The sequence below is a fragment of the Vanellus vanellus genome (genome assembly GCF_965231255.1).
Source record: "Vanellus vanellus genome assembly, chromosome: 2".
In the NCBI taxonomy this organism is placed as follows: Eukaryota; Metazoa; Chordata; class Aves; order Charadriiformes; family Charadriidae; genus Vanellus; species Vanellus vanellus.
The window spans coordinates 143,545,701-143,689,879 of record NC_138906.1 but is presented as its reverse complement, the minus strand read 5'-3'; the positions used below and the strand labels follow the sequence as shown (position 1 = coordinate 143,689,879).

The following is a 144,179-nucleotide window of genomic DNA, read 5'->3' as shown; positions in this document are numbered from 1 at the left end:
TTACACTGTACTTTTTCATGGCTTTTCTACTGGAATGAATTAGGCAAAGCAGAATTAACCTTGTCAGTCACCAAGTCAGCTTCCATGACACAGAGTGCTGTAACTAAGAATACAGAAATAACAAGAGAGCCCCAATGCAGTCACCCTCCACTGATTCCTGCATAGAGTATGTAAAGCGCTTTGGGGTGCTCTGAGAAGATAGACCCAATATAAATGTAAAGTAATAGCAAAGAAAAGCCTTCTTGCCTGGAAGTCAAGGGCAAGGGAAAGCCTTCTCAGGCAAACAAAAGATTTTATGCCCAAAACAATGGATGGTGGGGGAAACTCAGCACAGACCTCAGACACAGAAGCAAAGCACTGAGCTGCTAATTGGAGTGTGTGCCCTGAGCAGGAGTTTGGAGGAAGGACCGAGGCTGCTTTGGCACAAGGGAGAGGAAGGTGGGTGACCAGAAAAAAAGAATTAATCAGAAGGGAGAGAGCACGTGCAGAGTGATGCGAAAACTGAGTCCACGTGGTGGTAAACTAGCATGAACCCCACAGAACAGTTGCCAGATCTTCCTGTTCTGGCTAATTCAAAGACAGATGATAAATGGGAGCGTGGCAACCGTGTGCTTCTGAAAATATGATGTCTGCATTTCTGCTGATGTAAGGCCCTGGGAACATCCTCTGGGTTAGGAAAGGAAGTAATTCTAATTTTGAATGTACCTTACCTCTCTTTCTCTTGGCTGTCTCAAATTCCTGAGCGTTTACCTGCTTCCCAACGCCCAGTCCTTTTATTCCAATGGACTGTTCCCAGGCAGCGTGCAGGATGAATGCAGAACGCAGCACTCAGGCTGCTTCTGCTGATGCTCTTGGAGCAGGGGCAGGCTGGGGGGGGCTCACTTCTCAGACTGAGGAGATCAGAAAAAAGGAGAAGAGTAAGGGGAAGCATCAAGTGTGAACTGCTGAACAATACTGTTTGATGAGTATGTCACAGAGTGCAAGGGGCACTGTGTTAGAGACACCCTAGCAGCCTGGTCCTTGCTGCTGTTGAACAGTCTGCACAGATACCAGCTGAGATAACAAATCAGAAATGCCATCTTATGGTTGGCTCGGGCACACTGGCATGGTAGCGGGCCTACCGCTGCATCTAGTCAGGTTGTTCCTGGAGTAACTTGCTGAATGCTATTCCTGCAGCATACTTAAGAGAGAAGACAGATTCTCTGAAACAAGAGCTGAGGTTTTTGCATTTTTTAAAAGCAAGAAAACAACAATTTCCAAAACTGCGGGGGTTTTAACATTATCCAACTTTTTTCTCCATCCCGACTTAGTGATTCCAATTGACTGTGTTCCTGCTTGGTAACTCTAAAAAAATGATGTCCCTTAGGCTTTGCAAAATTCAGACTCTTGTCACCAAGTATAGAACTCTGTTGTGACAGAATGTCCCCCAAATTGGAGATAAAGCGCAACGCTATATCCATTAAGTTATCATTAGTAACTAGCCATTTCAGTTTTGTGGTGTTGTTTCCTTGCCACATCTGGTTAATGGAGAAAGGAAGTCCAGAACACTCTGAATGGGAGCTATGGGGGCAATATCCTCTTTTTTTTTTTTTTTTTTCAGAGCTTTATCGTGCAGACACTTCAGTGCAACTCAAACGAACATCTAATTGTAAATGCACAGAGCTGACTGGCATAAACAAAAGTGCCTATCGTCAGATGGAAGGTCCTACAAGGTGCCATGTGTAATTGCTTCCAAAGAAATAACAGATGACCAGAAGATCTGTCGTATAAAATTTACAAATTAAGTAGATATAACTTTCATATCAGAAACAAAGTACTCCCCACTAACACTGGAGTGCATGATGAATCCAAATTTTTCTGGCAAGTTCTTCTTAATTCTGTCTTTCTAATAATGACTAAAGCAATGAAAGACTCCTTTGTGTGGCAGGAAAGGAGATAAACTTGAGCAAAGTGGAAGCTTCAAGAAGAATATGTCATTTCAAAAGGGCTTGCCTTTCTGAGCTTTAACAGAATAACCTAATTTTCATGATATAATGTTGCCAAATAAGAAGAAAAAAATCTCAAAATACTCTGTTCTGTGAACGCCTGTTTGTGTAACAGCAGCAGCATTGTTATTCTGTGTCATCCCTTGTTGACAAGCCTGTTTGAGTTCCAATAATGGAAAACTATCATGTTGATTTGCTTTAGATTAACCTCATCTTCTTGTCATACTGCAGGTATTTTCCATTACAAGAAACAAATATATGGTGATAGGTAAATGATTTTGATAAAGTCTGACAAAGATTTTAAAACAGCTGCATAGCTGCTTATTTTGTTTTAGACAAAACAATAGCATCACAAAGATGGCATCTGTCAGATGTCTTTGGTAATTTCATCATTAGGTGTTGTCATGACTTTCTACATCTGGCTATAAGCAGCAAATGTGTTTTTTTTCTGTGTTAGAAATATTATTTTGAGTAACTTAGAACTTCTAAACCAATCCATAAGAAGAGCTGAAAATAGTGAAACCACCAGCAAAACATTAAGGACTGTAAATAATTGCTCTAATCAATTCTGATACATTATCTTGAGACTACAATGATTTTGTATCCCAGGCACAGAGCTGCTGATGGCTTCTTTTATATTCTTCCCTTCAGATGTAGGACTTGGGAAAAGTGAATTATTCTGATCCCATAATGACAGTACTAGTGTCATGATGCAGAAAGTATCAAAGCACACAGAGGTATACCCTTGTTCTATGCAGAGAATGGTGTTTAATTTGTTGTTAGCAATTACCAGAAGTGACTCAAAGTCAGCACGATTTCTGGCTGTAACAAAACTCACCACTTCAGTCTCTTCCAGCACAACAATAACTTTTGCAATTGAAATTTTAAAATTCTGTTTCAGAAGGTCTGTGCTTACTTAAAATGTATAGATGTTGCAAGCCTGTATTTAACAACATACAGGCACTGTGGTATGCACAGTAACAGCCTGTTAGGAAAATAAAATACAAGAACACTTCTGTTAAATCCTACCAAAACAGGACTGCAACATGAAGGTTGTCTCTGTTGTGTTTTTGTTTTTTTTTTTTTTCTTAAAATTTGCCCTTTTAACTCCTTCTCTTTATCAAAGGATGGAGAATGTTCGACTGGTACCAAACTCTTGTTCTTCCACCCCTTTGGAGTGCTGTGTGTAGTAGAATGTTGTGTCGTGTTTGTCTGTGTTGGACTCAAGTCACTGGGGAAAGACCCTGAACAAAAACAGGACTATGTGTCAAGCCATGAGATGGCTCTCTACACTGCATAACAATACTGACTTCAGCGATGATTTTGGAATTATTGGGAATCTTGTCAGGGGACCTGCAGGTCTTAGACTGGTATGAAAAAAAACACATGCCCGAAGGAAAAAACATGTCTCCGCAACAGACTTAGAAGGAGCTGGTGGTTCTGTCTGGTGGTTTAATGCAGAGCCTATGAAACCTGAACCCCATTGCTATCTGATGCCTACTTGGTCCATGTGAAATCATCTGCTGGTCTCTCTCCAGCTGTGATCAGAGAAACAATCCAGCTACAAACTCCAGCACCATGATTAGCACTAACTGGCCAACCTCAGAAAACAGGAGAAGGGCTGAAACAGCCAGCAAGGCAAAACTGAGCCCTCTGATGTGATACCTCTGAATTAGGATCTCCCTCCCTTGACAGCCCACAGGAGGGAAATTTACCTTGTCTCCATCTTGTCCATAAGTATCATCATCTACAAGTCCCAAATGACCATGACTATGCAGCTCATGGGACGTAAGACTCTCTCAGAGACCCATCACAGACCACAGCAGCTGCAAATGGGACTCTTGTTCCACTGTGTCTGCGAGCTCTGGCACCGGACCGAGCTTGCTCCTTCAACTCACGAGCATCCTCTCACACACCCATGATCCCACTCTGCCATCCAGTTTCTTTGTCCTACCTGTGTGAGGGAAGCGCTTGGAACCAAATTAGGGTTTCTATTATCTCCTCTTAGGAAGATTTAGTGCATTTTTAGTGGCATTACCTGACAGTCCAGGCATGAAAGTAAGGTCAGATCTATTCCTAGGGCCCTGTTGGCATCTATAACTGCCTGAGTTGTACTCTAACTGTATGTGACACCCACCAAGTGAATTTATTGTAGCAATCTCTTTGAGCATATCTCAAGGATTTCATCATGATATTTTGCTGCTTGCAATGCCAGAGAGAGAACAACAGCATGAAATAAAATGCACAGAACTTCCCCTCTTATGAAATGGAAATGGAAGAGCAGAAAACAGGCTGAATTTCTCCGGGGTAATTTTATGTAAAAGAAAGACCAGCAACATCCTTTAAGGCCTGAAATGTCAAGCTTGTAAAAATAGTATTCTTGGGAGTTGTATTTGATCATTTGTTAAATACTGTGATACAAAATGTAGAAATCCATGTGTAATGCTTCAAATCCCTAATCTGGTTTAAAAGGTCAGTTGAAGCCTAAAAGGACTTGACATTTTCCCTTTAAAAATCTGACTTTTTGACTCAGAGCTAACAACATTTGAGCCTGAATGACCTGAAGGATAAATACAAAAGCTGATTTCAATTGAACTATTTAGAAAGCAGGGGATCTTCTAATTTGTAAGATAGCATTCAGGGAGGTTTTTCCATTAAGAACTCAATCGACTGAAAAATGATTTCCTTGGGTATTCCACAATCTTTCAATGCTTGTGTAAATTTTACACAGGAGGGGGCAGCGAGTGAGGCTGAAGATGTATAACACGAACCCAGGAGAGCAGAAAGCCCTTTATGAAACAAAGGTAACTGGTATTTGCCTCAAAAAAATGTACCCTTTCCACCTCGTCCTTCACTGCCTTGGAAGACTGGGCCTGCTTCAAAATCTTTGCTGTCCAGTGCAGATGAGCCTTCCTGGCTCGTACTAATGTCTTGATAAGCATGGTGATAGTCCCTTCCAGCGACACCCCTTCCCACGCATCAGACCTCATTTGGCTCACAGTCAGTACTACACGGGGCTTTGATGGCAGCTTTGGTGGGGGTGTGCACTAGCCACCTGCCTGGCTGTACAGGTGTGCTGTGTGGGTGTGCTTCCTCACAGAGCCTCAGCATCCTCTTCTGTCCAGCTCCAGCTCCGCCAGAAGGTCACTGTGGCCATGAAAGCATGGACCCTTTTTCTTACGCTGCTTTCTTTTTGCCTCCTTCTCTCATGACCTCCAGTGGCAGACCTCCTCCTAAGCACTTTGCACCCTCCCATCTGTTTTTCCCAAAGCAATGCTAGAGAAACTCCGGCTGCCCTGTGGCAGGTGAGCCTCACCCCTCGGGCCTCTCACACTCCCGGCTGTTGGCCCTGCTACGCACAATCTTTCAAGGGGCCTGTGTGGCTTGAAGCAAGTATGGGCCCCTGTCAGGGGTGAGGTGCTGAGCTCCCCATTCAGCGCCACCTCTAGGGAGGCTGTGCCGAGCCCTCGACCATGGGTGTCCCCAGAGCAGGGGTGGGAGGCAGAAAGACAGCCTCCCTGGCCCCTCCACCACCAGGTAATCTGCACTTGGTCCTCCCCACCAGCTCCTGCAGTCAGATAAGCAACGGGGCTGGAGACCACCACCTGGAGGCTGGGAGTGAGGTGGCGAGTGACAGAGGGATGACACCCTGCAACACCTCACAATGCCCCTGCAGAAGCTCCCCTCTGACTGGGCACCCCATGCGGGTACCTGCTCCCCCTGGCCAATCATCATGCGGGGACCGTTGTGTCATACCGACACCTGTCAGACTGGGTGGTTGCATCCCCATCAGTCACTCACTGGAACAGAAATACCGCCGCTTTAACAGAGTCTTGTCCCAGGATCAAAGTCTCCCATCTTCCCCCGGTGTTTATTTTTGATAAATGCCTCAGTTTCGGCTCACATCCACCCAGCAGCTGGGGACTATTATACCGTGACAACCTTCTATTCCATTGTCACAGTGTCAGATGCCTGAAAAGGATAATAGGTAGATATTTCTGCTCTTTGGATGTTAAGAAATAAGTGGCATTCCTATTCCTTATTTAGTTACTTCTTAATTTTAATGAATAGCTTTAGTGATAATTACCAGATTCCTATATTGATAAAAACTGGCACATTCTGCATGTTAATAATAGCACAAATTTGATATTTATGAACTGCTGTTCTTTTGCAAATATAGACATTTGGTAATCATCATTATGATGATAAAATTCATTAAAATTTGAGAAACAACCTATTATCCCTTCTGCCCATCATCTTTTAATTAAGTAATACAGAGAATTTTATAAGACTTTCATAATCACACTGCAGAGTATTGTTTCTGTAAGGGAGTCTCCATGTACCAAAATACCTCCATTCCAGTTTTGATAGATATAATGGGGGGGGGGGGGGGGGGAGAAACCAAAAAGAAAAACCAAAAGAAGATTGACAGTAGATTTATTCCAAAATGTATTTATTTCAGACATTTCAAAAATTTTAGCCATGCTTAGTTCAGCACATACTTGAATCTTGTTTGGGTGTAGACTATAGTTTGGGTGTAGACTGGAGGCTATAACAATTTTACAGTCTATATTAGGACTTAGTAGTTTGCAATAGGAAAAAACTTTTGTGATCATTTATTCTTCAGATATTTCTAGCAGTCTGAATGCTGGAAAATTTGTAAGGTCAGTCGCTTGCATGAAAAGTTCAGTTGTATCTAAAATGATAAGTAAGTCCCTTTTTTAATTTGGATTTGGACATGAATCAAAAATGTATGGGGATTGGTTAGATTCAGACACATTCAAACAGTTCAGGCATTTGAAGAGGTTCAGTCAGAGCTTTCAGTCCTCATCTACTCCTGGTTTGAATTACAATTGAAAATTTTAAACTGTATTTTGAATGATGAAAGTGTAGGCAGTATTAAAATTAGTTTTTACTTTGGATCTCTTAGATATTGATATCTGGACAGAGAGTTTTCTTAAATAATTAGGAGTGTTTTTTTATTATGACCATGACCTTTAGGATTACATCCACAATAGGCACAGTTTGTATTATTTGATAATATCCTAAACGGAAATCTCATCTTGTCGATACATACCTGACATTTCTTCTTTAATGCATTTATTTACCTGACTTAACCAAACACTTATACTAATTTCCTTTGATGCTACCTTTGTACTCAAGTGGAACTGTCAAAAATACTGCTGAGAACCTACCTTAAGAGTTCATATGTACTTCCTCTTTATTCCTGATCACATTGATGCTGGAGAATACTCGTGAGTAGCACTTACAGCACCAGCAAATGTTTCAGGGAAAGTTGCAGCCTGGGCATATCCTATCTTTGCCTTTCAGTCTTAACTAGGGCCTAATATACTAACAAATCCGGGCAGATTCTCATGCATACTGTGATATATCATCACTGTGTTCAGCCAAGAGTGAAGGAAGCAATTTTGTGAGGTCGCAGGATGGTCAATGCTCTTCTATTTGAGTTTTTCTTGGGTTCATCCAGACAATTTTCATCTCAAAAGGTTGTTCCCCTTCTTTACATTGTTAATTCCTTCCTCTACAAATCTGACATAACTCATTTGAGGAAAGCTACATAGGGGTTTATTCTTCCAGACACAGTCTGGTGTCATGCAGAGGCTATGATGACACAATCACAGGGAAACTAATGAAAAAAAAAAACAACTCATAAAACAGAAGAATGAAATATTTTCTCTTACTTAGTCCAAACTTCACTCTCGTGTTCATTTGGAAATTACTGGATCTAGCTGGGGTAGTAAAATTTCCCATTTAAAACAAACAAACAAACTAACAAACACACACCACTGTTTTAATAAAAAATAAGTAAAACCTCAAGAACTGAAATACTTTGTCCTAAATGCAAAGATTTGGAGTCAAATAAGATGCTATACTCCTTCCTGGGATTAGCTTCCCTTCTGTTCCCACCATTGTCTGAGGGTTGACTTTCTCCAGCCAACTGGAGTCTCCACTCCTGAGAACCACTTCTACTCTTGAAGAGCGATGGTATTTCATGGAAAATACCACCCTGTCCACCCACACACCAGAATGAGGCAATGGAACTACAACATCCGAGATGTACTACAATTGTACTACAGAATCGGGGGAAAACCAAAGCAAAACAGTTTGATCTCCAAATTGAAATGTCTTCTGGAACATTCGCTTTAGGAATAAACAAATCAAAGCACAGTTAGCGTTTTCGCAGCCTTTCTCTAAAAATCATTCAGAATCACAAATTTTAGATGAATTCTGTGATAATCAGCAAATCAATATAAAGATGCTGGGGAGGGGAGAAGTGAAAATATTCCCCTTTCTAAGTTTCAGAGTCTAAATTGAAGTTACCTGAAATACTGTTGAATTTCTTTGCAAACATTTTGCACAATTCTTGGTAAATATACCATTTTGTTGCTTTGAAATGACAGATAAAACAAGCTATTTTAGCGCAGAGAGTCTGCCAATCCTCCGCTCAAGTACCGTCTTTCACTAATAAGAATAAAAAAGGTGATGGAAATATGATTTATATCTCCAGAAATTTCCAAGGGACTGCCAAATGTTGTCTTGAAGCACCCTGCTCTTAGGCAGCCACTATAGTGAAAACGTTCCCAACATCTTTCCAGTGCAGCAAGCAGGAATAATGTAATAGTCTTCCTCCAGATGCATTACATTGTTAAGCACTTAATCTCAAGGACCTTTTTGAAGTTCAGATAGTCCTACTTTATTCATCATCTAGTGTTTAGTTTAAAGTAACAAATGATTGAGCTGAAAGTCTTTCAGGAACAAAATTCCTTTTTTCCCCATACATAAACAGAGTTGCAGCCTTTGCATTTTTCGCCATCTGGCCCGCAGTGTGAAATGACATTAGTAGCATGTTAGGTTTATTCCCTTTTCAAGAAGAAAAAAAAAAAAGAAAGAAAGAAAGAAAAAAACCATAATCCTAATCTATAGTATGAAGAGTATTAAAATGAAACATCTGCCTCACTGAAAGGAGTGGATGAACTGAAGTCTACAAGCTGCTGCAGTTTGTCAAGTACATGTTTACATTGCTGACTGTTGTAAATTTGCAGGATGATGACAAGAAGTCTACAAACTAAAATATCGTATTCAAATGTTTTTAAACATCTGTTTCAAACAGAAAAGGCCAGAACAATGAAGTGGCGTGGTGATCACAGGCAGACCGGGGACACAGTAACATTAGAACTTGGGTTACATCATAAAAGATGATGGCAACAGAGGTTTGTAATTGCAGTTACCGCCTTGTGGTCTGAAGTCTATAGACCAGAGCGCTGAGGTGGTTGTGTCTGCCATCTATGTGACTCCATCCAGAGTAAGGACAAAATACAGTCAAATGCCCCTTAAAAAGTTTGCTTTTACTACAGCACCTGCTGATTACAAAGCCAAATAAATTCTGTGCTCTGGACAACAGCTTTGAACACCTCTAGGAATGATAGATGGCAGATTTCTCAAGAGCTTTGTACAGCCAAGAAGCACTTCACCAATGAGACTGCTTTGTTTAGCAAACAGAGTCTGTCCTTGCTGTCAAAGGGTTTTTGCTTTGCACGACTTCAGATTGAAGTTCTAGGATATAGATATTTTTCTAGTCATCAATGTGAACTTGAGATGTTGCCATTTACTGAATGGAAATCTTTATTCTCACTCCCCAAAAAATCAGAGATGATTAATAAAAAGGTGGCAGATTTTTTTTGCCTCTCCCTCTTTTCAGACACAGCCAAGAATGAAACATAGAAACACTATAACTTCCTGGTCAGTACTCTTAAAAAAAAAAATAATAATAAAATAATTTATTATTAATTCTAAATTGACTTTGTGATATGATATAACATTCTTCAGAAAATCAACATTCTTCAGAAAATCAACAAACTCCTTTGGAGTCTGCTGGGACCCAAGCAGTTTTGGTATAAAGCAGGCAGAATTCTGGATTTAAGTCCTTAGCTCAAGCAAAATTAAAATATTCCACTGCCTTCAAAATGCCTTTGAGCTGACGAAGCACAGAGCCAGAAAGCTAAGCAGGGTCACTGCAAGAAAGACATTGAGGTGCTGGAGCATGCTCAGAAAAGGACAATGGTGAGGTGTCTGAAGCACAAGTCTTATGAGGAGCGGCTGAGGGAACTGGGGTTGTTTAGCCTGGAGAAAAGGAGGCTGAGGGGAGACCTTATCACTCTCTACAGCTACCTGAAAAGAGGTTGCAGTGTGGGGAGGGGGGGGTTGGTCTCTTGTCCCAGGTAACAAGTGATAGGATGAGAGGAAATGGCCTCAAGTTACCCCAGGGGAGGTTTGGATTGGATATTAGGAAGAATTTCTTCACCAAAAGGGTTGTCAAGCATTGGAACAGGCTGCCCAGGGAAGTGGTGGAGTCACCACCCCTGGAGGTATTTAAAGGATGGGTAGATGTGGTGTTGAGTGACATGGTTTAGTGGTGATTTTTGGCAGTGTTAGGTTGGCGGTCAGACTCGACGATCTTAAGGGTCCCTTCCAACCTAGACAATTCTATGATTCTATATGATAATATATTTGCACCACTACTTTGCCACGTTATCTTGGGAGGATTCATTCCCAGTGACTTAACCTTATGTTTATGCACCCGGGGTAACAACACTTGCTTGTGTTTTTAAATGAGTGACACTATTATTGACTGCATCAGACTGGAGCAAGATGAACCATCTACCTGTAAAGGAAGCGCGTGTCCCAGGAGTACCCTCTGGGCTGCTCCGCCAGGACTGTCCGATCTAGGTGCTAACGCATAGACATACACAAAGTTTCTCAAGGCAGTCACACAGCAGCACAACCTAAATTAATGTTGGACCTTCAAGGAGAGGAAGTAAGAGGAAAGCATGAAAGGGAAGAAGGGTGATTTATAAGCTAATGATAAAGGAATGAATAAGGCCCCCTCATCCATCGCCCACTATAGGGCAGTACGGGTCTTTGTTCTGGAGACATAACTCAAGATACAGTTTATACCAAAGAATGCAGTTAAGCTTCATGGTTGTGTTCATATTCATCTTTAACATAGTTATCTGATGGGTTTGAGATAGCTTTCAGTATCATCTTTTTAATATCAGTGCCTGATTTAATGTATCTACATATTATCTCAGCCTTGCTAAATTTGTAGTCAGTACTACTGACTACAAGTCTCATTCTTTATTTTGATGGTGGTTGCCCTAGAATTCCTTTCAATGGGAGGTTCCCCTTGAAGACTAGTAAGTCTTCATCAGGCATATCTATGTCAAAGACGTGATTTTCTCAGAGACTTTGCATGATTTGAACAAGAACTTGGCTATCCCTTTAAAGTACATCTGCAGCTTTTTTGTGCTTCCTCATAGTCAGCTCCAAGACTATGGATTCGGCTTTGTAGCATTTCAGTTCATCTTTTGGGGTCCCTGCACAAACCTGGGCTATATCACATAAAGACAGCATATTGAAATAATGGCCCATAAAGGTGGTTTAGATAAGGTGCATTTAAAGTAACTTAAATGAAGAGATTACTTACCCAAATAATAATAAAAATTGCTTCTGTAAAGAACCTATTTGCCTAGGAGGTCCTTAAAGTCTTCATTGTTTTTATACCATTACACGTTCCGGTAAATATTTTTCACTCTGAGGTTGAACGGAGGGGTGGTGGTCATGCATTTTAACAGGGAATTTTGGTGGAAAGCAAGTTAGGATCTGATGGAGATACTGGTACGGGTTGTTTGTAAAGGTGTCACGGTGCAGCAGCCAGCTAGGCAACTTGCTTAAAAGAGTCTACAGCAGCACTAAGAACCAGTGGTTAGAATTTACTGAAATAAAGGAGTGCCATTTTCAACACTTTTGGTTAGCTGCCCCAGGCTCCAGTCTGTTTCTGCTGTAACGTCTGGTGAGATCATCGCTCTTGAGCACGCAGTCCCAAGTTAATGCGTAAATAAATTTTCTCCATCGAGGTGAAATTTTCTCCATCTCTTTTTTATTAATGTTTTTAATTTCACTTGAACGTAATACCCTTTTTTATCTAATTGTTCATTTATTAGGAAAAAGATTGCTATCGCAAACTTATGTACTGGATTTTCCGACTCCTTGGTTGTCAGTGAGTAGTGTTCCTAATTTAGCCTAGGGTCTAGTTCCAGCTAAAAGCGCTGGAGCGAAATCTTTCAGTGTGAAAATTTAAGAGCTTAAGGGGTATGTGGAGTCCTCATTCACTTAGTAAATCTATTCCTACCGAAACCACAAAGCTTACACAATTACCAAGTGTGCAGGCATGCCTGATGATAGAAGCCTGTCTCTTAAACTTAGAAACAAATAATCACACCCTAATTAATGCTTTAAACGCTACTTAGATGGGAAAGAGAAGCTAAGTACCCACAAAGAATTTTCATTTTCTAACTGCCTCTTGTAGCTAACGCAGTCATATAAACATAAAGCAACTTTTACACGAGGAGCACAACTTTCTTTAACAAGTCTTTTGGGTTCTCAGCTCACCAGATTGAAGTTCAAACAGAAGGCCCCCAAAATTCAGAAAGTGTAGAAAATGCACAATCACAGAATCTTCTTCTGTGGCCATAATTCCAACCAGCGGTAATATATTGCCTCACTCTACATAGGGATATTATATGTATACGTAAACACGTCTTGTGGATATATGTGAATATGTCATGTGCAGAATAGGCTTAAGAAAAGGTCATTTACTGGACTGTATTTATACTGAGGGGCATATCCACAGGGAAAGAACAAACAATCCACCTCACAAAAAACGTGGTTCCAGCACACTGCCTAGGAGAGGGTATGACGAGCCCCAGCGATGCTGGTACACAAAACTGCATTTTGTGGAAGGGCTTTCCGCAGAGCTGCGGCGATGCTAACAAACGGCGGCAGATTTGTCATTCTGAGCGCTCAGGAGCTGTGTCAGCTCCACACAAACACAAGCGCAGCACAAAGCCCACTGGATCCTCTGCTGAAGTCAGTGGAGTTATACAAATATATAATTTATTAAAATCTTGATCTAGACACATGGTTTCTGTCGTAATGAGGATGCCAGAAGCATTGTTACCTGCTCCACTTCACTCTCTGATGAAGTAAAAGGACTGATCAAATATATCACGTGCCCGGGCTCACATGCTGTACTGCATGGTTACGATAGAAATAAAGAAAAAAAATTTATAAGAATATAACGTTGTTAGAGAATTTGCTCTTCCTCTCTGGACTGAAAGTTATTCCTCATCACTGCTAAAATAATTAAACTGATATTTAATGTTAGAGCTGTATTTTTTGTATGTGTATAATCATCTTTTATCGCAATTTGAATCAATAGCAGTAAATATTAACGCTAACATTTCGCACCACAAATGAAACAGAGAAAACCTCTGTACACGAAAAAATAGCAGATGGAATTGTGAACATCAAGATGAATTAAGTGGAGAAATCTTTCTTTCCTATTCACTGTTTTTGCTGGGAACAAGGAAGGCTGAGGAAGGTGTGTATGAAACCCAAACTCCAGACTGCAGTTTAAAATCATTTAATCTACTACATTTTTACTGAAAGAAAGCAAGCAAGCTGGTGATAGGGCAGCCTTTCAAAAGCATGAATATTTGCAAAGAATTGGAAAAGTATGGGGTTACTAAAGCTCTTGTAAATTAGTTTTCTGAATGAACTAGAATTTCATACAATGGAAAAAATATTAAAAATATTTACTGTACAGTAAAAAAATGATAATTGACTTAAGGGTAAATATTTTGGCAAAGACTTCATTCTATATAAAAATATGGCAAAAATTGAATAATATAGTTTTCCTCAGTATCTACAGTGCTGTTGTTAAGGAAAATATCCAATTTGCCAAGCATCTTTTACTGATCACGGCATCCTTCAGCTTGACCGTAACTTGATAAAACTCTGAGTTATCCTACAGAGCGCTTAATACTTCCCCCGTGGATTCCCGAGGTCTTCTCAGATGTAAAATGTTTCATGAAGGGCCAGGCTTTTCTAATCAAGGCTGCTTCTGCTTTCCAGTTTATCTAAAAGACATATTATTGAAAACCTTTTCCTTTCACAGGAATTTTGCCTATTGTTTATATAGGTATCACGGAGAGATATGTTTGATACAAATTGTTTCGGTTGGAAAGAGCTCTGCCAAAGAAAACAGACAGGCAGCTGTTTGCATTGCATATAAAAATTTTGTTAAATATGGCTGCACCTGTGTAAACACAAATTTATTTCCAAGAAGTACCCCTGCAGCTGCAAAAGCTTTCAGACATTGCCAGACAAGTTATTTTTATTAAACCATGTAACATACTAAATAGCTTTTTCGATGGTTGTCATGCCTAAAGAACATGTAACATAAAAAATCTTGGCCAATTTTAGGGAAGGTATTTTTTATTTTTATTTTCCAAAAGCTAACAGAGCAATGGGCCCACTTTACAATTTAGCGTTATGCTATATTAGTATGAAAATTTAAAGCAATGCACAGATGTACGTACCGTATGAACACTGCGTGTGTGCGCACACACATGTAGGATTTTAGATTTTGTTAATGCCTCCGTATCTGCCTAATTCAGAGTCTATCAGAGGTGAGAGAGAAGTTTTCACTGCCTGCAGCAGACTATGAATCAGGGTTAACTTGAAATGCCTGGACCTGGCGTGGTATTGTATTTTCCATGCTTCACCTCCAGAAAGCATAAACAAACAAGACTATTTAAAGACTAAAGATGCTGGGAAAAATCCGGGGCAGTGCACGGCTTCTTCACAAAGCAGGAGCTCTGTGTTTCCTCCCAGCCCGTGCGGATGCAGAGCAGGCGCTGCCCGGCCACCGCCGTCCTCTTCCCAAGGGGGGCAGAGATGGAAGCTGGGGAAGGAGCAGGGTCCCTCCTTCCCGGCATCTGCCAACACGCGTACGCTCACGCTTCAGCGAGAAGGGAGCAGAGGGGTAAAAACTCTTCTGGGCGCACTGGAAACCTGCTTGGATTGTTAGGAATCTGTAACCAGATTAAATGGGCAAAGCGAGCAGCGCGTCCATGCAGTTGACAAGCAGGACGGACCCAAGTCGGTGCTTTCTGGCTGTAAGGCAGAATTTCTTCCCTCGCGCTGGTCACCCTCCGAGGCACAAAAACACCCTGCCAAGGCGGGTGGAAACGGGTCTCCGAGGACCGCCTGTGTGACCAGGGGACACAGTCCACCTTTACGAGTATGCATTCTCCAACCTTGAGGAGCCTCTGGGGTAGGATTAATGGACCCGGTGCGCGTGGGCTGCGGGTTTCCCTATGCAGATGCACATGACGTAAGTTGTGCGGTGTATTTGCACTCGCTCTGAGGTCCATTCTGCTGCTACACCAGACTTGGGCTGAAAATACATGTATCATTATTTAAATCTATACGCATACACGTTCAGTCTATGTGCAACACATCAAGAGGCCTACCTCTTCTTAATAAGTTCACAGATCTCCCACTGACATTTATTTTAGTTATTTATATTAAATCATTTTCAAGGAGAATAGAAGCTCTTTTATACACTGTAGGCTGTATGAATGGCTTCTCTAGAAAGCTGAAATCAATAGTGCTTAGTGATTCAATCAGTGTTAGGTGCAGCGCTGTTCCAAGGGTTAGGGAGCCTCGTTGGATGGGGTAATATGGTGCCAATGAGCCTATCTGAGCTTAGCTCTCCTTCCTGTGGCTCCATGAGGATGCAGAGGGCAGGGTGCTAGGGGCACTGCTTGAATTACAGGTATAAGCTGAAGTAATAGCCTGTGTTTTAATTTGGAAAGTGATCTAGCCATACATAATTCTTTTTTAAGGCATATTTCTGGTGATTAATGTGTAAATGCAAACGCACACAGACACACATATATAAATACACTTTTTAAAGACATTTCTCGACCATGCCTCTGTGCTGCCTACTCAAGCACAAGGGAACGGCTCTTCAGAAAATGCCGCAGTACCTTTTCTCAGCAGCCTCATTCTCGCTTCCCTGCGAAGGTCTCAAAGGAAAATTAATTGGTAGGTAGGATATCATGAAGCTGCCACAGCAGCGTTCAGTGAGAAATGTAAGTATCAGAGCAGGTTCTTACCTTAAGAAGAATGCAACCTGAACCAGCAGCACTATTCTTCATCTTTGCTGGAAGAACAAGCCTGAAATACTGAGAGGAGCAGTCTAGATATAGCTGGCATATACCTGCTTCACATAAAGCAGCCAGATTTCACATGCTGCTCCAGTTCTGACCTGTAACTCTGTAACTGTGGGGATGATAGTGAGCCAAGTTAGGAGAGGGGGAAAAAAGAAGCCTACCAATGCAGGAAAGAGAAAAAAGCAAAGCAAGTATGATAAAAAGTGATCACCAACGTTTGCCTGAATTCCAAAGGGATGCTGTTTCTGTTCTTCATGAGCAAGTTGCCTTTGGCTTCCACAAACCTTTGGAGAATGATTTCTTTGAGCGCGTGTGTCTGCAGTGACGAGCATTTGGATCTGCCATGCTCGATCAGACAACCGCTGGCACATGGCTAGCACCAGATACATGAGAAAAATGTGTATGGAGTCTACAGGAGGCAAAGTTAGAAATATTTTGACCTTCAGAAGATCTCAGGCAAGTCAAAAAGCAGGGATTCTGATAAATTTTGTACGCTGAACTTTCACGTGCCTGCAAGAACGAAGTATTGAAGGACTGTGATTCTGGAGAATCTTGCTATTCAAGTGAGTTGCATCATATGCATAAGAACAAGTGAAATTTGTTGTTCACTAGTGAGGAAATGTTTATTACTGTTTCATAATTTCAGCAGTTGGTCAAGGAGAAGAAACTGTACGAAACAAGTAATAAGAACAATTTTCAAACAAATAAATGTTGAAATATGTTTACGAACTCAGCCACAATTGAGAAGTGAATATATAAAAAGGGTGAATCACACACAAAAAAAAATCAAAACACAAACCCAGTAGAGAAGCAGGATAGGGAGAAAGAAAAACCCTCCCACATTCACATTTCTGCTGGTGAAGGAAAAATATGACCTTCAGGTTGTACGTGCAGTTCTCCAACCTTGTAACAGATCAGTGTGTGCAGTGTCAATCCCAGAATCAGACTGTAAATACAGAAGCATAAGACTGGATTATATTGTGTCCAGATCCTGTGGCCACGATGAGTGAAGAGTAACTGCTTTCTCTGCCATTTGTGTATGAGCGAAACTCTGATCCATGGTCTGGAAGTGGTTTACTCCGTAGCCATGCTGATGGATATAATTTGTGATGTGTGGACTTGGCTTTTGTGAACAGCATATTCTTTATTAGTTTGTATGAGAGCTGGATAGTTGAAAAGAAAAACAAAAACAAACCAACCAACCAAAAACCAAAACATAACAAAGAAAGAACAGAAAAATAAAAAGACAAGGTCAGTCTGTCCCCAGTATTCCTGGTAAGATTTTAAAATTCACAAGAAGGGATGCTTGTCTCCACTCAATGGCAAAACATTCTCCTTTGGCAATAAGGATGCAGTCCCATGTCAGGAGGCAGCAGTAGGGCACAATGCGGGACATACTGTTTCCGCAGTGGGAGACATGCTGGCATCTGCGATGGAAAAAACATGGCCATCAGTCTTCCTGCTGAATGGATAAGGAAACTGATGACAGCGAACAATTAGTGTTTTTTTCCATCCAGACAAGAAAGACCATTTTCCTAACTGCCTGATGTGTCCAGGATGTACAAGCGTCATTTTGGGTTCCTTACTCCTGCGAGAAAGTGCAGCATGATGGCACAGCCAGCACTGTGCAGAGCAATCATGAAATGCAGTGTCCACGTGGTAATTCATATTTTATTGAAGAAAGCCCTTAAATATAAAGTGTTCGTTGATTACGGGTAACCAAATCATGTTAGATGTCCATAAGCAATTATAATAAAATATTAAAAGTTTTATAGTCTAGCAAAGGAAAGATAAAAATATAGAGCCACGTACTTTTGATTTAGTTGCTTCAATTTCCCTTTTCATACATTAAAAATGTACATAGGAGCTGCCATCTCAGTTGCATAGCCTATCAAGCCACTTTATTTTTTGAGAAACACCAACCTAAGTAGAGTTGATTTGCCAAGTCACAAAGATTCACCCCAGCTAAGCTACACGTAACTGTCATGCTCATGATCCCTCCTTAAATAATAAATTTAGAATCCTTATTAGAAAAAGTGTTGCTGTCTAGCGCTTGGAGATAAACTATGTTGTAGAAGTCTCTCGAAAAAGATAGAAATAAGTCGCTTAATAAAGTCTAAATCATTCCTTAGGTTAGCTAATAGAAGCACCCGTGGTTATAAAATTAATCAGTCTCTGCTATTACAGCAAATTGGTGAAGATTGTATTGACACATCTTCATCTGCATGTCTCATCAGAGGTGTCCGTGCCATTTAGCTACAAAACCCTGGAGGCTTTACTCTGCACAGAATCTTATAATACTTCAATTAAGGGACACCAAGCTGCCAGCCAGACAGCAGAGCATTTATTTCTTGATGACTCCTTAAGTTGTGCCACAGGCCTATCATTAAGAGAATATTTTTCACAGCATGTTGCAAAGATCCTCATGCCATTAAAAGGAATTGAAAAAGCATCAATTTGTTGTTTCCACCTAACACAGATATTTTTCATTGCTGGAACAGCCATTAAAAACAATCTGTTTTATTGCGTTCTGAAAAGATCACAGGAAGTACACATTGTGATTTATTTTAAGTATGACATTAGTATTAAAAGCATAGTGAATCTGAAGTATTTGAAATAAATACTTAAGAAAACAAAGTATTAAATATGCTTTCTTAAAAATTTTGCAGAAAAACCCTTTGCCACGTTTTCATATGAGACCTTCAGAGATTCTTAAATGCCCTTGAGGGGATATTTGCCTTTTGAGAGAGAACAAGGCCCTTTTTCGCCATGTGATATTCAGAACTGATGAACAAACCCATATAATGGATGCAAGACTGAAAAGTGAATTATTATCCTCATATTCCTCCTACGGCTGTGATCTTTCCTCAAGGTGGGGTAATACAACCTCTAGGCCAGGGCATAGCAAGCTTTACGTGGAATATAATATGCATGTTGAATAAATTACACTTTCTTGAACGATTTAGGACTAATCTGCAAAGAGACTCGGGCATTGCTCAGCCACTTGAAGTACTTAACTTCAATAGCAGGAAAAACTGAGGTCCTCAAAAGCAACTAAATCCCCAGGTGCTTACATTTCCTCAGACACCAAGAAATTGCCAAAACGCCTGCCAATGTGACAGCCCAAGCTAACCTTACTGACCTGTTGTGTGCCTGACCGCTGCATAATCTGGAGATCAGCAAGCCCCCACTGATAACTGCTGCAAACCCTCATCTAGGACTCATTACGAGACCCGCCTCCTCACTGGACATGACTCAAGATGTTAGGGTCTAGCTGAGCGATATGCCCAGTTTTACTTAATTGGTAGGTGAATGGGGCTGTCCTCTTTTTTCCCACCATCACTCTGCCTGCTCTAGAGCAAGAATGGAAGCCCTGGTCTCATACATCTGCAAGGGAGTCCCCCATGTGCCAGGGTGTGCTCTCCTCTGGGGTCGGTCACCTCTAGTGTCTCCTGTGGAAGGTCTTTTGCTTTGTATTGCACTGTAAAGGCAAGAAAGAAAAGCAAGAGCCTTGCTCCCTCAGCCAGTGGGCAGGACCTCATATGAGAACCACAAAAATGGGGGTCAATGCTCCAAATCAGGCACTATGGGGATCTGAAGGGAGGTTTCTTGCACCCCTAGTGACTCCTTCAGCCATTATGCTATCAATGACTACGCTCCATCTCTTTTTCGATCTTCCCACTTTACCAGGCAGTCTCTTTTAAATTCCTATTTAGCCTTGACTGTCCCACATACAGAGGGGTGGATAACAGCCTTTCAAAAGCCTTATATTGCCATTTTCTCCTGCATACCACCACTCCTACCTCTGTGCACTAGAATACCTTTTCAAGACACTTAACTCTGTTCCTGCCTGAAGGAAAACCAGCTTCAGTTGTCACTGAGTGTTAAGCCTTTCCAACGCTCAGGTGCCTGGTGACCTCAGCCCTTGCACACTAATGCTGTAGTTTCATGGGCAATTTTGAAGGAAGTGGTCCCACCGTTTTGCAGTTTAAGAGGAGCACCACCCTCTCCCTGGTGCTAGCACAGCTATTTGTGCAGTCATGGACTTCAGCTGGGCAGATAGTAAGGGTTAAAGCTAAACTGGCCAAAAAACAAGTCGGTTAGTTTTCAGCCAGATCAGTGCTTGACCTGATCAACGTGTGGCTCCACAACTGCTTGGGCGGACGTAGGCCAGGGTAGGCTGAGAAGGCAGGAACAAGCAACGTGGAGTAGAGCAGAGCAAGAATCCTTCTACAAGGAATAGTGCCAAATTAAAGTATTCTCCCATGGAATTTTAAAGCTAGTACGTTGTCGAGTTAGGGTTGGTAAAGTAAAAAATAACATATCCTGAATCTCGCAAAATGTTTGCCTCCTGAACATCTCTAACACACAGAGTGAAAAGTAGTACTGAAAACCAAGTGTCTGTCACCCAAATCTGATTCCTCAAGTGGCTCTTTCAGAGTAAAATGTTTATTTAATATAGGCCAAAAGCAATCAATTATATTAGCCACTGGTTTATCTGGCCTTAATCTTGATGCTGGAATCATAACTCATGTGAGTAATCCCACTGACTGAAATAGGATTCTTAAGACGATTAAAATCTGGTTCCTTAAGTAAAAATTTCTAGGGTTAAGCCCCTTATTTGTAGTAAGTTGTTTTGGGATGAGCCATTAACAAGAGACATCTTCATTTTAAATCACCACTAAACTAAAAAATCATGTTAATATACTCTTGAGAGAGAGATAGTAAATTATTTGGCCTCCTACCCTTATTCATAAATGTGAATTTCTGAAAATATATTGAAATAAGCAGCATTGGCAATTTCATCTCCTCTCCAATTAATTTATTTAAAACTAACATGTATGGTGAGTGTCAATTTTGTAGAGAAAAAATACATTATAGAACGAGGGCCAGAATCTATAGCTCTAATTCATGTGAATAGTCTTGCTTGTGTGAATAGTCCCATCGGTTTCAATGGACTATTCACACCAGTTCAATGGGATTATTCACATACATAATACCCTATGGTATTTGGGATGAAAGGCGCTATATAAATGTAAACTATTATAAAAATATTAATAATATGCATTTTTACTTACAGAAAAATATGCATTTATCTTGGTAGTCATTATAGCCGATAAGGTAAATCATGCTTGAGCTAAGAAACTCCTACTACACATCCAAAACACTTATTTAACTGTGCTACTAATAAGTAGGTTTTTTGTAAAAATACAAATACACATTTACATGAACGGAAATGCGACATGTATTTATGAAAAAGCTTTTGAGAGCTTTCAGGTAAATACTATGTATGTTTTCTTACTCCATAAAGGCATTTTTTTTTCTTTTTTTTCTTTTTTAGACTAAACAAAACACAAAGGTCCAAATTCATCTCTGCAGTAGCTCTATTGACTTCAGTCTGGTTTTTCCAAAACCAGGAAGGCAATTTCACAAAGGGTATCATAAAAAAACTCTACTGCCATCCATTCAAAGGGCCAATTTGCAACGTGGTGTGTGCAAGCAGTCCCTGCGAACCAGCATGGAACCCTTCAGCAGCCTCAGAGGAACTGAATTGCACATTAGGCAATATTCATGTTTCAAATGCCAAAACCTAGAAATCCATAGTTATCATAGATCCACAGAAATTCATAGATATCACTCATAGATTGCAGTAATAATAATAATTAGAGAAAAATTGACAGACAAGTTACATCTGAAGAACCTCTCCCCAGTAAAATAGTGTATTAAAAAACTCTGTGGGGGCACATCCACAGCCACTGTGACTCTGTGGTCTTCAATTCAAAGTCAGCCAACTCCTAAAGAATAAAAAAGGGGAGAGAATGCGTGCAAGGGATGCACAATTGTGTGCCTCCCAAACCAATAGCTGTGCAGTGAATTAACATCACATAGTCTAGGAAATCAGTCACTGTCAGGGAAACAGTCTGTTAATGCATTAGTTTGCTATTACCCTATTTTCTTATTTATTTATTTCTTACCAATTCTTCAGGATGCCCAGTAATGCAGTGAGTATAATGCAAATCCCAGGGGTTTTGCATCCCTTTGGGTTGAGAGGCAGGCCATTTTAGGTGACAAGCATGACAACCTAGCGTAATGGAACCCTAAGGTAGTGCTGCATGGGGCAGCTCCACAGCCCTTCTGCCCTCTTCTTCCCACTTCACGTTCAGTTCTCATTCTGAGAAAATTGGTCAGAGATGATGTGGGTGTCGGCTGGATCTTCAAACCTGTCTTCCAGGCAGAGCACCGTTACTTCCATCAGTGACCGCTTGGGCTCAGCACTGCTACCAGTGTATTTCAATGATGTGTCTTCTCTGTTCCCCTGTTGTGTTTTGACTGATGTGGATTTACAAAGACAAGAAAGGAGGGGACACTAAGGGTAGGTCTACATTACCAACTGGTATGACACAAAGAAGGAAGGACAGTGGTTTGATTTGCTGGGACCTTGTATGGGTCCAGTACTGTAAGTCCACATTATGACTTCAGCAGCAAGGAGGTTTGGACAAGGTACCAGTCACAGGCACACACCATCTGCGCACAGAGGACAAACTGGTGGAGGATCCTGCAGCCACACTGTAGGTGGACCACCCAGATGGGGCCTCAGTGTGGGCCTTCAACTTTGCTTCCAGTAAGAGGGAAACTTCTTCAAGTGCAATGGTGTGTCTGAACATATGCTGCATTACTCTATGTATTGGCATAAGGCAAATGTGGATGTCAAAAAAGCCCTCCTATTTACTAAATTGACACACTCAATGGAGACTTTAACCTTCTCCCTTCTCTCTTCCCCACTCCCAGTGTTATGCTGATGGCACCAGATGATCCTCACCCATTGTGCTGCTCTACTTCTTTCCAAATCCTCCATTCTACGTGTCAGACTTGAGATGACAAAGAGAAAGTACAAGGGTGAGAAGTGAGAAGCAGAAGCTTCTCCCTGACAGAAGCCCTGCCATGTAGCCCAGTTCCTGTCACACACCTCTCTACATTTTTCTGTCACTAAATTTCCAGACTCATCCAAACTATGCTGGACTTCCCAAACTGAAAAATAAATTGATGTTGACCAGAATCAGAACCACACTGGAATGACTTCAGTCACAGCTGAACCTGATCCAGAAACATGCTGATTTTACATCACTTGATTTGTATCCTTTCCTTGGCTTCCCTTTGCTTTCTGCTTCCTCAGATGAAGTTCTTTATCTGTTCTCCACACATTTTCTTTCACCTTTCCGTCCCATCTCTTCATCTCAGGAAAAAAAAACAAAACCAAAATGCATTATTCTAACAAGTATTTTGCAGCAAAATTCAGCGGTCCCTGGGACTCTTCTTTCTTCCCCTTCCCCATTTTGCAGTGAGGCCAGACAATGGATCAACTGAAGAGAACAAAGTTTACACAAGGACTAAAAATGAACGGAGATGACAACCAAGAGCTGCCCAGCTTAGCGAAGAGAAAGCAGGTCTAATGTAGTGGTCTGGATCTCACGCAGTTTCACCCCTGGGCTTAGTGATTGGGGAAAGGCAGCTGGATCCCCAAGCACTATTAGGCCATGGGGAGATACGAGAGGTTAAAAAGTAACTGTGCTTTGTACTCAAAGTCCAGGCAGGCTTCATCCTCTCGGAAAGATCAGGCAGATCCATTCTAGTGGTTTCAAAAGGGCCCATGAAAGTCTGATATTTTCATCAGCATCATATAAAGACTGGTATGTTCAACTTTAGTGAATCTTTCTTCAGGACTTAGTGCCTTTTATCTGAAAGCAAAGTAATAAGCAGGTGCTAAGGAAAAGAAAATAAAACTCACCAACTCACCATTGTTTAGTGACTTCTTAAGTTGAAGGTTCCTTCAGGTCAGTCATGTTTAATAGGTACTAATGAGCCTATCTTACATAAAAGTCTAATCTCTTTTGGAAAAAATTGAATCAATTTTTATCTCCATGGTATCTTGTAGCAATGAGTTCCACAGTTTAAACATGCATTTTGTTTTATGTCTGCTGCCTGATGTCCCCTGAGCCCCCTCAAGACGGTGACTTGAGAGTCACTCTCTTACTCTCTGCTTTTGGTTAATCTCATCTTGCTCCTTCCTCTCACTACAAAACCAATTATTTTCCCATCTTAAAAAAAAAAAGAGTGCCTTTCAACTGCCACCTCGTTTCTTGTCTTGTCTCTTCCATTTTGAAAATCTAGAGGTTTTTCTGTTCAAAAATGATTTGGAATCTTCTTCAACCTCTCTTCCACACCACTAAGGCTGGCAAATTGCCCTTGAGTCTCCCATGAGGCTATTCTGACCACTGAGGCACTGCATAAAGCAGAAGCAGTGGCAGTAATTCCTCTTCCAGATGTGTTTTCTCTGGGAACAGCAAATTTTCACAAAGCTGCACCTTATTATTCTCTGCACAGCCAGCCTAGAATTCTCCTTTTCTGTGAAACCTACAGCAAACAACGCTGAGACTGCTGCTTGTTTTAACATTTCCTCTAACTTCCTTACATCCATCTGCCAATCTGCCATATCTTCTTTTATCCTTTGAAACTTACTGAAACATGTCTTTTTGTCCTGTGCTTGTGCCTCTCCCTGTACACAGAACTCTGCTGTGCAGCTGAGATTCCCAGATACTACTAAGCTGCAAGTAGTACTAATAACTCCACATCCTGCACCCATTTTTTTGAACGTGGAACATGTAGACATCTCCTCTTCATGTGCAATGTGAATAAAATTTTGTCACCGGCGGAACGACACACTTCAAAAAAACCCAGGCACCTATTGGTAGGATGCCAAGTATGGATGTCAGCGTCTTATACCATTCAATCACTCATTTTTACAATATTTTGGCACTCCATTCACGAAAGGGATGAAGCTGAGATATTTTTTCCCCTCTAATAGTAGTTTTGGTGAGACCTAAGCCTATTTTTCATTCTTGTTGCACGTTAAGGGCATGGTCATTGTGACTGCTTGACTGGGGTTAGCACCAAACGAGAGCCTGAATTAGTGCACATTGAGATGTTCGTCATTCTTGTTACTGCCCATCACAGAACTGTTGTCCCTTACCATGTGTCACTTCCGCTCCAGTGTGATTGAAAAAAAACAATGGTCCTTAAGCCAACAGTGGGTCTCCAGTCCTTCAGCAACTTTTCCACTGTTCTGTGGGCAAATATCTTGGTCTCTAGAATGTCTCAGTTTAACTTCTTTGTCTGATGTCTACTTTGAGACAAAGGGATATCTGCCTATCTATCCCTGTTGGTTGTGATTGTGACAGGCCTTTCTACTTGTAATGCCTTTTTTAGGTTTCTGTGAATTTGGGAAAGATCCAAACACAACAGCAATGATCAGCTTTGCCCGCAAACACAGAAATAAATTTTATAAGCTATTAAGTATACACTACTTACACACTTAAAATGGAATACATATATTAATCTCTGAAGCTCAAATTCCACCTAAGCAGAGAACGAGAGTAATAAAATCATACAATTAATAAATTGGGGGAAAGGAAGACGTAAATACAGGTGTGCGGGAATTTTTACACCAAAAGGAGAAAAAGCTAGAAAGACTGACCCTAATCCTGCAGACGTTGATTTGAGTAACTTAGGTACTCTGTACAGAGATTTGTTTCAGTATCTGAGGCTTGGAAACCATAAATGCGTGAATTTTCAGCTGATTCTTCCCCTTTAAGAAGCCACCATAATTGAGGCATGAAAACTTTTTAATCTCTGCAAAAATGTGCTTATAAATTGAGTAATACCATAAACATAGATGAATGCTCATTCATGCTGGACCTTTAGTAATAGACTTGCAAGTCACTGTCAGATGATTTGTTTCCATAAGATGCCTCATTTTTCTTACATAATTTAGGCAGCTCAAGGCATGAGCATTATCTTGACCTAAAAGAAAAAAAACATCTCCATATACAGAGTTTTGTCTTATTCTGGCAAAACTCCCCCATGAAAGAACTGATGTGCTTCAAACACCCCACTAATGGTACAGTAAATTACATTTTCTCATTTGGAACATTGTAATAGATTTCTCTACAGAGTGATTTATCATGCAACAATTAGGGACCCCAGGGAATTAGATGACCATTTTAAATTTTATCAGCTTGTTTCAATAAACTGTTAATGTGACCCTAATGTTTGGGAAGCACTTTAATATAATCAGATTTCAGTTGTTCAATCTACTGACATTAATGGCTACCTCATTAATCATAGGATTCTCACTGAGACCTCAGAGGCTGTGCTAAGTTCAGTGGACCAGTTCTTACAATAATAAAAACAACAGGCAATTTTCAGCAGGGGAAAATACTCACTTTAACTGCAAACCCTTGTTTTTTGTTATCCTCCAGGAGTTGACAAGGTCATTTAATAATCCCCCAAGGCCTCTAAAACCAACATTTTTGTATAGTTCAGCTTTATTCATAAATTGGTCAATTAAAAATGATACAGTCAGAAGAACTGCAGTCTTTTGCTGTAAACAAACAGTGGCAGCCTAAGATGTAAAATATGAGAGGAAGACTATGTAACATCCTACATACAATTTGTTGTTATGGTCTAGAATATCTCCACCATGTACCCAGGGACAGTGATGAAAACACTTCCTGAAAACACTTGTATTTCATGTTGATGGCTCTCACCTTGCTGAATAATTACTAATGAAACTTACTAATCTGTATGGCATTGCAAGAATACTGCAGTGGCTTTCCTGCCATCACCAAAAATGTTGTTCTATTCTTTCAAAATATCTTGTTTTCCCCGGTAGTTTAATGGAAGACTATGCGAATAATACCAAAGCCTTTGTCACCTTATCCTTTGACAAATCAGTGGCAACTCAGCTATCACATGCCCTTTTAGAGAGTGGAGGGATATGGTGTTAGAATTTGTGTCTTCGAGGCCTAGGGAAATTGTGATGACTGTCCTTATAAAGGCCTTGACCTTAGGTGTGCTTCCAGAATATGTTAGAAAACACACAGTCCTTTTTCAGTGCAAACCTTGAAGAGGTCTAGGTATGGTTTGAAGGAAAGTTGAGTCCTTTGCATGCGCAGGTAACCAACCAACCACTTGCATATTTCTTTTTTTGTCTTTCAGAAAGTTAGTAAGAAGAAAGATGTGGACACGGGATCTGAGGAGACATTAAAACAACTTCTGAGAAATTAAAACAGCTGCAAAAACTACCAGTATCTTAAAAAGCTCTAAACTGAATTCAGCAGAAGGAGCTTTTCCCTTCTAGTTGCACAAGTTGCTTCAGCATCTGGAGACCTGCTTGTCAGCCTTTGATGGACAGCAGAATAGTGGAAACTTCCGTTGCCTCCGAAAGAAAGCACTTTTTCTAATAAAGTATGTTCTGGAAATGAAGGAGCCAATACTTGCTCATAGCTCTAACAGTCTGAGAATGCCAAACAGCAGTAAGCGCTGAAATAGTTAATTTTAAAAGTTGATATTAATAGGTCTTGGTTTCTTTATTGATAATGCAATCCAACTTAGGTATATATAATTGATAAGTTATTCACCTGACAGTCAATACAGTTAATGTGTACTTAATTTATTTGCTGAGTTAATCTGTCCGAAACAGGAAAATGGTAGCAAGCCAAAGAGGACATGTACGGTATTGACATATTTACCCAATAGGTTGTTGGGGCTTCAATAAAATTAGGTTTACCAAGTTAGAGAGTCAGTTCTAGCAAGGATCATGCATTCCTACTTTGTTCTGTAATGAAGATAACAAAGACCATTAAGTTAAGTCCGGTTTTCTAACACATTTAAAAAGCAAAAAGATGACTTTGATCTCACCAATCAAGACTTGTTCAGAGGAGGGATTGTTAGCAGCATTTTGGATAGACTGGAAGGCAGCAACATAAAGACACACAGCAGAGGCGATTGTTTATATAGCACCCGAGAAAGGGATATAGCATTCCCATGTATGTTTTCGAGGTCAGTGAAAAAAAGCAAGGAACAGTAAAGACCCCTGGATCACTAAGTCTATAGCCCGGCTATCACAAGCACCACACCAGGTATTCTCCTTAATGTCTGTCTTAAAAAGGGTTGGATTTCTTGACACAAATGCTTCCATTGAAAGCTACTTCAGTCCTTCTGCTCTCAAATGGTTGAAATCTTAATAATCAAATAAAAATCATCTATGCTAAGTTTTGTCATTGTATTACTCTTTCGTAAATGTATTACCATACTCTTTCTGTTATTCGACTAGCATTATCATCTAGCTTAAATGTTTTCCTACCAGGTATTCCCATTCCCTTGGCATATATCCCACCAAACTCCAAGTCTTCGAATTCACTGCCATATGAAATATTTCTTATTTACCTGAGAACCCAAAGCTTTTCACTCTCTGTTCCAGATTCATCTAATTCTTCTGGAATATGGGTGATGAATCTTGCAGAAGTGGTCTTGCCAGAAGAGAACCGAATATTGGGGTGCAGAGAGCTATGATAAACACTTAATAGAGTGGTGGAGTTATAATTAGTAGAAAAGAGGATTCTGGTTTTGAAAGACTGAGAGCTGCTGTTCTGAACTAGCCAGATGCACGTATGTGTGGCTACAGCAGAAATTGTATGAGGATGGCAATTAGAGAAAGTAAACTCACAAAGTAAGCTACCGTATGACAAGTTCTCAAAAGCTTATCTTGCAGTCCTGTATAGATACTTTACTTATCAGAAAAAATCCTATGAAAAAAAGACCTCTGATATAATATAAAAGGGCCAACGTGAGGGAGTCAGGATTAGCAAAAGGGCAGAAGTACTGCAGTGACAGCTATCGTTAGAAGCTAACTAAAAAAGCTTGAATGGTTCTGTAATACAGGACCTCTCTATAACATGCAAGCGCAGGAACAAAAGGGAGGGAAAGAGCTTCATGGAGGTGGCTGAAGTGGGAAAAAAGAACTAGCAGAGAACATAGCACAACTGGAGGCACAGGAGATCAGAATGAAGATACAGGAAAATGAATGGCACTACAGGATTTGCAGAGACTGAGTCATTTTAATTTTGACTAAAACCCTTAAAAAAAAAAATCAAGCCATAATCTGCTAGTGATTATATATGTGGCCTTGGCTGATGGTCCAGTTCGCTGATGTATGGCTTTAGTGTAAAATGTGACATTTTTAGTAGGTGTTAGCAGCAGTGATCCATCACTGTGTAATATGTAAGACTACCCACTGGAACCCAGTCTTTTTGCTTCAGGTGATTTATCCGTAGCTTGTGCAGGTGCGGATGAGGCAGTGAATCTAGGCTAGCATATGAAGAGTCAAACAAACGAAGCACCTTCCTTCTGGAGGGTGCTCTGAGACAGACGGGGAACTGTCAGTGGAGCATCTCACGTAAAAAGCAATCACGGGCTTTAAAGGGACACTTAACTCCAGGACAAAGGTCTGGCTGTTTGCTCTGGGCTTTGGGAGGGAGAGAGAATCGTAAGGGTCGGTGTTTCCAGGGAGGATGGCGGTGTTTGGATTTCATTTATTTTGCTCTTTCTGATTGCCGTTTGGCAAGGAATGGCTTTGAACTCTTAATTGTATATTTTGTTTTTATCAGAGCACAGACCCGTCCTGTCCTTTCTCACTCCCCCGCCCTTTTCTCCTGCAGTCCTCACTTTACTGCTTTCTTCCTTCTTCTTCTCTTTCATCTTCAACCCTGAGAATAAACAGTCTGGAGCTCAATCCAGAGAGCAGAAACGGCTCTCGTTCCCTCCCTACCCAATAAGGAACCCCATAAAACTTTAAAATGGCAACCAGATCTTAGCTGTGTGGTGCAGGGCCTGCCTCTAGTGAAGAAAAAAGCAACATGGCATGATTAGTCAAGGAGGAGGATTTTCCTCCAGCCATCTTCCACACTAAAGAAGGCGCTCCCGCATTAGCAGGAATGTTTTTGTATGAGGACATGAGCACTCGGAATGGAAGCAGCAGCAGCTTGGGAAGAGGTGGAGCCTGTGCAGAAAGGATGACGAAGATGCTAAGGATTAAGAGCCTGGTTGCCTCTTGGTGCACCAGGTATTTTTGTCAGTAATTCTCATTAGGTTTAATGTGAATAACTGTCACAAATCCCCTGGGGACTGAGCGCAGAACAGATTCCTTAATGTTTCCATGAGGAATACTTTGAAACCTTCATAAAACATTCATATTTGATAGAAAGGAAAACCTACTTTAATAAAACATGTTTACCACTATTATACAATCAGCAGTTGGTATTTTATCTATTTGAGTATCATGCATAACATACTTGTGTTGGCAGTATATATTATAAATCTAAGATCACTTTACTGCATATTATTGGGGTTTTTTTATCTAACATTAACAGTTCATTTTACTGTAACCTCACAATGGAGTATTTTAACCAAGTAAGCCAGAACGAACCCGGCAGACTGAAGTTTACAGAACAGTTTCTTTTTTCTTTCTCTAAGACCCTATTCCTGAATGTGGCTTCAAAGGCAGACATCTGCACCACAAAACTGCTGAGTTTGAAGTGATTGTTATTTAAGGTTTATTTTAGCGCCTTAAAGAAGGTCACAGTTAGGTTGGGGTCCCTTGTGCTGGGCACTGAACAAATACAGCAGACTTTCAGAAGGGTAGTTTGTTGACTGAAAAGGGGTGTCACGAGACATCTGATGAGCCCCAAGGTATTTCACCCGGCTGCTTCAGAAGGCCAAAATGTCCTGCAGGCTCCATGCCTTATGGGCCAGTCCTGTGAGGAGGCTCTCAATACACCATGGCACGCACAATGGCATTGGATGCCGATGTTCAGGCAACTTAATCCCATCTTTAAAGCATCTGCTGCTTCCAGAACACAACCAAGGACATTTTGCTTGTGACCGCAGACCCTTAATGTCCTTTGACTACAGAATGGCACAGGACATTCATAAAACAAAGCACGCAGCTACTGAAAATACTCAGGGCGGCATATACACTGGTACTGAAATAGATACAAACAATTCAGGGGAGAGCAAGAAAAGCAAACTCTGCTCCATAAAAGCCTTTCTCTGTCCTGGTGTAATTATCTTCCTATAATAAGAATATTCCAAGTCAAACTAATGAGTATCTGTTGTTGATGAAATTTTACTTATCGTAGGTTATTTTTAATTCATGTGCACACATTTTAGGAATCAAGGACAAAATCTGTCCAACCTCCAATGCAGCTGGGTAAGTACAGGAGTGTGATCTCCAGTGTTTTATATGCCTTTAATGGTTGCTGGCATTTCAACCCTTGTGAGACTAAGAGTTCTACACACTTAAAGCTCACATATCATGAGTAAAATCTGCCACACTTCTTGAGGAAATGTTAAAATGTTCTACATCCGTGTTCTCAACAAGTAAATAACACATTATAGGGCTACATTATGACCAGATTATATCTATTAGTTACTGCTGTGCACCATGTAAATCTCCAGATTCCCCTGGGAAATGAGAAAATCATTTCAAACTTCAATAACTAACAATCAGTTATTGCTCTGGGCAATAATAAAGCTGAATGCAATTACCTAAAGTGAAGTTAGCAGTGTAACAAATGAAATACAGATTTCTTTCTCTCCTAAAATAAATGTAGCATCTCCTCATCACACACTACTGCATGGTATAATAGGGTCTTCTAAACAGTGTATTGTCTGAACAGCCTATTTGAGATTTGAAATATATGTGATTAAAACTTATAAAAGTTACTTTTTATGACATCACTTGCATGATTAGGGCTGGAAAAAGACTAACGGCTATGAAACTGCAAAAGTAAAGCACTCATTCTAGGAAAACAGATTTCAAAACAAGATTCTCTGTTCCCAGTAGTACTCCTCTTCGCATAGTAAAGACAATTTACCCCAAAAGGGAAACAGAAAATTTCTGTTCATAAAATGCCTTTGATCAGATTTTTCTTAAAGCACGTTAGAGTTGTAAATGCAGCATTTCAGTTTTCATACTTATCCTACCTCCTGTCACATTAATTTATTCTGCTAACGTGAAAACGTACAGTCTGCTAAGGAGGAAAAAATGTTTTTATTTTAAGATGACTTTTAAATGAAATGTTTGAGAACTGAAGTCCCTAGAAGCTAGAACTTTTCTTAACTTAGCACTGGATTGTATAAGATAAAGCACATACATAAATGTTTGCAGAATGAGGATTTTTGCATATAACTCTGGAATGAATAATATTTTCAGTAAGAAAGAAGAGATTAGATACTGGATGAAAGAAAAATACGTACAAAATATTCATAACTAAGAATAATAATGATTTTCATCTATGCTACCTTTTGCCTTGTTATGTAGGGTAAGCATTAATTCTCCATGCTGAATTATTGCTAATTAATTATTTGCATGTACTTCCTCTCTGTCACTACAGAATTCAATTATCCTGCAATAGATTTCCCAGTAGAAAGTTAATCCTAATCCCTGATCTTTTGAGAAACCAGTTTTTTATTTATAAATACAAGTTGGGCTCGAACCGAAAACATTCCAGTATTTCCAGCTAATCACATCTTTTTTTACTCATGACGTTGAAGAAATAGATTCTTGTTATGTCAGTCGTCTTGTTATGTCACTGAGTATTTTTTTATACTTCATCCTAAACTGGTGTTGATGTTTTTTAACAGCTCCTTGGAAGCTAATGACCCCCTTTCAAACTGTGTCCACTATTTTGTAGCTCATTAGTGTTACATGAAGCTCATTTTCAGAATTTTTCAGGCAAATAATATATTTTCATTGTATATTTATATGGTCCATAGTTCAACATATCATTACCCGTATTAGTAATAATATATTTACAAAATGTGTGGAAGCAATTCCAGTCAGGTCTGGCTGCCCTTCATTTGGGTAAATGTTTTATTGGAATAAAGATATTGAGTCAGTGGATGCTCTAAGCAGATGAAAATGAAAAGATGGATCACTTTGGCTATACTAACCCTGAAAATATCCTTTTTGGGTAGTTTTAGCTTATATTTAGATCATTCTGATATAAATCTCATTTAAAAACAAAAAAAATAGAATCCATACAGCCATTAAAGCAGGGCAGCAGCAAGAAGAGTCACGATACGCAGCTGCTAGAATAAAACATTACAGCGCGAAACTGCATCATTTCAGTTCAGTACTTTCTCAGTTAACTGGAGCAGTGCCTGGATATTATTTGTAAGGTTTCAGGAGTTCCAGCTTGTTACTGCTCTACTCTTATTCCACCCCTGCAAAATAAGGAGGAGAATGGGGACAGTCTCCATGAATGCTGTCCACCATTAGGTGCTTAAGATTAAGCGTCCAAATTCTGGGTCTGATAATACAGTGGAGAATGAAACTCATAAAGCCGTATTGCAGTCAAGGGGAATTAAGGAACTAATTACCTTACATCTTTGGACTTGTGGCCAGCCAGGAAATACAGGTTATGTCTGTACTCACTTAAGTGGTTTGAAGTGCTGACAGAGAAAGCATCCACATTATCCTTGAATTCAGGCTATGTAAAAAAATTCCATCTGCTTTTCCTAGCAGGTGATGCCAGGATCTTTCTAGGAAGGGTCCTTCTGCCTTGTGTCAATCATTCCCAAAGGGAAAAGGTGTTTAGGGGGGCAGTCCCTCCAGGCACAGCATGCCAGCCGCATGGCGACAGAGCTGCTGCCATCTTCCCTCCTCACAGCAAAAAAAGGACCAGCAGCAAACGTGGTCTGGAGGACAGCCTTGAGGTTGCTCCCACACTTCAGTGGCCTGTAGCCACGACGCATCCTGTCAATTAGGCAAAGGCTGTCAAACTGAAAGACCTGTTTTCTAATTGTGAATTTGTTATTAAGCTAATTAGGAAATTTTGGCAGTCCACTTGTGTTTGTGGGAAGAAACGGTAAAGCGTGACTTTCCTAATAACAAAACAATAGAGCATGCATTAAAGATATTAAGAAATAAATGGTGAACCAAAAAAGCAGTTATTATTGAAGATACACTTCTACTGAGGTTTTGCAGGGACTGTCAGCAGCCCACACACCAGCTAGAAATATAAATTTGATAAAAAATTAGAACAGAAAGGTTGGCAGGTAGTACATAATATTGAAGATGGAATTACTGTAGAGTGATAAGAATCTGTTGCTAATATGGAACCATTAAACCATTTTTTAATGCAGCCAAACAAAGAATTACAAGTGATATACCTACAAAGGTGGGAGGCTTTATCCTAAAGAACAACGATTTGAAGCTATTGAGGTCACTGATTCCAAATGATTCAATGCAGTTGGCCAAAACAAAGCTTTGACAAAGCACATACTCAGTTGCTGGATATAAAATTCTGTAAAGCAGTAATGGTCAGGGTTAATGACATGCTTTAATTCTGAATTTATCACCGATGGGATCATTTTTGGAATAACTCATGCACTTCTATCAATCATCTGTATTTTCAACAGCATGTTGAAGAATTAGATAGACCGCAGCAGGCAGCTGTAAAAATTATGTGAGAGCTGAAGGAAATTCCTAACAGTAAGACATCTCAGTAAAACTTCCCAAGTCTCAGTAAGTACAGTTTATTAAAAGGAGGGTTAGACTGTGGTCTAATTACAGCGTATAAGCATCTTCACAGTGAAAAGGTGCTGAAGACTTCTCTAATAAAGACAGAACAAGGGCAGATGGCTGAAAGAGGAAATCAAACAGATTCAAATGAGAAATTAGGAACAACTTTCTTTGGCTGTTATTTGTTGTGTTTTGATCTTAACTATGAAGATGATTAATTGTGGGAAGGAACCACAGCAGGCAAATGACTGATCCTCCATCTCTGGATTTCCATCACTCCTTTGCAGGGTGTACAGCGCGTTCATACTCATGTCCCTGTGCTCAGGAAACCTCAGCACAACAGTAAGTGGGCAAGTTTTAATAGCACAGGATATACAGACTGTGGGAGCAGATGATCTAACCTTTTCTTCTAACTGTAAACTACAAATCTGGGGAATGTAGGCACCATTGTACAGGCATCCATGATGAACTATACTTTCTCTGAAATACATGTAACCTGTCATGATGAGTGAGACAAAACTCTGCAGGAGCCATACTTACTTTGGTCTGAATCATGTATTCGTTTAATTGAATAATCTTGTTACCCACCCATAAAATATATGAAATATATAAAAGTCTAACACAGCCCACATAAAACAAATATTTACCAAGAAGAAATATTTCTAAGCAGCCTTAACCACTAACTATAGTAAAGACAAAATCTTTAAAAAAAAAGACACAAATGTCATATTTATCTACTTGAGATGCAAATCTATATATATATATACAGAATTTTACTGTAGAGTAAGGTATGGAATTTCTGGCTAAATTACAAGTTTACTGTCAGGAAGGAGCAAAAGCAGGAGTCCTCCACAAGGCAGGTTTGCCAGGAGTCACCAGCGGCCGCAGGGCAGGCATTACCCTTACTGGCAGGACCCGAACCCACAGCATCTATATGTGATGGGCAGAGCAGGGGAGATAAATGGGTCCACTGATCATCCCAGGTAAGGCAAAGCAAAGAAGCAGGTCCACGGACCAGCAAGGACCTCTGTTTTAAATCTGCTCCCTGATTTTTTTATTTGGTGCCCTCTTCCTTTTTATTTTTGGGAAGCAGCAAATAATTGCTCCTTATTTGTACTCTCTGTAAGCAATTACTTTGTGTTCCTTTCTCACGTTATCTCTTTTCCAGGATGAAGAGCTTTAATCAGTTTAATCTTCCCTTGCACAGTAGCCATATCTGATCATCCTTGTTACCTACCTCCATAACATTTTCTGGTTTTATGTGTCTTTCCTGAGATGGGGTGACAAGGCACAGTATTCAAGACGCAAACACGTTGTTGCATAGTGTGGTATAATGATGACTTCTGTTCCCTTCTCTGTCCCTTTCTAAACAACTCTGATTATTCTACTTCGATTTTTGAACCTCTGCTAAACACCGAGTTGATATTTTCAGAGAACTCTCTACAGTGACTCTAGGATTTCTTTCTTCAACACTAATAGCTCACTAAGGCTGTGCCTATAGCAGTACATGGAACCCTGATCCTGGGCGCTTGCATTTGATCACCTGTGCTACTAAATAGCTACAATGAGTCATCATCCACGAGACAGCCTGTTTGTAGCCACACTGTTCCAGATGGTTAGAGGGAATATAATATAATATAATATAATATAATATAATATAATATAATATAACATAATATAATATAACATAACATAACATAACATAACATAACATAACATAACATAATATAATATAATATAATATAATACAATATAATATAATATTACGGGTATGTGCTATGACCTCAGTGTCAAAGAACAGTTCTGGGTAAACCTAACATACAAGTAAGTTTAGGAGACAAAGGGAAGACTAGAGAAAATGTGGGCCCATTGCTGAGTGGGATGGGGGCCCTGGTTACACAGGACGTGGTGAAGGCTGAGGTACTGAAGGCCTTCACTGCCTCAGTCTTTACCAGCAAGACGGGCCTTCATGAATCCCAGGTCCCAAAGACCTGGGGCAAAGGCTGGAGCAAGGAAAGAGGACCCATTGTGTATGTGTAGTTCTTATTGCTGGATTTCATCAGCCATTTTAAAATGCAGTCCCTGAATGGGATATTTCTGCTAATCTTTGAATTTTTACTTTTGAGTGCTTTTAATTATTTTGTATAATCAGAAAATTTTGTTGCTTTACTATTGAATCATTTAGGACTGTATTGAACAGCATGGATCCCAGACAGATCATTGTGAATATGCCACGGTTAAACCACAACATGCCACTATCACATTGGTACAAAACCAGAGCTATTATTTTTATTTTTTTTTTTTTTGTCTAGGCTTTAGACAAGAGAAGTAACTTTTCTTTTATCCCATAGCAACTTAGCTGTTTTGGCTATCCAGTTATAATATTTTGACCAGTCATCTTTAGCCACATTTTTAGGTGACTCTTTCAAAGAACTGTAATAGATGCAGGAGGCACGACCCTCATATACAAGAATTATGGGGTATCTGCCTCCATATGTGGCATCCATCCAGTTCTATTTGCTATTGTAGTTTCAACTGTTTTTCTTGGTACAGAAGTCAGATGTGCTGGTCAGTACTTTCTGAGCTTCTTCCAGATGTTCTTTGTGCCTCACTTCCCCATCTGTAAAACTGTGATTCTGCTACCCCATTATCTTACAGGCCTGCAACAAAGATTTATTATTTTTTGTTCCTAAATGACCCAAATATGAGTGATACGAATGATATAAGGCATTTAAACTGTTAAGAGAAGTCTACTAAGTACCAAATAAAAAAGGGAGACCACGCAAAAACAGCAATAAGAAATAAAATACCGAACTGCCTATTATTTGTAGCGTGCTGAGTAGAAGCATGAAGTGCAAAGCTGAAAGGGATGATTATCACCCCTTAGTTTGCTTTATAGCTTCTCCAAAGCCAGGCGACATCCTCACAGAAAAAGGTCTCTTCTAGGAGGAAATAAATAACTATTCAGTAAAACAATGGAGAATGCTTAGAAAAAAGTGTATGCCTTATTTCTAGTCTCGCTTTGTCTAGCTTGAACTCCCAGCTATTAGCTCTTTATATACATATTCTTTCTAACTGTATATAAAGGTTAAGGAGTTCTTTGTTACCAGATTTTGATTGCTTAAAGAGCTTTTCACAGATGGTGATCAAAGCATCCAGTAAATTTCCATTGTTACATTAAGCAGATTGGGGTCCATGAGGCTGGGGTCTTACAGACCTTCCAGTCTGTAAGCCTTCCAGTACGTGGAGGGGGCCTACAGGAGAGCTGGGGAAGGACTTTTTACTAGAATCATAGAATCAGAATGGTTTAGAGTTGGAAAGGACCTTGAAGATCATCGAGTTCCAACCCCCCTGCCATAGGCAGGGACACCTCCCACTAGACCAGGTTGCCCAAGGTCCCATCCAGCCTGGCCTTAAACACCTCCGGGGATGGGGCCTCAACAACCTCTCTGGGCAACCTGTTCCAGTGCCTTACCACCCTCAAAGTGAAAAATTTCTTCCAATTGTTCAATCTAAACCTGCCCTCTTCCAGTTTAAAGACATTCCCCCTCGTCCTATCGCTACATGCCCGAGTAAAAAGTCCTTCCCCGGCTCTCCTGTAGGCCCCCTTTAGGTACTGGAAGGCAGCAATAAGATCTTCCCGGAGCCTTCTCTTCTCCAGGCTGAACAGCCCCAACTCACTCAGCCTCTCCTCATAGGAGAGCTGCTCCAGCCCTCGGATCATCCTTGTGGCCCTCCTCTGGACACACTCCAGCAGGTCCATGTCCTTCTTCTGTTGGGGACTCCAGAGCTGGATTCAGTACTCCAGGTGGGGTCTCATGAGAGTGGAGTAGAGGGGCAGAATCACCTCCCTTGACCTGCTGGCCACACGTCTTTTGATGCAGCCCAGGATACGGTTGGCCTTCTGGGCTGCGATTGCACACTGCTGGCTCATGTTGAGCTTCTCGTCAATCAGCACACCAAGGCCCTTCTCCTCAGGGCTGCTCTCCAGCCATTCCCCGCCGAGCCTGTATTTGTGCTTGGGATTGCCCCGACCCAGACGTAGGACCTTGCACTTGGCCTTGTTGAACTGCATGAGGTTGGCTTGGGCCCACCTCTCCAGCCTGTCCAGGTCCCTCTGGATGGCATCCCTCCCCTCCAGTGTGTCTACCTTGCCAAACAGCTTAGTGTAATCAGCAAACTTGCTGAGGGTGCACTCAACCCCACTGTCCATGTGCCCGACAAAGATGTTGAACAGAACAGGTCCCAATACCAACCCCTGAGGAATGCCACTCGTCACTGCTCTCCACTTGGACATTGAGCTGTTGACCGCAAATCTTTGAGTGCGACCGTCCAGCCAGTTCTTTATCCATCGAGTGGTCCATTTATTGAATCCATGTCTCTTCAATTTATACACTGGGATATCATGTGGGACAGTGTCAAATGCTTTGCACAAGTCCAGGTAGATGACATCAGTTGATCTTCCCTTATCCACTGCTGCTGTAACCCCTTCGTAGAAGGCCACCAAATTTGTCAGGCATGACTTGCCCTTGGTGAAGCCATGCTGGCTTCTAATCCTATCATTAATTACATGCCTTACTCGGGCATGTAGTGATAGGATGAGGGGGAATGGCTTCAAACTGGAAGAAGGCAGGTTTAGATTGAACATTAGGAAGAAATTTTTCACTTTGAGGGTGGTGAGACACTGGAACAGGTTGCCCAGAGAAGTTGTGGAAGCTCCATCCCTGGCAGTGTTCAAAGCCTGGATGGATGTCGCCTTGGGCAACCTGGTCTAGTGGGAGGTGTCCCTGCCTGTGGCAGGGGGGTTGGAACTCGATGATTTTCCAGGTCCCTTCCAACCTAAACCATTCTATGATGGTATTATTCTGCTGTTGGGTAATCGGGAGTATGAGGAAAAGCTCTCTGTTTCTCCTGCTGATGTGCTCAACTCTGTATTACATAATGCAGTAGTAGTATAGAAGAGGGGATAATGCGTAATTCAGTTAAGGTACACATCTGTAATGGGAAACAAGTATGCTAAAGTCCAGACTTAATGGAATATTTTATTATTCATACAAAATGGAGGATATTTCTGAGGGAAACTGAGAAGAATTGTATCAACCTAATAATTTGGGGCACTATCCTGCCACATGGAGAACCTGGCTCCCAAACTTTATCACAAATAATTTATAAAGTTATAAATAGGTTTTCATTTCCTGGATGACCACACTAATATTTGGAGGCAGAGCATTCCTTTGGTTAATTTCGGCATGACAAAACCCATATTCATTTTTGGAATTCGAGCTTTTTTTTTGATGCTGTAGTAGATAACTATTATGTTGATACTTAACAGGTTTGTTTTTTAAAAAAAGTGAATCAAACTAGTATCACAGTAATTTTCAGAATATGTGATTTTTCCCAATATGAAATGTATCATTGCAACTATCTCATTAAATCAGTAAATATGAAAATCCTCTCCCACAACTCAGATGACAGTTGTTCAGGTGTAAGAACTGTTATGTATTACACATAATCATATTTCCAAGGACTGTATTAGAAAAAAAATCATATATTATAATGTTATTAATCTTCATTTGAAATTGGGATATGCACATATATAAAATTATTATTGAGGTGTTGGGGATGTTAGAGTGTCCAAGTTCAGTTCATAAGAAGATACAATCTCTACCATACAGGAAATCTGTTAATATTATAGAATACAAATAAGGGGGGGTTCTATCCTGTAAGGTCCCCAAACAAATCACAGCTTACCTCTGTCTTGTAACAGGGCCTGTTCCAAAGACCTTTGAAGTTTCCAACTGACTCAACAGGCTTTGGATCTGGCCTAAAGTAGTAAAACCTTTGTTGAATGTTTATAGATAACCACTTAGTCAATGCTGGCTTAAGAAAAGAAAAAGGAAATAAATTAAATGCATCTTCCAGTGACATAAGCCTCATGAAGAATTAACTAGGATAAGCACTTATTCTAGTTGGTGCGCTGTCGATCTGAACAATGCAGACAAAAATAATAATTAAAACATAGCTTCATGCTGAGATGAAACTTTCAAGAGTCTCTACTGTGTTAAGCTTATGATTTTTCTGGTTTTGTATTTGCAAGCATAATTATGTCCCAGAGGCAACAGGAGCTAGTGCTTGTCAGTCCCCATTTCCCCCTCCGATAGGAGATTAATTTCTTTACACAGAAATCCAAAAGTTGATGCCAGAGCAATAATAATAATGTAAACAAGTCTTTTATTCTTTTAATCTAGAATGCATAATTTAATGCCATAGTTGTATAAATAATGAAAATACCACATCTACTTTAGACAATTAAGGGTAAACTGAAGGTAACATTTAATGTAGTATTGATTGACTGTATCAACAAAATGACGGCAGACATCTGTATGGATGATAGCAGTTAGGAAAATGCTACCAAGTTGGCTCAGAGGACTGGTAATGGAATATGGAGCCTTTCACCTCCAGCATACTGACTCAAGCCAGCCTAGGTCAGTCTGTGACTGAAAGTCATTACCATCAGATGGCTCTTCAGTGAAATGAGTTTGTCCTAATGGCAGGCTGTCTGTGTCACAAAATGCACCATCTATCATGACTGACACCGTGTTGAGATTTTCAGCAGGAAGGCTGGAAGGAGAGAGGATGGGCTCCGCATCCCTGCTGCCCCCGCAGGGAGCAGGGGTAAGGACAGCTCTCCAGGTTTGCTCTGCTACAGCCTACACTGCAGAGGGTTTAGGAATGTCTGATTTTAAGGACCATGGTGCTCAACACTAAACAAAGAGCAAGGGGAACGTACCTGTGCTGAAGAAATTGCAATTGAAACATAAGACATGACATGAACTAACGGACAGAAATGGTAAATACGGGTGAAGCACGATTTGGAGTAGGCTCAGCATAGCAGTGGCCTCAAGTTACCCTACACACTCTGCCCTGCTTGTGGTTTTGGTTGGATTTGAGAGTAACCTTGTTACATGGGGGAATACATGACAGGATTTGTTAAAAAAAACCAAAAAACAAAAAACCAACAACAACAAAAACGTGAACAAAAGCAGAGTGGAAGCCAGTATCCTAGATTAGTCAGAGGTGAGAAGCAACATATTAAAGCTAAGTGAAAACAAGAGAGGATAATAAGGGATTTCAAAATGAAGGCAAAGTGCATACAGAGCCAGAGCAGAGATGCGAAGTGGGGAGTGACATGGACAAAGGGATGAGCTAAGGAGGTTATTTCTTTCAGCAGTGGTTCTGGTTGGATACGAGCAGAGCAAGACTGTATCTGTCAAAGCCACCAGAAATGACACTGTTAGGAAGCGACAGGAGCATAAAGAGAGTTTTAGGTTTGCGGTTGGATGGGGAATACTGTACTTTTTACAAGTTCTGGAGAAAGGTATTACCTGAGAGATTTAATGATAGCCTGAATAGTAGTACCAATTAAATAGCTGGGTTTTTGGCAACATTCAGGCTACAGTCCTGGAAGAGAGATGAGGCAGAACTTACTCATAGAAATGGCAAAATGAATGGAACAAAAATAAATACGAACACTCTTGCACATCTTTGAGCTGAACCTGGTGGTTAGACATACATGAGAAGACATCAGGTTAGACAGCAGACAAGTTGTTGCATTTTGAGGAGTTAGTTTTCTCTATGTTAATTTAATCTGTGTTGTCAACTTGGAACAAAGATGTTAAGCATCATTTTCCAAAGTTTTATCTACTCAGGGACTGCTTCTAGGAGCTCTGCAAAAGATAAATACAAAAAGGAAGCCTATTTTCAATAGGTTTAACTTCCATTAAAAAATGTTTCACAAATTGTAAAGTTGAAAACCACTGCACAGAAGAGCAAAAAGGGACAGATTCTTGTCAAATTGTCAGGGTAAGCTGAAGATCTTGTGAAAAAATGAAAAGTAGGAGGAAAACCAGGAAAGAGAGTCATTGAAAACAATGGCTGAAACATTCTCTTCAAAATCTCTGTGAAATAAAACCGTATAAGTTTAAAAAACTCTGGATTTTTACATTCATCTCCTCAAGGGACATGGCACCAAATTGATGGGAGTGGCAAGATCAATAAAATATTCCTCTCTGATTGATACAGATACACAGTTCAGGTATAGTTACATACTTAGTAATTATATCCCTTGTGTATTTATACCTGTAAGAGACCCCTTATAAATATCCTGGGACATGTATACTCCACCCAGGCTGCTGCTTATCCTACAAAACACAGCAAGCCTGTCAGCAGTACTTTCTACCATCTACATGTCAACCACTCTCCTGACCATTCCACCAATATGCATAACTTCTCTGAGAAGAAACCTCGAAATGGGAAACAAACATCTTTTCCCATAAAAGAATTCCTATAAAGAATGAAGAAATTAAAGACAGTGAAACTAAAAATGGTGAAAGTTTCTCAGTGGTTGTAGAGCTCCTTTTCATTAAGCCATAATTCCGTAAGACTTCTTTATGGATTCAGTATTGAGGCTGCTGGGCATACACAGACTTATTATTTAGAATAACTTGGTGGTGACATGAGTATCATGATTAGGTGAAATTAGGTGAAACCAAACTAGGACTAAATGTATTTGGCTACAAGGATTCTCAAAGACAAACTCCTCAGCAGTTGTTCAGATAACACAAAATCATGTAGCTGGATACACCGCTTCTCGTATTCCTTCATGTTTATTTATTTTGGCTGTGATTACTCAGTCAAAAATCACATGCAACAGCTATTCAAATGCGATTGCTGTTTTGCACATAATACTATATTCAAATGTCCATGAGCATACTCATGAATTGGATTTAACTGAATTATATTAAAATAATACAGGAATCAATATAAATTAAGAATTTTTAAATATATATGGTTCTTGACTTACCATTAAGAGTATGAATGAAATTGCCTGGAGAAGAGAAGGCTCTAAGGAGATCTTATTGCTGCCTTCCAGTACTTAAAGGGGACCTACAGGAGAGCTGGGGAAGGACTTTTTACTAGGGCATGTAGTGATAGCATGAGGGGGAATGGCTTTAAACTGGAAGAGGACAGGTTCAGATTGAACATTAGGAAGAAGTTTTTCACTTTGAGGGTGGTAAGGCACTGGAAGAGGTTGCCCAGAGAGGTTGTTGAGGCCCCATCCCTGGAGGTGTTCAAGGCGAGGCTGGATGTGGCGTTGGGCAACCTGGTCTAGTGGGAGGTGTCCCTGCCTATGGCAGGGGGGTTGGAACTCGATGATCTTTAAGGTCCCTTCCAACCTAAACCATTCTGTGATTCTATGATGATTCTATGAAATAAAATATTATTGAAAATTCTGGACATGCGGAAGTTAGAAAAATCAGAGGTGGTTCCCACAGTGGGTGTGACATCCCCTGTCCCACAGGGGACAAGATACCCTGGGAAGAAAACTTAAGGTTGTGTCCAACGAGCTGACATGTCCAGAGCAGCTAAATACCCTTAGTGTTGAGATTTCTTGGCAGAAAATGTAGGAAAAAAAAAAAAAGCATTGTGTCTCATCACTCGAAATCAGGATTGGCTGTATTTCTGAGAAAGCTGTTTCATTTCAGCCATTCATTAAGCTTGCTCCAGAAACGACTGGAGAAAACCCTGCGGTTTGGTACGCACGCCAGACAGAAACTCCGATTAATCAACCCTTCTGTAGGCTCATTCTCCGCTCTGTATGCGTGCCATCTAGAAAGATGGGAAAGTTCAGCTGGGTACGGCTTTCACTTCCTAAGTTGCAGAGGTAAACAAATGCAAATATTTCTTTTTTGTGTATCTTTCCTTACAGGGGAGTGTGACACTTGGTTATCAACTGCCATTTTGCAGGAGGCGAAGCGCGCACTTGCAATACTAATCAGTAAGCTGTTCCAAGAGTCGGTGGCTTCCCTCTTGCACCCAAGTAAACCACTTATCTGTTGCAAACAGCCAAGCATCATCTCAAGGTGGTGAAACATGACAGGGTTAATAATTTTCCATTGTTATGCTTTTAGATCTTAAATGTAAGTTCCCACTGAAGAGGGCTTCTGATGGTGATGATGTGAAGGGGGCTAATTGCTTTTCATTCTACGTGTTTGGATCAACAATCCTGATATAGGCAGGCCAAAGCGTGACAAAATGGGAGCAGAGGGTGTGAAGGGCAGATGATGAAAAATACTCCACGACTGAACCTTCAGCCTCCCCCAGAGCATCTCCCCTGGAAAACCCTGCAGGACACCCACCCGAGAGGCGCGGACAGGCGGTGGTGGGGCCCAGGCGGGAACCGCGGGCCGAGGCCGCCGCTCCCCGAAGCACCTGCGGGCAAGACAGGAGGGCGGAGGCCGGGCAGCGCTCCCTCCGCCGCAGGTGCCGTTGGGGCCGTGGCATCCCCCACCCCGGCGGGCTGGGCGCTGCCCCGGCCCCGCACAGGCCGCAGCCCGGCGGGGCGGGCGGGAACGGGAGGCGGGGCGGGGGGGGCGCTCGGGCAGGAGGCGGCGGCGGCTGCAGCGGCAGCCCCGCCAGCACAGGAAGTCGCCCCGCCGAGAGAAGAGCGAGGAGGCGGAGCTCTGCTGCTCGGCCCGAGGTACCGCGCCGCTTCCCGGGGTGGGCGAGGGGCCGCGGGCGCCAGGGCCGGCCGGCACCGCCGGGCCTGCGGTTGTCACGGCAACCGCTCCCCCCTCCCCCCCCCCCCCGCGGGGCGGCGGGGGCGCGGTGCCCCGCCGCTACTCCGGCGCCGCCATTGGCCTGCGGGCAAGGGACCGTCCGCACTGGCGGCGCGGTCGGCCGGCCCGCTGTCCGCGGCGGGTCTCCGCTGCCATTGGCCGGCAGAAAGCGCTCGCCTCCGCGATTGGCCGGAGCGCCCTGCCAATCGGGGCGGTGCCGTCGGCGCCCGGGTGCCGCCCTCGGAACGTGGCTGAGGGGGCCGGGAGGGGTCAGCGGCCGCCGCGGCCATTTTGGGTGTGGGCGGGAAAAGCCCCTTCGCTCCCTTCTTGTGCCCGGCGACGTCCGCCGCGCCCGGGAGGCGAGAGCAGGCGGCTTCCCTCAGGGTCGTGGCTGGCCGTGCCACCTCTGTCAGCCCCGAGGGCTCCTCGGCTGCCTGGGCTGTTTTCCCCGTGCCCACAGGCGGCTGGTGCCAGGCGGTATCCTTCGCCAGGCTGCCACTATGCGAATTTGGAGGGAAATAAACCCCTTACCAGGCGATCTCCTCGGCGAGGGCTGCGTTTGAGGCCTGGCCCGGGGGGCTGTCAGAGCAGACAGGAGCCTGCGGTGCCTCCTTGTGAGGGCACCCCATGGCTTTCCCTCGTGAGCTCAGCTGCTGTTGTGCTGCCCGCCAGCATAGTGTGGCGTGGGGGGGGGGGGATGTGTGTGTGTGTGTGTGTGTGTGTGTGTGTGTGTGTGTGTGTAAACCCATCTGTGTGGTGTTTCTGGGTGTCTGGGAGCTGGACAAACAGCTGCTCTGTGTGTGCGTGCGTGCATGTATGTGTGTAGGCTGATCCCCCCGCACACAGTGAGACCAGGACGTGTAAGAGCAGCAGCACGTGCAGTGTGTAATGGGGCTGTAAGTGGTCAGACGGCTCTGTGTATGCAGTAAATCTGATACAACCCGGACTTGTTGAGCTGGCTGTGTTTACCTTTCAGGCGTGATGTGTTCCGGGTACATTGGACTCCTTTGTGTTTTCTGGGGAGAGCGCTGGTCACGCTTATGCTCAGAAAATCCTGGACAGAAATATGGGAGCTGCAGCATTTCTAAATGTGAAGCGTTGGCAGGGATTTCTGCCAGCGTATTCGTGTGGCTTTCAAACTGCTCCGCCGTACGTCAGCCTACATAGTTATGAGGACTGAGTGTAGTACTGGAAAGCCCCTTTAAAAAAAAGCTTGTGGTGTTACTGGGCTGATTGTATGGCACACACATTCAGTCACGGTAACTCGATTACATGTTACATAGGGTTCAAGTTCTTTGCTGTTGGGGACCAGGCTCATTCCTAAAGAGCTAATTGGAATGGAAGGGTATCTGATAATAAAAACATGTTGACTTTCTTCCAGCCTTTGCTACTGTGTGACTTCCATAGTGGAAAACTAGAAAATGATGTTTAAGCGGTACACAAAAATCTGCAAGTAGGGGGAAAATGGAACCGTTTCTTAAGTAGTGCTATTTGGCACATCGTCCTTGGCTGAATAGCTTCACCTCTTGGTACAAAATGGGCTAGGGACAAATTTTGTTGTTCAGAAAATAGCTTGTCTCTTCACTAAGGAAAAATTTGGCATATGCTTTTGTTGGCATGATTATCTTTGATCATGAATTAGTACAATTTGCCCTTCTAGGACTTGTTTTCTGTCTTCATGGAAGCTGTGAAGATGTAAGCCTACTTCAGGTCAATACTCTTAAGTGTGACCGTTGAGAATCACAGAATTACAGAATGGTCAGGGTTGGAAGGGACCTCTGGAGATCATCTAGTCCAAGCCCCCTGCCGGAGCAGGTTCATCTATGGCAGGTTGCATAGGATGGTGTCCAGGCAGGTTTTGAATGTCTCCAGGGTTGGACACAGATAAAACAGAGTGTCGACTGAAATAAATTAATCACACCAATACAAACAGTTGGCACATTTGTTTTAGGAAAGGGCATTTGCTCACTTTTTCTATTGTTCTTTGTTCAAAGTCCTTTTTGTCATTTATTTTATAACTTATAATTCTATAATTTATGTATAGTCTTCTAGCTGAGTCTGAGCAGGAGTAGATGAGCCCAGGTAGATGACTTCAAGAGGTCCCTTCCAACGTCGACAATCCTGTGATTCTGTGAATTTGATTTGTTAATTTAACCAAGTGGAGATTACAACAGTGTTCTACAATTAACTTCAGAGTTTGTCCAAAATAGAATTTTGTATCTGCAAAAACAATATAGAAAATACTTGGTTGTTTCAACACAGATGTTAGAGCTCTTCAGATATCAAGGTTTTGAAAGATTATTTCAAATGAAATTACTAAAGCAGAGATTCCTGTTAGCATTGGTAAAATTCCTCTTATTAATTAACTCATCTTATTAATTAACTTTAAATCTTGTATCGATGTACTTACAAACACATATATGGGTTTCTATTAAATTCCATAAAACCAGGACTATCTATCTCTTTCATTTCAGATGAAAGCAACCGAGTTCCTTAATTCAATTAATGCGTCACATTGAATGAACAGGATTTTTCCATGCATCTTTCCTTAAAAACAGACTGTAGCAAAAGGTAATATGCAACAAGACACATCCTTTCTTTGTAAAATCAAAAATAAAGGCAGTGCTTTTATTACTTCTCTTTTTTTATTATTTTCATAAACTTGAACTATGTAGAATAAGTTTATATGCATTGGAAGGTTCTACATGCACTTCTGCCAGTTCCCTAACTTTATAGCTGTTGCCATTACACACTGCAGTCTTGTCAGAAAAGGAGGCCAGTTTGTGTGGGAATTTTATAGCAGGTACAGGAAGATCCTATAACTCACTATTGGTCACAAATACAGAACGAAGACTGGTCATGTAAGCTAATATGTGAACCTGTGATACTGCCCAGTGTATATCTAGGGTTTACTTTGTTCAAATATTTCAGTAAAATCCTGCAGCCTGGTCTTAAAGGATACTTAAACTCAGTGTACTATATAGCAGTAGCTCCAGGAAACATCCAATTTTAGTAGACTCTACATAGAAAACAAGATGAGGTGAGTTTTTTTGCAGTACAGTGCAGACGTTTTCCTTGGATTTTTCTGTGATACCATAAATTTTCCTTGATAACATAAATTAGTTTTTGTTTCTTATATAGTTTTAAAAATCCTTCAAAAGAAACCAAATGCCATCAAAATTAGTTCTAGTTAATCACAATTGGAATTTTAGAGTTTCCTTGAGATTTTTCTCATAACTAGGTACTTCTTGCTTTTGTTTTCCTTTGGGATATTTCCATATTAATCTAAATTTTTCATTAGACAAGACAAGCTGTGAATTATAGAGGAGGATAGGATAGTTTGGAAAGTCTTTGTATGTTGCTAAAGCAGGCTAATGTTACAAAATGAGGTTACATGTTAAAAACAAAAACGGTTTAATATCATCTTAAGTACTTGTTCTTTGTAAGTGAAATGTTATGTTTACATGTTACGAGATACATAAAGAGAACAAAACGTAGATGGTTGTAAGGTGTAGACAAAAAACCTAATGATTTTCATTTACCGTAGAAGTCCCCTTCAATCCTCCAACCTTCTTACAATACTACTGTTATAATACAGTTACTCCTGGGGAAACAGGACTGCAAAAGTATGTTTTCTGATACAAACTCTGCTTTAAATTTTTCTGCTCTTGAGAGTTTTTAATTTGCCTTCAGGTTTACTTTTTATTGAGGAAAAAATGTGAAGAGATTTACAGAATGCATACAAGCTGATCATTTTTTTAAATAAAAAATGAAGTGCTTTTCAGTGAATGGCTATCCTCATTTCAAATGAAGTCTGCAATGATTAAATATTAAAATGATCGATGGTTTAAATTAATATAAAAACTTTTCAGGAGATGATTACAAAGATTAACATTTTTAATGTTTTAATACTTCCATAGTTTATCAATCACATGCACAGTGAAACTGCTTTTAGTTACCAAGCTGATGATCTAATATATCATTGCAGCGTTATGCACAACATAAACATCATGGTGTCGTTGGTAAAGAAGATGAAGAAACACAATTTATTTCACAGCTCTTTAATAATCAGTTTTATTCTTTTTGACACACAGAATAAGCAAGTAAGATTTTTTTTTTTCCCCTTTGGAAAGAAGATAAGAAGGAAAGATGGTTCCAGAAAAGCTGTGGTGTTTGCCATTTAAGAAGGTGCTCTGTTTCATGTAATGACAAACATAGATGGTCACTGGTACCGCTACAGAAGAAGAAAAAGCACTTGCATGTGTTTTTCCAAGTAGAAGTTGCATTAATGCAGCTTTAATGTCCCAAAATTATCTGCAACAGCTTATGATTCCTGATACATTTTTATTCATTAGAATTACGTTTGAAGGTCATGGGAAAATGTCAAGGCACCCCAGGTGCTTTTGTATTACTAGCTGCACATAGATACCCCTGTAATTCAGTGGGCTGAGTAAACACTTACTCCAGGCATTCTTCACGTGGACAGTGCTAATCCCTTTGTTTCCCATTTCTTCTGCATTTTTTTAGCGGCAAGGCTAAAAATCAGTGTGATTTTAAGTTTGATTGTGCCTCTCTAACCACGTATTGCAATGATACAACAGAGCTTATTGTGTCCTAGGACTTTTTGCAATGTTCAATATGATAATTCATACATCAGCAAGATATTGCTTATTCATGTGTTGTGATCATTCTTGGCATTGTCCTTCATCCAGTATGTTTTATCATCAAAAACAAGACAGAATCAGAAAGACCCGGTGTGATGAATTAGCTATGTAAACCCAATAGCAGGTGTAAAGAAGGATGGGAGATAGGAGAAGAAGGGTGAAATAGAAATCCAGGAATAGATGTTGAACTGAAGGGAATAAATGTGGAAAGACTGTTCTGACAGCAGAAGCTTACGGTGGTGAAGTCACTTGTACCAGGAAGGGCAAGCATGAGAAAGGGAAAGAGCAAAGGTTAGCACTGGGTTAATGTTGAGAATGGTATTGGGAAGTTAAAATCCAGAGGGCGAACTGAAGTGCACCATTTTGTGCACAAGTTCGTTGTCAGCTTCTAATGCCGTTATTTCTATTCTTAAGTAAGACAACAAAATAAAATATGGGGTTAAATTGCCTGTAGTTGGTTGCCTTTAGCCAGAAATCCAAAGTTATCCTCATGTATTTCCATTGAAATAAAATAAATAATGGAGCAAAATAACCTTTTATGTTATGAACTGGTTTTTATAGTGAGAAACAGATTGGGTTAGAAATGTAGTAGATTTCAAAGTTTCAATTGTTTTCTCTCCGGCTGTGCTGTGTGGTGTAAATGAAGAAAAGGTTAAGTTTACCCATGATAATTCCCTCTCACATTTACATTATCAATCAGCCTTTGTAGCTTTTTGTGCTTTTATCTATTGTGTTTTCATTGTAATCTTTACATATGAAGTTCTCAATTCTACAAACTCTTATGCTCAAATTTATTCACGAATGGCTCTGACAGATGTGCTCTGGAAGCCTTAGATGCTGTGGTTTAAGATGCTGCCAGCTGGTCGCCTTCTCCCCACCCCGCAGATTGCAGTCTGTATGGAAACGCCAGCAATACCCGCGCCTCAGTTCGCTTCCCTCACCTTAACTCGCATTTCTTTTTGGATGGCTTGCCCTGATGTGTAGGCTGAGAACGGGGTGCTGGGTGCCAGGGGCAGAATGTCCCCCCTCTTTGTTGCCCTTTCTTACAGGCTGCTCATCCATGGCAGAGAGGTGATTAAACACCCCGGGGTCAGCAACATTTTAAAGCCTCGTAAGTACCCAGAGCTTGTTTATGAGACTCCCCTGAAGTTTCAAGTTGAAGGTGTTTTAAACTTTCTATTTTAAATTACCTTGTCTTTAACTTGTTGCTGTACCAAATCAGCATGGAGGACATTTCAGTGCTTGGCTTTACCATATCACCATCTCTACTTATAAACCCTCACCTCATGATTTTGTCTGCTCTTAGAAGTGATCATGCCTAAAAGCTCATATTAAAAAACATAGATCTTTCTTTCATGTATGCTGTAGAAATTGTCCAGTAGGCGGTTTCAGTGTTGCTCTCCTGTGTGGAGCTGATTATGCTGCCTCGAATTAAGATTACATCACTTTACTGCAAGACCAGTTTTGTATTACTTAGTTCTTGCTAAAAGAAAACAGTTAACCTGATGCATTGTATTACTTGTTTTGTTTTGGTGTCTTGGCTGTCAAATTGAACGTACACTACTTGTATAGCTAACATTTAAATTTGATTAGGTCCTTGATTTACTGTTACTCAACTAAAATTAATTTAAAAATTAGGACTGTACAGTAACAATAAAATGGATAAAGAGCTGGTGAGCTGCCAGCACTCAGAAGTAATGGCTGGAGGCCATGGTCAACAGATGAGGGCTTGTGGGGACTTTCCCCAGTCTTCCTGTCAGGTGTGATGCTTTTTGCTGTTTTAGTCAATTGTCTGGGTGTAAACGTAAAAGCGGTAGTGACAAACTATGGATGCTTCAGTGATTGCTGGATCGTTGAAGAGGGGATGAAGTTTGAAGCATGGCTGAGATCATGGTAAAATGCAGTTTGTCTGCAAATGCGTCAAGGAAGGAGGAGTGCTGGATGTGTGTGCAGAATGGATGATTTTATCTTGTGAAGCTGTGGCTGTGGGAAGACTTGGGGATTGTGAGGAAGCACATGTAGGCAAAGGGGATTCAAGTGGCAGTGACAAGAAGGGCTTGTGCAGCCTAGGCTGGGGAGGGGCATGGAAAGGAGGGTGGTTTAAATCCCTTTAGTAAGACCAATGCTGGAACACTGCGTCTAGTGCTGATTTCTATGAAAAACACATCCTGAAAGATTTGAAAGCGTGATGAAGTTTCTGAAAGACAGAGACGTACTTCTGTTAATGGTATTATCTTTGATAAGGTGGACTTGAGAGCAGGTTTAAGCTTTCTGTGATATTTCTGACTACGCATCTACCTTATCTCACCCATGTTAGACCTCAGCAAGCCATCTATCCCACCTGGCTGCTGCAGAGACCATCCTGCACACTTAGTGTTGGGTGTCCTAGGCAAGGCTGTGCTGCATCTGCATGAATTTCTTCCCATTACAGAGGGCATGGAAAACATTGATTCTTTTTTGTTGTATACCTGCATTGTAGAAAGCGCTCTATAATATGTTTTTTCAACCTTGGACTTTGGTGTGATTAAACTTAAGTATGGTTTTAGTGGAACCACAAAGAATTGCAGCAGCTAATAATTAAGGTTTTTTTGATTTTGCAGTCATAAAATGGTCAGAGATGGATGTTGCTTTCTTGGGAATTTTTGACATATGCTGTTTAATTTATGAATCAATCTTCCCATAATTTGGAATGAAAAGGTTAACAAAGCATTATTAGATTGCTGTTTACTTTTTTATTCTGAAAAATAGGAGAATTTGAAGGCCTGGGTATACAAAGCAGCAGACCAACAGGCTAAATAATTTAGGAGGAGGGTATTCTGAAAAAAATGATTATTCTACAGAGAAAACCTATTTAAAAAAGCTTCCAACTATTTTCATTTTAAGTACACCAGTGGGGTTAAATAATATTAGTAACTTCTGTTAAAGTAACAGATCATAATAATTTAAAACAAAAGGTCCCAGTGCACTTGCTAATATTCTTTATGACTTCAGTAAAATACATCTGAAATGATTTACAAAGCAAAGCTTCTGGATGAATTCTTCCAGTTCTACATGTGAAGAAAGCCTGTTTATCTTCATGCATGTTTATATAGACCCATGGAAATTATGATCTAAATGTGGGTACCGTACTAAAACATAGCCATATATGCAGAGTAAAGAATTCAAAGCACTTGTGTTTTGTCATTTATTGCACACAAGTAATGTATATTGTATAGGCTTGGTTCAATTCTGTGTCCTGACCATAGAAGGACTCCAGAATATGTACTGTACCTTGAGGAGACCTTCAAGGGGAGGGAATGGTGTGTGTAGGAAAAAGCTCAGGGCAATGGTTCTCTGACCAAACTTGTCTGTATTTGAGCTTTCAGACTTAAGCACTGTCAGTGCTGGAAGTAGTGAAGAGCTGTAAAGATGTTTCCCCTGTACTATATTTCATTAATAACCTCACTGAAAAAAAAAAAAATCAGTATGGAAACAACTGGGATGGCTGTAAAGCTGAGTGCATGGGATAAGAGTGTTTCGGAAGTTAAAAGCAGAAGCAACTTTGCTAAAGTCATTTTCAAGGTTGACCCAGCTCTCCTTAAACCTTTTCAGCTCAGTTACAGGGTTGTACGGCTTTTGGTACAGTAGTGGCTGGACTGAGCAATTGTCGCAGGAACGGAGCAGACCAGCAGTTTCTTGTGGTGTTGGTGTTGATTCTTTGCTCTTATGCAAGCCAGTCTGAACTCATTTTACTGTATGCTCCAGCAGGGTTTTTTTTTTGTTGTATGCAATCTACAAGGCTAGATTTCAGGTATTATACCCCCCTCCTTCTTATAAAACCGTATGGTAGCTCTGAAGTGTACATTTTTCTTTAACTCTAGCCAAGGGCACGTGCAAACCCCGAGTGCTTAGAGAGATGTACTCAGGAAATTAGAGCGAATGGAGTGGATTGTCGTCTGACATTTTGTCTCAGGCTAGGGTTTCTGAAGAGATGCTCGCAGGCTGATAGCTACTCATTAAATGCTCTCATTTAGGAGTCTTATAACTATTCCATTCCTAACGAGTTCAAGGTGTAGAAATCTCTTGATCAGAGGTGTCTTTTAGGCTGGAGAAGGCCAACCTGTCACATGTCAGAACACAGGATCTTAAAAATGTGCCATCTCCAAAAGGAGCAACACATGAAAAAGTGTTAAATTTTGTATTTCACTCATATTTTTACAGTAGATAGAATTTCATGTGTACTGCATGACTTGAAACATTCAAAGGAGTACTTTTTTCAGTCTGTTAGTCTCAGTTGGTGTCATCCTTTCCTTTGGCATTTTCCTGAACAATGAACCTTGCAGCAAAATTCCTTCTGCCTTGTGATGGACACACGCACGCTGTTCAAGAGTGGTCAGAATAGTTGGGGATGCAGTTTCCTCCCATCCTGTGGTCTTACAGGCAAAGCTGCAAAAAGCACCCAGGCAGACATTTGCAGAAATGGTTGTGTGGGGGACCTTCAGATGTTCACATGACTTTCTGATATTTCAACTGATACTTTTCTGCTAGTTCCTGATTTTTCTTTTTGCTGCCTTTTCTTCCCAGCTGCACTCCGCACTTGTCTCCTCTACCTTAAAATGAGGCAAATAAACAGTTTACCACATTTTCTGATGGCTATCAAAGCTTATTTTTTCATTTGGCGCATATAAAGGTTTTAGCCTGTTTTTGATCCACTCCTTTAATACAATTTTTGTTCAAGATTCAGATTTTTGATAGATATCAATGGTCTTCTGTTCCTTTTTTGCCCAAATAGAACATAAAGCTCCTCCAGAGATGGTATCATGTACGCTATTACTTTAGTCTTTATCTTAAAAATCATTGCCTTTAATGGGATCTCTAGGTAGGTATCAGGAGAGCCAAGTCTTGAGCAATTTAGATATAATCTGCAGTGAGTGTGCTTGGCCTATTGTTTTGAACTACTTTGGAAACTACTGAGCCGATGTTATTTAAGCCGTATTAAACTCTTCACCCAATTATGGCCTAATCCTTCAAAACCAATAGAGTCGGACTAGGTTTTGAAAATGCTGCTGCTAACTTCTATGGGTTTGTTCATTCAGCCTGACTATTCAGCTCATTATTAAGTGCTGTAGGGCTGAACTCTACATTTGATATGTTAACACGAAGTTAGGTACTGGTTTATCTACTGTTTTTCACCTCAGACAATTTTAAAGAAAAAATACAGAAAAAATGATTTATTGCATTAAGGCTACAGAAATGCACGTCAGCTTTATCTTTTGATCTTTATGGGGAAGATTACAGAATAAGAGGTTATTCTGTCTTCAATCAGTTATTGAAAAATAGAAGAAAACATAAATGCCCACATGACCAAATTAAAACTCTTTACACTTAAAGTTTTTTTTTTTGCCTCGTGACTGGAATATTCTTTTTTAAGCTGAGTTGCTTTCCTGAATGCCTGATACAGCATGTGAGACAACAAAAGTGGCATAAAACTATTTTTCCTCATTCATAGATCATTCTATTTAATACTTACTGAGCTGCAGTAGTTCCAGCGAAAGGAAAAAGACCCACATTCATTCTGAATGCTGGATGGAAAGATTACCTTTTAAGTCCTTTTTGAACACCAGGTTTAGTAATGGAACTAATAATTCAGTTTTGCTGAAGTGTTACGATTAGGTCGACATGTACTGAAGTGTTATTTGCTGCTGTCATTTGTAGCCCGCTTTTAACTTTTGCGTGCTTGCTCAAGGTAAGAGGTGAGGCAATCATTAGGCTATAAACGTGGTGACCAGTTTTAGCAATGACTATGACTTGAAGTCATGTGTGATGGGACATCATAACATAGTACAATGAACCGAGGAGATCTTATTGCGGCCTTCCAGTACCTAAAGGGGGCCTACAGGAGAGCTGGGGAAGGACTTTTTACTCGGGCATGTAGCGATAGGACAAGGGTGAATGGCTTTAAACTGGAAGAGGGCAGGTTCAGATTGAACATTAGGAAGAAGTTTTTCACTTTGAGGGTGGTAAGGCACTGGAACAGGTTTCCCAGAGAGGTTGTTGAGGCCCCATCCCTGGAGGTGTTTAAGGCCAGGCTGGACGTGGCCTTGGGCAACCTGGTCTAGTGGGAGGTGTCCCTGTCTATGGCAGGGGGGTTGGAACTCAATGATCTTTAAGGTCCCTTCCGACCTAAACCATTCTATGATTCTATATAATAGAAGGGCACATTTTTCTGCCTCCCATCTTTGTGACTGTGGGGCTTATTGGTGGCTGTTTTGTCTTCTTCTGATTTTCAGTTATTAGGTTGATTGTCAAACAGGAATGGACTATTTGCTGAGAGCTGGTTTTCTTCTTGAATGATAGATGAATTTCAATGAAAATGGGGTCAAAACAGACGGGATATCGATATTAGAATTAATTGGGGAAAAATAAGCTGAAACTTAGCTTAATATACTGCAAAAAGCATTTTTTTAAAAGCAGGGTGAGAGGAAAGGAAAAATTCCAGCAGTTTCAAATTGTCTTGTTTTGATATATTTCTTCAAAGAAACTATTTCAATTTGTAAATAATTCACTCAGAAAGTTTGTATTTTTAATGGTCCAAGATAATGCAAGCCAAAAAAAAGGCGCAATAGAAACAAAAAGTAATGATCAATATAGAATTACTTATTGTTCCTTTTTTTGTGTGTGTGTGTGAATAACTTCAAAAGTTACAAGATTTATTCTCACTTAAGGTTGTTATCCCATTTTGCAGTATTAAAAACATTGTGAAACAAACTCTTTGTCCTCTGGATGGTTGTGAACTGTAGTCTATTAAATTCAAGAATTGTAACTTCATAACTTATTAGGAGTGAAGTGCTTAGGCAGACTTAGCTGATATTGAAATTTAAGGTCTATGACCTCTAGCTTTATACCTGTTATTTAAATTATTCTCTACTTCATCAAAGGAAATGAGTGCTGAAGGAGTGTGTGGTGGGGATCAAAGAGGGAATAAAACTGCCTGGATTTAACTGAACCGCAAAATGTTCGCCGCTGCCGCTTCAATTACTGAGATGGAGCAAATAATTGTTTCTCGTTGTTGCTCTTGACTTGGCAAACTTTTAACTCGTGAGGCAGAGAGCGCATGCTTGGTTTCCATCTTGTGCAGGCGTGGTGGTGGTGGCGGTGGTGTCCTCTGTACTTGCCCTCAGACCACAGAGGTGTCTGTACAGCATCTGTGGTTGCTCCCATGGAGGCTGTATCCATCTTTGGTGGATGTTCCTCTGGGTGTTGGGGTGGTCTGGATGCCCGTTCTCTTCCCACCCTTTTTACCTTGGATTTCTACCATAGTACCCCCTATCCCTCCCCCCCCCAAAAAAAAAAAAAAAGTTTAAACAGATTCTGTTATTTTGAAGAATGTTATTCTGAAATACTGCATATGGTGTCATTTATCGTGTAATTTTCCCTTTAGCAGAGATTACTCTTTCCTCTGGGAAATACTATATTTTGAACTGTCTGGCAAGGCAGAATTGAACCACATGTATGCTTTTTTCCTTCATGAACTTCTTTAAGGATATTTTCTTGACACACCAATGCCGTCATGTATTCATAAAAATGAAAAAAAAAAAGTTCATCTTTGAACGTTTGGAATTTTAAATTTGTTCAGATGAAGATCTGTCTTCATATTAAAATGGATATATGTTTCACAGATGGTATAGCTCTACTTGGCTTTGAAGTGAGTAGGGAATTTGGTTCTGAAGACAAATAACAAATCCTAATAATGAAAAGTAAATGTAAGGTGCATGGAATCCCTACAAATAGGAATATTCTTTGGCAAAATGTCATACTGTTTTTATAACAAGTGTAACACCAATTGCTAAACAGATACCTTCTGTATAAGTTATGTTTTTATAAGTGAGTTTTGTCCTGGTACATTTTGATTTTTTTTCCTGTAGAAGCAGTGACAAACTGTACTCCGCTGGGAACGGGAGGAACCTTTGACATTTTTAATAGCATCTTTTTGCTTAAAAACCCCAGATTTACATAATTATGAAGTCTGTTAAAGTCTTAGTCAGGTTTTGCAATACTTTAAATTTTCACTTTTTTCGTGGCTGTCATGAATACATTTAATGAAAATGTTTTCAACTCTTCAGACATTTAAAAAAATTCGCATCTAGCAAAAGTAAGTAGACTTTTTCCTAGAGGAGCAAATGCAAATGTCTGTGCCTAAATAATCCCACCAAATTTTAGGTACTTAGGGGAGGTTTAGGAACATAGCAAGAAAGCAGGATTGCCGGAGGCGATTTGGATTCCTTACCATTGCATCTCTTTCTTCATTCGCTGTAAAGGGAGCAGAGGTGGCGTCCTGCCTAACTTGGGTGTCACACTTACCTTCTTGAAATTAGGTGGAACTAGTCTGGATTGTTGATGAAATTTATTTTTCATAGTATATTGCCTCAGGATTTTGAAACAGCCCAGAGAATATGCTGAGTATTCATATGGACTATCACCTGTGTATTACTTTTGTTAAATAAATTTGGAGCTAATTTCATGGGTTTCGTAGGCGTTGTACAGTGAACAACCAACAGAGCAGCTCCTTTCCCTGGAGTGCAAAGGGGACTTACTGGAAGTAACAATGTGCATTTTGTTCCTACTGCTTACATGAAGCTATTAAACAGCCTGATCTGTGTCAGAATAAAAGTTGTAATTCCTAGATGGTTTTAATCTTGGGATATGGTACAGTGTTTTTTTGTTCTTGTGTAGAATGTAAGATTATTTGTTCCAACTGGAGTTATGGATCCCATTTTTTGGATTAATTTTCCCAAATTTAACTGAGTTGAAATCAGCTCCATTGCTTTCAAGGTTAAATTAAGTAAATAAATGTTTAAATCCTTTTATTAAAAGAAAATTAAATAAATCCCCAAAGAAAGTAGTGCTACATTCTGCAGAAAGCAACATGGGCAGGTGCTCTTTCCTTTGAAATAATAATCTCATCCTTTGAGAGAGACTTTCCAGAGGAATGGTGAAGACTACTGTAAGACTTATCAATAGGACATGAATGGATTTTCTTCAATATTTTTTTGTTTGTTTGTATGGGTGTTGTTTTAAGTATTAGTAGTAAAGGTTTTTAAATTCTTTCTTTTGGCTAAAGTATGGTTAAAGTATTCAGCTGCATTATTCTTGCAATTTTGTCTGCAGGTTACTTCCACTGCATTTCTTCTGCTGCTGTACAGACAAACCTTAGTTACTATACTTCAGCAGTACACCAAAGAAAACCAAATTAATATAACCAGCAGCAATGATTTCAAAAATACCTACATGCAGACGGCTTCCCACTTGAAATGCAGTGCTACCAGTTCTTTGGAGTCACTTGATCTTCACAGAGGATCTGATGTGCTCCTTGGATTTTACCTGAGGAGGATAAAAGGGTATTTTTGCTCTCTTGTAACTTGCAAGGGTTTTAATACCCATTATTTATTAAACTGTGAGCTATGGAATTGACTGGTGAAAGACCAATTCTTTTGCTGACATCAATAAGCTTTGAATCATATTAAACAATAATTTGTGTTGTGAGTTCAAATTATCAACCTGCATTGCATTCAACAACAATGACCAAAAGAAAAGGATTTTTAAGTTTGGTATCCATTTGCAATTAAGGATAAAGTACTTCTGCATATATGCAGGTATTCACTGTGCATTCACCTGCATTTTCAATTAGAGATGAAGACCTGGCCCAGTACTTTTACATTCTGTAGTGGTTCTTTTGTATCCTGAATTTTTACTTGCTTTTCTCTCAACTGATTAGCTATCTTTCAGCTACAAAACCCGTCATTTCATTGATTATTTTTATTTCTTTAATGTGCTCTCTATTAATATTTAGGCAGCTTATTGTTGAAGAATACAGATTTATTATCAAATATCTCTGCTCAGAAAGTTTGTACGCATGCACGTATGTAGATCTTTGAGTATTCACTGGTTTGCGCTTTAAGCCTTATCACTGTTATTAATCATTTGTATTGCATCATAAATACACAAAGTGCAATCTTTTGCTATATAATCCCTGTATTTATTTTTTATTAGTATTCCCAAAGTCATTTCTAGTTCATTAAAGTAAGTGCTTTAAACTTTTTTGGGTTGATACAGGCTGTGTATGCATCGAGAATAGTGAGTTGGGATTTAAATGCTCCTGTGGCCAGACCTTGAATGGACAGTTATAGGTCATAATAGGCAGTTTATTGTGTGTATTATTATTATCAGCCACTGCTTATGAATACAAGAGGAGGAAAAGAAAAATCATATGTTCTTCTGAGGGTGTAAGCCTTCAAAAGCAAATTACAAGAAGGGAAGAGAAAGAGGGTGAGAAAACAGTGAAGGGTGCCACAAAAAACAAAGATGTCTCTTGACCTTGTGGTATCTCTGAAATAGCAGTAAGCAAAAAATCACTCCATTGGGCCTCGCATCATTTTCTTAAAACCATCTTTTGTAAAAGCCTGAAAGTTGAGGAGGGCTCACGTTGCCTTCAAATGATCTGAAATTGCTCCTGAAGTATTTTTAGTAGCCTGTAAAAAGAGCAGTGATGAGCTCCTTTACGTGTTTTTTTTTTTAAAACGGTTATGTAGTCATTAAAATTCCAGGGACCTGAAGGATGCTCAGGGTGCACGCAGCACAGCGCGCTCTCTGTCCCTTCGGCTTGGCAAGGAGATGGAGGAAAGGCCACATCCTCTTCCTGCTGATGTTGGAGGCAGCTGAGCGGCCAGAGGCAGCTAGGAAAGGAGTGCAAATTTCATTTACGGTAAAGCTAAGATGGCCGATTATTGTGGGGTGACCACTGCTATTGAAATGGGGAAAAGGCGTTTTTCAAATAATTTTGTGACTCGTAAAGGTTCCAGGCTTTTTCGTTATGGAAATCTGATCAGAAAGTTACGTTGGAAACCACTCATACAGCAAGGTTCATAAATAATAAATATTATTTCTTATTAATCCATATTTTAGTTTAACTCTGGCTCGTGGCAAGTTGCTTCCTCAGGGAATGCAGGATTCTTTACAAGAGAAGGTGATGAGCCACGGTCCCTGAGGAATTAAATTGTGAAAACAATCTCGGTTTCGTACATGCTAATATAGATCTGTTATTCCCTTTCCACATCTATCACAACACATTCTAAATTGTGGCTGATCTTTTATGCAAATAGCTGTCTTATTAGACATTGCGGCTGTATGTGCTAATGTCTCCGTGGGTTTCTCAGGCGTTTGCTATCTAACCATCAAAGCGGTAGAAATGAATGATGATTACTACATCCCTTTGAAGAACAAAGAGGAGTCGAGGTTCTAGATGTGGGAGTCGGTGACACCGAGCCACGCGGGCAAATGTGAGCATCTCTGTGGCTCGTATTAACTTGGGAAATAATTTTTGCCTGCATTTTCTTCCTGTCTTTTATTGGCACTGCTAAAACTGCAAGCATCTTTCACAGCTGATGTTTTGTTACAAAACATTAGTAGGCTATTGAAATTGCAAAAGGCGAGTCAAAACAGTCTCTAACGGTGGCATAAAAAAGCCAAGAACTAGTTTTGCAGTGTAAAATGCATCTGTTATCTCCTCAACTAGCTGAAAGTTCAAATGTTAGTTTTATTTTTCCACTCTTGTTATTATCATGTGAATGTTTTGTGAGAATTCTAACTCAGTTGAGAAAATAGCTGGAAAGCATAATAGAGGGGGAAAAAAAAAAAACAGTGGCTTATAGTTCACTGCTTATAGTGTTTTCCATAAAATGGGAGTGTTCTCTGAATTAAACCAAAATAATGCATGGAAACATTAGAACACTATAATTGAGTTTTCTGTTCAGATTAAAAAATACTGGTATTCTTTTATGCTGTATTAATGCTCCTGAATACCTTTTAAAAAACTTGATGATTTTTGAGAATCAAAGTTCATTTTATGCCCTGTGTCCCACACTAAATTAAACCAGGATCCTGGTTCTATCTGTGGTGTTCTGGTTTTGTCCCTTGGCATTGAATGCCAATAATTCTTACAGGATAAATGCAAAAAAAAAAAAAAAGAAACTGTGAGTTCTAAACGTGAATCACTGATGGCATCATTCCTGCAGGTGTACTTTGAACCTTGTTTGAAGTTATGAAGGAAATAATGGTGGGTGTTTAAGGCTGTGATGCTGACGGTAGCCCGTTGAGCAGTGCCTCGGCATGTTTTTATGCCCGTGGTTTGGCATCGCAGTGCCAAGGGCTGCGCTTCCCAGATAGCACACCTTGGCAGAGCCCGGGGAAGCTCGTCTTGCTGTAACGCAGCTGGTTATGCCTAACAGAGAAGTAAAACTCTTGCGGATACTCCAAGGCCGTACGTGCACGATCTGCAGATGGTTTGTGGCCATCCAGGATGGTTCAGCCAAAGTTTGCCCTTGGCACTGTGCTCGCCAAGGCTGGTTGGGAAAAGGCGAGTGTTGGCTGTGGTGCGTCTTCCGTGCCCAAATGGTAAATCTGACATCTCTGGAAAACGTCAGTCCTTTTGTGAGTGCAGGGGTTGATGCTGGGATGCTTGTGTCATCAATATGGTGAAACGGTGGGGCTTATCGTCGCTGTGACGAGTGATGTCTTCAGCCTAGCCAAAATGGTTGAAAACCTGTGTTTTGAACAAATGTAACCATAAAAAGCCAGGTGTTTTTTGACTATGGAAAAAGAGGTGAAATTAGCATATTTGTGGAATCTTACTGTATCTTTTTGAGCAGCAGCCCTGTGAGGGGATGAGTAAGAAACCATAAGGTTTTGCACATTAAATGGGTATATTGGGAGTTTGCTAGAACACTACTCAGATGGTGCTTGTTCAGTTACATGGATGGTGTGGGAGCACCGAAGTACCAAAAAGAGCATCTTTGGATGAATGATAGCGCAGTTCCCTGTGCAATCCTACTGTCACCTGACTGTGCTGTGCAACGCGAGAAGCCCATTCAGGAGCCGGGATGGTTGTTACCTAAATGCACCGAAGGTGATTTACACTCTCAGTACTTTGTCTGAGAGGTGTAAAATGGGCACAGCCTCAGCTCTCACCTTTATTCTCCAGTTTCTTTTCATTCGCAGATCTGTAGAGCCCATGGCAGGAAGGTAGGAGAGAGCGTGGCGTTGCTGTGTTTTAGGCATCATGTTCCTCTCTTTTGCTCAGGGTGGCCGGAGGGCTGTGTCTGCAGGTGGGTTTCCTGAGCAATTGCACCGGTGGATGCACACACGCCTAGTCCTGCCTCGGACACCCAGGCGTAGTGTAAATGTGTTTGCCAACAATACAAGCAGCTCACAATACTACATTCACTCCATCACTCCATGCTTTACTAAAGAAAAAAATTATCTAGGAACAGGAACGTAATTCGGTAGTACCAAATGCTGAATTACAGTGCAATCAGTTTAAATCCTTTTCTTTTTTTTTTTTTTTTTTTTTTTTTTACTCAAACTAACAGGCATTCTGTAGTGTTAATAACCCATGCAGTGGGGAAAAAGGTGTGTTTAGAATTTATCTAATAGTCTTCAGAATAGCGATGATTAACTCTGGTGTCTCATTGTACTCTGGTCAGGCTTATGTCTTTGTGTATACTCATGTAAATGTTGCTGGTTACATTTTTTTCTGGTGTTAAAAGTCATTGATTTCCTTAGTAACTTATTTGGGAATAATGCTTTTTTTTTTTTTTTTTTCTGATACTGACAGTGCTTTTTGGATTGAAAACGATGGGTAGAAAAGATGCCTCTACAGCAAGGACTCCTGTTGACCAATACAGAAAACAAATAGGTAAGAGATCTGAAGAAAAGTTTGTATGCTTAAAAAAAAAAAAAAAAATATCTGTTTTTTGCAACCAGACCAGCTTGTTTAACCAAATGCATTATTCCTCTTCAAAAAGTTCGTGTTGTTTGTGAGCGGTACAAAATAATGCATGCTCCAGGAAAACATTTTTTTGTATGCTGTTGACTAATTCCTTCAGCAAAACCTTTTATGCAGCCAGTGTATCATGTAACTTGAAAAAAGACCGTGTTCTGTGTTTGGAAGTGCCAGTGAAATACTGCAGTGCAGCGGCTACATGATGTTTCTGAACTGCTGGAACTTTCATGATTTTCCTGTTTGTCTCCAGTGTAAAATACAGGCATTTCTAACAAAATAGTGTTCCAACGTCATAACAATTTTTGATACACTGAATGATATAGAAGTTTACATTGTATAATGACATTTATTCTGAAATTAATGGAATACTTTTGACATTTTAATCATTTATTTTCCTAGTTTTTTTTCTGTTCTTACCCATTGTAAATGTAGGTAACTTGTATACCAAGCAGGCATGTGCGCATGCATGAATGCACGCACATACACTCACACAGGTACATACAACGCAGACACAAATCCCTATTTCTTTGCTTAAATGTGGAGGTAAGTGACTTGTTTTTGGAATCCATATATGAGGATTCTGTCTCTCTAGGTGTTAAATAATATCATAAAACAGACACAATATTTAAAAAGTACATATATAAAATGAAGTACCTTAATCTATACTCAGTTATTTAAGTAAATGACTGTTTTACAGTTGCTAAGCACCCACATCTGTGTTTAAATATGCAGAAAAATAGCAAGTGTCTGGGAAAAAAAGGGTGTTTATAATGTGCATGCTCATGGTGAAAGAGCTAGGGTATGTGAACAATCTTATTTTTATCATATCTTAATTTTTTAGTGCCTCCTTACTATTTTAATATAAGTGTTTTAATGGTGTTTTCCATGTTTAAAGTTGAAAGTAAGGAACTATTTCATATTTTATTTGTTTTAGATAGCTGTGGAATGCTCTATAGTTCCTAATCTTGGGCAGTTCGTCTTCCTCAGTTAATTCTCTGAGATAGAAACGTGGCTGAAAACCTCCAAGTACCCTTACGGATGGGAAGCAGATATGCTGCAAAAATGTTTAAATAGATGGGATCTCTGCATTTTTGCGGTTTAGGTTTCATGTAGAAAACCTTGCAAGGAAACTAGTACTCGGCAGAACATGACACCACAAATATTTGACCCAAATGGGTTTGGGGAGAAGTGGGAGCCCTGCAGCTCATCTTCGGGACAACTCGTCCCATGTAACTGGGTGTTTGGAGAGAGGATGATTGCATCAGTTTTCTGGCATTTTCTCCGCATTTTTTTTATCGTGGTTACTTCTTTTTCAGCCACCTCCTTTAGGGTTGCTTTTCTTCCCTTTGTGAACACCTTCAGGTGACCATGGTTGGAGTAATTTTTTGAAGTCCTCCGCAGGGTGAAAGAGACTGATGATCTCCAGTGGGATCCCCAGCGAGCAAACTGAGCTGCTGGAGGACCAGGGGCGTGTAAAGCTGTGTCTGAGACCCACAAAATTACCTCCTGCTCTTCCACGACTTGGGCTAGTTCTTGCACATTACCACCGTGCAGCACCATGGTTGCATGTCTCACCCCTGCGAGATGCCAGGACCGGTCGGCTGTGCCTTGAGCAGGGGAGAGGATACTGTGCTGTAGCAAGGGGGCGAGAGGATTTGTATTGGCGCCCACCACTCAGAGCGATCCTGTTATGTAGCTGACTCTCTGGTTTCGGGCTGTCATGTTGTCTGAACAATTTGGCGCCTTCCCTGTTATCCGATGCAGCACCGTGATCCATGGGGTACTGCAAAAATACAGTGTCTGTAGTTTGAGTTTATATATTACAAGCTCATTTTCCTTAGATGCGATGCATTGCTCTTAACTTGGCAAAAGCAAGTGTTAAAAATTATCGTAGGGAAGAATCTCACACCGGCAGGCAAATAAACTATATAACCTAGGAGGTGTTTCTGTGATTGTAGTATTCCTTAGAGGACAGAGAGCAAGAACTAAAATAGACTATCCACTGCCTTTTGGTCTGATGATGGTTATTTCTGCTCCCACTCTGGTCATTCACTGATATATCCATAGAATTTGCCAATGGAAATTACTTCTCTGATCTCACCAGTGAACTTAATGAATGTGAGAGGGAGGAGTTGAAAATTTATCGATATGGTTTTATACTGTAATGTTGCAGGCATGTTTGAGTTTTACATATAAGTGTCTTTGGGCTAGCCTTTGGCCTGGTAGCTGAGCTTAGTCGAGCTATCCCTGTAGTCTCATTATGCCTTTAGGTGTATTATAGGACAAATAAGTGTATTATTGACAAATATTGTCCAATAAAGAACTTGTCTTGCTATAATGAATGTGGAAATCTCATTTTTTTGCTATTACTTCTTGATTTTTTTTCTTCTTAAAAAGTTTTGTGTAAGTGAGGGTAATTCATCTGTTTATCACGCAATCACAGGATGGTTGAGGTTGGCAGGGATCTCTGGACATCGTATGGTCCAACCCCTCTGCTCAAGCAGGGCCACCTAGAGGTGGTTGCCCAGGAAAACGTCCAGGCAACTTTTGAATGTCTCCAAGGATGGAGGCTCCACAACTTCTCTGGACAACCTGTTCCTGTGTTTGACCACCCTCAAAGTAAAAAATTTTTTTCCTTATGTGTTTCAGTCTGTGCCCATTACCCCTGGTCCTGTCACTGGCTCCGTCCTCTTTGCACCCTTCCTTCAGGTATTTACACACATCGATGAGGTCTTTTCTCCTGGGTAAACAGTCACAGGTCTCTCAGCCTTTCCTCACAGGAGAGATGCTCCAGATCCCTAATTTTAACTCCTCTTGATCTAATTCTTCATGATCTCATTGAGATACTTATTGAAAATTATACAGGAAGAATTTCAATTTTCTCTGGCTGAACAGCGATCTCTTGCTGACTAATGGTGTGGCATTATTTTTAGCTCACAATTTAATGTTTTCTAGCCTCGCTGGATAGAAGGTAACCAGATTGAAACGTTTTTAATACCTTTTTTTGATGGAAAATGGCAGTCTTCAAAGAACAACATGTCACAAAGTCATGTCAACTTCAACACAATTTTCAGTTAGATGTTTAGTGGAGTAATTTGAAATAAAAGCAGATTTTTAATTTCATTTTGTTCCAAGCTTTCTGTTTTGTTCTGAGTTTCCATACGGCACGCCACATGTTTGCCCTGTGCCACGGTTCAAGTTCGTGTTGATCACTTCAGTTCAGCCATTTGCCTTTTTCTCTCCTCCATGAGTGCAGGATCACTGGTGTGTTGTTTGCCACTGCGCCGTTAGCAGTTGCTGTTTCTTTCAATAGCATTTTCAGAGGATTCCCCCGGCGCAGAGATTGATATTGCTCTTCTCTGTCAGCTGGCTTTCAGCCATCTTTCCTGCCACCAGCCAAAATTTGTCTGTAGTGCCTCTTGTTTCAGCAAGTGCTCCAGTATCCAACAGCAGCACCGCCTTTTCTGCAGGAGCAGAGGCAGCCTTTTAGTTATCAGATGAAACTGGCACTGGCTTCATGAAGACTGTCCCCAAATGGGACAGGGAACAACAGCAGCAACCTTTGCAGACTGGCTTAGACTGTGCCTGGAGGAGGGAGGATGGTGCCGAGGGCTTCTCTCCCCGTTCAGTTCCCCATAAGCAGCCGAGGCTCTGGAGGAGGTATGAGGCAAAGTAATTTTAACGCTCTTTATTGAGCGCTCTCTCACATACCCAAACATATACCTGTCATGCAGCAGCAAACGGGGCAGCTCTTCCGCACAGCGTTTCCTTCTCACTGCTGCTGTTTGTGCTGCTGTGCTTAATTTGCTGGGATCCGAGGAAAGGTGTGAGGCAGTATGCATCTTTCCGCATTTATGCAGCTTTGCTCGGCAAATGCTGTGAAAATAGCAACAGGTTTTGCACCATATTTGCTTTGTTTACTGTTATGTGTGCTTTAAGTTCCCAGAACAATTCCACATGTATATTTTCCATCCGTCTTCATCTGGTGTGTCGCTTGCTCGGCATGGAAGCCGCAGGATTTGTGGGTAGTGTTCATGACTCGTGTGATTGCGGGATCCTAAGCAGGCATACTGAGAGGATTATAGCATAACTAAAACCTGGTCTACAAATCAGGAATAGACATACTTTTGGCTCCCATTACTATTGTGTTGCTGTAGCATAATTTTTCATGAGGAGAGGTTGTTTGCCAATCATTCAACCTCCGATTTGTAGACTCAAGGGTCTGCTTATTGTCTGCTCTCTATCTTCTCGCTTGCCGGCTTGATCCTGTAAGGGCTGAAGCTTATATAGGCATAGCCCACGGGATCTCTGGAGTAAACAAGGCTCCTCACGTCCCCCGGTAAGGAGTAAAAGTTATGAATGAAAAACAAATCTCTTTTTGTGGAGGTGTTGGAGGTGGTGCTTGTTGGCATAGTACACGCAGAGCGATGGGGTGGTGAAGGGGACTGGTTGGGAGTCCTGAGACCCCAGCTGTAGCAGTGCAGAGGGGGAGAGAGAACTGTCCATCTGGACTCTGTGGGTAAAGTCGCTCCTTTTTTAAAACTCTTCAGTGCGGGGAACAGGTGAGTCGTCCAGAGGAAAGGCACCTCATCCTACTGCCAAGGGTAACCATCCCACTGTAGCCCCGATGATGTGGAGAAGAGCTTGTCTCTCAGCTTGTGGTGGGCAGAGCCGGCCTTGGTTGCCTCCCACCCTCCTGGACAGAGTGGCTCAGCTGTCAGCTGGATGATTGCGAAGGAAAACAGTCCCAGTCTCCCAAACCAGGACTCGTTTGTGGTAATATGGTTGCACTGACAATATGAAGGAATAGACCTTGGTGGGATGGATGGATGGATGGATGGATGGATGGATGGATGGGAACTAGCAGCAACAAGAATGTCTCTGGAGTTCCTGCCTCCAGCGACCAGCTCAGTCGTGAGCATGGACCTGTTCCCTCCCTGTCTCCAGAGGGAAGCCCTTCCTGTGGCAGTTTGCCACCTCCACTTGCCCTACTGCTAAAGGAATTGTCTTTACCATCACACGTTTTTCTCTGTTTTCTGTTATTGTTCACCTTCTCTGTTCTTTTACATAGTTAATGTCCCCTTATCCTCAGTAGTGCCATTGCGTACTCAAATCAAACTGACCGCTAACAGTCTTGCTTTTCAGCTCAAAAAAAGGAAAAGTGAAAGGAAATTTTGATACTTTCTTCTGAAATATATTACATAGTTTGAAGTGAAATGTGATTGTTTTGGTTTGTTTTGTTTTGGATCAGGAAATGTTTGTTATCGGCATCAAAATTTTAGATTTCATTTCTGAAACAACAGCAACAGCAGCAACAGCAAAAAATGTTTGGACTGAATTTGTGCTGAAAATTTCAAAATCGCACCATTTGTCACAAAACAGGAATTCCTATATCTTTTGTCTCTTAAGAAAAGGCACGGGACCAGAAGGCAGCATTTGCATCATCAAGACTGCTCTCTGCTCTCACAAGCAAAGGTGTAGCAGGACTGATGTCAATGGATTGAAAATTCTCCAGCCTATTTTTTTAATTAGACACCCCCCCCCCCCCCTCATATTTGATGTCAATCACCTATTTATTGGGAGAAAGGTAGGGAGGGGAAAAGTACAGAAACAAATACTTGCTATTCTAAGCAGAGCCAAAAAAGGAAGAGACCTCTCCTACTATGTGTTTAGAGTGTAAAAACAACCCAAGAAATAGGCAGTTCCAGTGCACGGTGTGCCCTTTTTTTTTTTTTGCATATGGAATATTACATTTACTCTCTTGAATTTTTCTAATAAAAATGTACTATTAAGCACATAATAAAGAGAGGTAGGAAAAAACCCCTCCTTTTGCTATTATGTGTGACTGTTGGCAACTTTTGGAATCTTTTCCTATGCTGAGTTTTGTACTTCAGAGTGATATGCCACAGATACCACGTATAGTCCCTTTCCTTTTGTTTGGGAGGAGGTTTTATGAAGAATGAATTTCTTTATCACAAAAATTGAACTAGATCTTTTGGTCAGTGATTGCTGTTTCAATTTCGGGTTTGTGCCAGTGGCATCACTTCTTGGAAACTAAAGCAGGAGCAGCTGAGGAAAACACTGCTGTGAAGTAAAGCCCAGTCTGGCTGTACTAATTTAATCCACATTTTGTGACGATTGGGATGTTTTTAAATACATTCTGTGAAGGCTGATGATGGATTTTAAGCACATACAGTATGTGATCACTTATTTTTTAAGGTCCAAAGCAGTAAAGCTATATTTTATTGCCTTGGCTTAGAGCATAAAAGGTGATGGTGGATCTGGATATGTACTTGTGTTTGCGTGGGTATTATTTAGTTTTCATTTGCGGGGCAGACACAGCCCCAGCCTGAGCAGGGACAGGAGGGGGGCTGCAGAACCGGGGGGCTGTGGGAGCACTTACACATACCCTGCAGAGAGGCTAAGGAGGGAGGTGGTGTATCTAACCCGTGGCTCCCATCCCCTCTCCACGGCAAAAGCCTAGAGTTTCTTTGAACTTGTTTGATTATACTACTTTTACTGTACGTTTATACTACACTTGTGTAGTACTTTTGTACAGATGGGGTCTCATAGCCTGCTCTTATTTTAATCTCATCAACAATATCACCATTTCACTCAGTAGAGTCACTAGGAATTTTTTTTATAGGTGTAAATGAGAGTGAAATTTGACACGCTGTTTCCAATTGCTGAACTGCATTTCAGCATGGTGTTATTTCAAGCATTTGCAATTCCGGTAAGGTGTCTGGTATGTACAGGGCTCTTGCAATGATACGTATTTGTGCTTGTACGTACTCTCAGCTTCTGATCCATTCTTCAATGGATTCATTTCTACAGCCAAAAAAATCACCCTAAAACAACCTCTTTGTATCCTCTCCAAAATAGATAAAAATTTCACGATAGACACATAAGCATGCATATATTACATTCAGAGGCAGAGCAGTTTAACATTTTTAGAAATACTTTCACCAGGCTTTGAAAATCTTAGCTCGTATGTGTGAAGGGTGGACTTCAAAGTACTCATATCTCAATGCGAATCTGTAAATCTAACTTTAGGCACCCATTTCTAAAAAATCTCAGGCATAATTTTTCTATGTATACGGTGTTCATATATATGCATTCTCTGCATGTGGTTCATGTGCTTGTATTTGTAGGTAATATTATGTCCATATAAATGCAAGGAGAGCTAGGAATTGAACTACAAATCTGATTTCCTCTTCTTTCATCGTAAGGCAGCAGTGCAGAAGGCATAAGAATGAAAAGCCCAGTGCGCATGCATCTGTCAAGATGCGCTTGACAGACGTTTAAGGTGGACATAATGCATAGTTGTAACTGCATTTCTTCAGTTACAGTGCTATGAGATGTAGTGCTATTATTTTTTTTTCTTTTTGGAGCAGTTAAGTTTTGCCCAGCCATTGCCCTGCAATGGAGGGTGGCAGCCTTTTAAACCTCCACTGCTCCTTCACTCTCTGGACTAGCAGAAATGAAGGCAGCAAGGATTCTGGCGAGCATGGCAGGGGGCACTGGTCTAAGAAGAAAGACAGTGTCCCCTTGGCTCAATTCAAGAGGTTTAGCTGAAGAGACTGTTGTATTTCATGCTTGAGGATGTGACCATGTGCATTATGTAGTTCAGCAGGTATTGCACCTATTTATGGCCTTAAAAAATGTGTTAGATATCTGCGTTCAGGGTAAGCATGACCATAGAACAGTCATCTGGCTTTTGTAATGAATTTGTTCACGTTGGTGATTGCTATCGTGCGGTCCATTAATTGCATGTTGTCAGAGATTTCTGTAACTGGTTTGTATTAAAAATATTTTTTCAGTGGAAGCTTTTGCTTCTATTATGCCTTATTTTGGAAGAAAGTTAGGAACTGGCTACATTGTGGTTTTCAAGGTCTTGAACTATTTATGGGATTGTCTGCTAGGCTCTACATATTACTTGCAGGCTTTAAGTGTTGGATGCGAAATGAAGTAACAGGGCAGCAGGAGAATGATCTTAGTAAGCTCAAACTGCTCAAATGAGAATATAAAAAGACAGTTCCTTAATCTGAATTACAGTTATAGAAATCGCAAACATCATGCGACTAGCTTTTGCTTTTACTTGATGGTAAAGGCTGATTAAAAATAAGCACTATTGAAAATATTCACACATTCAAAGTTATTTTGAGATTTTTCATTTGTGTAGCAGTTGGATCAGTACAGCAAAACACCGTGAAGAGAACAAAGAGCTCTACAATAAGAAGTGGAATGCGGGAAATCAAATACTCTGCCCTGATTGAGTGCTCTGGTTGCAGTTAATAATTTTACAGATAATATAAGGCAAGTCACTAATCTGTTGTTTAATCTCTGAAATACTTTTCTTGAAATCTGGTCCTTGTCATCATCCCAGCTACATAGATACCATGGGACTGACTGAGTGAGTTTTGCTCTGCTAAGCTATTGATACTGTTCTAAAATAACTCATATATTAAATAATAATATTTTCAAGAGTTTTGACTGCCTGTTAAATAGGAAAGGTGGAAAAAGTCTGCCTTTTCCTTAGTTTATTTCCTGTGAATATCTTATCATTATCAACATTTCTGCATTGGTGCTGTAAGATTTGTAGCAATACTGATATCCTCGATTGTGAGATTTGATTTTTCATTAACAAAGTAACAGTGATTTTAGAATGCATGGCTGGTTTTGTTAGAATTAATTTTTCTATGGTATTTTTAACCAAATACCTGTGGGCTTTCGTGTTCATAAGAATTGGGGGCTGGATGATCTAGGGTGTGATCGGTAAGAGGATGTGACACAGCTCATCACTAAATCACTTGCTCAGGTTCAGCCTAGGTGATAGTCACGGGAAGATGGTAACTGCCTGGCAGATGTTGGGTGGCATTTATGATGCGATGTTTGTGCATTCAGTTCCTAGTGGAGAAGTGTTGAAAAACATCATTATTTGTTGGCAGTCAAAACAGAGAGGAGCTGGATAATGAACTAGCATATGGAGTGAAACAGTGCCTCAGCATTAGACATGGTCCCTTCAGCTCAAGGTTACAGCATACTGATGAGATCGTGGCCCAGATTCACTGAAGCTGTTGTGAGTAAGCCTGAACTCAGAGGGTGCCTTAAACCCCTCAGCTTTGGACCTCTTGAGCGTTGTGCTCCTGCCGACCTGCCTCTTAGCAGCTCTAATTAACTCGGCCACAATGCTGTGTAGTATGGCAGTGCATCTCCTGATTTGAAGTTGGCTTGCACCTAACCACACCACAGGCAGAATGAGCGTGCAACTGTTTGTGTAGATGTGGCCTGAGAGACCTTCAGTCACTGTCACTGAAGAGCTGGAAGAAGTTCTAAGTTAAAGCAGAATGCAAGTGGGGCCTCCTAGGAGTTTTGCAGGCATTGAGTGGGGATGTGTAAGAATCATCTCGGTAGGCTTCTGTTCTAACAGGTGACAGGTCTGAGTTTGGGCTGCTGACTCACGTCTGCACTTGTAGGCTAAACAAGCCTGGTGCTGCTTTCTGGCACAGAGGCCAATGGGCATCGAATGACCCTGACCATACTGTTAAACTCTTTTATCTCTAAAACAGAGTGGCTGCTTGCAAACTGCTTATTGAAAATTGCTCCGGGCCCATATTAACTCTTGAGCCATGTGTAGGAATTGCTTGGGAGAGGGCCACTCTGGGCACAAAGTGTCCCAGGGACCGTTGTAACAATCGGAGCATGCAGACCAGTGAATTCCAGTTCCTGTTGGCATTGTATAATACACTGGTACACCTGCAACCAGAGAGCCAGAAGGTACAGTTTGACATTACAGAGTGACCTTTAGCAACACCTACTTCTCTATACTTGTTCCTGTCCCTGTGTCACAGTGTATACTGCGCCATCCTCTGGGATGACACAGCTGTTTGTGTGCCGTTTTGATCCAGCCTGAAGAAAAAGATGTGCTGGGCAATTTTTCAGTTGAATCAGTTCCCTGATCTACTTCGTCGTCTGGCCGCACGCGCAAACTGAGCTAATATGCATCGCAGAGCAGGACGGCACACTGCAGGGACTGAAGTGTGGCAAAACTCAGGCCAACAAGTGCCGTAAGGCAGTATTGCTGTTGAACGTATTGCAAAGCCAAGCCACACCTCGAGTGAGTCTAGGAAGAGTCTTCATTCTGTATAACACGCAGATTGAAGAGGATAAGAAGTGTGAGAAGGATGCGCTTCCTGTGTAGGCTTCCCCTGGCTTCGCAGAATAACTTTTGGTTTCAGTCCAGTGGCTTCTGTGGGTCAGGTCAGTCCTACTGGCTGAATTACTTAATGAATAATAACTACGATAGTTTAAATCCATGTATTTTTAGAGGTATTTGACACTGTGAATAGTGATGTTGTCTTCCATACATGTGGAAGGCACAACAAAGCCTGAATGCAGTTCTTTCTTTGGCACAGCCTTTTCCATAACGTTCAGGGATAGCGCAGTGTAATTTGCCTACCAGACATTAGAAAGAAATGGAGTGAAGTGACTAGTGGGATTATCTCTGAAGAAATACTTTTCCAGAATAGATAGGCTGCAGTCCGCTGTGTCTTTTCTGGAATAGATGGGGACTGTGCAAACTAGAATGAACTGCACAGGGAGAAACATTGAATAAATTGCAAATCAAATAGAACTGAAGGTACAATCCTTAACATACTTCATAGTGTGAAGTGTCTCAGAAAATCAACCTGTTAAGTACAATACCAGATGGAAACGATTGGTAGAGTTACAAGAAAATCAGGCTCGTGTCTGTAACACAGGAGGCTCAGTGTGTCTTGATAGGCAGCTTGGAAAACCACAGACCCCGTAGCACATATTCCATGGAAGAGTTTCTGTCCAAATGGCTTAATGGAAAAAACAAATATGACCCGTTGTGTTTGTGTAGAGAAAACTATCAAATTCTAAGGATTAATTGTCATGAAAAGGACAAAGAGCGAAATGCTTTCATGTACTCTTCAGAGAGGGAGAATAAAATATTTTGGCTGTGGCAGAAGCAGAAAAAATGTAATCCACAGAGGATTGTCTTCCCCATCTTATTTCTATCACTGATGCAAAAAGAGAAATTAAAAAGTATAATTCAAAAAGTTAACAATTTTGCTTTATCCAGCTACCTTCCAGTTAATTTCTAGTCTAAAGAGAAACACTTCCTACAGTCAAGAGGCCATGAGTTGGAAGGTTGGATTTTATGGCGGTGGAGATTTGGGACAGGTATCACAGTACTGAATTTAGCAAAGTTATTTCAGATGCTCATCCTTGTAACTGGGAGCAAAGTCCAATCCGTAAGAGTGAAGGCAAAATGAGTAACATTTAGATACTGGAAAGACTTATTATGTTTCTTCAGGATTTGTTTATTTTCTGTTGTCAAAATACTATCAAGGAACTGTGTGTGTTGCTGAATTGGTAATAATTTTGGAAAAGTTTCGCAATAACGGAGGGTAAATGCCAGTACAGGTTTCCCAGGGAAGTTGTGGAATTTCCATCTCTGGAAATTTTTTGAAACTGAGTTGTATGAAGACGTGAGCCACATGACCTAACTTTGAGGTTAGCCTGGCCTAGCTTCTGGTTAGAGTAGGTAACCTCTAGAGGTCCCTTCCATCCTGAATTATTCTGACATCTTCCGCCATTGTTCACATTTGTTTCTAAAATGCTGGGAATATTTGCTTGTACCGGCATAGAGTCCTACCACAGAAAAGGTTCTCAGAGCTGCTCAGTATGCTCCTGTGCATGGGCACATGAATAGAAATAGAAAACCAGTGATATGGTACTTGTCATATATCACTTTATCAGCATTTCAAAAAAATGCTTATAAATACCTAAAGGATGGGTGTCAAGAGGATGGGGACAGACTCTTTCCAGTGGTGCCCAGCGACAGGAAAAGGGGCAATGGGCACAAACTGGAACACAGGAAATTCCATCTCAACATGAGGAAAAACTTCTCTACTTTGAGGGTGGCAGAGCACTGGAACAGGCTGCCCAGATGGGTGATGGAATCTCCTTCTCTGGAGGTATTCAAAACCCGGCTGGATGCATTCCTGTCCAGCCTGCTCTCGGTGAACCTGCTTTGGCGGGGGTTTGGACTGGATGATCTCTGAAGGTCCCTTCTGCCCACCCCCCATGCTGTGATTCTGTGGTATAGGAATGTCAGGGTGGGTTGCATGACTCATAGTCATGAAAAAAAGTGTGTTTTATCCTTGTATGTATTTAAAGGAGAGATAGGAAATACTAAAGCCATTAAATAGGTCACTGGAGACAGTGCATTTGATGTACTGAGTACTGCTTTGCTCATCCATGTTTAAGAAAGATGAATCGAAAGTGAAAGAGTTGCTGAAAGAACTACTAGAGTGACCAAGAAGAGCCTTGTGTAGCACAGCGGAACACAAACTAAGACAAATATGGTTCCTCTCAGTGAATGTTTTGGGAGTAAACACTTGGGAAAGACAACAGTCCATATATATCCACTCTGTAACTTTGTATAAATTGTCCATAAAGAAACATAGCTGGAAATTAGAAGGCAGTTTCTTGCCAATAGGAGATTGGGCTTCTTGAGTAATGTCCTACTGGTAGGGCTAAAGACAAAAAAAAACAAACAACCCAAAGCTCTAACTTGTTTTCCAACTGATCGTTTTCTATGATAGGTTTTGAACAAAACTGAGCGATATGGGTGCCTTCACTAACAGAGTACTGGATTTCAGTAGTTCACCAAGTCCTTCCTAGTCTATGTTCCATATGGACAAAGTTTCACTGTGAAGTGGAGCAGCTTTCTGAGATATTTATAGCTAAAGAATGCATTTGGAAGGATTACCATAATTTTCTGACTGCTGTTTGACTTGTGGAAAAATTAATACTGAGTATTTTCATCAAAATCAAGATTTCAGGAGAACTGAAAACATAATCTTGAATTTCACAGACTTTTTCCTTGTTGTTGAAGAACACACGAAATTCAGGCTGAAAGTCCAGGCTAAAAGGAGAGAGAGGAGGGAAAAGGGGCACATTTCAATCATAACATTAACCTATTAACCTTTGTTTTTCTGTGCCTGTGCTCTCAACATAATGTGGTGAAACTGTCAAAACATTTCCACAGCATAGTCTTTTCCTGTTTGTTTCGCGTGTGTTAATAAACTGCTGGGTGTACGTTTGGTGTTGCTGCTCTTTTTGGGTTTTATATTATAGAAGTGCAGTATTTTACAGTCTAGTAGTAAGTACAGTATGCAATTTCTTGGAGGATCCCCAGTTGTACAGCTTTGACAGGACTTTCCTACGTCTTCCCTTGGCCCTAGCTGTTGCAGCATGTCCCACTGGTAGGAATAGGATGTGACTCAGGCATTCTTGTTGTCAAGAAACGTCAATGGGAGACTAAAATTGGTTCATACCAAATATTTCTAGCAATTAGTTCATCTCCAGGGGGACAGAAAAGAGTAATGCATAGTATTTGTAAATTGCCAAGGAACCTGGGAACATATTTAATTCAGTAAGTAAATAGGAAGAGTCTGGAAACAGTTTACAGCAGGTACCAAAGCTTGTGGAATAAGGGCATGGTAAGCGTGGGCTGTTTCCACTGCATACATCACTGACTGAAGTGCTTTCTTTAGGTGGAGTTTTCCTTCTCCACCTATCTATTTATTTATCGAACAGCATATGCAAAATCAGTCATTTCCCAAGAATTATTTTCACCTAGCTTAGCACATTTTGAAAGAAATTTGTGTGGATGTGCAGCACTAAGCGTTATTGAAATCTTTGGCGTAAAATTGCTTGGATCTTGGAAATGCACGCCAGTATGGGGGAAGTTGAAAGAGCTTCATTCCCAGTAAATCTTGGAATAGGTCGATATATTGGCTGGAGTGGGTTATAGTTGGGTAAACACCTGGAGCAGAAAGTGATCAGGGCACGTGTATTTATGTGGACTGTTGGTCACTAACATATCTCAGGGACATACCAACTAAGGCTGCCATTTGATCGTGGCATGGGATTCTGGCCGCAGCGAAGTAGGAGGTAAGACCGTTGCCATGTTTTACCTCATCAAATCTGCACTTTTCCTAAGCCATAAGAAGGAAGACCCTTCCCCAGGACAGCTTGCACATTTGATGAATCGAAATGTGAATGTCTTGTCCAAAGTCATACCCAAAACCCGTGGCTGAGAGGCAAAAAGGTATTCTGGTCCTCGTCTTTTACCCTAAGCATAAATGCATTTGTCATCTTCCATTGATCTCTTGCCTCATTTACTGCACTTCATACAACTTGATCAATGAGTCTTATCGTTCATATTTACTTAGCTCCTGAAAGAGAAAGGGGCTTCTGAGCAGCATATGTTATCATAAAATGATAAAAATTGATAAAATTTTGTATTCTGGTATGTATGTTAGGAGCAGACAACTTTATATTTATTCCTTGTCTTTTCAATGCCCGCCTTTGAACTTGCTGGTATCTGTATTAAAAATACAGGTGGGTACCTAAGGATTTTTCCTATGATATTTCTGTGGAGAAAAACAATAAAAAATAAAGTACTGGCACACTACAGAGTGAACTGTCAGTGAGTCCTTTTGCCACCTTCTATAGCTCTTCTATCGTGAGAAAAAAAAATAAGGATTAGAATATGAGCATTAAATTAGAATTGTATTTCTGCCACAGCTTTGGATTTTGCACCGAAAGAACTAAGTAACTCAATGTAAATCTTCATTTCATGCCTGTTTCCCTCAAATGGTAGTTGCAGTAATTTTGTGTTAATAATTTAGTGTCCTGTATTCTGCATATGCAAAATCCTTTTGCTAAATTCTTAGAACTTGACATAATCAGATCCACTGGCTTTTTCCTGGATCTCAGAAAAGTATGTCTGTCATAAGTACTGCATTGTTACTGAAAGTGAAGTTGTGTCTCTTTTCTTCTGAGGAAATGAACTGTTGAAAAACAGGCCATAGGGAGGGTGTGTGGCTTTGTTTTGTTCTGTGTTTCTGTATCTATCTGTCTACAAAATGAGACATTCAGAAAAACAATACGCTCCGATTGTGAGACAAACCTCTAGGTTGTGAGGAACTGAAAAATGACTCTGAAAGGGAAATGCCTTGGCTGTTTTTCACTCTGCATGCTGTGTATAATAAATGTGTCCTTTCGGGTATATTTAAGGAACGGAATCAATCAGAGCGAGAAACGTTAAGAGAGAACTGCTCAGGTAGTTTACAAATAACCTCTCTCATCTGTCCTGAGCGATGCCTGTCCCGTCTGCTGGGAGCTCACCCCCACGGGAGGTGAGGGGTTCTCTCTGCTGATGCTGCACATCAGGACTCTCCCACAGGAGATGCGCTTGAACTAGGACCGAGTCACTGATCACCTAACGGTGCGTGGCTGAAGCTGTGCCCTGTATCACGTGCTGGACAACACTAGGTGACTCTACGCAAAGGGACTTCTTCAGCAAGGGCTGAGAGAAGGGGCCGTGGGGTTACGTAGGACCTTTGTGATCACAGCAGTGTCCATATAAACAGTTTGTGAGGAAACCGGCATAGCTAAAAGTTAGTTTTCTGTTTAATTCTGTTTAATTTTGTATGCTTTTAATTCCAGAAACTGAAATTGCTTTGTGCGTGGGTTTATAAATATTTAACACACATTTTTAATGAATAAGAAATTGACTTTAAGGGTCAGTAGCAGATTCGGTTAGTTTTTCGGGTACTTTTTTTAATATTTTCTCATTATATTTGTAAATGTAATTTTAAAATCTTTAAAAAGAAATTAATACAGGCCATCAGAGAATCATCTCTAATATATAACACTCATGAGCATTTTTCACTTCTATTACACCATTAGACCAGGATCTCTGAGTTTTTGATGAGTACCAAAGTCTTGCAAGGAAGAGATTTCCCAAGGTCATACAGTAATTTTATGGAAGACTCAGGAACAGAAAACAGCTCCATGCTTTATCCGCTCTACTCGAATAGTTTTCCAGATGGTAGACTATTTTCCTCCTCAGTCTCTCCAGCTTTTGTATGTTTCCTACAAGAAGCAGCGTACTTAAAAGATCATCCCGTGGAATAAAGTTTTGGACAAAATGATGCCAGGAGCAATCCTTGTTTCTTTGAATAAATTGCCCTAATACATGTCTTTCACTATTTAAATTGTTTATAATATAGTCATGTTCAAAATAAGGCTGTTACTGAAACCAACTGACTTTATTCGTTAAAACAATCAACAGAGAGCACTTTCACTATTTAAATTGTTTATAATATAGTCATGTTCAAAATAAGGCTGTTACTGAAACCAACTGACTTTATTCGTTAAAACAATCAACAGAGAGCACTGATGCTGGTGCAAATGAGGAAATAAAATCAAAAGGTCTCAGATAAACTCATTACCATCACTCTGATGGCAAAGTGATTGGAAAAATACAGCATTTAAGTTACTTGACAAATTGATATGCCTAAAGAGAAGGTGTGAAGTAAAACCTGGCTATTCTTCATTCCGTATTGAAGATTGCAGTATTTGTGCATGATACCAGACATTCACCTGTAAGGCAGCAAGTCCAGTCCTGAAGTCAGGAGTAAGATGCCGTTATTTTACAAGTTTTAATACGCTACATGCGTACACATGTCGTTCCTTTCCTATGAGCCTTCAGAAGGTGAAGGGGAAAGGATGGAGTAGTATGTCTGGAAAAATAAAGATAAATTTTAATGTTAACGAGGCTCCTCTATCCTATTATCTTAAGACAAACAAGGATCTCATCACTGGCTGTAGCCCAGTTTGGATTTTGAAGGTAAAACTGTGTCTCCTAATACGCCTTCAAGACATTATTACACCTTTAGTTGTGAGGTCCATAAACCATTACTCTGGGTGCTCATAAATATGCATTCCCTTTACACTTTTGAGTAAGCTGCTATTGCTGTCATTCACTTTTCGTTAAGACCTGTCAGGTGGTGTTTCTGTTGAAGGAAAGAAGTTTAAATTATGGGCGAACTGAAGATATGTAGTTCTTAGGAGTGCTAAAATTATGAGTGAGTTGGAGAGATTATTCCTCACAAGTAATTTTAGGATCCCAAGGGATAATGGTGATGTGTACAAGAGATGTTCCCTTCTCCGCTAATTCCATTAAAAGCCTCTGATTTCTGCATTGCTGGAGTGAGACTCCGAAAACCTGCTTTTCCATCTTACATAATCACTTTCACAGTATCCTGTAACATCCACCTCTGCTAAGACTGTCAGTGCAGTGACTCCTGGAGTGACAGTGATATATAGGTCTGACAAAGCATCCTTCGCAATATGCTGCATTGAAGTGAGAACTGCAAATGCTGACAGTATTACTGGAAACCTTTTACTTAGGCAGAATTAATAAATTACAAGTTGTATTTTGGGATGGTCTCGTAATATACAGCTGGTCCAGAATGATATGACTTACTAGTAAGGAATTACTGCAACTTGGCAGACAGCATCCAATTTATTTTCAATTCTGAGAAAAGCATTATCCACTGGATAAGGCACTGGATCAGGAGTTAAGGCATTCAGGATCACACTTGTGCCATTCTTCTGGTGCCTGACCTCATGCAAGTCTCCTCACCCAGATGTCTTTTCTTCCTTCCCCTACTCTTTCCCTTTTTAAACGTGGCTGTGATCATTCACAAGGTATCCCTCTCAGCTCTTGCAGCTTTTCTGCTTGTGGGTGAACACCATGAATCCCATACTTGAACTAAATCCATAAGCTTAGTCCATTACCCACAAGTTCTACCTCTGGTCCAGGCTTTGTTTGGTTCAGAGTTGGGAAGCTTTTCTTTAGCAAGTTGTGACCAGTGGTGAATTAATGGTGAGACTGTGTGAAGCAAAGTGTGTTTTTAATCTTGGCAGCAAGGACACAGGCTAAGATTAAAAGGGATTGTATTTCAACAAAACCGGCATTAGAGGGAAGTGACCCTAGCTTCTCCTGAGCTGCACTGTCTCTGGGGCTCTGTCCCCGGCTCATCATGCGACTTTGTCGATGTGTCTTTGTTTACTGCAAGGCTTTTTTTTGTTTTTCATAAAATCGAATATATGATTTAATGCTGGGTGATGTACTAATACTGTTCAAACACTGCCATCCTATTGCGTGTGAGAACAGAAAACTGTGAAACTGTTAGAAATGGATGCGATGTGGTATCTGTAGTGGAAGTCCTGTACTTTCATATGGCCTTATCCATTCCCTGAGTTGCTCAGGTTTTCCGTGCCACCCCCAAGACCTCCCTGTTTAGCTGAAGAAAAGGAAGCTGTGGGTGACAGGGTGTGTCCTTCCCTTCCTGGACTAGCTGTCACCATCCCTCCTCTGAGCAAAGTCCCACAGCAGAACGGCTGGTCAGATTTGGCTGGGGAGGTCTGTGGCTCCTAGGAGGGTGGAGGAGCAGGGGCACGGGAGAAGGTGTGACTCCAGATCCATGTGGTGCCACAGTCCCACTGTGACATCCTCCAGTGACAGGCCCCAGTCACCTAACAAGGCTGGCCACATCAGGTAGTGTGGGGTTAACTACAGCAGCGAGAGAGAGATCCTCTTCTCCTGAAACACCACTGACCCTTTATCCAGAAGGTTTAATATTACTACAGTACTTGGTGATGTTGTGGTGCTTATTCAGCAACCACTGTTGCGAATGACTCGGTGATGTTGTCTGGCAGGAGCATGATACACACCAGAGTAATTTGGAATGAATTTCAACTTACTGGTGTTGAAAACATTTTTCAGGGAGTGGTTGGTTTGGTCCTGTTCACATGCTCAAGAGGTGAAACTTGTTGCCAGAGATGTGGTCTGGAAGAGTTTCTTGCTGGTTCAGATAGTCTGGGGCTATTGAAGGGGTTTTCTTCTGTGGGGAAAGAGGGAAGGGGGTATTGGTTTCATTTTAATCATGCTCTTAGAATCATTTACATGTGTGTTGTTTTTTTGTCCTAAAAAAATACCTCGGTAGGAAATCTTTGACTTCTCCTGTGACCTCAGGTGCTCCTGTTCTGTTTAAGGTCAAAAGAAAGCAATTTATGTATAACAGTGGGAGAACTTTCTGGCTATGTAGTTGTGGGGTTAAGAATAACAGAGAAGATGTTTTGTGGAACATTTGTTACATGGAGATGCTTTATTGTGGGCAACTGAATTGGATGACCTGGTCATCAGTCTCTATATTTTCCTTTATTGTCTTTAAGTGCTCTCAGTGGAGAACTATTAGTATTATTTTCCTACCTTCCTGCCTAAGCACAGGCTAGCTTTTATTGGAGCTAACCTCTAGTAATTATAAAGCCAACTTCACAATAACAAGCAAACAGATGGGACATATAATATTCATAAATTATTGAACGCAGCTTCCTCATCCTTCACAGTAAGCTCTTCAGGACAGGGACAGACAGTGTCTAGTAAGCACCTACAGTACAACAAGGAGGTAAGCAACAGCCAACGTGATTTGTCAAATCAATTCAATTTTCTTCTCTGACAGAGTAGCAAACCTTATCGATGGAGAAGAGGAAGAAGTGCCATATGCCTTGACCTTGTCAAGGCTTTCTGACAATGTATTCTGGTAATCAAACTAGAGATGCATGAATATGAACTGCAAGATGGGTGCCAAACTGGTATGAAAGCTGTTCTTGGTAGCTACTAATGGTTTATTGTCTGTTTGTAAAGGTGTAACGAGGGATCCATAGCGGTCTGTCCTGGACCCAATACTTTAACTGCAAGTGGGATGATGAGTTTAGTTTGCAAATTATACCAGTAAAGAGAGAAGAGATTAAGATTAAAATTCAAACTAAATTTGAGAAATCTATGAAATGGCTTGGAAAAAATAGAATATAATCCAACAAGGATAAGGGCAAGATTTTTAACTTTGGTATAAGTAATCGACCTACAGACTGAATATGGGTAAGAAATGCCTAGGCAGGAATTTTGGAGAAAGGGTTTGTAGCAGTGAGCAGAGTCACAGGCAGACTGTGACTGAATGTGTGAGGAGAGCGTACACATAGAAGATACCAATAAGGCCTCAGGTGAAGTGATGTGTTCAATTTTGTACAAAGGTCAGTAAAAAAAATCCAGAGGAGAGCAAGAGGAGCCCAGAAAACAAAGACTGAAGAACCGGTTCAATCTGGAAAGCGGAAGATTTGAGAGATGTAATGGCAGTCATTAAATATATAAAAGCCTTATGCAAAGAAGAAGGGAATAATTCAGCTGTCCTCAAAGTCTGTAGTGGATATGACAAAAAGTAATGTGCTGAGAGTTCAATATGGGAGATATGAGTTAGATATCGGACAAGAGGAAACTTTTCATGATAAACCTCGTGAAGCACCAGGGGAAGGCTAGTGAGGCTGTGTCGCCTCACAGAATCACAGAATCACAGAATTATCAGAGTTGGAAGGGACCTCTAGAGATCATCTAGTCCAACTCCCCTGCTAAAGCAGGATTGCCCAGAGCACATTACTCAGGACTGCATCCAGGCGGGTCTGGAAAATCTCCAGAGAAGGGGACTCCACAACCTCCCTGGGCAGCCTGTTCCAGTGCTCTGTCACCCTCACCGTAAAGAACTGTTTCCGTGTATTTGAACGGAACTCCCTGTGTTCTAACTTGTGCCCATTGCCCCTCATCCTGTCACTTGGAACCATTGAAAAGAGCCTGGCTCCATCCTCCTTCAACCCACCCTTTAGATACTTGTACGCCATAATCAGGTCTCCCCTCAGCCTTCTCTTCTCCAGGCTAAAGAGTCCCAGCTCTCTCAGCCTTTCCTCATAAGGGAGATGCTCCAAGCCCTTAATCATCTTAGTTGCCCTTCGCTGGACTCACTCCAGCAGTTCCCTGTCCCTCTTGAACTGGGGAGCCCAAAACTGGACACAGTATTCCAGTTGTGGCCTCACCAGTGCCGAGTAGAGGGGGAGAATGACCTCCCTCGACCTACTGGCCACACTCTTCCCTATGCAGCCCGGGATTCCATTGGCCTTTTTGGCGACAAGGGCACATTGCTGGGCCATGGATAATTTACTGTCTCCATTTTTAAGGACCTGTTTTTCAGTGACTCTGTAGTCCCCGTGTGGAACATGGTTGCTGGATGAGTCCTTCAGATCGGTATCTGTGACAACGATATAATCATCTCTTTCTCTTGTCTTTGCTACGTAGCTTCTATCTGGCAGATCCGCTCCTATTCAGCTTTTCCCCCTGTTAAGTGAGCTATGAATACACCTTAAAACGGGATATATTAAAAATTGTCTGAGGCCTCTAAGGGACAGAGATGGCAAAGACCAGAAGAGCACGCTCAGGACTTGCGCACCTCTGGAACAATGGCGCTGCACGCTACCTCCATCTTCCTAGAAAGCTCTGACCATCAATCTGTTTCCACTTATTTTGGGGTAAATCACCTTTTCCTCTATTTGCAGCCAACAAAGTTAATAAAGTCAGTGTAAGCCAAATTAGAGCTGGGCACAGTCTGTCTCAGAAAGGCAGAAAGACTCTTTGTGTGCTGTGTATCCCTCTTACCACCTCTTGCACTGCCTTTTTCAAACCTCTCATCATCAAAGAAATAGTACGGTAGTTTCCATTGTCCAAAAATCATCTAATCGAATGTTTGATAAAAATAGGGCTTTAAATTGCATTAATGGTGGGTACTTCACTCCTAAGCAGTAGTATTTTTGTTTTGCTTTTCTCGTTTTCAGAATTCTTACTGAATCATGGTTGTATAAATGAAAATGCAACTGCTAGTAGTTGTTCCATAGCAAAGTAATAAAAATGTGCTCAAAACTACATGTGCACATCAATGCATGTATATATTATGTAGGTGGAGAAGAAAAGAAACAAAATACCCACCCAGTGATCTCTTTCAAATTATTTGTGTTAATTTATTTTTAAGAAAGGTATTTAATGTTTTCCTAGTAGTCTGTTTGAGTAGTAGATGTTAAGGAGATTGTTGGAAAGGTTAATTGAAGAACTGCCATCATGTGATTGCTGTAGGCACGTACCTGTTGGGCTTTAGCAAAAGACTGTAAAAGATGATTTAGCATAGAAAGGCGTGAAAAAGCGCTGCCCATCAAATAGTATCTAGTAAGCATCGATATTTTCAGTGCTCTTCAGATTTTTTATTATGGTCTTGCAGTTAATGGAGTATATTCTACAGGTATTGAAAACAATGAAATTACCTGACTGATTAGCTGATTTAAAGTATTGATGTTATGTTTTGTTTTGTACATTACTGATAACCAGTTTTCTGAATTTCTTTTCTCAATTGCTTATATAGATTTTGAAAATATTCCTTAAAAGAGGTGTCAGAAAAGGTGCTAATTTAAATATGTTCTTAATTACTCATTACAGTCAACGTATGTCTAATAAAGATTTTAAATGTAAAAAGCATTTGTTTAATGAAATGCTGCTTTTCGTGGCAACTCATAGCAAATTCTGAGGGATTTTCTAAGGCATTCTAAGGGGTATTACCAGACTTCTGCTTTGGAATCAGGGAAAGATAGCAATAATTAAATGGATATATTTTGGTATACTTAAGAATGCTTTATATTTTGTTGGGTTTTTTTTTAATCTTGCATGCAGCATAAAGGGAACTATTCATTTTAATGCATCCTGCTTGTTGGCTTAAAGCTGAAATATAGTTGCTTGAAAATTAATTTACCCCTCATGAATGACTGGTTGGATTATCTTTGTAGCATTAAATGTCAACCCTGAGCTCAGAGCACATTGTGTCTACGGTAAAAAGTTGTCCCTGAGCACTTAATGTTGTGTTAAATGATGATGTGTCCTTTGCAAATGTATTATTAGTGTCAAGCTGTTCCGTCTCTCAAGATTGAAAAATGGTCAGTGATTTGAGCTGCCATTAAACCTGAATAAAATAGAGAGAGGCTGTGGGGGGTTTTCATGCCTTTTCTGAGTACAGACATACTCTTGAGTAGGTACAAGACATATCAAAATGTTTCTGTTAACCTAAGACTCCAAAAACTTCATTTGGAATCACAGCAATTTAAAATAAGAAAATCTCAGTTCTGCTTGAAAACAGTGGTCATTGAATATGTCTGTGTCACGCTAAGAGCACAAAACCCAATAAAAAATACTTGAGAGCTTGGTGTTGTTTCTGTAGATGTGAGCTAGAGTTCTGTCACCGATTCTCAAACATAGATTATAACACTGTTACTGATGGGGGATTTTAACTGAGGTTAGGCCTGATGTTCCTGTGGAATTTTGTTTTCCTGAGGTTCCTCTAACATCCCAAATAAATAATTGTTTCCAGTTTTAGAGTTTTGGATGAGGCATGCATGTTTAAGATGTGTTGTGTGCGAGTAGAGTTTCAGAGTTTCACTGGATTGAAATTCTGTTACTCAATGAATATACAGTGAATAGTTTAAAATCTCTCAAAGATATTTAATGATCTACATCTGTACATGCACCTTAGAAGACAGGTGCGTAGGTACCTTGACAGGTCTAGGTGAGGCTACAAAGCACTTGCAAAGACGTTTCTTTCCCCGTGCCAGACACCTAACTTACTGGAATTAATAAAGGCACTTAAAGAAAAATTCTCCTACTGTGTATGAGATGATAGAGCCCAGTTTGAGGAGTCCCAGGGCGTGTAGGAAAAAAAAAAACAACTTATATTCCCTCCTATTGAAAAACAAACTACTGTAAAGTTATAGAATTGTTGCAAGCACAAACTGATTTGAACTTTTTAGTCCGTTGACTTGCTGTTTACAGACCCTACTGAATTCCTCTGGTGCACTTTAGTTACATTGCAGTAGTTAACATGAAGGTATTTGAGACAATGAGGTTTTATGGCCAAATTCTCCCTGAGTTGTCAGCCATTTAGCTGGTTCCAGGGAAATGTTTCCTGATGATTGGAAAAAGGCAAACACCGTGCCCGTCTTCAAGAAAACTAGGAGGACATGGACATACTAGACTGCGTCCAGTGAAGGGCCAAGATGACCATCTGGAGCACAGGATGTACAAAGAGAAGCTGAGAGAACTGGTTTGTTCAGCTCTAAGAAGAGAAGGCTCAGCTGAAATACTATTGCTGTCTACAAACACTTAATAGGAGGCTACAGGCAAGGTGAAGCCTAACTTTTCTGAAAGGAGCACAACGGTAGGACAAGAGGCAAGTTAAAACATGGCAATTTCAATTAGGTAGGAGAAAAATGTTTTTACCAGAAGGATGGTCAAATGTTGGAAAAGGTTGCTCACAGAGGTTGTAGAATCGCCACCTTTGGAAATACTCAAAACTCAACTAGACGAGCTCAGCTAGACTAGTTCCCTGAGCAACTGGAGCTAACTTTCAGGTTGCATCCAGTTTAGAAGTTGGCTCTGTTCCGAGTTGAGGGTTGGACCAGATGACCTCCAAAAATCCCTTCTAACCTAAACTGTCCTATGAGAATGTATCCTAAAGCCCCAAGGACCATTGGTGGTACACAGGAATGGTTCTGAAGAAACAGTGTGATAATTATGGTACATTTCCACAACAGTGGGCCTGTAGTACAGACAGAGCTAACTGGCTTGGGAACCACCATGGCATAGCTGAGCAAGGGTGGAATTCAAGCTGTGATTTTAGATGCATTTTACAGTCCCTTCATGAGTCTGTGATGTTCTCTTTAGTACTAGTAATACTTAAGAGACTTACTTCAAAGGCAATCTGGCTGTGTTCACGAATGTCCCGCGAGTCCAGAGAAAATCACGTAGGAAACCAGTTCTCCTTCTCCACTTGTCCTTTAGATCTAGTTTCCTTGGCTCAGATTCATTTTGCTTAACCTTAGGGGTAAAACCAACCCACCTGACTTGATTGCTGAACGTCTCTGGGCTCTCTCTGTTGTTGATGACTGTAAATTAAGCCCTGCCAGGAAGCACTTTAGGCTGTCCTAGACTGCTGTCACTCCCTCTTTGGAAAAGTCTCTCTATGACAAGTAAAGAGAGACCTAAACAAGCAATCACCTAAAACTGAAGTCAGGTGCAACGGCTGTGACCTTCTATCTCTTGCATGGAAGGAGGTTGTAGAGGATACTGTGACTGAGTCTTCCTCCACCTTGGACCTTCACCCCTGCCAGGGAGATCTAACTTTTCCCTTCCCCCCCTGTTACAGCAAGGAAAAAGAGGGGATGCTTGAAGTCAGACTGTAGAAACCCCGAAAAGACCACAGGACCATTTTCTTGTTCTGTGTTTGTTCTATGGGATTTTGTGGAGGGTTCCTGGAACCTTCGCCGATTCAGATCAATAATTATAATAACAACATTGATTTCAGCTCAACTAGGTGTGTGATTTCACACTTCCAGTTTGACAGTAGAGCTTGCCACAGTCTGTCTCTAGTTTCTAATTAGCTATGTGTACATTTTAGTATGGGTTTCAGCATCAGTTACATTAGTGTACTGTAGTTAAACTGCTACTGGTAACTAAAATTTACCCAGTAGTTGTAGTTTTATTGCACCTTAAACAATGCCTTAACATAAGAAATGGATTGCTACTGTATGGAAAATGTGAACTAAGTTTTGATTATGACTATAATAGCAGCACAGAAAGCTTCAGGACAGCAGTTAGTTGGTTGTTGCGACTTATAGTGAAAGTGTTGAAAGGAATTTTAAATCTGTAACGTTGATTAGCAAATTTTACTATCTGTCAGGTTTTTTTGGCATGCTGTAAATAACTCATCTTCAAATAATTTGCCTGAGTAATTAAATTTAGATTGCACATTTCTCGTTTCAAATATTTTGACTCTTATCTATTTGCTTTTCCATTGTGGCTTAATTGGTGTGGTCTATATAAACGGACAATAAATTTATATACCTTTGTTATAAAGATCAGTCAATGAATAGAACTTGGTATTCATCCCAGACAGAATTATGATTGAATGTATTTGCAAGATTAAAGCACTGAATTTACTTTTTTCTAATTAAAGGCAATTAAAGATTTGCAGACACAAATAAAAGACAATGAATTGAGGAATAAGTGTAGGAGCAAGTCCATTTGCAGGTGAAAAGAAGTGCCTTTGAAGCAGAACCAGCTGTATTTTCACTGAAAGAATAACAGTTTAGGAAGCTTTTCTGCATGTGCTTGCTTGATAGCATAATGTACTCATAAGCAGCTTACGCAGTACAGTATTCAGAAAATAGCAGTGCATTAATTTTTAAAGTAGCAAATGCAGGCAAAGAGCAATGCTGCCACATGATGATAATGAAGGTGGATATTGTAAAGTCTACTGAGAGAAAAGAAAGCAGGGAGCTCCCGAAATGTGAACATTTATAAAACAATAACTAGATATTCATATGATAATAAGCTTGGACAGCAGCATCAACAAAGGCCAAAGATGCAGTCCTGTTTCTGCTTAAGCCTGATGAATTGAAAAGCAGAGAGGCAGTCTTTAGTCTGTTATTCAATTCCAGTAATGAGCTATTGTTAGAATGAAAGAGTAAATATCTAGAAGGGCTGGAAATCTAATTTTTTTTTTTTTTTCTGGTAAAGTTATTCTATAGATTTGTTCAGGTTGTATCTTAGACGGCAACATCTTTAAACACAATCTTAAATGTAGTCCGTTTTCTTAAATATAGTGCTCAGCATGTTGCATTCTCAGTTACGTGTATAACAGAGTTTGGTGTGTATGCAGAAGTACAGTGTTATGCATACTACCTGGTAATGTCACAGTATTTCTGTAGACTAAAAAAAAAGGGTTACCCAGAACTTAATGAACTTGTCTAGCTCATATGTATTATTTAGTTTAAGTTTTGCATTAATCATGGTGTCACTGGAGGTTTAGTTAAAAAGAATACTGAATATAAAAGATCAGGTCATCTCTAATTTCTTATTAAAATTGCTGAGTAGAAGATATATGGGATCTCAATTTCCCTTGTGAGTAGAGATGAATCACAAAAATTCTTGTGAAATCTGTAGATTTTATTCCTAGTTACATGAAGAAAAGCAAATTCATGTTGCATATTGTATGAATCTGTAATATTTGCTCTGAGGGAGACACTGGCATTTTTCAAAATACAGCTGTGTTTAGTAGCTCAAAAAGTCCGTATATTTCACCCTTTTCTAATCCTACAGCCAGTAGAGTAGTCTTCATTTCTACCTGTGGAACGTTTTCCAAGCAGGATCTGTAAACAGGGCACAACTCAGTTCAACTGCTACTGAGGTCACTTTGCCACCAAGAAAAAGTGGAAAAACTTTGCAAGAAGGGTGGAAGGGAGGGCAGGGATGAAAGGTGGGCTCTGGAGAGCTTCTGAAGGGCAAAGGCGACTTCAGTCACTGAAATGGAAAGGTGGATGGTCTATGCATATGGTCTTGGGAGGGACTGGCAGGAGGCAGGACAAGCAGAGAGATGATGGCTGTAGTCAGTAAGAAAAATTGCCTTTATAGGGGACAAGTTCTTTGGCCCTAAGAATGGAAATAAAGTGATGGACTTGGGAAAAGTTGTAAAGAAAGAAATGGGAAATCTGTAAAAAAAAAAATTGAAATTGTGGTAGTTATAAAAAAACAGTTGAGGAAAGCTGACACTGGAATTTGAGAGAAGAGATGAGATGACTAATTGATAAGAATAATGAGAAGTAGAAGAAAGGATTCTGCATAAGTAATACAAAAGGTAAAATTCGGTCTGGAAATTTTCCAGTTCTATGTTTTTGGCTGCTTCTTCTTCCCTTCTTATGTTCCCTCAGGAAAACTCAGTGTCTTGAATACACATTGGGTAAAGCAGACAAATGGGGCTTTGTCTGATAAGTCCGTCTTAACTGGCTTTGACGGTCACTTCCTGGGGAGAAGAAACAGCTTAAGCTGATGACTCTGACAGATAAGTGTACAAGAAAGCTTACAGGATAAGTGAGATAAAACTAGAAGACATTGGGAGTGTGAATATACGTATTCCAACTGGCTGAATTTGCAGGCCCAAAAGAACGTAGGGAGCCTGTATTATTTATTTCTGCTTGGTTTCCAGGTGGTAATGATCAGTATTCACGTGGTAGGGGCTTTGCATTTCATAGTTCTTTATAGTCCTGTAGCGCAGATGTCTTTCCCAAGGCCTCAGAAAGTTCAGATGTTTTAAGAGTCTTTTAGTACAATTGCTGAATCTGGTTTTCATTAGAAAGAACTCCACAGATGCCCTTTTTAAACTTTTGCACTTGGTGGACTCAGACTGTTTCCCTGCCATTTTTTTTTTTTCCTTTTGGCTATCACATTTAATAAGGAGAGTGGTAAATTAATGGCAGGTGTATAGATCTGGAGAACTACCAGCTCTAGAGTCATTATTAAAATAGCCTATTTGTTATATAGGGGGGTTAGTTGTTCATATCAGATTTAATATAAATCTGGAAGTATTTTCTAGATAAGTAGAATCCAGTCTTAGGCCATAGCCACCATACTGGAATAAACAGTAGCAGAGTGCCGGAAACCAAGGGAAAGAACACCAATAAGCTTTCCCTTTTCTAGGAATAGACTTGGTCCTGCTGATAGATGTAGTTCACAGATTGGGTCTCCTGTGCAATCTTCACCCCTGCTCCTGTCACCTTCACAGTTGAGCCTTGGAGAGGAGGAGGGAGAATGGTCAATGGGAGGAAGGGGAGGTGGGTTTCAGTAGCTGACTTGTTTCCCATTCCTAATGGGCCTTACAAAGCTTTCTAGTTTTCATTATCTAACGCTGTTGCATCGCTGGAAGGGAAACCTCTGTCCTGCTTTATTTACCCCAGATGGGAGAGCAGCAAAACTGAATTATGAGAACTGAAATCGAACTTAGTCCTCGTCAGTTATATACATCTAAGTGAAGGTATTTTTCATGCTTAAACATCTCAGATGGATAAATTTCTATAGTTTGTTCGCAAGTAAGTAAGAACAGCTGCATCACTTTATTGAAAGTTGGCTCCCAACAAACAAACAAAAAAATTCAAGGCTGGGGTCGTCTATGCCAAATTTCAGCCTGGGGTGAATTTTTATGACTTATAAAGTCCTGCCATTTATAATGGAAATTCTGACATCTCTTTAACTATTTCATAACAAAAGTATGACTGCAGTACTTTAGGGAGAAGAGAACGCTTTCTCGTTCTGGCTGGCTTCGTCTCACGACTTAGCCATTTTGGTGGTTCCAGTGATTCTTTCCCTAACCGTTCAAAAAAAAATGACTGTACTCCTGATGCATCCTATTATCAGATATCATTGACTCCTGAAGAATAATGCTGCAGTGGTCCTGTCCGGCAAATGAGATACATTGACTGGATGCATATATTGGAGTATCAGGCATAAATAGTCATTCGGTCATCTTTTCTTCAATCTGTCCTCTAAGAAGATTCCTTGGATATATGTTTGTTTGTTTTTTCCCAATAGACATATTTTCAGTTACTTTTCCTTTTGTCATTGAGTATTTTTCAAGTTATTTCACGTCTTTTATGAATAATATCTGACCAGAGGATAATACGGAGACCTTCACAATATATAATCCCTACGGCTGAGAGAGAGATTATACAATGAAAGCAAATTCGTAATGTGAGCTCAGCATCCACAATATGCTACAGAGAGGAGCTCTGTATTGAGTATGAGCAGAGTGATAGAAAGAGTAGACAAAGGCAGAGGTGTGTTTCCATGAATCCAGTATATCACTGAAGACGACCTTTCTTTTCCAATTCATATTTCAGAATTTCACCACTGCTCTATAGTATCCCCGTTTTGAAGGTGACCATAAAATGAGAAGATTGTGCTATTGATACGAATGTAGGATCACGTCTGGTTGAGCAAATGGGAGTGTTTGCATACACAAAACTACGGGGCACAATTTTAAAGGAAAGGTTCAATTATTTGAATACAACAATAACAAAAGCTAATGTACAACTAGGTAAAATTAGTGGTTTAAAAATGGCCAAACACTTCTGCTTTAGGCATTGTAGCTCAGTTTTGGAAATAGGCAAAAAGGACAAGAAGGCATGCATGCATTAGGGGGGAAAAATGGAAAGGACTTTTTTGAAAAGCCAAAGTGGTTGTACTGAGGCTCTACCCCTCTGAGCAGTCGCTTCACAGATTCCTCTTTTCCTTCGCCTCCTTTTGTGAGTGTATGTATACCTTGACTTAAAGAAGCTATGGTTAATAGTACAGCGGGAACAGGCCCTTCAGACAGCAAAAATATCCCTGAGAGATATCAAGTGGTTTATGCCTTATTATTAAGTCGAGATAAATGATTTATGCCATTTCTAAGTACTTGCATGTCCTCCTCTGAACCCAGTTCATGTGGACTCACAGTAATCAGGCACTTGGCTGCACTCTTTGTGGCTGCAAGAGATAGTCCCTGTAACTTTTAAAGTCTGTCTAAGGCACTTCTGGAAGATTCTGTGTAACATGTTTCTACAAGCAGATGGTGTGAAGCAATGGTTTTATTAGCACTTACTTCGACTGACCTGCGTGTCTCCGAGTGCTGATACTTGCAAATAATGTTCCAGTTCAGAATGATGAAACATTTGCGCTCAACGTAATGTCCTCTATTATACATTTATACGTGCATTAGAGATGACTAACCAACAAAAATTGTAATCGTAGAATCATAGAATCGTAATGAAAAATGAAAATTTTGTTTTGATTGAAATGTGAGGGAAAACCATCATCCGCCTTTAATCTACTTATTTGCTGTCTGATGCTCACTGAACAATTTAAGAAACATTGTGGTAGTGGATGGCTATCCGTACATGTATTTTGATGTCCCTCTGGAGTAACAGTTTCTATGCTGATTTGTTGGCTCTTGCTTATTACTGTCATTGTCTGTGTTGAGGACTGTTGTTCCAGGGATCGAGCCCCTGTCTTACAGAGTACCTCCTGTTTGAAGTGCTGGACTGTGAGGTGTTTTCAAGTGTTAGATCTGACTTTTCAACTGAAATAATTGCTGACGTTCTTTATATTCTTTTTGCAACATTATCATTAAATGTGCTTTTCTACTCTAGGAAAACAAGATTATAAGAAAACCAGGCCTATGTTAAGAGCTACAAGATTAAAAGCAGAGGCCAAGAAAACTGCACTAGGCGTAAAGGTAGAGATCTATTTGATAGCTTATACCACCTTTGTGTATATGTTTTCTTTTCCCCGTAGATGTGCTGTGTGAATATTGATTTCTGAGAGATATTGTTTATGACACTTCAAAATCTAAGTGGAATGCCAGAATCTAAAATATTTATGATGGATTGCTTTTTCTTAACCCTAAAACAACTAGAATAGTTGAAATGCTAAAAGATTTTAAGTACTCCGTGTCCTTGTTATGATGCATACTTACTTTAAGGTCAATAAAGTACTGTATGCTTAGAAAATTGATCTTTTCGGGGAGCCTCTCAACACACAGAACGAATGCTTTAATGGTTTCATACAGTTATAAAAATTACAATAAACATCTTCCTTCCTCCTCTTCCTATCCTATACCCAGGAGTAATTTAAAGACTGGGAGACTGGGTTTGTTAAGTATTATAAATTCTCAGCATTATTGTCTCAGACTACATCCTTGTATACTGCCTCTGACTTGGAAAAAGAAGGCTTAACTAACAGCAAAACACATGGAAAGGTTCTGAACTTTATTTTGGAAACGTCCCTTTTTCAGGCAGGTATGAAGTATAATGATGTCTGTTTCATCATGGCTGTGAATGTGAACAAGTGGGACAATATTTTGTGCTATCAACTACCCAGTGTGTCATCAAAACAGGATTTGTCTGAACACGCGTTGTTTTTTTAAATTGCATCCAGTATTTTTCCCTCAAACTTATTTTTGAATCAAATTGATACACAGTTAGCAAGGGTAAAAACTGAGCAAAATAAAAAAAAAGGGGATCAAATACCTGGGTATTCTAGTGAAAGAAACTTCAGAAATGTTAAAAGGAGAACATTTTCTTGTTTCTGGCAGATGAGAAATCAATTTTTTCAAGTTATAGCTTATAGCAAATGCCAAGGTATTACTACCAAGCTGTAACAGCTGTTGAGCTGCCAGATGATGTATTTGGTTGTCTTCCAGAATTTGCTATTATAATCACGAAACAGTGCTTTCTTTTTGCTCCTGATTGCTGATCTCGATCAAGCATTACCGTGCGATGCAGTATGTTTTCACAACATAATCTCCTCAGTTAGTGCTGTGTGTCAGGTTTTAATGAGAAAAAGTAGATTGCCTTTTTTGTTTAAAGGATAGATTATTAACCTTTTGAGTTCAATGTTTTTTCCTTCCTTTCTTATTAAATTTTACTTTTTCTTTTCATTTTACTTTCAATGACATGACCTTTTAAAAGCGATGTTTTACTTGGAGACTTTTACTGTACAGCCTAGTTCTTTTAATATGTGCAAGTTTTTTGCATGTCTTTCACACGTGAAAAAGATATGAACCTTAGTCCTTCAAAACCTGGGGGGTTTTTTCCTTATTTTCTTAAGTAATTCTAACTTAAAAATGAGGGACGATAGGAAAGCATATGTGTAATCCTATGTATAATGAAGAATCAAGTATTAGTAAGTAAAGAAATTAAGAACAGTTTATTTTGTACAAATACGTTCCAGCATGTTATAGCAGAACAGCAGCTGACTTTGAGGTAAGAATGAGTTTTGCCATCAAGGCACACAAGTCCTCTCCAGGTCGTGGGATGTTGTGTTTCTGGGGTTCTGCTAGTTGCAGTATGCAAAGTCTCAGGTTTGCAATTCTGCCTCTGCCTTTAAAAAAACTTAAAAAAAAAAAAAAGAAAGAAATTCTTTAAAATATTGTCTTCCAGCTGTAGCTTTTTTTGCATGCCTGGACCGTAAAATATGACTCTGGATCATCCCCAAACAGATAGAAGTCATTTGCTTTGCTTTCTAATTGCTGAGAAAAGCTGACACAGCTGAAGCAAATGGGAAGGTAAGTTGGGCACCTTTCCCTCCGGGAACACACTTGTAGGGGAAGGAAAGAGGAAAGCAGGGCCTTTGTGCGCATCCTTCTCGCTGAGCCTGCTTAATCTCGGGCTTACTAAATGCTACAATACTTCCACCAGAATGTGGGCAATCCCTGTAGAATAAAACTCTGCCCTTCTGCTGACAGAGCCTGCAGCGCTCAGCACGGAAGCAAGGCATATTTCATGTCTCGAGGTACACTTGCACCTCTTCCCGTCTTGCAGTGAGAACTCTTCACCCTGCTCTCTCTTAGCAGAGCTTCTCCTTGGGCAGTGGATATGCCTGGAGTTGTCTGCAGGGAAATTGCCCTCTCTACCCTGGGAGAGGCTGCTTGGTTGTGAAGCCCCATAAGCACTCCCCCTCTCTCGGGAAGGGCTTGTTTTGCTCAGTCCGTGGTTAAGTTCCTCCAGCTGCCCAAGAGCAATCTTCTCACGTTCATCCTCCACACCTATCCCAGATGCTACTCTGTTGTCTTCTGGATAAATTTTGAAATAAGAATTTTTTGAAGTCTCCTGCTTAGCGTGACAGCAGGGCGTTAAACTGCTCCTCATGTCTGTGGCTGTCGGAAGAGTCAGGAGAGTCAGGTCGCATCAGCTTACGTACGTTTCTGAAACTGTTTTGAGGCTTGAATGTACATTCCTTTAATTGTTTCCTAATATTCATAGAATCATAGAATGGTTTAGGTTAGAAAGGACCTTGAAGATCATCGAGTTCCAACCCCCCTGCCATGGGCAGGGACACCTCCCACTAGACCAGGTTGCCCAAGGCCACGTCCAGCCCGGCCTTGAATGCCTCCAGGGATGGGGCCTCAATAACCCCTCTGGACAACCTCTTCCAGTGCCTTACCACCCTCAAATAATATTCAGAGCTTTTGAGCGTGCCTGAGCTCTTCCTTTGGGAAGGTATCGTCACAGTTGTCACTTCTTATTAACAAAGTTTTCTGATGGTGATAAGCGACATGATTCACCTTCCAGCAGCTGGGATTGTAGTCTTTTTATATGATGTAGGCCCTGATCCTGTGCTGTGACAGTTGATTAACTTCAGCCTGTGTTGAGGGAAAAAAAAAAAAAAAGTGGTGTAAATACAGTACAATGTAATAAGTCGGCAGTGCTTTAAATAGAAATGTCCAAAGTTCTAGTAAATCTTTGTGAAAACACATACAAATGTGTACTTACCATATATGTTATTTGTTTATCCAGGTTTCAGTACATGATGCAGTATGCAGCAGTTCAAAATATATTAACGTTTTCCTATAAAAAGCTAAGTTGCAGTTAATAAAAATATTGTAGAGAAATTATATTCTTATCATACACGTAAAAGTACAAGCTCTCTGGGAAAGAGGAATATTTTTATAATTCTGTGAAATATCCGGCACAGTAAGTACCATACTGCCACTTAAAATTATAGGATTTTTGGTGCTTATTGATACCTCTAGAGTTGTTTTGTGCTGGTGTCCTGAAAAACTTAAATTCCTGGCTGTAAACTTGGTGTAGTATTTAGGGGGGAAGAAAAAAGAAGACGACTGAAAAATAGTGAAGGATTTTATTCCTTAATTTCTACAAAGATAATGAAATTCAACTGTTGTGTATTTCACCATGAGAGCTGACAACATTAGCTTAAAAAAAAGGCCCTTTAAATGACATAAAACTTTTCAGAACCAATCCCCTGGAGATCCTTCACATTTCATCGCTGGCATACTAATTAGCTTGTCTTGTCAAACTTTGATTGCCTTGTCATTTTAATGCAAGGTTTAAAGTAACAAAGTTTCTTTCAGTCACTGGCATTTAGTATTTTTTAATTTCCCCGATGAGAGATTTTATCTGTGTTGATAATGTCAGAGAAGCAGCTAAGCACTAATAACTCTCAAAAGTTAATTCAAGCAGGGTGACCATGTTAGAATTTGGTGTGTGATATTTGCTCTTTAAACATTAAAAATTAAATATTGTAGCAGAGGTATTGTGCTGGCTCTGTCTGTATATGTGACACCAATGAAGGCAGTGCCAAAATATATGGTGTCTCTTGGAAAAGCAGGACCCCTCTCTCAAGAAACAACTCTGAGAGAAAATAGTATGCTGTATGGTGTTTGGATAAGACAAAAATCTTTGTAGCAGTACCAAAAAGGGAGCCTCTGAACCTTCTCTGTGTGCTTGTTTTGTTGTCCCCCCACGGGGGGCTCGTGCTGGTGGAAGCTTAACTGCTCGTCCTTACCAGGTGGAGCAGCAAGGGGTCTGCACCATCGGTGCTAACTCTGCTCTCAGTGGGTGAGGAAGAGGTGCCAGCAGGAGGGTGGCAAGCAGAAAATGGTCTGAGGAATGTGGAAGCTCAGCACCAGGTAGCTGGGGTTTGGTACGCAGGGGACAAAAGTAATGGGAGCTCTTGGGGAGAGATTTTTTTCACAGGCCGCAAGAGTGAATCAGTGGTCCGTGGGCTAGATGATGAAGTTTTCTCTCTTGTTGAAAGGTAGACACAAATCTGAGCAGTAGTATTTTGCACCCAGTTGCAAAGGCATAAATGACTGCAGAATACCACTCCGTAGAGAATTATTAGCAATGTAGTACATCGACTGAGCTAAGGAAAAAATGTTTCCTAAAAAACTGAGAGCTTCCTGTCTGTCATTCTTCTGCATATCTACTTTATCTCTCGTGTAGCTCGCTAGCTCACTATTAAGAGTTTATCTCATCTGGAACAAGTTATGTATGAATAGATAACAAGACAGGCCTAGTGTATTTTGGCAAAGGCTATTCTCTGATTTCACGCTGTTCATAATCTGCTAAGTTAGTGAACTACATTTGCCAAGATAATTTGGGAATATAGTTTCATAGCTTTGCAGAAATTAAGGCCACAAGGGACTATTAGATCATTTGATCTGGCCTTCTATGTGTTACAGATCATAAAATTTCATCCAAATACTTTCTCGGAAGTCCAAGCACTTTGTAACGGCCAAAATACTGGGTCCTCAAACCATCTTACGTGCCTCACATAAAGAGCAGGGCAACTTAATGTGCCACCAGTGAACAAAGTGTGATATTCCCAGTGATCCCAGTAGTCAGACTTTGATCCCTACCTTGAAATGGGAGGGGAAAAAACCCGTACAAAGAGAAAAACAAAATTGGATTGCTCCTATCTGACCCTGGCCTGACCTGTCCATGTAAGTACAGTAATCGTGGTGGTTTGAGCATGTGAACAAGAGGCACCAAGCAGGAGCTTAGGAGGACTTTCTGTACTGTCTCAGAGCAGTAGTCCATCTTTCTCAGGCTTTGGTCTCTACTCATGACCAATTTCTATCACTTCAAAGGATAAGTTGACAGCAACAAAACCTCAAATCCCAAGAATGAAATCAATACAATTGGAGGAAAATTTCCTGAAAAAGAAGGAAGTTACTTTTGATCCTATATAGAAAAGTCTGAAGCACTGAGGCATGAGGTGCCATTGCTTTTAACAATCTGGTACTTCAGGGGTTCAGAATAAAGCACTGACCACGTAAGTAATCCCAGTCTTCCCAGGGCCCTGAAGGAGGGGAGCAGTCTGGAGGGCTGAGTTCACCGACTCCAAGGCTGGCAGCCAGGACCTCCTTTTCACACAAGCCCAAGTTGAAGTATTCTTCCCAATAGCTAAATAAAAAAGAACTTTTTTTAAGACATCTGACAATAAAAGACTCACAGCCATGGAAGTCCTTATTTTCCCCAAGAGGTGACTGGAATGTTCAATCATTCTTGCGCCCAGGAAATGGCATCTTATTTCAAGACTGAGCTTATCTAACCGCAGCTGGACCCTGAGAGGTTCTTGTAAACAAGATAGAAGGACCCCACACTGTGAAGCGCCTTGCTTAAATACAGGTGTATGGCATTTATAGTTATATGCTGTAACCAAACTACCTCTCATTCTTCTGTATGATAAAATAAGTACCAGTCATCTCCCTACTGGAAATCCTAATGCCATCCACACAGATGCACATCCAGAGATCACACTGAGGGAACTGTTACCCCTTAAATCCAAAGACCTTTTTAGAGTCGTGGTTTTTCAAGGCAGAGTCCTCCACTTCATAAGTACTGTCTGCATCTTTGATACCTGTATATATTGCCTTGCATTTAGCTATATTAAAACGAATCCTCTTGCTTTGTGATCACACAGCCAGGCCTTTTAGGTGACTCTGTAATAGTACCTTGTTCTCATTATTTGAGACGATAATGATCTTTGTTCCATCTGAAATTTTTACGATAAAAAATTTATAATTACTATTAAAAGTTAACAAATTACTTTTGTTACCTTGCATTAGATGTAGAATGTCCTGCATTAAGGGAAGTAAACATCCATTTTTAAACATGATTTTGTTGAAAATGGTCACAGTGAATCTCCAGATAAAGCCTTCAATTAGAAATTCTATGGGATAAAAAGGTTGATTGCCAAGTTCAGGTATGTTTATTTCTGCAGGTATCCTTGGTCAGCATGATTTTCTTTTCATCTCTCTTCAGAAATAGCTAGGGATAGTTTAGCATTTCAAAGACAGCAATTTGTAGCACTCTTTCACCTAGTTTTAAGCTGGTTTCAGATTAAAAAAGGTACAATTCTCTTTGAAGGACAATTAAAATATGTTAAAAATCCAAAATTTCCTGAAAGCGTGATATTTCCCTATATATGTAGGATATGATGCTGCCATACACAGTGTCCGGATTTATGTTATTACAACCAACATTTTTTCCTCAGCCCTGTTTTTTCATCTCCTGATTAATCTTCTTTAGATCCCGGCTCTGCAACTTGCTCCATCAGGGTGAATCTGAGGACATTATCCAAGTATTTTGGAATGTGAGACATAAAACTGACAACAAATGATAGGAGAATTAAATCTACGTTACAGTGTAATGGCATGTGTTTCCGTTATGGAAAAGTTTCTGAAAAACTGAACCAAGCTGAAATCGGTAGGGTTCTACAGACATTATTCTAAATATAAGAGAATATAATACAAAATTCTGTTCCTTTTAAAGGCTTCTTTAACTGTACTTTGGGATTTGAGAGCAGGGATGTTATTTCCTAGCGTTCTGTACCATGTTAGAAAAGAAAAAAAAAAGAGAGGAAAAGCTCTGTGATCATTTTGAGTTTATTTCTATAGGACTTTTTCTATATTGGTTAATTATTCATGGTGAAATCCTCTGAGTAAATGGATTTTGTAGAGGGATGATGGGGATGATCCATAAAGTGCAAGAGAAAGGGAGCTATATATGCCGAGCGGGGAGTATTTTAACATTTCATTTCTATGCATGGCTTAAAATACACATAGCAAAGCCTGATAAGTATAAAACAAATTAAAATGACAATATATACTGTTGTTGCAAAGACAGTATAGTGGTGTAGCATCTCATTTGCTATTAACATTGCAAAATTTATGTTTATAAAAGTTCATAAACTGGATGCAGTTCTTAAGAGACTGCATATCCCTAGCTGAGAGCCAGGTGTCCTTTGTTAGGCCGTTTATTTTAGATTTTTGTTACTCTGCCTTCTTCAGTAAGTCAAAATTAAGGTACCTGAATAATTCTCAAACCTGGAATTTCAATAAGGCTTTTCATTCCCAGGGTTAATAAATACTGATCCAGCCACCCAGTTCCTAACGCCTGTGTGAGGAAAGTAGTACTGTTATCTCAGCGCTATTCACTGCAAAACTCAGGCAGAGGAATTAAAGAACCACTCCCATCAAAGCAGTAACTGGGCAGCCTGAGACTAAAAACCAAGATTTTCCCAGTTCCACTTCCTAGAAAACAAATCTTTAATGCAAACGTTCCCCCAGGTTTTGCTGCTGCTACCACAGCGTTTCATAAGGGAGACTGGGGAGAAGGGAGAGGAAAGGTGAACCTGTGGTAAAGCGGCAAGCGTGGCATCCAAACAAGGGGAAAAACTTTTTAATACTGGAATGAATTTGCTCTCTGTGTCAAGTGTGAACGGTGCCTGCATTGTACGGTTTTGTTGTCCACTCTCCTGAGCAGATGGAGCTTGCAGTTGTATGTCACTTGTTTATTACATCCTCTTAAGATTAGTAGCTGTGTGGCCAGATGGGTCTGGGAGCACAGCTGTGGATACAAGGAAATAAATGAAACCTGTCTGATGCTGCCATGCCCTTTTGTGAGATACTGACGTGTTGCAACTGCAACAAAGCAAAAATCACTTTCCTTTAATGTATTAGTGAATTAGATGTACTTTCTTTTTTTTTTAATCAAATCATATGAAATCAGGAGGATGAGATTCAGAGGATGACATAATTCTAAGAGGAAAGCGTAGCTGAAATCTGTAGCAAACAGCCTCAGCAAATTCACAGGAGTAATTTTAATGTGGTAAAATAAATTTAAAGTACATCTCAATTAATCATCCATATAAAACGTAAAGCAAAGGTTTCTATAGACAAAGACTCCTATAGAGCATACGCCAACTAGGCTGTAGTATTTCAAAGTTTATTAGATGGCATATGTTGAATTATTGATCCAACATTCTGATAAACTATATAATGCATTCATGTAAATGCAAATGAAATGCTGTTCTATAGAAGAATGCCAGATTATGGGCTAGACTTTAAAAAATGAAGCTAACACAGTTTTAACTCCTTCATGGCAGTGGACACACAGAGTTGGTCACAAAGCCACCACCGGTCTAGAGATACCGCATGGAATTCATCCTGCCATGCAGGTCTCCACACCAGAGATATCATCTCCACTCCCCTTCTAGTCTAAGGGGAGAAATAGGCAGTTTTAGGAAGAATTCACCTGACATCTTTTAGAGGACACAATGAATCTTACACCAAAGAGGGTCAGATCCTCTCCCTGGGCGGTAAAGGGTGTCTGCTTGTCTAGGTGCGGTGTGGGGATCTCCGTTCAGTCCCACTGGCAGAGAAAATTCGATGTGGTATCTTCTGTACCAATTCAGGTTAGTTGTTACGAAGTCACTGAACTGTTTTTCTTCTCTCCTTTTAAGTATACAGCTGGATTCTTCTGATGCAGATGGTTTGTAGGTTCATGTGAAGGCTGAGATTTGGAGGGGAGGTCGTTGCTTCTTTTTGTAGAGGGAAAATGGTTTTGAGGGGTACAAACTAACCTGTTCCTTTTGGGCACCTCAGTGCATGATTTTAAAAATACATCATGGGGATAAGGAATGAAGCAATGCATGTTGTTAGCTGTGGAAGTGGCACTTTCTGTGAGCTGAAAGAACATAAGGATTTTTCTCAAATTTATATATCTTCTTCCATTGTCTAGCAAAATGAGAGTCAACACTATAGGAAGTGTGCTGTGCTTTTCAGGAAAATAAAAACCTAAACCCATGAAATACTATGACTTTGAAAGAAGTGGCGTTATAAAGAGGATGATTTATTATATCTGAGATCTAAAGTTGGAGCTTAACAGAGTCCAGCCTTAAGATAGAATATGATGATAGGCAGCCACATAATGAGTATGACGTGTAGTACAAAAACATTTTTCTGCTTCTGAAAGCTGCTATAAATCATGTATACTTTGGAAGACTCTTTTATGTTAATTAAGGAAGATGCAGCAAGTTGCAATATTTTATGGGAAGAGAGGCAAGTGCAAATTGTTGTGCTTTTTGCCTTATTGCAGAGGGGAAGGAAGAAAAGTTTCATCCAATTCTGAAGGATTTTGTAGCTCCATATTGTAATGCATGCCAGGAGGTTGGGAGGTAGAGGTAGCAATTTTCATTGACTTCCACCATACTGTGTTTGCTTCATTAAAAAATTACAAATTTGTTGGCAAAAAGCAGTAACATATTGCTAGAAAACATCAAAATTCACAGTGTAAATTCATAACTTAAATTTGTGTTCAAAACTGTGGTTTGTGAATTCTGTCTTTTCTTTTAAAAAAGAAGGAATAGCATAATAAAAGGAAGTAAAGCTCCTATTTCTAGGTCAGACCGAAGATCTTCAAGCCAAATATCCTATATCTGGCAGTATATCAGACTCACCAAAATCTTTATTAAGTGAATGGCTTTTATAACATGCTGAAATGGTAATCACAAAGAAATCATTAAAGTATCGGTGCCTTATGCAATTATATATGTCTGATGTTATTTTGTTGTGCATTATAGAGTAGAAATAATATTTTTTCCTGATTTATCTGAAAATATGGCACTGTTTGTAACAGGTTTTGTTTTATTTTGGTTTTTTTTTCTCTTATTTCTACAGGAAGTTGCCCTTGTCCTTGCAGCTATACTCATATTTTTGTTGGCTTTCTACGCTTTCTTTTATCTTAACATTTCCAATGAAGTTGACCTTGATCTGGATCCAGATGAAAACTAGCAGATGCAATGAATCTATCATCAAGATTTCTTCAGCTCGAACAAGACTACGTAGGAACACACAGTCCCTTCACTGTGAGACAGTAAACGATGCCATTTCTTGCAGTCCAAATTCATACGAAAGTTTTGCAATATGTGCGTCACTTTTACATTCCAGATCTCCAAAACAGGAGAACACTCATGGCTAGCAAGCGTGTTTGGTTAACACCAAAGCCAAGAGCAGCAGTACAATACATGAAGTTTATTGTTTACATTATTTTTTTCTCAGGCAGAGAACTTTGATGTCAAAAGACAGGTGCTATTATTATCATGGGTATTGATGCTGACTTCACAGCAGGAGAGTCTGCCTTGACTAAATTTAGGAATCAAAGCTTCCTAATAGCCAAATTAGGTTCCTTTTCCTTTCCCAAAAGAAAGCCGAAATACCAAATAAAAAGTCTTTTCTTGATTTGTATTTAAAACATATCAAAAAGCCCTCATCCTTTCTCTCCCTTTTAATCTTTCTTGTGCATGTGAGCACACGCGCACGCAGGAAGATGGAAGAAATTGTAGGAAAAAAAATCTTTTCAGAAGCAGTCTGTCACCTCCTATATGGACTTAATTTTATGTCATCCCAGATTCTGTGTGCCCATATATCTGCAGTAATCTTTTTCATTCTTTTGCCAACTGTTCAGCACACATGTGTTCTGTCAGAAATGGCACCTGGATGACAGAAGCTCTAACAGTCACATATGCCTCTGAAACACAGTTCTTTGCCTCCTGTGCTGTCTGAACTAGTGTAAATAGAAAGTTCAGTCAATGTTGGTTTTAATTAGTGTATTGCTCTATTATTAATATAAAGTCAAAATCGTATTTTAATTATACTCTTCCTGCTGGTTGTGGTATCAACTTGCTCTACCTGTTAGGGGGATGTTGTAAAAAATTGCTTTCCAGTTATGCAATCATTTTAATCATCAAACTAATGTGAGAAGTTGTAAGTATTAAGAAATCTTTTTTTTTTTTTTCATGTGTACTAATAATTGGGAAAATCTTGCCCCGATGACATTCTTCAGTTCTTGCAAAGTACCTTTCAGAATACACACTGTAGATAACATTTTTGATGCCTTTGATAACCACAAGCGACTTGAAGAAGTCGGTATGTCATAGCAGCTGCAGAGAGCTGTAAAATTCTGGCTTTATCCTGTTCTGCTTCAGCTTTGGCATATAACTGAGTTTTGTGGTTGTAAAGGTTCACTTTTCATCCTTTTAAAAATGTGGTCAGTTTTCCTCTAGTTCGGATTCGCTTTGATACCGAGAAAAGCATAGAGGCAGTGGTGCTCAATAGGGCAAGGGAGTTAGGCAGGTTAACTTCCAGAAATGTTATAATAATTCTGAAATTCTATTAGCAAACTAGCTTGGCTTTATCTTTGATACCAATTTCAGGGCTGAATGTTAGGCTTAGTTGCAACTAAGATATTTACTGACTTGTTCCAGGAATTCCCGACTAAGATTTCTTACAGTGATTTTGAAGACAAAGGGATACAAATCATAGCAAATATTGTAATGGAAAATATATTTATTTTAAATTGACACAGTCCCATTATCACCACTTAAGGAACTTAGATCAATACAGTTAATTTTTAAGCCATACAGTAACTATGACCATATACATTATGAGTCTCTAAGGATCCACTTCTTATCTGTCATACTCCTCATTCACTTTATGCAATGCAAAACAACTCTAGAAATTCAGAGTACAACAGTCTTCCAAGAAGGATATGAAAGAGAAGCATAGACATATATGTGCAAATATTTCTCATTTTCTAATTATGACTGTTACAGACACAAGATCCTAGCATTTATACATTCATGTGACCTATAGTCTGCTAATACTCGCGCACATGACCAAACACTTAGCAACATGTTGCATTTATGGTGAAGCATTATCTGACACATGGCCCGACTTTCAGTGGAGAGAAAAGCATATCACAAGCTGTCTCCTTGGATGTGACATGCCTTTCACTTCACCAGTGCCACACCACATGTCGCAGAAGCTGCGGACCTCTCCTGTTACTTTGTATGAGCAATTTTCTTATTCCACAGAATACTGGAAGGATTGCTTTCCTAATGTCTGCACGTAGCTCCCCGGGTGATGTGTGGCCTGACAATGAAGCGTAGTTATGCGCTTCGTGCAGGTTGTCTTGTAACTTGCTTTCTGAATCAGTTACATGAAAAAGCAAGATATTCTTACTGTCACATTTATTAACATGAAATTCCTAGAACAGGAATATTGCATTTCCTGTAATTATGACTCAGACAAAATCTGAAGTCCATATATGTGTGATTGAAGCAGATTCCCTGATTTGTGGCTTATCAGCCCATATTGCCCACAAGAGCCACAGCTTGCAGTTTGTCTGTTGGCTTCATTTAGGTTAGGCCTTTTCATTCGCATGAAAGATATTCTCATGTAACAAGAAAATTTCCTTTTATTCCTTAGATAAACTGGACAGACTTCTGTTCAGCGTGCAGAGAAATACATGGCAAATATTGCAACAAATAATACACTTTTTCTCTTGTCTGTGCAATAATTTCTAATGGGACTATGTCAATAGTGTTTTCAAGCTAAAAGCTCCCGCTTCTCATCAAATTATTCATCCTTGGTTTTCTAAAAGGCACAAACACAACAATATTAGCAATGAGGTCTGATTCTGAGCTTACTAATTTATGATTCCCCTGAGTTCACTGAAATTACAAGTGACTTACTCCAAGGGAAAATCAGAATCTGACCTGAAGTTATTTCTGCTTTGTAGAGCGCTACATTGTCCATGCTAGATATTTTAAAGTAGAGACTGATTTTAATCTTGCAAATGTGTGGCTTATTTTGTCCTCAATTATATCTCGGATTGAATGCCTCTTGGTTTTTGGACCACCTATCTTTGTATGAGTTGCTCGGTGTCTATTTTAATAATAAATGTATTTTTACTATTTTTGTGCTCTTATTAATGTTGGCTATGTCATATACATTTGAAAGGACATTAAAGCAATCTAAACATCACAGTGTACAAATGTGATCCGTGATACTCAGCAGTTTTAGAATATCTGGATTACTCTAAGCAGTTCTAGCCCCTAAGCTCATATTAAAACTAAGCATAGCCTACAAATACTTAAAAGACAATAAAGAGAACTTCCCTTGGCATCCTACCCGATACCAGTAGAGCAGGTCTCTTTCTGCAGACAAAGTTGTTCTGTGTAGCTCCCATCAACTTCAGACAGATTGACTTTATTATAAAAATAATACTTTTACAGGCTTGTTTCAAAGAAAGATTGCTGATCAAACCATTTACACAGCAGCCCTGGCTTAACAGGGCAGATTTTTTCAAGGATATTCCCCTCTGGGGAAGGGGTAGATGTCGGTACCATTGTTTCCCTCTGCTTGTGGAGTAAACTGAATTTCTTTCCAGCAGAGGTTGTGGAGGAGATGCCTGTACTGAGTCCTCACGCTGTGGGTGGGAGCGGATGTCCCATCTGGAAGAGTCTCTGGCTAGGAAGGCACGACGGTCTTCCAGCAGTGATTTTGCTCAATAAATCTTTCCTCAGCAGTTTCCCTTTTCCCTTTGATCCTACAAAAGCAGAACCAGCATGTAGACCATCTCGGGACAGAAGGAGTTTTACTAGTGCCGCTGGTGAACATTGCCAAGGAAAGGCTTTAACTCTATTTCCTAGAGTTCATAAATATATTTTACTGGAAGCTTAAGAGGCATGTTAAGCATTTCCCTAATGGACCCTAGAGATATATTTAAACTTTTCTTGAAGAACGCTTTATTTAAAGTTCGCTGTTGCGTATCATATAGCCGTCATGTGATTCAGTATCTGTCATAGCTCCTTCCATGCATCAGACCAGCTGTAGCGGGGACGACATGTAGACTGTGACATTATGCTGCAACACGTAACTGCGAACATACGCAACATGAGCAAACTCAGCTGTTTAGGTGTCGTCTAGAGTAGGTGACCTAACAAGTTGTGTTTGAAAACAAATGGTTTTTAAAGAACCCTACTAAAAGAAGGCACAGTGAAAGCCCTACAAAACCGCTCATCCCCTTTCCATGAAAATTGCTACCATGGAAGAGGCTTATCTGCTGACTTGGGGCCAAGTTTTGAATGCTGCCCTTTCAGGGAGGAAACTGTTGCTAGCAGCTACCGGTAGAGTGATGATTCATTTTGCTCTGATATGGGATTGTGCCTGTAAGGCACAACTGAGCCAGTTGGTGAAGGTCAAACGCATTCAGGACAATTCCCAGTAAAGGGCTGTACTTGAAATGCAGAGTAGGCAAGTTGGAGTGCCAACAAACAGGATGCTACGGATCTTGATCGCATTTCAAGTTTTACTTACAGTAGCATAATAATTAGTGGTGCTTATGACTAAGAAAATAACAATATGGCACATCAATAAGACAGCAGAAATGTGATGTTGGAACTGCTTCTTAAAAGATTTTGTACTGGATTATGCCTGCACTTTGGGAAAAGAATCCATGAGATGAATAAACTGGCAAAGATTGTCTGTGATCTTGCGTTTACACTATTTTTCCCTGAAAGAGCTGATGGAGATATTTTGCCAGACTTTTCCCCATCATCCTCTTAGTTTGCTGTAATACATTCTTTTCCAGATGTATTTCTACACTTTTCCAAGAGTGGAACAACATTTTTTGTAGTTCATCAATGCATTTAATTGACAGAATCCTCTACTCTTTATTTTATCCCCCCTTAATCACAACCAAATTGGTGGGGAGACAGCCAAAATGTTAGGTACCAGTGTCTCTCAAGCAGATGTCACACCATTATTTTTTAGCTCGTTTAAGTGAATAAACATGTTAAACTGTGAAGTATTACATTTTAGATTTTTTCATTAAAAAAAAAGGGACAATCTGTTTACTGTCCTTAATTGAGACAACAATCCTGGTGGTTGCCAGTTTTGGCAGTTGTAATGATGAACTATAAATATTGGGACAAATCAACTAACTGGTGATTGTGGAGGATAGTTCAAGTAGAAGCCTCATTCTGCATGAATACTTTTTTCAGTGCTATATTTTTTTCTAACTTCTATAATCGTTATACTGGTTTTGCATGTTAAAATCACAAATAAATACATGACTAGTCAAACAATAGGCTTGATTCTGTTGTCTTATTCTGAATTACCAAAAAAGCAGATAAAAGGTGGCAGCCCTGCAGCACAGTTCATGCCTTGCCCGAATTCTCCCTAAAAGATGTTTGTTCGGGTCAGTTATAAATGTGAGCTACGAAGAGCTTCATTTTGCTGAACCTCGGAAAAACTGAGCAGCATATAGATCTTTGTGAGTTTGCCGTTTCACAAAGGTAATGTAGGAATTATAAAGAGTGATGCTACAGGAGGTGAGGATGGAGTTTGGTGACAAACTTATGTCATTGTCCTATTGCATGCAGTCCCTCCTGGAACGAGAGTGGAAGAAAACTGAAGTAAAATGGCCAGTTCTTCCAGGAGACAGCCACCTCACAACTCACCATGTTGCTCAAGAAGAAGAGGGTGGAAGAAAAGCTAATTATGATATCAAATCAGAGCGATCTCAACTTTTTTTTTCATAGGGCAAAAAAAAGGGCCAGGAGGCGATAAAGACGTCTGACATGAAGCAACTTCTCATTGGATCAACGGTTCATTTATTTAAGTAAGGAGTAAACAGCGTTTGGGGGATTTACACCAAGCGTAAGTCAGGCTAATTGCTGTTGCCTTCATGTATAAAAAAAGTGACATGCCGAGCTAGAGTAGCTTTGTGTGTCTGTTAATGCTTAAATGTAAATGTACCGATACTGGCAACGTCCCCATTTCTCTAGAGACACCACCTTCTCCTGTGATACTGTCAGCAGAGAGGAAGGACAGGGAGGGAAATGGCAGGGGAGCTCTTTTGCTGATTCTGCACTCCTAAAGCATCACCCCTGCTCAGTGGGGAGCTGCTGGTGTTTAGAGTAGGACTGCGGTCCTGGATTGCTTTGGACAGGCTACAAAAAAGAACAGAGCAGAGCTTAACCTACAGGGTAAGTCTCCTACCATCACTGGTGCCTGATTTGTTACCACAAATAAATAGAAGCTGAGATGTTCAGGCTTTTTACTTTTATTTATAAGGTTCTCAGGGAGGTGCCAGAAAAAATGTCTTTTGTTGTCCTTTTGAAACTTGTTTCTGCGTAGTTGTTTCCCTTAATGTCTGCGGGACTGCTTTCCAGTCAAAGAATGCCAAGCTCGTGCCTTCTGCTTTTGGTAGGAAAGCTGTACGCGTTATCCTTTTGCAAGGAGGGGCTGGCGGGTGACCTGCCATCTCCCCAGCTCTCGCCTGGCTGAAGCTGAGGAGGCTTCAAGTAGCTGTTACTGTGTAATATAGTAGGGCTTGCTCTGGTTTGGGAAGGACAGCAAATTCTGAAGTCAGGGCAGCTTTATTTAGCCTTTCCTGCCAGAGGAGCCTTCGGAGCAGCCCGCACAGTGAAAGTCAGGTTTTTTCTTGCTTCCCTTTTGATGGCTTCCTCCAGCTTCTCATTTAAAAGATGAGCGAAGGTGCTACGGTTGTCTACTTAAAGCAGGGCTGTTTTAACAACAGTATCGTGGGTTCTCACTGCCCTAATGAGCTCGTGACTGTTCCTTCTTAAAAGGCAGACAATCATATTTGTGTTTATCTGTTCATTAATCGTAGCCATTCCCAAGCTGCTCTTCTCAGGCAGTGCTTTACCTTTGTGCCACTGTGTCTCTGCTGCTCCAGTAATAACGGGATGTGCTGAACAGAGAAGAGAGTAGAGAGGCTTCTTCAGATCATTAGTAAAGCCACAAATCCATTTAAAGTTAGGCAATATATGTGGGAGAAATCTTCCTGGTGTGCTATATATATTTTTATTCTGAAGAGCAGCCTTTAAAACCTGCTCTGTTCTTGTGAATGCCATTCGACAGTCCTTGCCCTTATACATGAAGGCTTGTGAGTTCACGTTAAAATAAGACAACTTATAAACATGATTGTGTTATTCATGAGAATATGTCAGAATTTTTGTTTTCTCATAAACCAGTCATCAGCTGTTTTTAATTAATAGAAAAGTGGCTTTGTTTGTGGATGATAGAGTTTGGTCAAATGTAGTTTCTCATCTTAAATGTTACAGAATAATAATTACCTCCCTTTGTTTAACAGTTGCCTCAAAATAGGAATTACTTGTAATACGTATAACTTTTTCCAAAGACTGTGATGCTGAAATTTCGCAAATTCTCCACAGAAAAATCAGCTCTATGACTCTGGTCTATGGTTTTGAAGTTTTTCCTTTTCAATGAGTTTTACCTTCTGTATTAGGGAATTTTCAAGTTGATATCATGATGGAGTAGGTAATGCCTGAAAGACAACTGAAAAGAACAAAATAAATGCTTAGGAGACTCTTCACATGCATTATTCGATCTCTGGTATACACACTGCTGTGACTGGACTATGTCAGTGTTACAGGGTGATGGAGAGGCAATGCGTCTGAAACAATCTACTTTGCTTGTGATAGTCGCACCCTCAAACTCATGGGGGCAAGCTGCACTATGTTATGCTTTTATACACAGAAGAGATGTCTCTTACTAAATGAATTCCTGTGTACAGAAGAATATAACTTCTCTTTTGTACGTCTTCATGTAAAATATACACATAGCAGAAAGAAAAAATGCTCCCTGTGAGCAAGGCTGTTTGGAAACAAGAATCATTCCTGCAGTTACAGGAGTTGTGCATGGGCATAAAACATGTTAAATTTAGAAGATAATACAAATACAGAAAGGAAGTTTTCTTACACTGCACATTTATAAAGGGTAAATGTAGGCCTCACTCTTCTGTCATATATTCATCATTCCTTACAGTACAGATCTCTAGAGTGGCTTCCACAAAGCTGTTATTCCTCCTATTCCACCACCAGTTTGGGGATCGTCGTTGCCAACTCAAAACAAAAAATGATCTTGTGTTTCCCAGAACTTAAACAAGAAAACGAAAGTATCCTTGTTAAGCATTGAGTTATTCAGTTGCTTTAAAAGGGTCTACCAGAGGGTATGTACAATGATATATAATGCAAAGTGATGTAGAATAACAGAAAAAAATTATAACTGACTTTGAACCGATCAGCTAACTATGGAGCGGGCCTGGGGGCCTTCAGTGCTTCCTTGCTGCTTCCTTGCAAAGCCTTGAGGAACAGATCTGTCACATCCACTCATCAACATTTATCTCACTTACAATCTTAGTTTTCATGTCCTTTGTAAAGAACGAAAACTTCAGGGTCATTGGTCTGGAGAAGGCTAGTTTTGATCTTTGCACCTAGATCAGGCCTTCCAGCTTGCTCAGATCAAGGCTCTTCAGCAGATTCCTTCCAGAGAGCCATGAGCAGTTTGAAAAGAGACTGTGTACTCTTCCATCACGTTAGTAATGAGATAACACAAGATGAAGACACTGAAAAAGTGCCTCAGCCTCTCTTGGAAAGAAAAGTATTTGCTGAGGTTGTCTGGCAGTGGGGTACCAGATATGTCAAGCTCCGTACAAAGTGAGCCCAGGCAGATGGATCTCAGGGTGTCAGCAGGGACTGGATGCAGATGTGCTGCCAGATGCTTCTTCTTATGCACTCCTTCCTCCAATGGCACAAACCCAAGAAAGCTTATGAGAGGATCCCAGTGCAATCTTGCTCTTCAGAAGTAAGAGTTGAGATCACGAGATGTATCTCTCATGCTAAGGATGATGAAAAGTTGGTCAATTCATTAACAACTCAGGATTACAGGAAGTGCAAGTGCTAAAATAAACCTTCCTTATTCTAACAGTAGGGGTTCATTTCTAAATGAACCTTCATGAAAGTGTAGGCACATTATGGATAACCAAGGAGTTTAATACTTGTAATGGGAAAATCTATGCAGCTGAACATGAGAGAAAAAAACATTTCAATGAGAAATATGTTAATTCTCTTCCAGAGGAACTACAGAGGCCCTAGCTCTGATGGAATCTGGGGAAGGAGTCGTGTACACTAATGATGTCTTCCTCCTTTCATCATGTGCTAGTAACAGGGTAACACATCTTTCCACCCAGCCAACAGGAATACTTTAATTAAGTAAAACAGGATTACAAAACACCAGGCTACCTAACTGTCCCAGTTTAGAGAGCTGCAGAAATAAAGCTCTCAGTTCGTTAAATTATAGCTTATATAGATACCCCACCATTACCTGCCTCACAGCCAAATATCAAAAACAGATCCACGAGCAACATGTTCATGAGCTGACAAGTTCTCCTGTGTCTCACAAGTCTTGAGGAATACAGAGACTGCCACATGTGTGAGAGATTTTGTCTTATGTTGCTCCTCTCACAAGGTGTTCCTTGACCTTAGCATAGGCTGAGAGCTGAAGCTGGCAGGCTAATGAGGAGGAAAAAGCATATTCTGTAAAACCTCGACTATATGCTAGTCTTAATCATTTAGAAGCAGACATCACAGCCATCCTTGGAGGTAGAACAGGGATAAAGTATTCCAGGAAAGACACTGTTGTTCCTCTTTGGAAAGCACAGTGGAAAAAGCTTTATGCTGTCTATGTCATAGTGGAGGAATAATCAGTGATGTGGAAGCTGAATAGATGGTCCTGAAATGAGGACAGCAACCAGCGAGCGGAGCAGCCCCTTCTTCCAGAGTGTCAAATCCACAGCAGTGCAGTGGCCCAAAGGAGCAGCACTTCCTTTCCATCCGAAGCCCAAACCTTCAGGCAGCTCACTCTGCCTGGGAGCTTGGGAAAAACAGATCTTGTGTGTGACCCTTCGATAGCAGTTACACAGGATGTCTCTCCGAGAATGAAAACGTGCTCACACAGAGGAAAAGAGCTGGAAAACCTCTGTGTAATAATACCACCCACCAACACCTACTATTTGTGAATTATACCACTGGCTTTCATACCTCTGAAAAACAAAGTTGATTTGACTAATACTGTAATGTTCCTAATGACTTGTTTTTTGCATATATGGCAGCTGCATTTAAAAAAAAAAAAAAAAAGCCCATGCAGATAGTGACTTGATTCATTGCGGCTGGCACAGATCGCCCTTGCTCACGGAGATGGGTGCAGCACCTCCAGCAGGGCAGCTCCTGTTGGAGAGGGCAACAGGAGTCTGTTCATGTCTATGCCCTCGCAACGGCACTTCTCCCAGCAGTATTGCCTTCTCTGGGAGTCCTGAGTCCCTGCAGGGCCAGGGGTGGCTGACAGTGCTCCCTGCTGCTGCATCAGCCCTCCAAGCGGTTTAAGTATTGACGGGGTTTACCTGTGCAATAGCCCTCAGCAAGCAATACCCTGGAGGCAAAACCAAGGCAGGAATGCAGGTGGGAGGATGAGCAGAAGCCCCGGGGGATACAGAGCCTATACGCTAATTTGTCAGGAGGATGGTGTCTAAATCAAACTCCAGTTGGAAATGAAGGAAATTTAGAGGTTGGTTTGGTTCAGGGTTGCTTCTCAGCTGACCCTGAATGTACAGTGAACAACTGCCCACACCAGAAGCCTCTGTAGAGCATTAGGCAGTCTGCAGTTGCAGATGTGCGAGCGTGCCTCCGAAGGGCTGCTGCCCTCCAGGCTGTTTGCTCCCTGCCCACGATGGGATCACGGGTGACTTTTGCAACGATGATGACGTGCCTGGTAACACACTGACTCCATTCACGCTATGGCAATACTGAACTTACTTCTGGGTGTGCTCAGGTTTTTGGGCCCATGGTCTCTGAAGGGCTGTCCCCAGCGGCTCCCAGGGAGCCCATGTTTGTTGCCTGTGTGAGGCTGAATACGCATGAATATTGCATTAAGAAAGACTGTGGGCACATTCAACTTTTGGCGTAAAAGTTCTAAATTTGTTCTGGCATAATTATATCCTTTTTGTTTGTTTATGACTTGTGACTTGTTTTTTTTCTGATGTTTTTCACACAGCTGTATCTTTAACCACCACTGAGATTTTAGCAGAACTCTAGGAGGCTGTATCACGTTCCATCTCCCACACACGTGTGTTTTCTTGGGCTGCATTAAATAAGACCTTTTGCACTCGCTATACTTTGCAGGAAGCCAGTATGGCAGAGTTGCAACTTCTGAATAGTTCTGAATTGAAAACACAGGGAAAAGAATAAACCTAGACCCTCATTTCCAATAAATAAATTGAATAGTTGTATACATTATTCAGTCATGGATTAAAATACTTATTTCTAATTATTAAATCATTAATAATTTAAATACTTTAAATATTTTAATTAAATCCACCACGCTGAATGACACCAAATTCGTTAAGATAAAAATGATAGGTTGGGACAAAAATAGGCATCTTAAAAAGTGGTTCACTTCACTCACCTCGTGGTGCCAACAGGCTTCATCCCAAGACTTGCTCAGAACACATTTCACAGCCATTGGGAAGTTGCAGTGCTGGCCCATCACCAGCAGGTTTTGCCTTCCGCCAGCACGGTGTTGGGACAGCTGTACAGCTTAAGGTTTTGACATAAGGATGAGACAAATCTCAAAACCCTAATCATTACTAAACACCCCATAGAACTTTTCTTCAAAGCGGAGGGGGTTTAGCTGTGGTTTTCCTACAAACCTCAACTCAAATAATTTCCCTTTCATTATGACTTAGTTATAGTACTTCTCCCTTCTTCTGATCCTAATCGCACAGCATTGATATTCTCCATGTTTAAGCAGATGTGATTTGCTCCAGAGGTGACTGCGTTTCAGTAACTGGATAAAGTGGTCCCACCACATCATTTTGCAAAGTTTGAAGAATGATTTGGGAGGAAATATTCTATTTAAATGTAAATTATTTTACTATTATTATTATCATCATCATCATTGTCGACTACTAGGAGTGAATAATAAGAATTTATTTGGAGTAGAAAGAGGCACACAGAGGAATATAGCAGAGGTATTTGTCTACCTATTGCTTAATTGTGAATGGACTCATAATTTATTACCAGTGTTGTATTTTTTGCCTTGGCTCAGCTAGCACTGAATGTAATGAAAACAGTTTGGAGGTATTTGTCTGAATTCAGTAAACAAATTGTTTTAAACAGTTTTGAACATGAATTTCACATTATGGCTTCCTTTTCCTGGCAGGCTTTATTATTCGGCTGAAGGACATCATTACACCAACTGTGTGAAGCACTCAGAGAAATGGTTTACAGGTGCATCTCACCTGTTGCTTATTGTGACAAGATTCATATCATTTAAAGAATGACTGTAAAATGCTCTACATGGAAATCCACTACCTGATTATCTAAACAAAGAATCATAGAATCATAGAATGGTTTAGGTTGGAAAGGACCTTGAAGATCATCCAGTTCCAACCCCCCTGCCATAGGCAGGGACACCTCCCACTAGACCAGGTCGCCCAAGGCCACATCCAGCCTGGCCTTGAACAACTCCAGGGATAGGGCCTCAACAACCTCTCTGGGCAACCTCTTCCAGTGCCTTACCACCCTCAAAGTGAAAAACTTCTTCCTAATGTTTAATCTGAACCTACCCTCTTCCAGTTTAAAGACATTCCCCCTCATCCTATCAATACGTGCCCTAGTAAATAGTCCTTCCCCAGCTCTCCTGTAGGCCCCCTTTAGATACTGGAAGGCCACAATAAGATCTGCCCGGAGCCTTCTCTTCTCCAGGCTGAACAGCCCCAACTCTTTCAGCCTCTCCTCATGGGAGAGGTGCTCCAGCCCTCAGATCATCCTCGTGGCTCTCGTCTGGACATGCTCCAGCAGGTCCATGTCCTTCTTCTATTGGGGACTCCAGAGCTGGATGCAGTACTCCAGGTGGGGTCTCACGAGAGTGGAGTAGAGGGGCAGAATCACCTCCTTTGACCTGCTGGCCACACTTGTTTTGATGCAGCCCGGGATACGGTTGGCCTTCTGAGCTGCGATCGCACACTGCCGGCTCATGTTGAGCTTCTCATCAATCAGCACACCCAGGTCCTTCTCCTCAGCCTGTCCAGGTCCCTCTGGATGCCATCCCTCCCCTCCAGCGTGTCTACATCACCAAACAGCTTGGTGTCATTGGCAAACTTGCTGAGGGTGCACTCAACCCCACTGTCCATGTGTCCGACAAAGATGTTGAACAGTACAGGTCCCAGTACCGATCCCTGAGGAACACCACTTGTCACTGCTCTCCACTTGGATGTCGAGCCGTTGACCACAACTCTTTGAGTGGGACTGTCCAGCCAGTTCTTTATCCACCGAGTGGTCCATCTGTTGAATCCATGTCTCTCCAATTTAAAGACCAGGATATTGTGTGGGACAGTGTCAAATGCTTTGCACAACATGGTGCATACAAGTAATTCCCAATAAAATCAGTATCAGTCTTTTTAATATAGCCTATTTTCCAACAGCGGAGGAAAAAACTGTCCTTTTTATCTCTGAAACATGCTGGCTTATGGCAGAAAAGTATTTGGAAGTTCCCAAATAGAAAACCCAGGGTTTAAGAGGATTCAAAACTGATGAAGGCTTTACTCATTGCAACACTCCAGCATTGCAGTATGCAATTTCTCAGTCCCTGATCCTTAGTTGGGTACCCAGGGTTAATGAACAGCACACGCAGGTGCACATGGATGGAGCATGCTGCCTTAATTGATAACACAGAGTTGTGGATGCCAGGAGCCCATCTGAAATCCCATGCCCTTCCCGCTTTTGAATGCCTTTTTAACAGGCTTTAGAATTTCTGTGCCGTCATGAAGACTTGTCCCATTCCCCACCATCTGAATGCTCTTTTGATGGTAGGTGCCTAAACCACCTCTGTCAAAGGTGGAATGGCTATCGCATCTCTACATCGCAGTCCTGATGGAAATTACCACTCCTTTTTGGTGAGAAGGGATGAGAAAATCTCAAACTGTCTTCCAAGGAGATGAAGCCTCCTGAGTAGAGTGTATCACAGGAGGAATTAGGTCTGGCCAGGCAGAGTGAGGCATTGAATTGTATCTCTCATATCCCATTCAAATACTACAGTAACTTAGAAAAGAGGAGGACTCTAGAGGTCGTATTTCAAAAGAAATTGATAGCTGCCATTGTGTTTTATGTAAAATCCAATTTAAGAGCAGTTTGGTAAGAATTTTCAGAGCACTCAAACCAGTCCTGGGGGAAGATAAACAGGAATGTTTTTTGGGGGGTCCCAACCAAGCTGATGTCTGAACTTCATGTTGGGCAATTTGACCTCTTTAAGATTGAAGAGCTCTTGGGCATCACCAGAATTCAAGATGTCTGGGGAGCTTTTGTACCGGCAGCTGAACTCAAGGAGAGTTTGGAAACCTCCTAGAGTCGACAGCAGAATCTGTGTTTTGGATGTAAGCACATAAATTCCACCTCTGCCAGGTTTTGAGCACCTAAGTCCTTTACTGAGTACAAAGATGTAACAGATACACGGCTACACTTCAATATGAACTCTGAGTGGCTTTTTCATTCTTATTGCACAACTCCGGAAACTTTTATACCTTAATTTATGCTCAATGAATATTAAAAAGCAGCTTTATCCTGAGTTTTCCTTCCACCATGTCTTGCTGAACTAACATGCAGTGGGCATAAAAACGCATGAGGGGTTTCTATAACAACACTGTGAAATAATAAATACCACAAAGCAACTCTGCAATCTCCAAATAATGTAAATGGTTTTTTTTTAATTACTGTCCGCATTGCTGTCCAGCTTCAGAATAATACAGCTGCAAAAGTAATTAATTAATATAGGAATGCAGTTTAATAACAGCACAAGGATTCTGTGTTCACCCATTGGTTACGGGCACTAGCTAGCATGCTGATAACAGGTTGTTGCCATTGTTGTCACCTCATTAGAAAATTAGCATTTAATTAACTTAGGAAGATATGGAACAATTTTGATATGGGAAATATTTGTACACATTGTCTATTGGAATTAAAAGCTCCCATCCAGCAAAAAGCACAGCAGCCTCTACAGCTGGTGGCTGTTGGCCCACAGAAACTAAACAGACTCGCCGGTCTGTGCAGCTGCAGTCGCTGCCTTTGATTTGGAGGGGAAAGGGAAGCTGTGAGACGCACTCGTATCTGAGGCATCAGATGAAAGGAATGATCCAGCAGTGGCTTCAGCGCTCGCCTCGCAGGCACTGTAGCAACTCCCCAAAAGTCTTAATGTGAGGCCAGCGCCAGCCTACGAGCTGTCAAGTACAAGTTTTGAAGGAAAGATGGCTCTGCTTCAACCTGGGCCTGATGCAGCCTCCCCTGAAGACAGTGGGAGTCTTTCCACTGACGTCAGTGGGTTTTGGACGGCCCCGCTGGGGTTTCCTGGCCCAAGAGCCCCCGTGCTGCAGTGAGCCAGATGTGGAGGGAGGCAGGTCAAGCTGCGCGAAGGTTAACCGCCCCCAGCCTGGAGGGGCAGAGGGTGATGAGGCGAAGGGGACGGCAAGAAAGGGAAGGGTCTGCTGAAAAGTATCTGGATTTTCTTGCTGTTGCTTTCTTGTGTTGACACTGGCTGAATGGTCTGAGGTTTGATTTAGGTGCTCTTGTGGATGAAAAGATCCTCTTTAAACTGCGATGTTGAAAAACAGCCTGAAATCTCCTGCTAGCAAACACAAAATAGGAAAAAATCCCTGGTTCCTAGGGTGATTTGTTATTCTGACCGGATACTTTTATTTAGGTTGATGCAAAACCAGAGGAACAGTCAGACGACACTGAGCCTCGCTCCTGCAGGGTAAGGAATTCACACCTACGTGTGCCAGCACCGCCGTGCGCATCCGTGGGGGATTCCTCCAAGCAGGGGTAAATGGTTGTATCACCTCTGTCATCCCTCGGGCTCGGGAGCAGATACTGCAAACCCTCTGCACGTGTTTAATGTTGCACATGCAAAGCCGTGGAGTCGTGCCAAGCATCCCACAAGTTTCTCCCACTGACGTCCCTGCAGCTGCAGCTGCGGCGGCAGGATCCGTCCTAACCCTGGGCTGAACCAGCGCTCTGCAGCAGCCAACCCGCCTCGGCTGCGCTCACAGCTCTGCTCTGGCGTCTCCAGGTACGTCTGAGAGAGATGTCACTGCCTTTGCCAGCAAAAACAGAGCTCCCAGCTCTTCGCTTGCCCTTCCCCAGGCCCGCCGAGCAGATTACCACCTGCCAGGAGCGCTGCAAGCAGGACATTAGGGTCTCACGGAACAGGCTGGGTGGGCTGTGTTGTGTAAGGCTGTCTCCCCTGGGGGGATCTCGCTCCTGTCAGTGCGATGAGCTGACAGGTAGGGACCGACAGCACCCATCAATCACACCTCTAACAGCCTGAAATGCTGCCATTTCTCTTGCGGAGAGCAGCAGCCAAGCCGACAGGCTGCGCGGGGCTGTCAAGGAGGCGAATGTCCTCTGTGACAGAGCTGCTCCTGAGGGGATCTCCCACAGTCGTTCGTGTTTATCCCGAGCAACTGCCCCCTATTCTTCCTCCTGGCATGAGGTGAACAAATATCAGAGCTGGAGGGATTAAGAATAATTGTGTTGTGATCGGCGCAGATGCTTTTTAAGGCAGACACTGAAGTGCATGACACTGCTGTACGCTGCGTGTCAGGGCGCGAGGCAGGCAGATAAAACGCAATGGTATTCCTTCAGCTGAGGACAGCCAGACCCAGTACCATGGGGACGAGGTGTGTATGCCTGCATTGCGTGTCTTTAATTGGTGGCAGCAATTAAGGGCTGTTTGTGTGTGTGAAGCGAGTGATGTAGATGAACGTAAGCACTGAGGCTTCGCCGTTTCTTGAGAGGAAAATGATCCCGGCCTTGAGAACTGCAGTAGCAGTTACCAAAGTAAGATAGGCACTGCAGGTTGAAGGTAGAAATAACATAGCTCAAAGTCCTTTCAGTTCCCAGCAGCAGTGGTTAAATACCTGAAGGGAGAGACAAAGAAATGAGGAGGCAAAGCACAAAGCAGCAAACGAATAAAACTTCATGTTAAAATCTCACTCTGTGTCAGTCTTATGTTTTCCTGCAACTGGTTCGGAAGAACTGGCTGCTTCTAGCTCCCAAATAATCCCGCAAGCCTGTTGTAAGGAGCACAGGTTGGTCCATCCCTGACAAGTGACTCTGCTGTTGTGTGCGTGGCTCCATAGGAAGACATAAGGGCAGATCTCTCTCTGGTGGGGCCTGATGAGACATTGTGTAACACAGACTGACTTAGGACAGGGCCTTCAGAAGAAAACGCCACATCGTCGTACATTGGTCTTTCCATTTACATTTTCCTATGTTTACACATCTCTCTCACTGCCAATAATTTATCTTTGGTGAGATTCAGACCACCTACTTTGGTGCTAAAATCCAAGAATATGACCCACAGGCCATCACAGCTTAACGGTAGAGGCATCTACATCTGTTTTAGATCGCAGAGCTCCCAGGAGCAAACACCTCCTGTTCTCAGAAACATTTGGACATTTAAAGGAGCAAGAATTGGAGCACAAAGCCATCATCCTGTGCTTGTGCGTGGCAGCCAAGAGGCAACCAAAGCATGGTGGGGCTCTCTGACCTGTGAGCCTGTGTCAGCGGCAGGGTCATTGCATCCCTGCTCCATACACTTTGCCCCCCCCAGGTTATCCCACTTTCTGGATGAGACTTGTGGGCCACATCTGTGCCAGCAAATCCCACCAGGCCAGCACATGGTTGTGTCTCCCACTGTTGTCTGGACTGTTTCCTTGGCAGTTTTCTCCCCAGCAGGATTTGGGCCTGAGCCCACCTGCTATAGCCAGTCAAGGTCTGGTCAAGATCTGGGATGTCATGTCCATGTCTGGCCATCTTTGACATGACAGTCACTTCTGCCGTCTCTAGGCACAGGCAGGCAGTAGCTGAATCCTTACAGCCCATCCAGTCCCTGCTCTCAGAAACTGCAAGGAGACTTACACTGTTGAACGCTGATGAAATTTCAGGTAGCGCTAAGTTCTGCCCCCTCCGTGCTACCTACATTCTGGCATTTCACTAATTTGAATTGCTTATCTATTTAAAATGTAAATTGCTGATCTATTTAAAAGGCTACAGCAGGAGCACAGTTTACATGGAGATCCAGCTGGGATGGAGGGTCAACATTCAAGTTCAGTGTTTTCTTTCTAAATAACTTGGCTGCTAGAACAACACCTCAAGGATTTGAATTTAGTAGATCAAATTTTCTTCTCAGTACATCCCCACTGACACCACTTAGGTCAATGGACCAGCTTGTGATCTCAGTTAAATCAGCATGTACTGGGACTAACATTACAGAGACTAGTGGAACTATTCCAGATTTATATTGGTGCTAATGAGACCAAAATCTGGTCCAATGTACTTGTACAGTTCTGTACTCAGACAGAACTGAGAGCAAAGCATTCATTCTATTCCTGCAGTAAAATATACCACCCTGCAGACTTTTTAAAATCTTTGAACACAAGCCTGTGTATGACAATAAGAATAAACAGAGTGAACACTAGAAGAATAACAGATTAAAATTTATCCACTAACCTATACCAAAACTGGTAAAACCTGGGAGTGCTCCTGGGTAGATGCAAAAAAATATTAAATGTATCAGGTAAGCTATATGAATGCTCAAGTTATGAGTTAGAAATTAGTTTTAAAATGTTCTAGTTTAACACAATATTTTGAGATGAGAAGAATAATTCAAGGTTCCAGCCTTGCAAAGACTGGGGCACACTACTTTTGTTAGTGGTACCAACATCCCATTTAATTTATTCATGTTCTTTTAATCACCCATATGATTCTTTGTACTTCTATTCCTAAATACCTGCCGATTCATCTCTTTTTATTCTTTCCACCTTAGCTTTTTTGTGATTTGTCAGCTTTTTCAGAGAATATTTCAGAAAGCAAACTTTATTTTCATTATATGCATGAAGAACAGTATGAAAATTTTACAGTTGATACAAGAATGATTATCAAACTCAGAAAAGATTGATTCAAGTTCTTCTTGAATGCTTATTATGATAGAAGAGACCTTCCCCTTTTTAGCTCATTGGAAACATCCGAACTCTTCCTGTTTAAATGATGAAAAGTGGTAACTAGCACTTTGATAACCAAGCTCCCAGTGTTAATACAAGTGCAATGTAGTTGTTGAAACCAACGGGCCATCAAAAATGGAAGTATGAACTGGAGAACAACCAGAACAACTCCAGCTCCTCTAGCATTAGCAAAACCTGTAATTCAAAAGGCCCTACACTTTGGGACAGGTAACAGAAGCCTCTATAAATTGCCTTCCACCAAGTTGTCTCCCTTTTCTAAGCATGCGGAATGCTGATATGGAAGTGTGGGAGAAAAATCATTAGGAAAGATTTTTCATAAAATGTAAAACAGAGGAAGAGAGAGAGATAGCAAACATACATATCTAAGCTGTCCTGTCCCTTTCCTTTCAAATTAAATCAGAATAGGGAAGGGGGGGGGGGGGGGAGGAAAAAAAAAACCAAAAAGGACAGTAGGGCAGGGGACTAGGGGAAAGCTAAAGAAGGTTTTAATCCCTTAGGAATCCCTCTGAAGGAGGATGTTTCCTGTCTTCCTGCTCTGGCAGTCCTATTTCTAGGGGTTTACTTTTTTTCCCCCTTCTTTCTTTCTTTTACAGTTGCATTTATATGGACTGGGGTTCAATACAAAAGAATGTACACACTGGAGGTTTAGCTTTATGGGTATCAGTGGACCTGTGCTGATTTACACGACAAGAGGATCGCACCCTCTGCTTGGTATTTAAACTGAAATAGCAAACTACTAGTGCCATAATTTGTATGGGGTTTGTATTTCTGTTTTAGCCAGTTTCTGATATGGACAAGGGGAAAAAAACACACAGCGATCTTTATTATCATCTCTAATAAGAATCTGAGCTCCAAACTTGATAGTATGTGACTGTGCATAAAATTAACTAGATGTGTCTGTTAGCAGATCTGGCTGAAGTTGTGCGTGATTATATTCTGCATACATATTTGTTTTCAGTCATATTTACAGGGGTGCCTCTATCCTGATGCTTCAGTTAACTGTTACTTTGAGGAAATAAACAGAGGTGAGGGTCCAGTCACCTTCAGCTGTTGGAAGCTAATAAGGTGTTAATGAAACATTGGCAAATAACAGCAGTTTAGCACTTGGTTGACACTTGATTTTTAAAAGAGACAGAGTGTAAATAAGCTGTGTTTGCAGTGAAAATTAAAAAAGTGGGAGGTGGGGGAACAAATGACACTCTCACAGCTTATTGGTTTTAATCAGGAAATACTTGATAAACCACATCAGGGAGAGTAACTTGCATGCCACAGTCACTGGCTGTCAAAAAAGACAGGATGGCAAAGGGATCTGTTTTCATACATGCCTTTTTAAGACACTCTTAGAAACATAGAATCACTTAGGTTGGAAAGGACCTTTAAGGTCATTGAGTTCCAACATTATCCTAGCGCTGCCAAGTCCAACACTGAACCATGTCCCTAAGCACCACATCTACCCATCTTAAATACCTCCAAGGATGGTGACTCAACCATTTCCCTAGGCGGCCTGTTCCAATGCTTGACAACCCTTTCAGTAAAGAATTTTTTCCTAATATCCAATCTAAACCTCTCCTGGCACAACTTGAGGCCATTTCCTCTTGTCTCATCATTTGTTACTTGGGAGAAGAGACAAACACCCACCTCGCTACAACCTCCTTTCAGGTAGTTGTAGAGAGCGATAAGGTCTCCCCTCAGCCTCCTTTTCTCCAGGCTAAACAACCCCAGTTCCCTCAGCCACTCCTCCAGACTTGTGCTCCAGACCCTTCCCCCGCTTTGTTGCCCTTCTCTGAACACACTCCAGCACCTCAATGTCCTTCTTGTAGTGAGGGGCCCAAAACTGAACACAGTACTTGAAGTGCGGCCTCACCAGTGTGGAGTGCAGGGGGACAATCACTTCCCTAGTCCTGCTGGCCACACTATTTCTGACACAAGCCAGGATGTGCTCTTGTTTTTCTTGGCCACCTGGGCACACTGCTGGCTCATATTCAGCCGGCTGTCCACCAACACCCCCAGGTCCTTTTCTGCCAGGCAGCTTTCCAGCCATTCCTCCCCAAGCCTGTAACGCTGCATGGGGTTGTTAGGACCCAAGTGCAGGACCCAGCACTTGTCCTTGTTGAACCTCATACCATTGGCCTCAGCCTCAGCCCATCGATCCAGCCTGTCCAGAACCCTCTGTAGAGCCTTCCTACCCTCAAGCAGATCAACACTCCCGCCCAACTTGGTGTCATCTGCAAACTTACTGAGGGTGCACTTGATCCCCTCTTCTAGATCGTTGATAAAGATATTAAACAGAACTGGCTCCAATACTGAGCCCTGGGGAACACCCCTTGTGATGGGCCAACTCCTTTCACCACAACTATTTGGGCCCAGCCATCCAGCCAGTTTTTCACCCAGTGAAGCGTATGCCCATCCAAGCTATGAGCAGCCAGTTTCTCCAGGAGAATGCTGTGGGAAATGGTGTCAAAGGCTCTACTAAAGTCTGGGTGGACAACACCCACAGCCTTTCTCTCATCCACTAAGCAGGTAGCAAGTAATTTAGGCTTGAGATGTATCAGGCAGCACTACATAAAGTAGTACAGCATCATTCTGAGTAAATAACTTTCCTTTTTTCACCAATCACAGTATAGAAGTGTGTCCTGGAGACAGTATAGCCAAGCTATACCTGGTATCTTGCTTCTAGCTCTGAAGGAAGAGGAGGATGGTGATGGAGGAGGAGCTTCCTCAGTGAGGGAGTGGAATGAAACAAAGGTAGCTTAGCTAGCTAGCACTTCAGAGAGATCTGGGAAGAGCGTTAGCAGCTTTGTTTCAGAGTGGCTTCTTGGAACAGGGAGCATTGACATCAACACCTAGAATAGATCTAGGCTTAAAAGGAAGATGCACGTTTGAAACTGATGCACTAAGGATTTTCTGTTTATGCAGTATATCCAGAAATTTTCCTTGATAAAATGTTCTACAACAGACGAGCTAATGCCAAGGCTATTAAAAAAGGGAGGTACCCCGAGGACATAACTTTTTCTGTATAGTTACAGACATTGTTTGTTTTGCAGGTGAGTAGTGTGTGATGTTTGCTTGCCAGGCTGGAGAGACTGGTGGGTTCCCGCAGATTATCAGCCATGTCTGAAATTACTTTAGCAGTGTGGAGTTGTTATAGTTAGTAACCTGAGTTACTTGATTTATTTTTGCCCTGTTCTCATGTGTCACATTCATTCACAGCAGCCCTTACTATAGTGTACCTTACCAGCATAAGGCAGCTCCTTTGGAACACATACTGTATAATAATCTCTTACAGTACATTACAATTGCAAATTAGAGTTAGCTTTAATTTAAAATGTAAAAATTTCATTTTTCTGAGGTACGGATTGTCAGAGGAATAAACCTGTGGGTGTAATAAACCCATGGGTATTAGCAATTCTGGAGCGTTGAATAAATGAAAGACACAAAGCCTATATTTTTGTGTGGGGTAAATAATGCCACGCATAAATATTGAAGTATTGAACATAAAACACTCTGTGCAAAAATAGAGACTTTGTTTGCTTGATTCTCCCCGATGTGTTGGAAAAGCTTTAACCCAAGGGGAACTATAAGTGCAGTCTTTAAAATTAATTCAAGTGTTGTATGTTGTCTATAAATTTCTCTATTGAATTACTGTCCTATTTTCAGTTTGAGGCAGTATATTGTTTTGTTTACGAGGACTACAGCATGGTGGGTATCTTTTTGGTATCAACACACTGTGAGATAATCATCTTGCAATATGTTTGAAAGAATCTGCAAATTCACACTTCCCAAATGAGACAGAATCACACATTCTTGAATGTACTTCCCAGTAGTGCTCGAGTTTGGCCCCAGTCAAGAGTCGGGCTGTTGGGGAGGGCACAGGGGGTGTCTGAAGTTGACGATGAAGCAGCTTGGGTACCTGCCCACTCACATGCTGGGGACTTGGCATCAGGATTTCCCCTGGTCAGTCTGGCAAAGAACATTGAGAGCCCTTTTTCTGCCTTTGTAGTGTATGGTCCGTTTCCTAGGATAATCCATTTTTTCACTAGCTGCTATTATGAGGACGTAAGACACCAGGAGGTGCACTTTGACCTCTCCTGTTCTCTTCTGTCATACGCAAAGTATTTGAAGCTTTTGGCCTTTTGTACTAAAGGTCCAGTTTTGTTGTAGGATGTCAAGGCTCCTTTTGTAAGGGGCACAGAACATAATTCCTATGATGCTTTTGTCACAACAGTGTATTTGTTTTAATGACAACTAAACCACCTTTAGCAAAAGCAATTGACCCTTGGTGATGGACTGACTTTCTTGCCATCAGAGCACGGAACATTTGTTTTGACATTAATGCAATAATACCACTACTGCTATTTCCTCTAAGTATTGAGCTCTATGTATCCAAAATTTGTGAATGTAAAAAATGCACGTTCAGTAGTTAGAATATGGAAATCTAAGTAAAGAATCTTTTTCAAATGGACTTTTCATCTTTTTTCTCCTCATTTAGCATTTAAAATACAGAATACAAGGTCTGTTTTCTTCAGATCCAGGTCAGTGCAGCAGAACATTGTGTAACCACTTATAAAAGGAGTCATTTGAGGCTATGAGCAAAGAGAGAGAGAAGATAAAGAAAAAAGCTATCAATTATGGTGTAACAGAAAATAAAGAGGGGACTGTGATGAATAGAAAGAAGGAAAGAGCACTAATATTTCTAGAAAGAAATTATTTCCTCTGGGATATTTTAAAGGAAAAACAAAAAGTAACAGGGGTTTAACACCTGCGGAAGATCTGCTGTAAGTTTCTCTTTCCTCATAAGGGTTGAAAATATGAAAATGACCGATTTGGATTGCACATACAGTTGCATTCAAGTTGGAAAGTGCCAAGGATTGATTATAGGCTACTAGCCTCTTTGGGTTGCTTGTTTTGGGCTTATAAATGTCTTGCACAGGCCCAGCATGTCACCATGCATAAATCGTCATCACAAATGAGGAGTGGAAGGAAGGCAGATCTGGACAAATAGGCCATGTTGCTAATGTGGTGGTGAAGCAAAGGATGTCCCATATGTAATAATACCTTATGATTTTTCTCACTGTGGCCAGTTTGAAGTTTACACAGGTGATTTTCTGATGGGTAAGTGTTAGGGTGCTCTGATGTCAAGCAGCCAGACCACTGAAGTTGGAAGCTCTATTTCACTGCATTCTCCATGTCCAGTCATTCTTTTATGAAGCAACAAGCATGACCGTGCACAAAGAGTCGAGTCCTTTTTAATTAGGTGCTCCCGTGATGATTATTTTCCGGGCATACAAAAAAAGGAAAATTAACCTATACGTAGTATGCCTCCAAGCGCTCCTCAAGGGTCTCATTTAATTTGTCAATGATACAGAAAGAGGAGTAATTTCTTAGTAGATATTTATCTGGAGGTAAGAAGGTGGTAAATAGTTACCCAGGCCTGTGAAGTGCAGGTGTTCATTAAGTGTATCCTGACATAAATATCTTCCTTTTTTCTTTCGTCTCTTCTGTTTGTTTGCTCTCTCCTGTTTTATTCAGGAGCAGCCAAGTGTTACCCAGCAGGGACATCCACCTGTGGTCACTGGGGTAGATATGGCATAAATGTTCCTGGAAGCTCATTAAAATAAATTCAACTCTCAAGCAACTTTTGTTTACTTTTGAGCATTCTCTTAAGAAAGGCTGCAGGCAATATTTTATTACATCAAGATATGACTTTTTTTTCACAGACTTGTCTTTTGTACCACTTTAAAAAAAATGGGTTGCGTTCTTTTTAGAAGTGACAGTTGGAATTTCATCTGTAATTACAGCAAGCCCATACTTCCTTAATAGGCTGCAACTAGAGCCTTAAAAAAAAAACCAAACCAAACCAAACCAAACCAAAACAAAACAAAACCCACAACCAAAACCCAAAACATCAGAAAACTTGAAACTCTGCTCTACAGTTTGTATTACTAACTTATTGGTCATTTGAAACACCGGCCATATACAATAACTCTTTTACTCTTTCACTTTTTTCTCAGTCTGACTGTCTCGTCGTGTTTTTCTGGGACAAATTTTTCTATAGTTATACCTCTTAAATCATTGGAAGAAGTTACAGCAAAAGCATGTTCAAGTCAAAAAAGCCTTGAATATGGAGCCATATTCCAAAATAGTTGCAGTTTGCATTTTTTCTGACCTGTTTCTAGGAGCTGGTTTCACAGCTTCCTCCTCTTTGCTTCAAATATTTTACCTCCAAATGTGAAAGCCTTCATTATGGTCACAACTATTTACAGTGGGCTTTAGCACATAGAAGTGCAGCTGCCTCGGTGGTTTCTGAGTTGAAAGCAGTTATTAACATGGCAATGACTTTACCTGTTGTCTTCTTTGAAAGTTAGACTCAAGGCACTGACCCCATGCAGTTAGATTGGGAATTAGATATGAGTTTGGAGCACACAAAACCCACAGCCTCATGTTGTCTTTCTCTTGGTTAAAACTATAATTCCTGTATTTCTATGCAATTCAAAGTGTGTTTTAGGATTCCTGATAGATGCATGAAGATTTCCCCAAAAGGATTTGATATGTTAAAAATCAAGTATATTGTGTAATAAAAAATTGTTTTCCTGCTTTATTAAGATTGTTGTCATGCACAATACACTAATAAAATCCCAAGAATTCAAACTGAAAGCTCTAAGTGATTCTTTGCTACATTCAAGTTTGCAGAAAGGTGTTATTCAGGGATTGAAGGCTATTAATTTTAAAGCTTTTTGACATTTGTTCAGAAGAAAATAATGATGATTTTGTTTAAACATAGATGGCTGTGTCTATATTTCACTGGCAATTGATACCAAAGAGTAGACTAGAAGCAGTAGACATTAAAATTCAGGGCATAGTTTTGACCAACTGAGAGAAATTGATCAAGGTGGCTCTCAACGGTAAGAAAAAAGACCACAGAGACCTAGAGGATGGCAGCAGTCAAGGTATGGGCATGACGGACTTTACCAAACACAGTGTGGCGATAGGATTCTGCAGGAGCTGGGGCTCCAATGAGTTCTAGTGGTGGACATTTCCAGCTGGAGAACCCTAGGCAATGATGTCAAGTGGCGATCAGCTGCTGTTGCAGATGTATAGTCTGAAGGGTTCTGTGCTCAAACCATGACATAGCATGCAACACGTGGCGCTGATCTGACAGTATGACCAGTCCATCCCATAAATTAGTCTTTGTGTTACGTCATTGATCTTTTCTTCTTATAATAGGCAACTTCCCTAGCCATGCTAAATTCATAATGGAAAGTTTGGTCAGCAAACAGATATTGGAAAAAGAATATTTGTCTTTTAGATATTCAAATAATTAATTTTCAGCATATGTTATATTCCAGCGGGGAATAACAGGCTGGTGTGTTTGGGGATGAATGCATAAACCATTCAGGAACTGTTTGAAAATAATTAAGGAAATAAGATGCCTAGTGTATATAAAGTGGGCTTTTAATTATAATAGAAAAGAAATTCTTCAGAAATCATTTGTAAGATAACTTATTTCTCAAGTGTGCTTTGGCAGGGTTTCAAATAATGTATCAGATAGCGATCACATATTGTGTGACGGGATTACAACTAACCCAACACATTATACAGGCCCAGCTACCGCAGCCCAGCTCCCATCCAAATGTAATGATGTGCTGAGAAGGTTTTGGACGTATTCCATCTGTATTCAAATACCTTTGCGCGCGAGATGTTATGATATTGCATCAGAGGTGAAGTGTACTGTTACACCGAACCAAAAAAATCCCAACCAAGGAAGGTTGATAGGATGGCCTCCTCCAGGTACAGGAGAAGCACTTAGTCCCCTGCACAGGAAGGTGGTGGCTGCATGGAGCAGGATATGATCTGTTAAGTCCAGATTTTATCAGGATCAAAAATGAGTATGTGAGCATTTCTGTTGAATTAGCCAAAACATGCAATACAGAATTTACACTTAATGGTTTTGTGCTGGCTTTACTCCTTCTCTGCTTCTCTGGCAGGACAAAAAATATGGCGTTAAAGTTGAGAAAAAGTTTTGTCGGAACTTTTGAATAAATTTGGACTAGGAATATGAACAGCTGGATTAGCTCTTTGTATCATATGGCTACTGCAGTTTTTCCCCCACCAGGATTTACAGGAACGGGTTTGTCCATGTTCTATTTAGCGAGCTCTGGTCTGGTGAAAAGCTCATGCTGTCAGCAATGCATCCCTGTTTGGAGAGCTGGTGCTGCTGTTTTCATTCCTCAGGGTGTCAGCAACTGGAGTATAAACTTGAGGGAAGAGGGCCTTGGGTTTAGCTTCCTCCTTGTTCATTTGCAGGGATATGACACTCTACCAGCAAACTCCCAGGAGACAGCTGTAAGTGCCAACCCTTATGGGACCTGGAGGTGAGATGTTGGCAGGTGCCGGGACAAAAGAACAAGGAGGCTCAGTGGTCCTGGCATCATCCAGGGAAGAAATAGGAAATTCTCCGGGTTCCGAACCATGTTGCAGAGACTATTTATGATAACATAATTGTAGTAATGGCCGTTTCTGTGTCTGGGCTTTCTACTGAGGACAGGGGGTGCACACCCTGTATGTCTATTCTCTTACTATGAATATTGCATTAATGCTTACAAAGAAGGTAGGAGGAATTCAGAAGACGTCATTTTAGATTACAAGCTGCTGATTAAGCTGTTTTCTCAGGAAGACGAATGTGAAAAGGAAGATACCTTGGATTTAGTATGTGAGCTACCACTCATGTGACTGTGAGAAGGCAAAAGGCTGTGAACCATAGCTGGTTGTATATCATAATTGTATGCCCACCACCTGGAAGAGTAACCTTACTTATTAGAGAATCACAGAACAGCTGAGGTTGGAAGGCGTCTCTGGAGATCATCTAGTCCACACTGCCCCCAAATTCCAATTTTGGGAATATTTTTACAGAGCAGGGAGTGAGTCCCACCTAATGAAAAGACTTTATGCTTTTGAAACCTCTAAACCTGTGATACCCTTCAGTATGACTTTTGCATATAATACGTTAAAAGTAATTACACTAAAATTTCCCTCTTGAAATACATGCGATTCTTTCTAATTCTCTGTCTGGCTTAGAAACTGGTGTAATATGTGCGGTTTCTGTACACTGCCCTTTGCAAACAGCTTATTTTCTTCAGCTGTGAATCCCAAGCTGTATACAAAGCCAAGGGTATAGCCCACAGTTTGCATTAAGTAGCATTTGATTAGGTGGTAATAACATTAATTGACACCCAGAATCAGTCGGCTGTAGGTGATCTGAAGCGATAATGCACTAGAGCTTCTAACATTCTGTTTTAAGTCAAAATGCTCCCTCAGCCTGGGGAAAGATGCAGGTGTTTGGGATAAAAGAGTGTTTTGTAAATGAAGGACTTGAACACTGTGATTCCACTTCATTACTCTTCTGCTGTTGCTTAATGTAAAATGATTACTCTATTACCACTTTTCTTCTGTGTTTTAGATGTATTAGCAAATTAAACAGCAAACCTTAAAGACAAAATCTGACCCAAATATTTTTTTGGGGGAAAAAAAATTTGCAAAGCAAAGAAGAAAAAGGATATTGATTAACAATGAAATAATTTAGAAGCATTCCTGATTCAAACCAAGGTGTCTGTTACTAAAAGCTCTGATTATGAATGACTAGTTCTTGATTATCTTGCTTGCCTTTGTAACCGTGAACCCCTCAAAACATTGTCCTTGCCTGAAAGATTGTTTCAGCTTTGTGGATTAGGGTCTTCATGGAGATAGAGTATATGTATGCAGCTGGCAAAGCAAGTGTCCTAGTGAATGGTAATTGTTCCCCAATTCCCACAAATCCTTTCATAAACTATAGGCCTCATTCTTTTTTTTAGGGATCTTTCTTACATTTCATTAACAACTGAGCCATTGCTGAATTATACTTGTTATACTCAGGAGTTAGACTTCAGTAAAGATTGTACTCAGTGATGCCAACTGAGGGAGTCTTAGTGCTTTAGTAATTTTGTGCCACTGGGAAAAGGAAAAAAAAACATGACTAAAAAACAATGAAAGCCTCTAAGATTTGTGTACAATGTGTATGGCCATGTAGAATATAGGCATAAAATATGATGTGAGTTTGTTGTGAAATTACAGGTGTGCTTTTCACGTTTTATTACCTTCTCTGAAAACTTCCTTGTCCTGTATTTTTCCAGGCCCAGGACCATGAAGCTCTGAGAAATGTCCCGTTATCAGTGCGCATGCAGCAACAGAGCCAGAGCAACCCTGGCAAGACCAGGGAGGTCATCTGCAACTAGAGACCACAGCAGTTAGTGCCTGCCCCGAGAGCCCGTCTTCTGGCTTCAGGCCGAGTATGGCATGGGGTGGTCAGGCAGCAAAGCAGGGGATACGACTGTAGTGCCTCCGACCGGCTTGTGAGGGAGTGTAGTTTGCAGCTCCTGTTGTACCAATGGACAATGCTCCAATGGACCATCAGGTGGAGGTGAGTTGTATGATCTGTGGGAATAAATACACTCCTCCTCTTTTAAACTTACACACTGTATTTGTCTATGGTCAGAATGATTCTGGTGAATAGTTCGGAGCAAGCTTTTGGTGTCCTCAGTTGTACCCGAGAATAAAATCGGTTTTCTTTATTTTTAAATAACAGGGAAGAACAAATATAATTAATGAAGACACATGCAGTGGGTAAAGCTGTGCACAGAATAAAGCAGCATTTAGTTTAGACAAGTAGATCGGTATTTCTTAAGTTATGCGTTTGGAACATCCATGTGGTTTCTATGGGCAAATCATTTGTATAAAACACGGAAGAGAAATGTGTAGCATAAACACAACAAAGATCCGATTCTTTTCTTAAAGACTATTATGCAGTTTACATAGCCTGCGATTGCCAAACAAAGGGGGGTTTTGTCAGACAGGGAACAATGTGCATTGCTGCAGGCATGAGAAAGGAGAGCTGCATTTGGAAAGTATTACGATTATAATGGGAGTAGATTACGAAGCAGATAATTAATGGTAGGGATACAGGATCTTCCCTTCCCACTGGGATTCATTCTCACTCTGCTGGTGTAACTTATAGCCCTGAGGAACACTCTTTTTAGTTTCAAGTCTCTCTTTTCTAATCTCTGGGTCTTTTAGTGTTTTATTGCATTGGTCACAAAGGTTCAAGGAGGTCACTCCAGAAGATATTCTCTCCAAGGGATTAAATTGGCTCAGAGGAACAAAGTAATTTGGAAGAGTTTTTGCAGAAGCCTTCTTCCACCTTTAAACTACAAAAAGTCTCCTCTTCGACTCCTGCAAGACCATTTCTGAAGTGCTTCACTCTTCTGATACGTATCATTTTTCCTTCAGGAAGATCAGAAAAGTGTATGTAAATCTAAATTGACTTCATAGTTCTATGTAAACAATGGAAACAGTATGTTAAAAATGCATATGATTGAAACGTTATTCTGAATGTTTAAATCAGTTATTTATATCATTATTGATTAATATAGCATTGCTCTTTCTTTCTTTTCAATTACATTAAATAATATAATTTTGTCTTCTAAAATATCTTTTGTTCTAGAAAATAAGATTTTTGGATAAAGAAAACTAATCTACACAGGATGATGCTTCCACTGATGTTTTTTTTAAGTCATTCCAGTAGAATGGGTAGATCAAAGGTTTGGTGTGAGATTTATTCCTGAAACATTTTGAAAAGTTGTTGAGCATAACTCTTCACAAAGATTTAAGAAAGCAGCAAACATTGCAAGGAGAGAAATCATTCTTAAATTTCAAACCATTAAGCTGGCTGGTCCACTATATAAACAATGAACAAGACGCATAGGTTAGTATATTCCTTAGTTTATCTAATACAAATTGTTTTTCACTTAGTATCTGACCTGTAGATAGAAATCTTCAAATTCGTATGCTAAGCACACACAAACAAGAGAGGATTTGTAAGTGGAATGCAGCATCACCTTGAAGTGCTTCAAAGTTATACGGAGTCATCAAAACAGTAGCTCAAATACCATCAAAGCAGTAAGCATCATAGCCTCCATATAGCAATATGTAAATAATTAGAGGAGAGCCATCTGTAATGCATTATGAACAAGTGTGTTCTGGATATCGATCTATTAACGTACACATATATTAATATATTTAATGTGTTGAGATATGTCATGCTGTACATACTGCTAAAGTAAAAGAAAAGTATTTTTAAAGCATTTTAATTTGTATTTTCTGCATTTTTGTTTTAAATAATAATATTAAATTTAGCCTTTATTGATTATATTTACGTGAAGTCTTTCAGCAGGCCAATTGATATAGGTAAAAAAGGCTTTTATCTAGTCACTCAACCCTTTTTTTGACTAACACTCATAAATATTGTCCATTCAATTAATATATTTCAGTGTAGAGTAAAAAGAAATTGGAAAAGTTTTATAATTGCTGAGGTTGCTGGAAGAAAGGGTATACATATTCATGAAGCGGGCCCTGTAGTTTGATGTTTTCCATAATATAAACCCTAGAACATCACCAAAAGACAGCCCTGCTTAGAGAAAAATGCTGACTATATTGTTTAATAGGAAAAATAGAAAATATTATTGATTTTATAGTAAAATTATATATGCAGACTTATTTAAGATTGAATCATGTTTAATTCATATCTGTTTCTATTTATTTTGCAGGTTTTGTGCAGTTCAAAGTTACTGAAAAAATAGTACTACAGAGTCAAGCTTAGGGCTTTTGATAAGGGAAGGCTGGATAGTGTTGAAATACATAAGTAATATAGAATCATACGCACATATCTTAATGTGCATACCATTTGTGTTTTACGATTAGCAGATAGATATACTTTCTCTGAGTCTTAAGGTAGTGTTTCTCTTTAGCAATGCTAATCAATTTTTTGGAGACTATTATTGTAAAATTTGGTAATTCAGATCTCTTTAACCTATACCTCGTGGTTTGGTTTTGTTTTGTTTTGTTTTGTTTTTTCATGAAAAGGAAACGAAACTCCATTTGGATAATAATGTAGAAAATCTCTAGTATGACAGAAACTCTGCGTAACGGCCTTTTAGGAGAGAACAGCTCCTGTTCCAGTGCTTCCGTGGATGAAGGTGAGGAAAGAGGACAGGGAGACAGGAAGCGAAACAGGTGTAAGTCTCATCATATCATATAAGGGAAAATGACATGGAAGAGAATTTGGTCAGTACAACTTTATTCATGGAGACTCCAACATAGCCAAGAAGCAAACCACCTGTCTAGTCCCAAGTCTTATTACAGGTTCTTAATCATGAGACTAGTCTTCCTTCTTCAATTGCAAATTAATAATAGCATTCTGAGATTATAATTTCACTCAGCTTTGTTTCCTGTTGTGCTGGCTGGTGGTTTTCAGTGTATCTGGTACCTTACCTCTTATTTTTCATTAATTGGTTGGCATTTGATTAGCTGCCAGCCTCCTGAACAACAGGGAATTTTGTATTTGAGCAAGCTGAGGTGAGAATTGAGTCCAATATAAGTCATTTGAGTGCAGCTGAGCTGGAGATTCAAGGTGTTAAGTACTTACTGAAGACTGTTCTTATAAATCAGGTCAGTATGTGTATATACAACTATGTAATCTCAATTAATAAGCTTATACACGTTCTGTATTTTAATGGAGCTGGACAAAGGAGGTACAGTAAGGAACTAAGTAACTTGGTGAAAACCTAACAGCCCTAATGCCAATGGGACAAAACCATCTGCGTATTTACCTACAATGTAGCCAGACTGTTGGGGCTTTTTCTTTGCACATTTGTATACCCCGAATGTGAAAGTGAAGAAGTGAGGTAATGGTGGGACATTTGGGTTGTTGCAGTGCTTTTGCTTCTGATCAGCAGCTATCATCTTGCTTCTCTCCTTCAGCCGAAACAGAGTTGAGGACGCCTTATAAGAAAAGAAGTTCTACAAATGCCTGCCCTGTTCCCTCAGGAAAGATTTTTTTTTTTTGGTGTTTTTTCTTTATATATAGTAGAGCAAAGTGCTCCAGTTCACTTCTGCTTAGTGTTGAAAAGGACTTGTTACCGTCTGTCTCTTTTTATGTTTTGCACCCTCTGCAGTGCCCTTTTACCACCTGAAAATTTACTACATGGCAGAGGAACACAGATCCTGTAAATGTGAAACCCAGAGTTTGCAACGTTTTGGAATCAAAATACTTTAGCACAAAAGCTTCCTGTTTTTCCAGCATTATAGGAATGAGAAGGGTTCATAAATTTGTAAAGCAAGTCATTAGCTTAAATGTCATATGTGCTGTACTTGTCATGCAAATTTAAAACCTGATTTACAGGCTTAAAATGCTATCAATTGAGTAGAGTATTAGGTAATACCTGAAGTAACTGCTCACCCTGCATTATTCAGAAGCACGTATTTATTAAAGAAAAACAAATTGAGCTCAAGTTTTTTTGTGTTAAATTTAAAAAGGGGAGCAAACTGACAACTAATCAACCATAGCTTGTAAAAATGATTTGTGACTATAAAAGGGAAGGGAGAGAAAGAAAAAAAAAAGAGGAGGGGTGAGAGGTAAACATTGTACTGTGCAGATCCGTTGTGCTTTATTCTGGAGCAAACTTGTCCAAATGAATTATAAATGTGGTAGCTCAATAATAAATGGGGAGCAGGAGGGTACAAGCAATAAAATTAGGTGAATGCATAGAGTGCTTTGTATTTTAGTTAAGTGGGTGGTGTAATGCGGTAATAGAAATCCGTTACCTACATACCCCGTTTTAATGAACATTGCTTCGTTATACTGCTGTAGTGAACGTTTCTCGTTTCCAAGAAGATAAGAGGGTATGTTACAATGGGAAAAAGATATAGTCATTAAACTGCAAAGTTGCCAGAATGCCGTTCTTTATACACACACACACACATATGTATAGAAAGCATAAAATGATTAAAATGCTCCTGAACCCATGAATACAATTTCATTTTTGCAACATTCATTTCATCTATTGCAGCGAAATGCTGTTTAATTTGAAAGAGACTGTGAATTTTGCAAAATGAGGAGGTAATAGCTTTTTACTTAAACTTATGGCATCTCTGTTCATATTCTATGGTTCAGAAACAGTTTCTTCATAATTAAAGTGTCAAAAAAACACATTTGAATCAAGAGTGATGAAATTCATTCAGGATGATTTGCTAAAGAATAATAACTTTAAACTTTCTCCCTTTGAACAGAATTGTTTAGGGCGCACTCATCAGTTGTCCAGGGTCCTCTTATTTCCTTTGCTTGTTATCCTTGGAAATGAACTTTTCTCTCACATTTTTTTCCTTTATTTCCATGTGCTCTGCGTATTACATACATGTTATGGGTCAGTTATTGGAGACTGTTGTACTGCTGTTTTATGTGAATATTGGGTAATTTTTTTTTTAAACTTCACTGAGTCAATAAGAAGATGTAACGTATTACACCTCCAGTACAAAAAGTATAATCAGTGAAAGCCCAAATTTTTACAGTAACGCGGAGACTTCCAGGAATTCAAGTTGAGAAATGTGAATTTGTCAGCATGTTGAACTTGACTCCACAGTATTTGGCTTATTAGTTCACTGCTGAGCGCAGGATGGTACCTCTGGCCTGGATTCAGCAGTCTTTAAATAAATGAATAAGTGCTCTGCTGAATCGGGGCCAGGCGAGTGCAGTGCCTGTATGGGGCACGTTGGGTGAAAGAAAATGTTGACCACGGGGGGTTTGTTTTCTTCTTCCTTATAGGGGAACAAATCTGAAATAAATCAGGAGAATTATGTACATAGAAAAACAACAGCAAGAAAGAAGATGGACCAAAAAGTCTTACCTAAAAGTAACTTTAAGTCGCGTGTTTAAAACAATAGCGCTTGTTCTGTGACATGGAAAAGATTTGCTTCATCTTCATTATTTTTCTGGCTTTTTTTTTTTTTTAATTGCTCACTGGGGTCATATATAATAAGGGTGGGATTTGCTGCACCTTAATGGCTATCTGAAAACTGTCTAGTCTGAGCTTCTTTGTGTGGAAAGAGACAGGCTCTGTCTAGGAACTGATTTATCCCACCCTGGGGCGCATGTGGTGAATTACCCCCAGAGGTGCCGCTGTGTGGAGGGAGACTGGTGGACTGTCTCTGATCAGACAGAACTTAGGTGAGATGAAGATGATGCTACCTGACTAAATATTCAAAAAGCTTATTACACAGGTGTCTCTCTTGTCTTTTGCCCAGCAGAATTAAGACATGAAATGAAGGGAAGAAATTAAGTTTACGACTTACCCCGGTGCCTGCATGAAACAGGTGTGTGAATGCGAGCCAAATGGCCAGCCCTTAGATCCAGCTTAATTTCTGGAGAAAGACTGCTGCAGAAAAAGCTCCCCAGTGTTCCTCACATTGACCTAGTTTTCAGTATTATCTAGTGACTCTGTGCTAACGTGACCCAGTATTTCTTCGCTGATAGCTGCCTGGTCCATTTAGAGTTTTTCCGTCTTGTTTACCATTGGCCTCTGTACTCACCAGGCACCTAATCCTGCAAAGTGCCGAGTCCCACCCGGGAGGTATGGGCTATTCTCTTCCCTCATCTAGCAGGAGTCAGTCTGTCCCATTTCTCCCAAGATTAGACTGGATAAGAGACAGGTAACCATAAACAGCATTGTAGCTGGTTTTAGGATTGTACCCCGGCAAAGGTCAAGCATAATGGTGCAGTGAAAATAAAGCATTTTGAGTCATTTCTTCCTTTAAAAAGGTTTGTATCATCCGTGCAGCTGCAAAGCCATAATGCTTTCATTAAAAGTCACATCTGTGCTGAATTAAAACAGGAGCCTTTTCCAGCCAAGGAGTATTTGTCAGGTTGAAAGTTTTTCTCTTAGGTCCTGAAGCTTTTTTCCAAAATCCAAGGGCTAAGACAGAGAGCAGACCTTGTCACGAGCTGGTACCGAGGTTTAAGTACATTCCTGCTATGTTATTCACCGTCTGGCTCCAATTTGGAGGTACATCTCCCTTGTGTTCACTTTATTAACCTACATATGACTGGCTCTTTTGTTTAATGTGGAAATGAAAAAATAGATGCCGGGCCCAAGAAAAGTAGTCTGAAAACATCTTTTTCCAGATTTTCTGCTCCTTGTGGCACATTAACTACTTGCATGGAAAATTTGGGGGATAAAATATCTTTTAAAAGATGTTTTTTGAGGGGAGGCATTTTTAGCTTTATGGGAAAAGACTTAAGCAATCACAAAATGTTAGTCCTCTCCTCTTCTTTAACTTTTTGAGCCCATTTACCAATTTCTACCAAAATTGACTTCAAAGATAGGAATGTACCAAATCTATGAAAATACCCCAAATTAATACCTCCACTGGGAGTGCATCTGGAGCGTGAGCCCAGCAGCTGTGTGCTGTGTAGCTGACCAGCAAAAGAACAGACGGGTATTCCTCAACAAGTCGCCAGATGCCTATTTCACAAAAAGCCACCACGAAAGCTGCTACTGGTCCATCCATCTGACGGGTATGGGACCTGGTGATAAGTGGGAGGACTTGAATGAGGAACTGGAGGTATTGTGGGAAGATCTGTGGTGGACATGAGTATAAGCACGGGTTGTTGGGCATGTATGTCTAGGACAACAGGCTTTGCTAGCTCTGCTGCTCACTGGCCAGCTGACTTAGAGAAACACTTACTACAGAGGGGTGGAAAGCTTCAACCTTTGTCTTTGTCATGTCATCAGTGTGACCACTTCAGTAAGAGAAGGGCAACAAGCAGCTGTCTGTATGACAACCGTAAGCAGAGACCCCAATGGAGTTGGGTTTCTAAAGCACTGCAAATCACACACAGAATCGCAGAATGGTCAGGGCTGGAAGGGACCTCTGGGGATCATCTAGTCCAACCTCCCTGCCAGAGAAATCATCTTCATTAGTTTCATGAAGTTTTTTATTTGAATGGAAAAGCAGCAAAGATTTGAGAAGTAACTCAAGGTAGAAAAGGAAGGGCACGCCTTTACCAACACGAGTGATAGGAAAGAGTGCAGTGGGACAAGAAGCGTAAGCTACCTTTTACACCACTGTTCTGCCCAGGAATCTCGGGCGTTATCCAGGACTTTTTGTGCTAAACTTTGTATGACTGAGAAGAAAAGTCCCTGCCTTCAAGGATCTTAGGCTACTTTTTCTTGGTAAAATAAACAAACTTCCACAATTGTTTAGGCTTTTAATACCTAACACACATAATATATTTGTATAAATGATCTATCTATCTACATGTGTGTATACACACAGAATCTGAGTGCTTCTTCAGTTCTTTATAAAAGGCCAACAAGCAGAGACCTGTTTTTATTTTAGAAACAATAGCATTTCAACTAATTTTTTCCTTCCCTAGTCTGACATCCCACATCACTGATGTCAAGGTCTTCCCCAGTCACAGAATTATACTCTCTATTTTTCCAGTAAGGGCTACCATTTCAGAGGGAAACTTGTACCAAGGTTTCCTCCAGGTTTTTGGCTGAGACATTTCACGAGGGAAATATTTTGTTTGAAGAAGATATTTGGATGTATTACAAACAGTGCGAAGAGCTTCCCTCTAATGCAGAGGAGAAGGGGGAAACCACCTCCAACTCTTTTTTTCATGAGAAGTGGCAGATTTTCAGGATGTGTTTAACAGCGCTGTGCTGAATCTCATATCCTGGGGAGAAGTTCTGGCTCCGCAGAAGCCCACAGCGATGCTCCTGCCAGCTCCCACGAAGCTGGGCAGAGGCAGGACTCGTGGGAGCAGGGAGAGGCTCATTTCTTCCTCGGTGCTCTGGAGTGAGGTTTTGGGGGGGGAGGGGGGTGTCCCTCTGGAGCCTGCATCACGCCAGGTCTCTGAGCTCATACAGCCGCTGCAGCTCTCCCTTCCTCTATGTTGCGGAATAGGTATCTTATTTCCATTGTATATTTTTATGGAAATAAATTTAAGGAAAATACTCCTGCATGTAACCTTTGATTTAGGTGTTCCCTCAGGGTTGATTGCTTAACCTTCTCCTTCCTGCCATTATTTAAAAGGAGAGGAGGATGGAGATAAATGTGAGAGAAAGAAGTATTTTTTTAAACAAAACCAAGTTTGCAAAAAATATTAAAAGAGATTGTCTGACACAGCCCAAGCTGTCATTGCAATCCTGCACTTTCCCTTACCCTGTAAGGTGTCACTGCCCTGTATCACTCAGGAGCAGGGGAGGAGATGGACAGACTTCGCCTGCGCTTCCTCTAATTCTTGGGGCAGTGGTGGTGATAGATATTGAAGCACACTTTGAGACTTCAGGTTCCAGCTGTTGAGAGTTTCTGAATTTCACTATCAGGTGCAAACACTAAAGACAAAGGGATTTCATTATTGCCAGGTGGCAATATTGTTCAAAATCCGCTGTCTCTGGAGGATGACTGGGCTCTTGTTCCTAGTTCTTCACAAATTAAAGGAAAGAGGGCTGTGGCGGTGTTCCCTGTTACCAGAATTTTGCAAGCTGAGAACAGTCACATAAAAAATTAAAAAGAAGTAACATGGGTTAAACACTCTGTCACCTATAAACTCGTAACAGTGGAAATTTGCATGCTGAAAAGCTGTTTACTCGGTGTTTGTCTTTAATATTTATCAGTTTATTTTCATTTTCAATACATTTAACCTTTTGACCCTCTTGACCCAGGAAGAGGTCATTATTTGTTTAACAAGAAAATTATTTTGTTTATGGCCATCTTTCTCCTTGTGCCTTTTATCACAGAAGAGGGGTGGGGTGGTGGGGCAAGGGTATCACTATAACCGTTGCTAAACTGAGGAGGAAATGCAGATGATCTCCTGGAGCTATTCATCATTGCTCATTGCCTTGACTTATTAGCCATTGAAAATAGATGCAGGGGGGATGCTGGTGTGTAACGCAATGTTAGATGATGGAATAAAGTATGTTGGTGAGGATTTGCATGAAATGTCTTCCTTCCCTGGCAAGCTTACCATGAGGATAGCACTGGATGAAAAGCTCTCTGGGGCTTCCCTTGTGGGTGTGCAAGCAATAAGGCATTTCCCTACTTACACCCCTGGAAGGGAGAGGTCTAAGAACCTCTAGCGTATGCACACGGGATTAGATGTAAAGGTATATTTATGTGTTTGCAGGATCACAATTCCAGTGCTTAAAGGATCTGAAAGGGGGAGATAGGGGATCCTGAGAGTCCCAGCCCTGGTCATTGGGCACCTCCCTGGGGATAGGGACATGCCAAGGCTGGGCCAGGACACGGGTCCGTGGGTGCGCCTGGCTTGAGAGGGCCCGATGCTGGTCAGGGCAGGGCTGTGAGGAGCAGAAGACCGATCCTGCTGTGGTGTCACTGGGGCAGGGGCTGATGGTCCTGGGGGACTGAAATGGGGTCCTGGGCCGTGGGTAGCGTGGAGGGAACCTGGGGGGCTGGACAGGGACAGGAAAGCCCAGGACACCGGCAGTGTTTTGGTTAGCTAGCCAGGAGGTCAAACAGAAAAGGGCAACCTATGAGCTTGAACTCTAACTTTCCTTTAGGTGGGGATGTTGGTTCAGATCTCTTTCCCCTGTCAGGTCACCAACTTCTAGGTGGAACTTCATATATTTGAGACCACTGGTTGTCAGTTAAAACCGGTTGAAATTGGTCA

General features: G+C 40.7%; 1 protein-coding gene across 1 annotated transcript; it reads left to right on the top strand.

Annotated features, from left to right (window-relative positions):
• Window positions 1-45,026: 45,026 nt before the first annotated feature.
• TRIQK (triple QxxK/R motif containing) lies at window positions 45,027-104,670 on the top strand (the record flags this gene model as incomplete). The annotated part of the gene is made up of 4 exons (XM_082479581.1): window positions 45,027-45,051; window positions 63,443-63,523; window positions 94,439-94,524; window positions 104,557-104,670. The coding sequence occupies exons 2-4, from the start codon at window positions 63,463-63,465 to the stop codon at window positions 104,668-104,670; spliced, it is 261 nt and encodes an 86-aa protein (XP_082335707.1). The 5' UTR covers window positions 45,027-45,051; window positions 63,443-63,462.
• Window positions 104,671-144,179: the final 39,509 nt, after the last annotated feature.